This window comes from Cimex lectularius, unplaced genomic scaffold (genome assembly GCF_000648675.2).
Source record: "Cimex lectularius strain Harlan isolate CLEC.00 unplaced genomic scaffold, Clec_2.1 scaffold17, whole genome shotgun sequence".
In the NCBI taxonomy this organism is placed as follows: Eukaryota; Metazoa; Arthropoda; class Insecta; order Hemiptera; family Cimicidae; genus Cimex; species Cimex lectularius.
Window position 1 is genome coordinate 2437939 of NW_019392640.1, and position 118482 is coordinate 2556420.

A 118482-nucleotide genomic window follows, 5' to 3' on the forward strand; every position below is an offset into this window, starting at 1 on the left:
GAAAAGAGAATTCCTTGGCAAGATTGCTGAATTTAAGCATTCGTTATTTCTAAGGCTGTGAAATATATGCATTTGCATATTTTTCCTTGTTAACTAAAACATCCAATTTTATGAAACTGTATATGTTTTGAAGACGAAATATCTTTTTCAAAACCATGTGCGTGAGTTTTCAAGTGAGACTTTTAAGGTAGATGGAGACGTTGCTGCTTTACTGCTTTACTCACCTTATACAACTGATCTATCCATACAACCTCTTACCCTTACCTTTGCTTACGGTACGATCAACCTTCTTCCTCTTTTGTCAAAAACCCATCATCCACCACGTTACCTAATAATCCTTGCAGGAGTTTGAGGTGTCGCCCCGCGACAATCACACTGTTTACTTTGGTTTCCTAGGATGGAGCTCATCGCTCTCATCATATTGATGTACGATAGCGTCCATCACTGGTCGGTCCTATTCACGTTTACATGCCATACATATAATATCAATTTTCTTATGGCATTCAACGAATGCAGATGTTAAAAAAAAAATCTTAATGTTTAAACATTTTATTTGTATAACATTGACTACATCACATATAACATAAAATCACTTCCTTATATATAAATTAAGTGGTCAATTACATATTATATGTAGACACAACAAACTTATTTTAACATTAATATTTCCATATTTGAATTGTTGAAATTGTGTCAATTCTAACAGTCTGCGCAAAATAAAGCAGTATGTATGAAAGAAGTTGTAAGACACTTACTTCTTAATAAATATAAATTAAAGTTAAATAAAATATTTTAATTTAACCATAGCTTAACATCATGTACACTTATAATGAGTTGTTTCAATTATTATTGTTCTTTATGTACCTCTCAGGCTCCTAAATGAATTAATACACTTTTTTAATTATCTATCGACTTTTTTTAGATTAAAATATTTCTTGCATTCAGATTCAGAAAAGGTATTATTACTAGACTTAAACACTGCTGACTTGAAAAATAAAGTAAATAACATTTTTGTTTTGTATAGAAAGTTTCAGAATTAAAGAGCCTCCTCACAAGTTATTATTGTATCTTTTCTTTTACTACTTAGTTATATACATATACACATAATTTCAGAGTAATGTTACTATTATTTGTATGTCTTATTTTATGTTTGCTTTACATGTTTTAATATTGTATTAAACCAACTTCCTCAGTACGTCGTAACTGGCTTCAAAAGAGTTATAAATAGTATACAACTGTAAGAATGAATTAATTTATCAATTCAAATTTATGCTGTTATTACATACGTTTTTATGGAGATGTCCAAAAAAGTTTTTGAAAATAATATAATCAAGACTTGCCCAAAACACCAACTTTATACCATTTAAGCTCAACATAGGGCGCTGTTCTAGATTCCCCAATTTTCTTTATAAAAACCTAGGTAATGATACACATAGATTAATGAAATTGTCTTTTTTTCCATGGGCGATCTTTAGAGAGCAGCAGGCGAGAAACAGAGGGCAGTCTGTTGACAAAACAATGGAAGCCTCAGGCGTGACAGGAAACGACAAAGAGTCTGACTAGATGTATTTTATACCTTGCTGCGATAAAAGCTTACATATCATGGAGGGAAAAGGAAGCAAATTTTGTTTAAAACCATAGGAGATACCAACTATCTTATTCCACTTATAAACAAAATGTACTGCCTCAATAAACCATGAGAACTATGACAAAATATCTTAATGTTGGCTGGCAGATTATTCGGCTGCCGCGCCGTCGTCCGCTTACAACTGGTGTCAGGTGTGGGGTTGGTTGGTGCACGAATCCATACCAAATAAATCAGAGGCCAAAGCATTTGAGGACTTTATTGGAACGCGAAGCTCGCTAGTTAAAAAAAAAAAAGTCAGAAATCAAAGAATTGAAAGAGGTTGAGGGTACTCCTGCAGTCGTTATGAGCAAGTAGAGGAGCAATTACGTGTGCAAGTTAGTGTCGAACGGCTTCGTTCATTGGAGCTCGAGAAAATGCTCGATGAAGTCGAACAAAAACATGCAGAAAGCCTCGAGAAAACGGTCAAGGAGGCTGAGTCCAGAATCACTGATGTGAGGCGTTATCGGCGGGACTTATCTCTCCAGGGGATGTTCAAATCCTGGGGAGGAGGAGTATCTGCTAAGCCGGTAGAGGAGTTCCTAGACAACTTGGAAGAGGTTGCAGCTTGCGGGAACTGGACAGAGGAGGATAAGTTCGTAATATGTAAACTTAAACTCCATGGCCCGGCGGCGGCCTGTTCGGACCCACCCGAACGGAAAAGGCAGAGCAACATCACATCATCAGGCTCTAGCCGATGCACTGAGGGATCGTTTTGGCGACCCGAGAAATTTTGAACATTTCGAGAAGTTGCTACATGTCGTCGAGGCACGCCCAAACGAGTGTTCACAAACTTGCAGAACGGTGTAGCGGATTAGGAGCCAAGACGGGTCGGCCTGATTTAACAGGTGACGAATCCTCTTGGTGGTCCAAGGAGGTTGAACGAAAGGTTGTTCAGGCTTTCTCCCGAGGATTCAGGGAAGAAGTAAGAAAACAGATAGTCATTGGACGACATACTACTCTGAAAGACGCGTTAAGGCATGCGTTGGAAATAGAACAGGCCTTATGGGAAAGTAAAGAGGTCCGGGGAGATATATTCAGTCAGTGAAAATGGCAAACGAAAAAAGGACGACCGCGATCTAGTCTAGTTATTTAGTGCTGAAGGGTTGTCGTCACACGGTCAAAAATATGTAGCCACGTGGGACATCGTAAATTGGGGTCGCGTCAACCATGTGCGCGACACCCGTCTTCGCCGGTCCACCCGCGGCGTGGGAACTCCCCTGACTTTTGAGTTTCCTTTCCGCCCCTACTCCGGTAGAGAACCTGGTATAAAAGGGTGACGGGGAAATCAAAAGTCAGTCAAAACCAGACACCCTAGGCAGTCACCTCGGAAAACTTTCCTAAGTCAGGACCGAAGACACCCTCAGGCAGAGAACAGCCAAGTCCAGGAGTCGATCCGGAAGAGAAGCAGCCACACTCCGTCTGGGACTCAACAAGGGAACTCAGCCAGCCAGAGCCAGCGAGAACCAGCCGTTGCGACCCATCGAGCCAAGTCGACGGTCGAGAGAAAAGATGCTGTGGACACTAATCGTGGCGAGCGTCGTTTGGGGTAAGTCGCTTTGTTAATAGACTCATCCCAGATTTAGTTGTGGCCGACTTTTAGATTATTTAAGATTCCGTTGTTTGGGTACAGTTAAGAGACGGAATTGTGTACAATAAATGTTAATGAATATGATCTCTGGTTTATTGAATTCTAGAACCTTACCTTCCCCTACACAAGAATGAGTGACGACGCGCTTGTTGTGAACCGCCCGTGAAGCCCATCTTGCCGACATCGTTCGTTACCTTTTATGATGTAGGTTACGGAAAATAGGAAACTGATTGTTAGAAACCAACTGGAGCAGGTATTTATTGACGAAGAAAGCATAGGGGCTCCGCCACTGCTTTCAGCTCAATGTTATGAAGGGGCGTATGCTTCTTCAAGTTATGAGGAATTAGTTAACTTCCGATGTAAAATGTTGTGTACGAAAATATAAAATTGTAAGAATTGTAAAAAATGTAAAACGTTATGAAAATGTAAATAAAAAGTTGTCTTATTTTATATAGCAGTTGGACAGGCGTATGAAGGTAGTTGTTTTTTCCTTGGTCCGGCCTCCCTTGTTTGACAGGGAAATCCAATTAAAACTAATTATCACCATCTAAACTAGGTTGAAGCAGCTCTTTTGGAGTGGTTTACGATGGAAAGAAAAATCATTCCGATTAGTGGGCCAATCTTGGAAGCAAAAGGATATGAATTCGCCAGGATCCTGGGTAAAGATTTTCAATGCTCCATGTCTTGGAGGTTCAGGGCAAGGCACAACATCGTGTTTGGAAAGATCATTGGAGAATCTTCAAGTGTACCAGCCGGAGTGTCCGACGAAAATGGGCTACAGTGCATCTGGCCTACAACTCGGGAGAATTTCGCTGACGAACACATTTACAATGCCGACGAGACCGAATTGTTTTACCGATTGACGCCGGACAAGACTCTTCGATTTAAAAGGGAATCGTGCCATGGTGGGAAGCACTCAAAAGAGAGAGTTACAGTCCTAGTCGCGAGCAACATGATGTGAACAGATAAGAAAAAAATATTAACAATCGGAAAATCGAAATCTCCGCGTAGATTCAAAAATGTCCCAAAACTTCCAGTAGATTATGCCCACAATAAAAAAGCGTGGATGATGAGCGAGATTTTTTTCCCACTGGCTTCGCAAATGGGACGAAGAGCTTAAAAGAATAAAACGAAAAATTCTTCTCACTGTAGATAACTATCCTTCTCATCCGTCAGTCCCAAACCTGAAAAACATCGAACTTCATTTTTTACCACCCAATACATCTGCGCTTCAGCCCATGGACCAAGGCATAATCAAATCCTTCAAAGTGAAGTTTCGTCAACGTTTGGTTTTAAAATGTTGGACCAGCTAGAAAACTTTAAGGTGTCTCTACTTGACGCAATCCTAATGATTTCCGATTCCTGAGACGACGTCACTCAAAAAACCATTCAAAATTGCTTTAGACATGGTTTTGGAAAAGAAACGAGAACCGACCAGGAAGACGACGTGAGGAACTTTAATGAATGGGCCCAAGAGCTCGATTTCAATTTTCACGGCGATGCAGTTGTAACCGGTGATGGGAAAAATTTATAAATTTAAAATTGCTGATGGATCGACTTCTGTCCGGGATAAAAGGAAATGCGTGCTTCGTGTACTTGGACGATGTTATAATATTCAGTAAGGATATCCCCGAACATGCGGAACGCCTCCGCCAAGTGCTGGAGAAACTTCGGGATGCAAATTTGGCAGTTAACCTCGAAAAATGCCGCTTTGCTCAGACGGAAGTAAAATACCTTGGACATATTGTGGGCAAACATGGGGTCGCTACCGACCCTGAGAAGGTGACTGCTATTCGGGAATATAAGACACCGAAATCAGCAAAGGAAGTACGGGCCTTCCTAGGCTTAGTAGGTTATTATCGACGCTTCATCATTCGCGGCGGTGGCCAGGCCTTTGACGGCCCTCTTAAAAACAGAAGTGACGTTCGAATGGGGACCGGATCAGCAAGGGGCTTTTGAAACGTTGCGCAATGCGCTGGCGTCCGATACCGTACTGGCGTATCCCGACTTCACCGAGCCCTTCATACTGGCCACGGACGCGTCTGGCACGGCGTTGGGCGCTGTCTTGTCTCAACGTCAGCACGGCCGAGAACGGCCAATCGCATTTGCCAGTCGCCAATTAAACAAATCCGAAGCTAATTATTCAGTCACGGAGCGAGAGCTACTCGCAGTAATATGGGCTACGAAATTGTTCCGCTGTTACCTTCTGGGGCGCCAGTTCACTCTGATTACCGATCACGCGGCTCTCAGGTGGATGCTCAGCCTCCGAGATCCGTCTTCTCGGCTGACGCGCTGGGCTCTCCGTCTGTCTGAGTTCGAATACAAAGTAGAGCATAAACCCGGGAAAGATCATCGTAACGCGGACTTGAGTCGAGCGGTAGCCCAGGTCGTGGAATATAACGGCCCCACCGAGTAAAGTACCGCATTCCGACGGGAACAGGAGAAAGAAGAGTGGATCGTGGCTGCTCAGAAAGACGGGGCTCAACAGGACACGCGAGGACTCTGGTACCTAGTTGAGAAGAACCACTGGCATGGGGAACATTGGCGACTATTGGTGCCGACCAGCCGGGTGAGAGATATCCTGATTGAATGCCACAGAACACCCTGGGCGGGGCACCCAGGAATCGAACGAACTGAAGCTAAGGTAGCCGCCAAGTATTATTGGCCAACCTGGAGGCGTGACGTCGAAGAAGCTGTAAAGGGGTGTTTATCGTGCGCAAAAAGGAAGTCGCCAACTGGTTTACGAGTTCCGCTCGAACAACCGTTCTTACCCACCCGGCCATTCGAACAGGTCGCGCTAGATATTGTGGGCCCGTTGAGCACGACCAAAGAAGGACATCGATATCTGCTGACCTTTATAGATCATTTCTCCAGGTATGCCGAAGCGATCCCGTTGAGGGGCCAAACTGCAGAGGAGGTTGCAGGTGCCTTCGTAAAAGAAATCGTGACCCGCCATGGCGCGCCCCGACGGCTTCTGACCGATCAGGGGCGAAATTTTGTGTCTCAGCTTTTCAAGGAGACATGCCGGCTACTGGGAGTACGAAAGCTACAAACAACGCCGTACCACCCAGAGTCCAATGGAATAATCGAACTTCACCGAACGTTGACCGCCTCTATCTCCCATTTCGTGGCTCGAGATGGGACAGACTGGAATAGGTGGGTACCTTTCGCGGTGATGGCGTATAGATCGATCCCGCATGCGAGCACGGGCTTCACCCCCAACTATCTGGTGTTCGGTAGAGAGCTGGAGGAACCGACCCCGCTGCGGAACGCGCCGCAGGGGATACCCGACACCGAGAAAAGGGTGGGTCTTGCAGGACAGGTTACAAGAAGCTTTTAAGGAAGCCCGATCCCGGGCAGAGCAAGCATGGGCTAAGAGGACGAAAGCCCGGAACAAAGGGAGACAACCCCGAATGTTTGAAGTTGGAGAAAAGGTGTTATTGAATGTGCCGATAGCGAAACCAGGGGACTCTCAGAAGTTCCACTGCCCGTGGACCGGCCCCTACGTGGTTGAGGCTAGGCTCTCTGCAGTCACCTACCGAATCCGAAGGGAAGATGGGAGCTTCCTCGTGGTTCACATCAACCGACTAAAGAAGACGCCGGTAAGGAGTTGGTTCGTGGATGAGTGCAGCGGGGAGGAGTCGGAAGGACAAGAGTGTTTGGTGGAAGAAGCCAACCAAAAAGAAAACAGAGAGACCCCCGAAAAGGTGGAGCTGACGACATGGGAAGTAGACGAAGACGAGGATGAGAGGATGGACCCGAGGACGGGCCCAAGAAGAAGGGAGGTGGAAGGCGATGGCGTGGATAAGACAGTACCGTATTGGATGAGAGGGGACGTTGAAGCGGCTAGGGAAGATTCAACAACCACCAGCCCGAGAATCGTCCTCGGAGGTTGACAGCCCTCGCGAGAATGATCACCCATCTTCCCGGGAATCGTCCCCTGAGGCTGACAACCCTCGCGATGCGGATTGGGAGCCCGGGAGGCCCATTAATACCCCTCCTCGGTCAAACGAGGTTTAGCTATAGCAGTTTGAACATTTTCAGACATCTTTAATACTTCGTGAATAGACCTCAAATCAACAGAATCCAAAACGTCGCACTGGAGTTATCGCTGTGTAAGTGTTCTTATGATTTATAACTTATAATTTATCGTTTGGCCGATCAATATATGCAATTGTGTGTCTTTTTTGAGAGAGGACCTGAAATATTAAAGGAGATTTTCTTTACTATTAAAAACTATGCGCTTTTAGATGTTACTTTTTGTATTCCCAAGGTTTTTGAAAATAAGAACTCGGTCACCGATCCAACTCAGGCCTCGCCGCAGAATCCAGTTAATAAGTTCCGATTAATTGTTGCAGGAGGTATGGGAGAGCCGGACCACTGGGCGCGGGATGGTGTAATTTTCGAGGACGAGGGCGAGGTCATCCTAACGGGAGAGAGATGGAGAATCGTCACGGTACTGAATGTAACGAAAATCGAGGAGGAGGTATCAACATTGCAGGACCAAGTGCGACAAGTCCAAGAACGACTTACAGAAACTCCCGGCATCACGTCTCTGTTGAAGTCGTACCTTGGGGAACTAGGTCAACTGAACAGGATGGTAGAAGAAATGCAAGTCGAGAGCCACTTTCTAAAGGACCTTCTGCCCCCGACGCGAACGCGAAGAGGTTTAGTTGACGTGGGAGGTAAAGTTATTAAAATACTATTCGGGAACCCTGACGCGGACGACCTAGCCGAAACTCAACAAGCGCTAAATGTGCTAGACCGCGAGAATCGAGACCTAGTCCATATCAACCACGATCATATCTCCCTGACCCGACAGCTAAGTGAGAGAGTGGAAGAGTCGAGTGCTCAGCTGAACAGGATGATGTCGAGATGGTCGCAGGCCATGGGTGAGGTCATTGCGAAAGTAGCCAACTTGACGAACCTGGTTGCGATTCAAGACGAACTCCTGTTCTTGTACATGAACTCATCAAACGTACTTAGGGGCTTAGAGTTAGGGACGGTTAGAGCGAAAATAGAACTACGGTCACTTCATCAAGCGGTATTGTCCCTGGCACGGGGAAGGCTGGATAGCACCCTGTTGTCCCCTATAGAATTAAGTCAAATATTGTCAAAAGTAGCGATTATGTTGCCGCTGCAGCTCCGATTGATTACAGGTACTTCCGCCGCAGACATGTATCCTTACTATGATGTCGCCGAGGTCCATGCCACCTCCACACAAGACTGCTTGCAGGTGATAGTCGACCTGCCATTGGCCTCCATGGAAAGAAGGCTCCGCCTGCTACGCGTGATAACTCTACCTGTTCGGGATCCTGTTACCGGAGTAATCCTATCGCTCCAACCAGAGGCAGACTACCTCCTGGCAGCGATAGACCACCAGCACTTCGTCCAGATCCGAGGGGAAGAGCTGCGCTTCTGCAAAGGGAAGAAACCTGTCGTTTGCCCTGCCCGATGGCCGCTCGTATCCCGCCATAGGCCATGCTGCCTGACATTGCTGCTCTTAGGGGAAATAAGCAAAGCTTTCCCGTTGTGTTCTTGGAGGACCGTGCTCGGAACGTACCAACCTGTTTGGGCCTGGAGCGAAGAACAGGAGGCTTGGTTCTACAGCGTCCCGGCGCCAACGAGGCTGACCTCAGAATGTGATCTCAAGGGAAATGTTACCGTAACGGAGATGGAGGTGCAGGGCGTGGGCAAGGTGGCAGCAGCTGAAGGATGTACGCTACGAACACCGGACTCCTACTTCTTGCCCACCAGCAGTAACAACCTATCAATGGACCTGGAGAAAAGGGTAGTACAGTGGACACCTATGCCATTGATGCGGTACGCTACTCCAGTTGCGGAACCCAGCGACAAAGGATGGAAGGAGGCGGAGGCAACGCTCTTACAGGATGGAGATGTATCAAGAGGACGACACGGGGCATGGGAAGCAGAGCTCGAAGCCCTATTACGAGCGAACAGCGAGGTGCGCCGGACTAGGAGACGTACCCTGATTATGGGGATGGGTGCAAGCTCTATCGGCGTACTGCTGCTATCGGTCGGAGTTGCAGCCTGGTGGTGGAGAAGTCGCGGGAGGGCGGTAAGAGTGCCGGCCATAGAAAAGATGGCCGCACCAAGAGCAACACCAACCTTGGAAGAGGTCATCGAGTGGAACAGTGGTGAGGTGGAGTAGTGTATAGTGTTAGACATAATAGTATAGGAGTGGTTGTTCCAAAGGGAAGCAACCACTTCAAACGGAGGGGAGTGAATTGTAACCGGTGATGGGAAAAATTTATAAATTTAAAATGAATCAAATCTTGGTTTAAGTAGATTTAATAATTGTAAGTAGAATAATAAGAAACAGTGTCGGCAAAAGGGGGACCTAGGTGCTATGTCAGCAACCCGGCCTCGGGTGAACGGAAACAATAGGGGTCAGTAGACGCGGAGCAGCCAGAGAGAACAGTTCTAAATAAAGATTTGTGTGATGTGGTGGACTCTCATCGTGGCAGTAATAATCGGTGAGTGCCTGTGTTGATAAGAGTTGTGGCGACAATCATTTATTATTAAGACCCTAGTAATTCTATCCAGCTGCCCCTTTTGCCGACTTAATTACCTATAAGTAGCTCGTAAGAAGACGCTTAATTGTAAATCGCCTAGTGTCGAATAAAATAGCCTTAGAAATTAGCGCGACTCATTTAGCCCTGAATCACTCTTCCAGGATCCCGGGGTTACACAGTCATACGCAGAAGTCGATGCTAACATCCTTACATCAGAGGAACCGACCGAAGAATCAATCGTGGCGTCTTTTAAATAAGAATAAAATTGAAGATGATATCGACGAGACTGATGATGATATTTTCCTTACTCCGACTCTATCAAAAGTTTACAGCGCTCTTGGTGTCATTCGGACATACGTCGCCCTAAATGATGACATAAATAAACCTGAAACTGCAGCTTCCTTAAATAAAAAACTAGACAAATATGTGAGCAAAAATTTGTATAAAAAAAAAACAAGCAAACTAAAATTTCAGATTTTTTGTCAAAAAATAAAGAAGGTAAGTATGTATGTACATAAATAGCAATTACATAATTACGATTATTAGTTATTCCTTTAATTTTATTTTATTGTATAATTATAATAATACATATTACGCATTTTTTAACTTGTAAAAATTGAATTAGGTATGTACTTACGTACATACATATTTAAAAGTAAATAATATATAAAACTATAAGCTATAGAACTGTTTTTTTCCTCCCTCCTCTCATTCCGGGTGTAACGATCAATTGTGCCTGGTCCCTTCAATATCGTTATAACCGGACTTCATTGGAGTTTACTTCCGATGTGAAATGTTGTGTACGAAAATGTAAAAAATGTAAAATGTGTATAGAGATTAAATTGACCTGAGCCTGCCTAATGCTTGGTTCCTCCACTGTTTAGATTGTTGTTTGGTTGTCCAAGAAATGCAGACAGTAACAAAGAAATTGACGAGCTTCGTTTTAAAAAGTTTAGATTGGCGGAGGTTGATTCTCTTCTCCTCTTTGGGAGGGTGCGAAGAGATAGAAAGATGAAAACCCCAATTACGAAAATTAAACTAAGGACGGTTTCGGGAAAAGTTTCCAAAGTCCCATGTTCTGCTGTTCGAAAAGATAGTCGAACCACTGGCCTACATTTTCATCAAGAGGAAAATGCCGTTTTTGTCACGTAGGAAAAACTAGCGTGCAGTGTGAGAAGTGTAATATCAGATTATGTCTGTTTTTACACCAAAATTGTTTTCAAGATTTTCATTTAGCTGAAAACAATAAAATCTAAAAACAATAAAATAAATTAAAAAAGAGTAATTTATTTCTGCCTGACAAGTCCTGGATTGAGTATTAGCCATTGAACAAAGGACCCTGTAGAGGTACTGGTGTTGAGATAAACAAAGACCAAGGTACCTCTGAAGGTGGGTGGCATCTTACATTATTTAATAAATTGATAAATGGCTCGATATTATACAATTAATTCATAAAGACTTCATCAATATTTTAGGTAAAAATCACACCTTGGGCTTTTAAGGATTAATTAGTTTGAGGAATTCTTCGAGATCCTCTAATGTTCCCGACCATATGCATAAAATATTGTCTACATAGCGTTTCAAAAAATGAACAGAATTAATTTGAAGTTTGATTTGAAAAGATTTTTTTCGAAATTATCCATATATACCACCTACTCAGGTCCACAGCCTTCTCCCTTTTTTTCAGTACCAACATCCTCAATTTTTACCGCCAGTGCTCTCCTGAAGTACCCCACGCCTCCACCCATACCTCAGAGCTTATTCTCCTGCACACGCTAAACAATTATCTCCTCCCCCTTCACAGCAGTCTTCACGGCTCCAAGCCCCCGCATCCGATTCATCACAGGATCTCGATTGACAACAATACACTAATAACTAGGAACACTGTTATTTGTAAATAAATAAAATAGTAACAACTACCTTTCTTTTTTTTAATCTCCCTACGAATACATTGTTAATGAATTTCACTAATTTTTTAATGCTCGTCGTTATTATAGTTTGCAAAACCATAATAACTCAAATAAAAATGATGTAATTGCCTCAGAGTAATAGTCAGCCTTCCTTCTCATTCTACTCTAGGCCTAATCATGAAATAAATTGAAATGTGACAAATGTATATATTTTCTGTATGTTTATTTTTTTTAATATTAGAAGGATTTTGCTTTTTTAAATTTTGTTTTTCTTTTCTTTCCATACACCATTTCTGAGGAGATCCGTTTCAATAAACTTTTTACACAAAAAGGGAAAACAGACGCAAAACGAGAAACATTGAGCAGTGAAAATACATAACTGATCAAAGATGATTCACTTCGAATGATCATCAAAAATGACACAATGTAAATAACGCTTTAGCCAATCATCAATTCAATAGCTTTACATGTTATGCTGAAAAAATCACCTTAGTTTTAGCCATCAGTTGCGTTGTGTTATTACGTTTACTTTAGAGCAAGGATATAATTGATGCATAATTTTAAAAAAGAAAGAGAAAAAATAAGCAAGAGTAGACAGTCCAGGATTATCAGAGATACAAAGTCTTTTTTTTATGAGGGTTCGCAACAGCAGAGGATTCAATCAACCCGAAGGGTGCCGGTGTTTTAAAAAAAAGCCCATTTGTAAAAATATGTCGGGTTCGAATGCAGGGCCGCTGGATTCGAAACCGGGACCTTTACCTTACATTGATGAGCGCCGTGTCAACGCCTAAACCGTTGTGGCCACCCCCTGACGTCTTTTTATTGCTGGTATTATAAACATTAAAAAACCTTTTAATGACATAGTGAATGATGTAGGTGTTCATTACATCATTACAATTATTGGTCGATTTTGTCAATAAATTAAAAAACCTTGTTTGGACATCTTTTAACAAATTTGTACATTTTATAATTGAGAAATTTAACTTAATAGACATGATGAGCCTTTGATGAACAATTTCTCTGTTGTAAGTAATGAGAAATCAATCGTTCCATCATCATATGCACACGCATGGCAGGAAGGAGATCCATGAGGTTGTCTCGTCACAAACAAAACCATCGCTCGGCTTTGAGACAAGAAAAAGCTCGCCTTCAGAAGAAATAATTCCTTCACTCACAATAAGTACATAAGCGCAACTTACAGTTCGTGTCGTTAGGCCTCAGCGAATATCAAAAAGCTTTTGCGCTCAACAGACAAATCCCAAGATTTCTTTTCATCATCCTGCAAAACCATTGGAAAAACATTTTTTAAAAGATCATGGGGAAGGAATTTTTTTTTTAATTTGATGTATCGCTTGTTGTCTTTGCTTCTTACATTTATGTGTTTGGCTAGGCTTTTGCAATCATTTTTGTTTGTTTTTTTTCTATTTAAGTATACAGCCTATATTTCACAGACAATTTCCTTACTCAATAGTTAGTTTAATTTGCACTTAAAGGTTTCTCACACTCATTAGGTTTCTCTTTTATTAATGTATATATATTTGAAAAGTTAAGGAATTTGGCTTACCTTCTGTTAATTAATATTATGTGATAACTTTTGTAGACTTTTTGGTTTTTATATTTTCTTGTTCAAATTAAAAAATAAATAAAAATCAACTGTCAACGAGATTGTCAAATCTCAACATGTGAGTTTCTCACCCCCCTCGTTAACAAAATTTTCACAATTCAATTATAAATTACTATCTCACCACAACTCTTTTTTTTTCTTCTTCTTTTTAAAAGCACATATATTTATAAGTAAAAAGTATGGAATTATAATTATTTTCAGTTATGGCTTATATACATTTTTTAAAATTATTATCCTAAAATTTAGAAATACTGAGAACTGAGGAATTAACTTATTTCTTCAATAATTACTTAATCATTTATTGAGCTTTTTTCTCTCTTGTGAATGTTAAGTCAGATATTCTCTTTTTGATGGAGATTTTTTTATGCAGACTTGTTATCCATTAAGATTTTTTTTAATATATATATATATATTTATTTATTGACATTTTGTCCTTAAAAATAGTTCCAAACCCCTTCAATTCATTTTAAAAGAAATCTAATGCTTCTAAATAAAACTTACAGCTTTTCCAAGGGGATTATTTTTAGTTTTTAATTAACCCAAGATATTGAATTTTGATCGCTGTAATATGAACTTATTCACCTATCCATGATAAAAAAAAAAATAATAAATCCTTTCACAATTTCTCAGAATTTCATTTCCAATCTATTTACAATTTGTCTGAATAATTAAAGGTCCTTGCAACTGAACTAATAAAAACATGCCAGGGTTTAAGAATACACTAATATGTTACAATGTTTATAATAATGTAAATATATCAGATATCAATTGTAATTTCAGATTAAATCTTTTTAAAACAGAAAAATTCATTTCGCAAATTTAATTTGTTTTGATAATCCAACCAATAAAGTTAAACATAAAATTATACCTACCATGTAAATATTGTGTACTCCTTCCTTTATTTACTTTTTCGATTGTTATAAAATACTTATAATTAAATATTATGTATGCTGTTTAAAGAAATTAGGTTCTTCTTTGTGTCATCACACTTTTCTTAAAATTACACCAGTAGAAACGTTACAATTTGCTGAATCGATTTCATTAAATTAAATGATAAGTTCTCAGCCATTTTAGTTTTGGCTCAATCGCTCCTTCTTATACATATTTATATAATTTATATTCTCTGTAGGTATTTTTTTCCTTTTATAGGACATTCCTTTAGATCATTTCCAAGTTTTGTTGTGATTTCTTGTGATTAAAACCCCATTGTAAAGTAAGAAAACTGGCCAAACATACTCTACCTAATTATCTGTGTTCACCTTGATGAACATTAAGTTCAAACAAACAAAACTATCAATTTTATATATCATTTTATCATTTCTGACTATAACTGTTTTTTTTGCCATCTAATAATTTTTTTTGTATAAAAATATTTTTTGGGGTCTTCACACTTGAAATTACCCAACCTCCAATAAAGACTAAATAAACGGTTTTTCTGAGATAGCAATCATATACATGCTCAGACTGGAGCAAGACAGGAGAAAACTTCAAAGGTATGTAATAAAATGCCATTTATTTCTCAAATCTTAAAAAAAAAAGTTGCATTACATTTCAATGTAATAAGATATTGTACAAATCTGGAATTCAGGCCATTCCAATTTTAAAATACATAAGCCAAGAATAGCCACGCCTTTTCAAAAATTTCCGAATCTTTTTTTCGTTAATAAAAAAAAATTTACAAAGTGGGGTATAAATTTTCTTTCTTAAATTATTATTACTCATTAGAAATAAATAAAGACTTCTAAGCACATAAAAACTATTATACAAATACTGTTGTTGTTTTTTTTGTTTTTTTTTCTTTTTTTCTCTAAAAACCCAAGAGCCTAAATTCTACATTTTTTTGTCCTTTTGTTATTTATATACCTAGCTTAAACTTTTTAATATTGAAATTTTTGTAGTGTTTAAATTAATATCTTGAACGTGGTTGGTTTGAATATTCCCTGCTATGTCCATAACCGGCTGAAGGGGCACCTGTAAGATGGTTAATTCAAATTATCTATTTTGTAGGTTTGAGAGCAACTGCCTGAAATTTATACAAGTTTAGAAATAAAAGAGGGTTTCCCCTTGAAAGAAAGCAAGGAAGAACTAATTATTGAGGCATTTCTCCTTCCATTCTAACGTTCAGTTGACTCAAATGCCAATATAATTTGTTAAATAAATAATAGAATTATTTTACTGTCAAATAGTCTTTAAATACGGCCAAAATAAGCACTTTGCCTATAAATTATTTATGGCCAGAGTTCTAATCTGCAACACTCAAAAGTGGAACTACCCACATAAAAATAAATTTACCTATAAAGTAATTAAATTGGATAGGTACTTTTTTCTGATTTTTTTCTTTATTCATTTTTAACTGATAGCGAACAGTTTTCATTGTTTAGCAGGTATTGTGGTAAGATTTGTTAAGTCATAGCTCACTGCATCTAGCCAATTTTTTTAATTTATGCAAAATGTGAAAAACCACATTTGTGATGAGATAGCGATTTTCCTATTTATTTTATTTCTCATTGAAATACATTGATTGACATTTTTTATTTTTTTGATCTGTAGATGTTTTATAAATTTCATCATTTTATATATTGATCAAAATAATTATTCATGGGAACAAAAAACCAGTACGCATTGTTAACCTTAAAAATTATTGCTATCATTCTGTAAAAGATGAAATCTTGTAGAATGCATTAATTGTAATTGTTCAAAACTATTTTGACTATTTAATACAGTTCATTATGACAGAGTTAGAAATTAACTCCCCCCTTAAAAAAAAAAAAAAAAAAAAAAAAAAAAATATTAAGATTGCTTACCATAACCACCACTTGACGAAGGATAAGGCCTCTCGCCGTAGCCACCAGCAGGCTGATAAGTGTTGTTATAAGTGTAGCTTCCGCCACCGCCACTGGTGCTGTAAGCTGTAAAAACGGAACATGATCGTTATTCAAATTCAAAATAAAATTTATTTCAGACTCACATTGTTCATAGGGGCGTGGAGGTTTAGCATACTGATCCTGATATGCAGGTGGTTGCGATGGGTATCTCATGTCAGGAGCTGGTGTGTAGTTGTAATCGCCACCGGGTTGGCCGCTGCTACCGCCGTAATAGTTCCCTCCGGGCTGGCTGTAACCATCGCTGTCACCATAACCACGTCCACCATAGCCATCAGCATAAGATTCACTGAGGCAATTTGTTTACATGCTTACTCTAGTAACTTTAAAAAAATCTAACATCCTAACATATATCACTTGAACAGTGACAATTTTTTTTACTAATAAATAGAAAAAAGATATTTCAATATCTAATTTAAATATTTTTCGTGACAACATTTAAATTAGATATTTGTTATGTGTGATGTACTTATTGCAATGAGTAATTTTTTAATTATAACTTAAGCTTATCCTTAGTTTTTACTTAAATTTCCTCAAACATTCCAAATTTTTATAAGTAAATAATGGATAAATTGTCAGGGTTACCTGATGCCAAAATTAATTAAAGCAACTAAGTAATGTAATTTATAACTGTGAGTATACCACGCTCTTCATTCTCCAAGTAAGGTACGATTACCCATGCACCCACCCACAGGTACTTTACAGCATTATACCTTGCTCTACTCTCTCTACAATTTTAGATTGAGGTTCATAGAAGCAGTGTGCTGTTATTAAAATAACTAGTTATTCTTTTCAGCGCTACTGAGTGGGAAATTTAGAAAACAATGCTGTTTCCATTTTAAACAAGTTTCTTTGAACGTCAGTTCAAAAGTGAAGAGACTAGAGCGTGATATACTAGCAGTGCCTGACAGGGATGAGCTTGATGGCACATTTTCAGTACCTCACTATAGAAAGCACGAGCGCGATATCACGTACATCGTCCTGAATGGTTAGGGATCATTTCAATTAATGCAAGACCAGCAGGCAAAATAATAAAATTCACCATACTCCGTATACAGCGGAGTACTTGGGCTATATCAAGTAAATTTGAATACATAATACACAAAACACAAACATACACATTTAGTCAACCCTTCACAACTGTCAAATTTCAATTTTAATATCAGCAAGCAATATTTGCTATAAAAACATTATTTACTAAGCATAAATGAGAAAATTTAGTCTATTACTACAACTATATTTTTTAATTAAGCCGCCAAATCGGGAAAACTAATCTATTGGGTTATAAAATACAAAAGGTATGTACTCTTTTCAAAATTTGTTCATCAATGAAAATGTTATGTAGGATATAGTACAAATTCAACTTTTAAAAAATACTCAAGGTAACATACAAAATGGGCTGTTGTTCTACAACAGTAAAAAAAATTACAAAAATGAAAAACAAAAAACGTAATATAAAGACAAAAATTCTCTGTTAATCAGTTTTTATCATGGATTTTTTGAAGAAGTAGTTATTACTCAAGGTAGCCAAGAATACAGTTCAAATACACAATTTATTAAAAACATCTTTACAAGTCAACGCTTCTGAATCGACTGACAGTAGATAATGACCACCGCGTCACAAACAATAATCCCAAGTCGTATACCTGATCCTATACCAAGCTTCACTTACCCTTCAGTCCTGGTGTACAGCATACCGTACATCACAAATTTAGCTAGTTTCTGAAATTTGGGAGGGAATACTTGTAAGCACCTTTCTTCTTTATTTAGATACTAGAGATCAAGATAATGGCAGCGGGAGAAAAGGGGCCCATCACATGAATGAGAAAAAGTTTCTCTGGTGAAAAAACGACTGAACACCGATACAAGGCCATTCCAAGACACACGTTACGATTCAACTAGCCCATTAAATGCAAAACTGACTCATGCAGGTAAAGTACGCGCATTCTGTGCACTAAGTAATGTGCACTTATGTATAAATGCATCCAGAAACTTTTTATGATTTCAACCAGCAATAACTTTTATTTTTCGCGTATTTATTTTAAATTTCATCATTATGCTGAAATAAACGTTTTCTTACTTACAACAGTTCATTTGTCAAGATATTACAATTTCATTACGCTCAATCCCAGTGTACAGTATACTGTATATTACCTGTAACTTCTTTGATATTGGATGACAAATTATGAAAAAATCATGTTATCATCCAATTATTTACATTAATAAAAGTCCAGAAAAAATTTTTTGCTACACCAAACTCAGGACTGAAGGAGTTAAACTACAAATACTACAGAAGTGTTTATTCGTTTATTATGTATATACAGTCAAATCAAAAATTCAAGCCAGGAACATGACAGGAAAAAGTGCAACTTTAAACAGTCCGTTTCCTCTAGCTTGATCAATGGTTACACTAAGTCTGCCCAAGTGTTAACAGGCTAACCTTCACAAAGCATAAATTATGGACTTACCCATATCCAGGTGTCTGGGTAGAATAAACTGGGGCTGTGGGATGGGTATCGTAAGAGGAATAAGAACTGAAATGATAAAATTTCCCTTTAATTATTCAAGTTAGCCTGTCAACAAACTCCACCTCTGAATAGCCAAAAAAAGAGAAAAAAAAAAAGAAAAAGAGGGTAAGTAAAAAAGCAAATTTATACAACAAATATTCCGTAACATCCACCAACAGTTAGTTTTTAATTTTTTTAAATCACACTCACCCATAACCGGGACCTGGCTGAGACCCGTATGATGGTTGCGGAGGATGGTTGTCGTAAGAGGGGTATGGTCTGCAAAAAGTAAAATGCAGATTTAAAATAAAAATTACTTCCACAAGAATAATTTTTTACATAGAAAAAAATTGTTGGATATAAAAAGGATGTTTTTGATTTTAAAATTAAATTTTGATTTACCATTATAAAACGAACATTTTAAAAAATCACATATTTTTGCCATTCATGCAATATCACAAATAAACAAATTTTTTGTAATTAGATTAGTATTATTACTATTAAGTATTATTATTTTAATTAGATTAGTAAACTTTTTTTTTTGAACACCGGAAGTGCTCAAAAAGAATTTTTAGCCAATTATTATTTTTTTATTTTTTTTTTTTAATGGAACTATTATTTTGTGTGCTTTGTTTGGTGTAAAGGATTTGCAATTTGAGCAACCAAAGTGCATAATTTAAAAATTAGGTCTACAAATCCCAATATAACACGGACACCTGCAATCCAGCGGAAATGTCTCAATGTTGGCAGTTCATGCTCTAAAAAAATCATAAATTCGACATGAACAAGGACTGGTATTTAATGACTGTGAATTAATGATTATTTGGAGATCGTAAGATTTCAGTCAAAGTGTGACGAGGGACTCTCAACACGAGACACAGTAATGACTGATCTTCCTAGAAAACAAACACTTTGAGCCCTGAAGATGATCAATAAAGATCAAAACACTGGCACGATAAAGAAAATGTTTTCTAAACCCAGATCACACCAGACCCGCATCTCATGATCTCTAATCATAAACAAGGACAAAAATCTAAGTGTTTTGTCAAGCACTTTTTTGGAAAAAAAATTCAGGCCCTGGGGAAAAAAAGTTTTGATTGGCGATAAGAAGTAGGGGCAGATTTTTATGAAATTTTAGTCACTGCAAAAAATTAGTACACCAAAATTAAAATAATAAATAAGTACAATAAAATAAAAGTTAACCCATTTTTGATAAAAAGGAACATCAAAGATCAATTCAGGATATTTTTGAAAAGCATTTTCAAACAGTTTATTAATATTGAACAGCTTCTAAAATAACTGTTTGCATTAAAACTTGTATTAAAATGTTCATAAGAAAGCTGTGACCATTAATTCACAAGATAATAAAGGAAGAATGAAAGGACTAGGAGAAAGAAACCTAGCGTTGGTTAGCCTCCCTAAAATAATGATTAAATATTTTTTAATTTCACCAACAAAAAATTAGTAATACAATCTCAATTACTATTACTTACGCTGAATATCCGTTGGATTTTGCGTATTCAGATTGCCCGTCAAATCTACTCCTTTTGTTAGAAACGGGATTTGGGGGGCCGAGCAGTCTTTTGCCTGGCATCGGAGGGCCTCCTCGGCTCCTCGGTACGCCGCGTGGAGGGCCACCGTTCCCTCGGGTGTTGCCCCTCATGAAGCCGCCTCGTCCCCTGCCTTCAGGGCCACCTCTCCCGCCTTGAAACAATTAAAAAGTGTTGAAAATAATCGCCCGATTAGATTAGCGAAACACTATTAAGTGGTGTGAGCTCAGAGAAATATTTTTGGGTAACGGAAGGTTATTGTCAGCATGGCTCTTCTATGAAGAGGGAACCTAAATATCATCATTGCAAAATTTGTAAGTCAGTTAATTTGAACTGTTGAAACTTGCCTCGGAATCCACCCCGGGTTCCTTCCATGCCTTCGCGTTTTACGAATGTTCCACGGCCTCCTCCCATGCCTGGGCCTGTTCCTCCACGCCCCCTAGAAAATTTTAAAAATCATATATCATTTATTTACAAGAAAATTAGATAATTTCACTCGTAATTTTTTTTTACCTTCCTCGGGGTTGGTCACTAGTAAAGCCACCCCGACCACGTGTGCCACCTCTCATAGGTCCTCCACGACCGCCTCTGAATCCACCCCGTCTTTCCATTTTTACCTAACAATACAATATTATTAGTAACACTATAGACACACAGCAAGCTTATAGCAGAGGCATCATAATTTGAATTATAATTCCCTCTGCTTTACATTGGTGTAGCAAACTGAATAGTTTAATAATTGTTATTGTTATTTCCCAAAGAGGTACTCATTTTATTTACAATTTGGAAAATATTACTGTAAACAGCAAGGGAAAGCAGACATTCAGTATTGTACTAATGCTGCGGCAAAGCTGTTATTGTTTGTAAAGATTTGAATAATTGAAATATTCTCCCCACATGAAATTTATACTATCATGGAAAAAACTAATATTTTTTAGAACATGTAAGAACCCATGAGCTGGTTGTCTTAAGTTACATATCTTTAGTGTGGAGTTTATTAGATTGTAATACAGTCATTTGTAATTTGAATTTGTAGCAAGTGATTCGTTCACTAATTTTGCATCAATTCATACTAGTATACCGTTTGCTAGAGTTAGCAAGTGTCGTTTGGGGTCAGTTCTTTTTGACTTTTGAGCTCACTGCCTGAGTTAAGCTGGGAAACCACAGCGCGGAAAAATCACTTGCATCAAATCGTGAGAATTACTCGTGAATAATTAGGTGATGTTGTTAACCAAGAGGCGAAACATTTCGCAACATCGCGAAACAAGGTGAACAAACATTGCACAAGAAACACATGCCGTTCATATCTGCACAAACCGCTGCATCAGCATTTGCTATCATGGCGATACTTTACATTTTAAAAAAAGAAAAACAAACCAAGTTGAGTTGTGATTTATTTTATGTTTTTTATTATGAGTTTTTATCTTTAGCAACCCATAATGATCAGTAGCTGTTATACATTCGGATAAGTCAAATGCATCCCTCCTAGTTCTCACCCTTGAGACAAGTGCGTTTACACGGAGAGAAACAAACGACATGAAAACATTTTGATGCACACTAAAAAAACCAGATCGGTCGGCTCATCCCAAAACATCCTAATGCCAATAGTTTTGCAGTACCGCCTAGGTCTCCATACAGTTGCACGGGTGTTTCGCACAGTAGAAACCCATTTTTAAGAGTTGGGCATGACTTGTATTGTTTCTTCATTACTTTATTCATCAGTGTGGTGATTAGAGACCGTTAGTCGATGATTATGCGGAAATTGTGAGATGCCGTCTGGTTTATTCATCAGTGCCACTTACTATTGCCGTAGTTTTTTGTTGTTTTTTTTTAGTTCATTTCAATTAATGGTTATGTTATTAGTCTTTGTCATATTTTATGTCTACCATTTTGTGTTTGTTCAGGTGATTTAACTCAACAATGGGTTGGCGCTGATTTTTTTATGGGTTAAATTGGAGTTGGTTATCTTTCCTTTGAACATTTTGCATTGTTTTTTGTCCCCTGTCAGTAAGTATATGAACATCGCTTTAGTTTTGTATTTGTCATTGCATCATTTAGAGAGGGATAAGAACATCTGTGCTGCTTAGCATGTTGTTACTGGGTTTTTTTTATGATTGCACTCTCAATTAATGTGTAATGTACTTAGTCTTCATGACGTATTTTACATCTGCCATTCTGCGTTTGTTTATGAGGCTTGAATCACCTTGTACAATGCCTGGTGGGACTAGATTCCTTTATGCAGTAAAATGGAGTTTGTTATCTTTGCTTTGAACATTTTGTTGGTTTTTGTCTTCCCCCCCCCCAGTAAGTAAACGTACTAACACCTCTCTAGTTATGTATCTGTCTTCACATCATTTAGAGAGGGACAAGAACATATGTACCGATTACCATGTTGTAGCTGTTTTTTTATTATTATTATTATTCAGATATCGTGAGATGCGGTCGGGAGTGATGTAGGTTTCAGAAAAACATTTTCTTTATCGTGCCAACGTTTCGATCTTTTATTGAGATCATCTTCAGGAGATATCTGAATAACTATAGATTAACGGTCACTAATCTCTACACATTATTATTATTATTGCACTCTTAATTATCGGGTTGTCCAGAAAATAATGCAGGATTTTAAGTTTTCATTAAAAAAAATCTATATAAAATATTCTGTTTACGTTTACAGGATTACTCATTTGTATGAATGTCAACACTTATTAATCCTCTTCCAAATGATATTGTTTGTTTACCTCTGTAGCATTCCGCTACTTGGAAATAATTCAGTCATCCTTATAATGTCAAAGCGAGAATTTCGTACGATTTTCTTTTACGAGTTTAAACTCGGCCGAAGCGGAGCCCAAACGGCTAGAAACATTAACCAAGTCTGGGGCGAGGGTTGTGTTAATGAGTGCACTGTGCAAAGGTGGTTTAAAAAATTTCGGGAGGGAGATTTCAGCCTTGAAGATGAAGAAGGTCGTGGAAGGCCTTCCTCTCTTAATGATGATGTTCTGCGATCAGTGGTGGAAGAAAACCCCAAAACAACTGTTCGAGAACTTGCAGAGCAACTCAAAGTCAGTAAAACGACCGTCGCTGACCACCTCAAGGCGATTGGAAAAGTGAAAAAACTCGAAAATTGGGTTCCACACTCATTAAACGATCGCCAAAAAAATCAGCGCTTTGATGTTTGTGCATCACTTCTTTGTCGAAACAAAAATGACCCATTTCTGGCCAGAATTGTTACATGTGACGAAAAGTGGATTCTCTACGATAACACTAGACGTTCTGGACAGTGGCTCGACAAAGGAGAAGCTCCAATACATTTTCCAAAGCCCCCAACTCATCAAAAAAAGGTAATGGTTACGGTATGGTGGGCTTCATTTGGTTTAATACACTACAGCTTCTTAAATCCTGGCGAAACCATCAATGCTGAATCATACTGTAACCAAATTAATACCATGCATCAGAAATTGGCAGTAATGAAGCCCTCTTTGGTCAATCGGAAAGGGCCCATTTTGTTGCATGACAACGCTCGACCACATGTGTCACGTGTAACGTCACAAAAATTATTGGAGCTTGGCTATGAAACTTTGCCTCACCCACCCTACTCTCCGGACCTCTCGCCTACTGACTACCATTTTTTTAGACACCTGGACCACTACTTACAACACATAATATTCAAAAATCAAACGGAACTGGAAAATGCATTTATTGACTTTATCAATTCTAAAAATTCTGAATTCTACTCAGACGGAATTAATAAGTTACCAACACGTTGGGAGAAATTTGATTAAAGAACATTGCTTTAAAGTAACTAGTTTCTTTTTTTTTGTTTAATACCAAAATCCTGCATTATTTTCCGGACAACCCAATAATAGTAACGAAAATTAAACTGGAGTTTGTTATCTTTGCTTTAACATTTTCCCTGCGCATTTCAATCTACTTTTTATTTCTGCAAGGTTATTTTATTTTCCTAAATTGTTTAGTTAAAAAGGGGAAAAAATTACGCACTTTTTGCAACATGAGGATGGAGAAATACTGCAAATTCAGATAAATTTGAAATAAATTGAGATAAATTTAAAATCATTTTGAAAAATTTTAAATAAACAACCATGAACAAAATATTTTTTTCAATCAAATAGAAAATTTAAATTTTAAAAATTAAAAGGCTAAAAAACGTAGAAACGTTAAAAACAATATAATTTCGAAAAACAGAGCGTGCTGATGAATTTAAAACGTAAAACTAATTATAAAACCTAAATGAAATTTTTAATTAATAATATAAATTTTAAAAATAATACTGAGGCAGTAAGACGCAGGCCTGATAAGAGGTAAAACAGGCCGGCTCATTATCCAAACCTCACGCCAATTTAATTACAAGGTGAAAAATTTAAACGAGAGAAAATTTGGACCTAGGTTTAGGTAAAAACCTATTGAATTTCAATATTTCCCACCAAAATGTATTGACTATTTATAGTTTATGTTTAACGGTAAATCGAGTTTCGAGTGAGTGACGCCAAAGGCGGCCATGCGTGCACGTGCACGCAACTCGGACAAGGTGAAAAAATAAGCAAAAATGAACTTTTTTTCTTTCTATTTTGAAATTTAACGCTATTTTTATAATGATAAAGTAATAAACAAATTTAAAGGCAATTTAAGTTTACAGGGATATATTGAACCGTATATAAAAATGAGAGGAGAGGGGGCTAGAAAATTAGGCGACAATGAAATATTAAGGATTAAATAAAACAAGACTTGATTTATAATTAGAGGATAAAAGTGATAAACGTATTTATCGAGGGAGAGAATCCATAAAAAAAAAGGAGGAAAAAATGAATAGAAACGTTTGTCGGAGGAAAACGTCACCGCTGTTCAGAAAAGGACGCCGCGTGGCCAGATATAGTAAAATAAAGCTATTTGAACCGTGCCGAACGCGCCGAGGCGAATAAGTCGCCTCGAGGCCCGCACTACATTGCTTAAAGATAAGTTAATTCGGACTTACTTGTCAACTCGGGCTCGGATTTGGCGAAGACAATCGGCGACCGGGCAGGAGAAGGCGAAAATGGCGGACAAAGAGAGAGGAGACGCCGGAACGGAAATGGACTGTGCCGACCCCGTTGCAGGATGGGAGCGCGATTCTTCTCCCCTCCACAACTGCGCACTTCCACGCTGATCATTATGATCTATCATCGATTCGAGTCAACAATGTAAATCGAAACACCACGTTAAAGGTCCAAGAATTTATACTTTTAATAAAATCAAAGCAAACACTTAGCTGCGAAGTAATCATAATTGAAAAATCATAAGTACTTGGACATCTTGTCAAATCCTGAATATTACTGGTAAGACTTTAACCCAAACCCAAACAAATCGATAGAAAACAAGTGACAAATATAAAAAAATTACTCTTTTTTTAAATTAACACATTTATTTAAATAATTTACTTATTGACTCATAAATAAAGAAAATGTATTTAAAAACTGTAATTTAAAATACACAAACTAGCACGGTTGCTAGAAAAGGTCAAAAAGATTCCTTTCAGGAGAGTTCGTTGAAAGAACTAGTTCGTTCGAACTAGGTAGTTCTTGTTTTTTAACGAAATAAAAAAAACCTCTTACGTTTTCAAGGTGTTTTTACGTGTTTCATGCAATTTTGAAAAAAAAAACACGTAAAAACGATAAATCATTAAAAAGAAAGACAAGTCAACATAGTTTTTTTTTTCGGAACAAGTTCGTTCATCAATTACAAATCACTCATTGGGTACCGTTCGAGTAGGTTACCGGGAACAGATAACAGTTGACTTTGATTATAATTAATGCGTAATAGGTCAATCGAGATAATCTACAATAATTCCTATTAATATTGAACCATTTTTATTTAATTTCTTTGCAAAAATGCCGTCTCTTAAAAACATCGTAGCTTTGGTTACCGGGGGTGCATCGGGCTTGGGGAAGGCGTGCGTTGAAAGGATTTCCAGGTGGGATCTGATTTTTAAAAATTCAATGAAGTTTGATAGTTTCCAAGAAATCAAAATTTTGAATAAAACTCACTGTTGTATTAGTTTTATTTTAGGCTTTAATAATTAAAAAAAAGTTACTAAATTATTATTCAGAAATCGTGAGATGCGGTCTGGTGTGATGTAGGTTTCAGAAAAACATTTTCTTTATCGTGCCACGTTTCGATCTTTATTGAGCCCTGAAGATGATCTCAATAAAGATCGAAACGTTGGCACGATAAAGAAAATGTTTTTCTGAAACCTACATCACACCATTTCACCCTGGTAAATTGATGACCGGTAAATGACCGCATCTCACGATTTCTGAATAATTATCGATTAACGGTCACTAATCACCACACATTACTAAATTATATTCAGAATCTTGTGATTTGGTCGTTACTTATAGTTTTGGTTTGCCCGTCCTCGCTGTTTTGGCCTGACAGATGCGTTTTGGCTTATCGCCATCATCAGTTTGTTTGGTACACTCTCCCTGGGTATTATCAAGCCAAAATAAAATTAAGAACGAATGTTCCGAGATAACCAAGGAGCATGTTCAACACCCCGCAGACCTCATGAGAGATATCTCACAGTTGAAAGTGCACAAATATTCGTGAAGTAGCCAAACTCAAAGCATTTACATATTCGGGAATCGACTGTACTGTATGTATATCAATTGTAATCATTAATCAACAGTACTAAACTTATATACTAACATTTATTTTTCAATAATACATTCCTAACTAGTATAGATGTATTAATGAAAGAACAACATACCGTTTTTTCTGTTGGTTAGGAATGAATTGGCCTAATATAACAGACTTGGAGTTCCTCACTCTCTCCACCCAGCTGAACCAACAATTTGGAACCCTTCTCTTCAGAATCACTTAAATTGGAAAGGGGTTTTTAAAGTAAGGTGGGGCAACAGTAGTGGGTGGTTGTACAAACCCCAAATGTGAGTACTTAGGCACTCTATTTGACGAATGCCAAGACGAGCATCTCAAGACTTGGTAAATGTTTAGTTACGTTTAGATGGGAAACCACGACCAAGTAAAAATTCAAAATTACTTGTACAGTCAACAATAAGTAATTTTACAATGCAAGGGAGAGCTCACATTCTACCTGATACTCAATTTTTCTTGTTAATTGTTGTTTGATAGTGCTGGGGGAAGCTGAGAAGGTACAAACAGACCCAAACCAACATGAATTGGCAATCCACAATTAATATAATAAGAGCAAATATTCTACATAATATATAATTATATTAATAATTCTCATCGTTCTAATTCACAATTCTATAATCATAATATTATAATAATTCTAGTTAATTGTTGTTTGCTATTAACAGAAGGGTGCAAGGCATACATACTTAGCTGTCACAATAGCTCAAGTGGTTAGAGCAGCAGCGTATTGAGCCAAAAGTCATGGGTTCGAAACCCGCTTGTGACACTAACTTTTTCATTTCAGCCAAGACCTGAGATAAAAAGAATAATTAATTGAAATAGTTAAGGTAAAAGCTCAGTTGCAAGAGAGCACATATTTCACCTAACACCCAGTTTTTGTCGTTAATTGTTTTGGTTCTGCTGGGGGAAGCTGGCAAGGTGCATACAGATCAAACAGATATTTTTGTTTTTAAATTTTGTAACATTTTTTCTGAAAAGGGTGTGATAAAAACATTTGCTCGTTGATAGTAAAACCATTTTATAGTTTTATCAACCTAAATTTTATGAAAAACCTTTATATAATATTATAATTATCTGGGCAAAGAAATTTATTGTTAATATGATAGCCAATGTTTTAATAAGGGTGGTGGCGCCACAAGAATAACATTTATTTTTTTATTTTAAAAATTTAAAACCTTATTATTTATTTTCAATTAGGGAAGGTGGCCGAGTTGTTTTGTGCGATCTGCCAACTTCAAAAGGTGCTACAGTCGCAAAGGAGACAGGACCCAATGTTGAATTTGCCCCCGTGGATGTTACTTCCGAGAAGGACGTGGAGGATGCTGTTGCACTGGCTAAGTCTAAGTTCGGTCGGCTTGACTGCGCCGTCAGCTGTGCGGGAATCGGTGTTGCCTTTAAAACATACAATTTCAATAAAAGCCTACCACACAAACTTGAGGACTTTACTAAGGTGTTGATGGTGAATTCAGTGGGCACGTTCAATGTTATAAGACTGTCTGTGGGTCTGATCGGTAAGAACGAGCCAGACGAGAACGGTTCGAGGGGTGTCATTGTCAACACGGCCAGCGTTGCTGCATATGATGGACAGATCGGGCAGGCGGCATACTCAGCCAGCAAAGGTGCTGTAGTCAGCATGACCCTCCCTATCGCTAGGGACTTGGCCTCTCAAGGTATCAGGGTCTGCACAATCGCGCCTGGCCTCTTTGATACACCCCTTCTCTCATCTTTGCCAGAAAAAGTACGTGTCTTCCTCGCCACTACAATACCCCATCCTCAGAGGCTAGGCCACCCTGACGAGTTTGCAATGCTTGTCCAGTCGATCGTTGAAAACCCACTTTTGAACGGTGAAGTCATCCGCCTGGATGGAGCTTTGAGGATGCAACCTTAAATTTTAACTGGATAATCTCAGATAGTTTATTATGACATGTATAATTGATTAATAATTCTACAATAGATATATTTTTTAAACAAAAATGTTTGAATCTTTTTAAAAATACCTGTGGATTGATTGTAGATAAGGATGAAGGAGGCGATTAAATTTCAAGATCAATAATATTATTTAATCTAAATATTTTCTGCCTCTTCTCTACAACTTTAACATAAAGATATGTGGATGCCACTTGAATATCACGAGTTCTTTTATTCTTCTTTAGAATGAGGTTTTCTTTATCATGGATACATTTGAGTCAAATGTAAAAATATTAGACCTACTTGTCCAGACAGCCATAAGCAATTTTACAAATTGGCCAATCAGATACTTGAAGTACTGATGAACCAGAGCTTAGTGAGGAGAGTAATTTTTTATTTATTGTTTTATTGTGACCATTATCTTGAGGATAGTCAAATCAATGTCATTACAAATCTTTACAAGCATCTTTATACATTATGATGGTAGCTTGGAGACTCAGTTCTCCCCTCCCCCCCCCATCAAATATGTAGTGCTACAATTTCCTTTTAAAATGTAGGAATTTAGGAAGTAAAATGCTTGGTTGTTAAAAATTCATTTCGTTCTATATCTGCTCTTTTGGTTATCCAACACCTCGATGAAAAAGTAACTACATACTCATTTAATTTGTTCTTTGTTAATTGTATTTGCCTTCTCTCAGAGACATCTACAACAAATGTTTGAACTATTTCTAGCAGTCCTTAATTGAAAAGCTCCAAAAGCAAGGGAGAACCCATTCCACCACATGCCCAGTTTTTCTTGTTAATTTATTGTTTTGGCACTGCTGTGGGAAGCTAGGAGTGAGGAAATAAACCAAACTGGCATGGATAGGCTGTCCAAATTTTAAAAGCTCAATATGTAAGGAAGAGCACATATCCCACCATATATACCCAGCTTTTCTTGTTCATTTGTTTTAATATTGCTGGGATGGATAGGCACTCCAAAGTTAAAGTCAAATCTCTATATACATAGAGAATATATTCCACTAGGTACATACTTTTTATTATTGTTTGGTACTACTGTGGAAAAAAGAGGGTACAAAAAGACAAACCTGCATGACTAGGCAGTCCAAAGTTAATGTAAAAGCTCAATATAGTGAGCTTTTGTTTTGGTGTTGGGGGAAGCTGTCAAGGTGAAAACAACATACATAAGCAGTCCAAAATTAAGGTAAAAAATCAATATGCAAGAGAGAGACCAGATACCAAGCTTTTTCTTGTTAATTTGTTTTGGTATTTATGGGAGAAGATGGCAGAGTGCAAACAGGGCCAAAACAGCGAGTCAAACGAAAGGGATTAGTTCAACCTGTGTCCATCCACAGACTATCGAATCCACCAATAGCTTGGTCATTTCTTAACATTTTGGTCTGTCTGATAATAGAGAATGGCCTTCACGCGTCTGACCAAAAGAGTGTGATAAACGACTAGGTAAGTGAGAGTTCCCGGGAACGACCAACCTCAGGTCATCACCCGGATGACCTCAGTGGAAATCTCATGCGTGATGCGGTTTCGTTGGTAGTTGGTAGTGTAGCGAAGCGAGACGGGGCGCACGTCCGAGGTCCGACGACGCAGTCTCAACGAGCGCATGCGCCTTCTTCGTGTTTTCCTTCTGCATGACAACAAACTGGTGTCAGAGGACAGAGCCGTCAGAGGCACCTCGTTGTCGTCTTGGTCGTTGGCCGTCGTCCTCCTTTGTCGATTCTGTTTCCTCGACGGCCCAGAGGAAACGGCTCTCTACGCCAGAAGTATTTAACAATATAAAGTTTTAGCCCTGTCAGAATGGACTTGCGGAAGTGGAACATTTTTCCCCTTCTGGAAAGCGACTTTATCTCTGAAGTGAAGCTTGTCTCCGTGTTTGGTGAGTGTCCTCTTAGGAATACTTGAACATTCTCCGACGTATTTACGAACTGCTTTATCTGACATCCCGTCTTTATTTTTATATTAAATCCATTTCCTCTGCAAATAATTTCAATATTAATTTAACAACTTTCCTCTTGCTTTTAAATTACAAAAAAATTTCCCAACTTTCCTTGAAGAATTCCATTCCGAAGGGTGATTAACGCAAAACAATCACTAACAGATTCAGCCAAATTGCTTTTTTTTTTTTTTATTAATTTTTTTTATTATTGTACCCATAATTAAGTTAGTTTAGAGCTGTAAATACTATCAGTATTTATTTATTTTATTGACGTTACGTCAATTGACATGCAAAGCTTACTGTTATCTCATAAATACAAAGTTATTTACAACACTACGATTTCTTAAATTCTGCATGCAATTAAAAAAAAAACAGTACAATAAAGATTAACCTTGATAGATATAAGTTATATATAAGTTAACGTTTTATTTACAAATAAACAATAAATTTTTTCATACTAAAAATATCAAGCCAAAAATTGAAACTTCTAAGACAGGTTCTGACTCTGAATTTAGTTTTTACATAAATAGTAATGCACTAATAATTAGATTAAAAAACTGGAAAGCGAAAGCTCAGTATGCAAGAAAAAATACGAATTCCACCAGATGCCCAGCTTTTCTAGTTAATTGTTATTTTGGTACTGCTGGGAGTTGCAAAACGACCAAACCGGCATGTATAAGCAGTCTCCTTGCTCAATATGCAAGGAAGAGCATATACCCCACTAGATACCTAGATTTACTAGTTAATTGTTGTTTTGGTACTGCTGGTAAATTGGGGGTTTGCAAAAAGACCAAACCAGCATGGATATGGCAGTCTGAAATTAAGGTGAAAGCTCAATATACAAGAGAGAGAGAGAGAGAGAGAGAGAGAGAGAGAGAGAGAGAGAGAGANATATATATATAAACTCTCTCTGCTGGCAAGGTGAGAGAGCATAATATGTAACTTTTTCATTAATTTGTTGTTCTGGTACTTCTGTAGAAAGCTGGGGGGAGCAAACAGACAAACCCAGCATGGAATGACAGTCTGAAAATGAAATTATGGTAAAAGCTCAATAAGCAAGAGACAGCAAAAATCCCACCAGATAACCAGCTTTTATTCTTTTTTTATTCATTTATTTATTTTTGTATTGATGCAGGAAGGGGCAAACAGACTAGCATGGATATGAAATCTAAAATTAACATAAAAGCTCAATATATAAGAGAGAGAGAGAGCATACATTCCTTTAAATATGTAACTTTTTCATTAATTTGTTGTTTTGGTACTGCTGTAGAAAGCTGAGAGGGAGCAAACAGACAAAACCAACATGGATGTGGCAGTCTGAATTTAACGTAAAAGCTCAATATACAAGAGAGAAGAAACAAATTAATTAAAAAATTACCAAGGAAACTGATAGATGATTGATTTCACTTTTTACACCATACAGTTTTCTTTTACAACAGTATACCTTTTATATTGATTAACTATGTTGGAAATCAAAAAGAAAAAGGAGGGCCGTAATTAAACTTGGTCTTTAACTTACAGTGTCAATAAGTTAATAATTAGCTTTCACTTAAACTGGGTACATTAACTCAACTTATAATAGGTCATGCCAGGTTAACACATAGGCTGACGTTTTATACGAACAGGAATACAAGAAGGATCATTAAGAACAATGGATTAGGTTGTCAGTGACCTTCAAATTCGTCTATCATTATTGATAGGCTTCTTTTCAGTTACGATGAGAATCTGAGAGGGTTGTAAATATTCTATACTTCCATACAAAAATTATATATGTAATTTAAAATACAATAGGTATATCATCTATAACAACATCTAAAAGATAAAAGTGACTGCTTTAATAATAATTTTAGTAAGGCCAGAACATCGATCCATTTTTGGCCTTTTGAGGCCAAGAATACAATAAAAAATATATTGTGTGGTGATTAGTCTAAATAAATTCTAAATAAATAAAAAATATATTATTAAAAGAAAATTGGGTTGGATAGACAGAAAAACTTATGTTTTCAAGAGCCCAGTTGTTTTTTTTTTTTTTTTAATTACCACATATTAAAACAATTGAAATTAGTAGTGTAATTTAATTATTCCATATTGATTCAATTCAAATTTTGTTCCGTGACTATTGATAATGCTCGCCTTCCAGAAAACTGAGATAAGTTAAATAAGTTATCATAATAATTTGATTATCTGATTATTTAGATAAACACAGTTTGTTTAATCTGGAAAAAATACTGTAAATCTGTATTTGCTATCAATTTAATAATAAAGGTCTGTATCACAATACAAAGTTTTCATAATACATAACAATAAGTTTTTATTTACTCATTACAAATTAAAGGCAAGGTTTTTAAAAAGGTACTTGTGTTCAACATCTGTTTGAAGAAAACCATCGGACTATTAAAATTTAATTAAAAAAATAAGTTTGGTGGAGATTCCATTTACTAACAGGATTTGAGGAAATTTAATTGTTATTAGCCATACTTTAGCTTTTCCAACTTTGAGAATCATGTTTTTCAAAATATCAAAGCACAAAAACAATGCTCAAAAAGCTCAATGCAGAGCCAAAAATAATAATTGAGTTTAATTTTCCCAAGTTAATGAAGTAAAAAAAATCATATCTTATTGTAAATGGAAACATGTGATTACAATTTCTCTAAACAAATAAAATAATATTTAACTATTTTTAATTGGAACCTTCTGAAATATATTACACAGTATTTGAACAAGCCTTGACAAAAGAATGTGAAAACTATACCAACTTACAAAAACAACAAATCAAAAACAATAATAGATTAACCAAAAGTTGGTGGACAGCATAACATAGTCACAAGGTAACTGAAAGGAAAAATGCATTGTCAAAATTCAAATCATGCCTACTGTAAAACTCTGAATTGATCATCTCCTATCAGTTTGGGAAAAATTTAGAGCCCTGAAAAATATCCCCTCATCCAATATCGCAATTACAATCTGTAAATGGACAGAACCATTTATTTATAAAATCTGTGCCCAGACCTGACATTAAAAAAATCCTTTACAAACGCAACTCTCACAAAAAAAATTTAACATCACAGAACTTAACAAAGCCCTCAAAGATGTAAACAACTCTAGAAGCCAACCAAATCCATTATTCAATGCTATCCAATCTACCAAGGTCAGGGAAAATAAGGCTGCTACAAATATATATATATATTATATTGATATAGATATATATAATATCTGGACAAGCAAAGCAGAAATCCCTAAAAGCTGGAAAGCATCTCTCATGATACCATTTCGTAAAGCAAATAGAGACCTAAACTCACCAGAAGTATTTCGTCCTACCTCCCAGATTTGTACTAAAAACATACAAAAGTTTAATGAAGAACAGACTTAATTGGTGGTTGAAAACAAATGGAAAATTTCCAAAAAGTCAATTTGTATTCCATAAGGCATACAACATGCTTAAGCGAAGCTCATCTTTGACATTTATGACACATTCTCAGATTCAAAATTGATGACATCATTATTTCTAGATATATCTGCGGCATATGATAGCGTTGACACTAGTATCCTGGGGAAGAAACTGGGAATTCCTAGTATGGTCATCAACAAAATTTCATTCTATTTTCTGTCTGATTTTCAATTTTAAGGAAATTATTAACAGTTTGGTTGAGTGAATTTTGCATTTGATATAAATTGAAGCATTGTATAAAATGTGTTAAATAAATTAAGCATAAGTGTTCAAATTGTTCTGATATGGTCGAACTGTCATTGATGCATGCATTGAACTGTTTTTTTTTCTTTTCCCAAGGCACTGCTGGAAATGAAGCACTTCTATTGATGAAAAATGACGATGTGTATGCAATTGGAGCCAACACTTGCGGCTGCCTCGGCTTGGGACATTTGCTGAGCACACTGATACCTCAGAAGGTTCACCTCTTGTGTAAAAAAGGCATAAAAGGTAAAAACCCTTTATATTTTTTGTTGTACTTTTTAGAGGTTTTGAGGTCAATGGGGAGATGAATATATACATTGACTGTTGCCAATCGTTTTGGTCTCTCTATCCTTACTGTTTTCTGTTATGCATGTTTCGGTTCTTTATTATAAGCAGGATGAGACAACCAACATTGATGATGGCCAAAAGCAGGCAAAAGATAGGCTAACCAGAGAGTGAAATGTAATATTATTTTACAAAATTATAGACAGCCCCTGTCCACTGTCAATACACTCTTGGACTATTCAAACTATTTAAATTAGACAAATATGTTAATTCAAGCAAAAAAATATTAATCAATTGTGAGAATTAAATATCAAAATTTCAAAACATAATTACTTTAAATTGTAATATAGGTTTCGCATTTGGCAACGGTCCTCATGCCATTGCATTCACATCAACGGGAGAAGTGTTTAGTTGGGGCCATAATGGCAACTACGAGCTAGGGACAGGAACAACACTCCACTCCGCATCGCCCAATCTTATTGGGTGCAGCCTAACAGACAAAGTCGTCATGGAGGTCGCCTGCGGGGCTCACCACTCTGTGGTACTCACTAACGACGGGGAGGTAGGTCAGATTACTTCTTAGGAAAAGACAAATAATTGTATATGTATATGGGTCATTTTAGGTATATGCTTGGGGCCAGTACAAAAACGGGCAGATGATATCTTGCATCAATCAAAATCAATTGTTACCAAAGAAAGTTCAGTCAACAATCGCTGGGAAGATCATAGTCGGAATCGCCTGCGGCCAATCGCACACCATGGCAATTACTAATAAAGGAGAGGTAAATTCAAATACTTAACTATGTTTTTCATCTATTAAAAATTCCAAACAACTATGTTTATGTTTAAGTGTGAATATTTTTTTTAGGTGTATGGTTGGGGATTCAACATCGTAGGACAGCTCGGTTTGGGGAACACCATGAACCAGTTGAATCCATGTCGAATTATGGCGTTGAGCAACACAGTGATTGTTAAGGTAATAAACACTATGTGTAGACAATATCTGAAAACAGTAAGCATTTTTTTTTTTAATTTGTAGATTGTATGTGGAAATTCACATACCCTTGCTCTCTCCGACGAGGGAAAAGTATATGCCTGGGGTGCCAACACGTACGGGCAACTAGCTTCTAACTCTAAAAACAACGTATTGACTCCAGAACAAATCCCTGAAAACATCGGAAGGTTATTAATTTTCTAATTTTTCCAATGAAAAATTAATCTCACTGATCATAATACAAAAATTGATATAAAATCACCACAATTTCTTTTTTAAGGAAGTTCTGACTATATATAATGTTTTAAAAAGCTCATTTTTTCCTTCCCAGAATCATAGATATTGCTGCGAATCATTATTCACATATTTCAGCTGCGATAACAGAAACTTCCAGGGTTTACATGTGGGGGCAATGCAGAGGTACAATACAGTACATTACTACATCATTTAATATTTTAGTTGACGTTTATCCATTTTATTTTTTAAATATGTTTTGAAATACTATCAAGTTATATTTTAAAGCATAACTTTACAGCCGTCATTTTCCAGGGCAGTCAGTTTTTGATCCCATTCTCACGCCGTTCTCAACCCTGCACGAGGTCTTCGCCAGTTATAGCTCCCCGCCTGTTACTTACCAGCCGGTGCCCATCGTTTCTGACTTCGGCGTCGAAGATAGCATACGAGCAGCTTTCGACGACAGGGGTACGAGCGACCTGACCATACGCGTCGAAGGCAAAGACATTTATGTCCACAAGGCTGTGCTCAAAATCCGCTGCCAACACTTCCGCTCTATGTTCCAGGACCACTGGGAGGAAGACAAGAAAGAGTATGTTTTAATTTTTTTTAATTAGAACTATATAATAAAGTCCTGTTGTACACTTATCTTGAAAATAAATCAGTAAAATTATCATAATATGAAAAAAAAAGTTGTTCTCTTTCATAACAGAATTATTGGGTGTATAAGGGTTTTTTTTTTTTTTTTTTTTTTTTTTTTTTTTTTTTTTTTTTTTTTTTTTTTTTTTTAATTTTAATTTCTTATTTTACTCTTAAAAATGCGATCCTTTATTACCTACTGGCCCTGTTATCTCTAGGGTAGGAAAAACCCTTCCGGAAGGGATTGTTAAGAAAGGGATCTTGATATGGTTGATCCCAAAAGTAAGTCTAGAATGAACAACACAAGCAGTTAAAGCAGTTAACAAGTAAGCAGTTCATTTGAGGCATTGCTTGGCTTACCACGTTTGACAACTTATTATTGACATTTGATGATGAAGACGAATTAACTGCATCAATGCTATCAGAGATTTCAGGTACATCGCACTACGATATAAGAAACCCATCTGGGTTACGTTGTGAAATTCCGGGAAAGGAAGATAGCTTGGTTTGTTGCATTTCACACCCAAATAGGACTAAATCGGAAGGATTTATTTCCTATTTGGTCATTGGAGATGAGAAGAGGGGTCCTTTAGAAAAGTGTTAAAACCAAAGGACCATCATCGTCAAGCGCAGGATTGCATAGTCATAAGGTTCTATTGTCTGTTTGGTGGGATATTCGAGGAATAATTTATTCACAACTGTTACCACACAACCGATACTATATATAAGAGAGTGTCTTGGGGGAGTGTTGAAGGAAAGACCAGTCCTGGTTAACAGACGCAATGTCGGGTTTCACTGTGACACCCTCACACAGCTGTACTCGCTCAGAGTAAAATCACCAGGTTAGGCCATACTCTCCAGATCGTGCCCTTTACAATTTTTACTTGAACCGCTCCGTAGACAAATACTTATAAGGTGTGGAATTTTTTAATAAAAGCGTTCTGAAATTGGACTGGAAGATTTCATCTCGTCTGTCATCAGACTTTTACACATAAAAAAAAAGATATTTCTAGAAATTGTTTTGGATTAAAAATAAAATTTATTTTTCTTTTGAAAGTTTGACTTTTCTGACCACCGAAAAAACTTAAAAACATATGCACATGCCCAATAATGTATCTTTCTTTATCTTCTTATTGGATTAATTTTGTTATTGATTATTAATTAATTAACTTTTTTAAATAATACATTCAATCACTGTTACAAAGAACATTTTTTTTTTTTTTTTTTTTTTTTTTAAGATGAAGAGGCTGGTTTGGCTCATTTGCAATAGTTGTGGTCTGCCTATATTAGATTTTTTTTCACCAACATCAGACAGACCAAAACAGTATGAATAGGTAGGCCAAAATGATTGCAAATGACCAGCTTATTAGGAGGTTTAGTTGAATCTTTGAAAAAAGATTGAACAACACACTCACTTCACCATTTATCTTTTCTAATAGGTTTAGTTGAGTGTGCATTAGCATTGTTTATTGTTGGTCACAATATCCAGTTTTGTTAATTTGTTTCTGGCCCGGGAATGGACTGAGAGATGTTTAAAATAAACAAGTGTTTATTTTTCAGCGTTCTTGAGATAACACAGTTTTCGTATCCAGTGTATAAGGCTTTCTTGCAGTATTTGTACACCGATCAAGTCGATCTTTTGCAAGAACAAGCGCTGGGTAAGAAACGGTTTTCTATTTTAAAATACGGCCAGTACAACGCATACATCTTTCAGGGTTGCTAGTCCTCGCGAACGCCTATTGTGAGGATTCTCTGAAAAAGCTGTGCGAGGAGGTGATCAGACAGGGGATCGATATCGAAAATGCCGCCGAGCTGTACAGCAATGCCATCACGTTTCAAGCCAAGGTATATTCTCTTGATAAAATTGATATAAGCTTTTAATATTATATTTTTTATTTAAAAAAAAAAAAAAAAAAAAAAATCAGGGAGAAGGCCAGTTTGTAGGAAACAAGAACTTATTTCCATCAAACATTCAAGGAATATATCTTTTCATCAGTACTTTGAAATTATTAATAATAATTAAAAAGTGCTGATGAAGGATATATTCTTTGAAAGCTTGATGGAAATAAGTTTTTGTTTCTTACAAACTGGCCTTCTCCCTGATTTTTTAATAAATTATATTCTATTGAACTGGCACACGGGCTCTACTGGGTCTGTCTTCACTCGAGGGTTTTTGTTTGAGTTATTCAAACGCGTTTCGGCATTACGCCATCTTTTTTTTTTTCAGTTTTTTACTGAAGATGGCGTAATGCCAAAACGCGTTTGAATAACTCAAACAAAAAACCCTCGAGTGAAGACAGACCCAGTAGTGCCCGTGTGCCAGTTCAACATGAGTTCGCCAACTCGCAGACCAAACCCCATCATCTACTATAAATTATATTCTCTTTGGTTTACTTAATTTCTTTCACTTATTTTGTTTTATTACATGGCGTTTCAGGAGTTGGAGGACTTTTGCTTTAATTTTGCTTTAATCCATATGACCCAGGTCGTCCTTTCAAAAGGCTTTTCGTCCCTTGATGAAGTCACTGTTAAGAACTTCATCGCCCGTGCTGCCGAAGCAGGCGCCTTCAAAACATAAGGTTGTACTCGCTAACCAAAAAATTTTTTTTAGATATTCTTGAAAATTTTCAATTTAATTACTAGTTTTCAGCCAGTTTTTTCTTTGTGATAACCTACGCATACATTGTGATTAGTTAAAGACTAAATATCTGTGATATGAAGGCTGAGTTATTTTTAGAACTTAGAAATTCAGTGCAAACTTTCACAGTTGGAGATCTCTTTTATTTATTCACATTCACTGTTATCACTGCATTATTATAGATTTTATTGGATGTTTTTTAACGCCCGTTTGTGGAATCATTCCTGAAATTAGATTTTGCTTGAGTCAGCGCCTGATTACCCCAAGAAGATTGTAATACTAACAATTTGACTATTATTTTATCCAAATAAACCTATTGTAGTTTATTTATTTATTAAAGTGCTAAAGGCTTCTAATAAACTAAACAAATTGTCGAATCATTAAATTTGAAGCGACTCAAAAGGTTTTTTTATAACACTGTCAACAAAGATGAAACTTTTTACTGTAGCGACGGACTGTATCAGGAATAATCCAATTTGAGATATAATAATAATTTTTATTACAAAAATAAATGGACATAGCCAAATTAAAAGACAGACTGACAATTCTCACCATCTCGAGTAAATTAGAGAAGGAACCATTGACATGGAACTTTTGGTGATGGATGAATTTTTGAAAATACGCTTATTTGCAGAATTTTTAAACGATGGGAGGAAAATCAAAAACTTTACATTCTAGATTATACATCCAATCAGTTTATACGGTTTGAATGTTTAATATTACCTTAATTTTTCTTCATTAGTTTAACAACGTCTTCCACAATTTATAAATTAGATTTTCTTACAAGTTCTACTAGTGTTAACATTCCTTTTCCTTGGAAGAAAAAAAAAATTTCTATTGTTAGAGCAGAAATACCATATTTTTGAATTAATAGTAGCCCAATAGTTTAAATACAAGTATATTTATTGGTTGTGGGCATCTGCCTGTTAATAAAATAAATAAAAATCAATTATTTAAAAAAAATTGAGCAAGAAAAAATCACATTTGTGTAAGTGGTAAAAAATTAGTTTCCTATTTCCCTTATATTTTCATGTAAAATCTTAATTTCATTTGCTATTTTAATTGCTAAGTGCCTGAAAAATTGAGAAATGGTACAAACTCGTATTTATAAAATTTAAGACTAAATCATTCAGATTTACAGAAAAAATAACCAAAGGTATATTATTTTATTGTACAGTAGTGAGGTTGTAAACAAAATTGAGCATGGGGCTACTATTAGGTCAAGTATGGTAAGTTTATGTTATTTTATATACAAATATATATACATGTACTAACATTATTTTGTATTTTTGGTCTTAATAAAGGACAATTTTATATAGCTTTGTTTATATTTCCCTTATGTTGTGCATGATTCATACATTCAATTAAGGAGACCGCTTGAACTCAGCCGAGGTATAATTAGAAACGGTGGCCAGTTTGAGCCTAGTTGCTGAATTAATTGCCGTATATTAAATAATCGAAGGCTCAATCTAACTGAATTCGAGTCGATTTCTGAAGATTCCTTTGAAGCAAAGAGGCCACCAGTGTTAATTGTACTATGCCAACTAGAACTTCCTTAATAAACCTATCTATGTGACCTTATTTAAGAAGCAGGACTAATCCATTTAAAGAAATGACAGGCTTAATTGACAATAAAGATACAATTCTTAGACTTGAAGAGCAATGAGATTGTTAAGAGAGGAAAAAAAGGCAATATCCTCTTGAACATGTCCAAGGTTGCATAATAACTTTGAGAGAAGTAAGTAGAAACATCATTTTCAAATATGTTGAAACTTAATTTTATTTGTAACTAATAGTATGTACTTATTTCAGTAGTTGTTTAGACAATAACAAGAGCAATTGAACATAGAACAACACAATGGCGTTGTTGATAAAAGTTTGAAATGGAATATGGATGTTATAATTTTCAGAAGAGTGCTTTTGAGAAAAAATGGTTTCAAAAATTGGAAAGAAATTCGTAAGTCACATTTTTGTCCAAAAAATAAATTCCCTAAAGAAAATTTTTGAAAATTATGTTGAGAAAGATTATTTGTGAAATTTACTGTTGATGGATGATGAACCTGTAGTTTGGTCATATTTGATCATTTTGGTCTGCCTACTGCCTAGTAATTAAATGAAAAATAAAACTTGGAAGACCTTTGAATTCATTATGAATACAAAGTATTTTCAAAGATTCAAGCCAAGATCTAGAAAGCAAGAATTCTACAAAAAAATATATATACAAAATAAAAATACTCTACTCTGGAAATTAAACTAACAAGGGGGTGGTCACAAGTTTTAGGCTTCTCACTGTGCTCATCACTGTAAGGTAATGGTCCCAGGTTCGAATCCAGCGGCCCTGCATTCGAAACTGACATAATGGTTTTTTTTTATTTTAAAGCACCAGCACCCCGACGGTTCGAATACCCTAGTTAAAACAAATCTTCAGTGCTAGATAAAGCTAAGTTGTAAAGACAAGGGGTAATCAAAGAGAGGGATAGGGCTCGTCAGATAGAGTAAGGAAAGGAAATCTACAGATTGTAGGTACAGATGAGAAAGGTATGACATCACAATAGTTGTATGTTTAGGGAGATAAAGGTCAGACGGGTGGGAGTGTACAGAGGATCTGAAGTTGAGCTCATATATGGGAAGATATCTGATAGAGGAAGGAGCCAAGGAAGTATTGCTTGTGGTACGAAGGGTACAAACACTTCGAGTCAGTCGTACAGATCAATCGGACCCTTTGCTGAGCCGAAGATAAATTTACAGAATATTTCGTTCGACGTTAAGCTTATCTTCAAGCTCCCCAGTGAGTTCACAATGAAGAGAGTGGAAACTAGGAGTTAACTAAAACTAAAGGGGAAAAAGTGGCTGGTACGATGGGACTGATGGAGGGTGAAAAGCTGCATCAGAAAATATTCTAGGATAATATGTGATTAAGGACAATCCAAAGGTTGTTGACAGTGAGATAAAAGGAAATAGGATGTTAATTCTAAATGGAAGGATAGTAGGTAAGAAATGGAGGAGGGAACTGGATGCAAACACAATAGCCTAGGACTTTTCTACATTCCAGTTAAGTCCATTTTCAGCACCCCAGGTTGAATTTATGAACCAATTGAGTTTAAGTCCTGAGTTTTTACAATTGCAGTTTGTAAGCCAGGAGTTTGGAAGAAAAGGTGAATTTAGGAATCATTGGCATAAAGGCATTTAGGAAAGTCATTAATATAACAGCAAAAAAAGGGAGTTGCTTGAGCATTGAGGCATTCCAGAAGTCATGGATTAGGATGCATCTTTGAGGCGGAGACTACGTGGAAAATCCTTATTTTGGTCTGTAACTCAATTCGACTTTTCACTATCTTCAGAGGAAGATCTGTCTTGGTGTCCCACTCTGCTTACATCACTGCCCAAAATAATGGGCGAGAATAGGCAGCACTGGACGGCCGATCAACTTTTTCAATATCCTTACAAAATTAATCATATCAAAAACTGTGAAAACGACAAAAAGAACTTAGAAGGACGATGACTCACACCACGGATTAAAAACTTGATTTAAACAACACCGTCCATTGTCTACCATTTGAATTTATCGCTTAAAATAGTCTAAGCAGACTAAAGATTTAATTGGGAAAAATGTGGCAAACTTCATTTTAGATATGTTGTTCACGTGAGCCAAAAATAATGACTATTGCAAAAGTTTTGTTCTGTAATCACACAATACAAACGAACCATAATCAATGAAAAACCATAATACGCGACAAAGACGTAATAACAGAACGACGTCGAAAATAGGCATTGATTGGACCAAATTCACAAAATTGGTAAAGGGGATACAATTTAGGTATAAAAACTGCACAACTTAAATACCTTCGAGTCGAAATGTGAACGAGAAACTATTGTACAAAACAACATTCAATAACATTGGAATCCTGAGAAAGAAGAATAATAGACAGATAGAAGAATAAGATCATTTAGGGACAATGACGAAAAATTTTACGTGGCACTCAATCCATACAAAACCACCACGAATCCTCCATACAAACAAGCTTAAAATTACTTTTAACAATGCCAAAATGGACAAGTTGAATTAAGAAGGAATAGAACCGACTGGAACAAACCTTAAAACTCAAATTTCCATCAAATACGTTGACCTGCAAAGGCAACACCGGCACCCACTCGTCGTCACATTTCAGTACGAACGTATAAGACCAAAATCATCGGAAAGGACCAAACTACAGGTTCACCACCCTGCAGACTTCTAAAAGAAGTCGCAATTCAAAACCGGAGACTAAACAAAAAATCCACCACTGAATAAAAGTCAGAACTTTACATAACTTTGTATTATATATTTGATTGAAGACAACATATTGACCTAGGTAAACTGCCGCTTTCATCCAGTTAAGTTTACTCTACATGATCTTTGTTTTTTGGCTGTCATAGGCTGATTTACTATCTAGGTCGTATAGTATAAGTTGTAGCATAAGTAGATGCTGCAAGTTCAAAATTTCTGCAGGAAACTTAAATTTGGAAGTTTGGTGTCAAACCCAAGGAAATAGCGAATACTCATAATTGGGAGTAATATTGACACTAAATTGAAATTTGCTTGGAATTATGTCTGGGACAATGCAATAGACGACTCAAATAGTCCACTGCAAAAAAAAGCTACGGGTGTTCTTTCCGTGTGACTGCGGAACAATTGGTGAACATCATTCTCTCTATCATAAAAAAATTTTTAGCATAAAAAGGACTCATTTATCTGGTTGCAGGAGGCGACCTTCGTCGTGTACAAACCACGGCTTCCTTGTGGGTGTAGGGAACGAGCTGAATTGACCGCACTAATTCCGGTGTGTCAATTGGCCGAGAAATTGTCTTTAATTGAGGAGAGAGCTCGAGAGGACGGGAGAAGGCGTCCGAAGAGTGGGACCGAATGGCTATGCTTTGTCGCACCCCTCCGCCAAGCCCCGATACCCGACAGTCGGCCGCCAGCCTCGCACTTGTACGCAAACGGATTCTCGTACGGACTAACGATGAGCACGGACAACATGTAAGTCTTGTAATTTATATTTACGATCCGTTTAATCCGATCTGTAATTTCGCATTTGAAATTTTCTGACAGTCTTTTTTTTTTTTTTTTTTTTTTTTTTTTTTTTTTTTTTTTTNTTTTTTGTAAAATGCTTTCTGCCAGCCAAGAAGGCCTCCGGGTCTTAAGACGGTGACAACAAACTGGCAAAGCCCGTCTTTTAAAAATTGTCTCTCGCGATTTATACTTTCCAATGGAATTCACCACACAGAATATAAACAAACTAAGTACAAAATATTTGATAAAATGTACATACAGGCTGTTCAGCTACTCGTATTACAAACTTTGCCAGTATATTCTACATTCAAAACGGGACCTAAAGTCCTAATTAACTATGGTCCGAATCTCAACAGTTTCGGAGTTATTTCACTTTTTCTGATTTTTTAAGATTTCACGACCTTGTTTCAAACAAACAATGATAACTCCAAAACTAAAAGGTTTTGGACAAATACGTTGAAACCATTGAAAAGTACGTTAAATTTCCTTTAAGATGTGATTAATAATAAACTTTTAAACGTTAGTGAAATAAGCGTTTTTAGTAGCGAAAACTGAAAAAAAATTTTTTTTTTCAAAGTTGAAAAATTTACTACGGTGTTTCTAAACTACTATTTCCAAACCTAGAGACCAGCAATTTTCCGAAAACGTACTCCATTTAAATCCTTTTAAGTTCCGTTTTAAATCCGTTTAAGTTTAAGTTTTTCCTTGATCGATTTGTTCATCTTTGAAAAAAGTTAAAGTTAAAAAATACCCTGAATAACAAAACTGTGCTATAATAGCAGGCCACTTATTAAAACATAACAATCTGCAATTTTATTAAATTTTCCCTAAGGACAGAATGCGATGTCACTGTGAGACAGTATCCGAAGATGGTTTCAACGCGAACCCAACCACTATAAATAAATATTTTTATTATTTAATAATTAAACATTTGTCTAACTACGATGTTCGACAAATTTCGACAGGCTTACTCAAAAAGTTGTTTAGATCTGAAGGTAATCGCGTTGTCTTTTTGTTTTGTACGCCGTTAATATTGATAGCTGGAGGCAGACCAAATTTGATTTGATAGCATCACAATTTCCAAATTCTTTGCGCGATGTTTAAAATTTTTTTAAACACCCTCTGAATTTCAAACAAGAAATTATGATATTCGACAATGTGTGACTCGTAGGCTTGAATTGGTCCATATCAATCCCAATTCATGTGATCAGTATCGATCAACGATAAAATCTCAAAATAGTAAACTGTTTCGCTTGATTTTTTTTTCTACTTTTAAGGCACCAGTCACTTCATTATTTGAAATTGTGTAAATTTTTTTTCAATCTTCTGTGATAGCCCTACGTCAAGACTTCAGTTTCCTCTTACGTGCTCGTCCAACTCGTTGTCAAACCTATCCTCTGAATTTAATTTCTACAGCGGTGATATCTATAACGGAGAAACTTTCTAATGTAAATGGTTAAGCTGTCTTAAGCTGACTTCAGACCCGACGATTTTGAAATCTTCACAGTCCACCCCTGAAATTTTGTCACACTTTGGCCCACTTTGTTAAATTTGACGGGTTGCCTTTGTACCCCATAACACACGATGGTAGCACAGTCTCGGAAAAAAGCGGCGGACTAGTTTTGGCTTTTTAGCGTACTTGTGCTTAGCGAATAAGATGCGAAAAGCTTCTCAGGCCGTCCCGTTATTATTATTTTTTTCTAATTCGCTTTTGCTCATTCTGTCCTTTTTAGATGTCAAGACTTTTCATTGCCTTGTGTAGACGCTATTTTATTTAGACAAAAATTGCTACAATGTCCCAACTTGCGTATAAGTTTAATTCCATTCTGAACTTTTACCCATAGAAACAAAAGTCAAATTGAAAATTGAATAAAATAATATTTAAAAAAACTAAACGTTGGTACATTTATGCTGACCAGCATTCATAAGTCTAGTATGACGATTAATTAACCGAACTATTTATATTATGCAGGTTGCTTAACTTTATTTAGCAAATGCGCTAAAAATAGGCAGGAAAACCGAGTAAACCTAAGGAGAAACTTAATAAGATGAGAATTATCTAACTTTTTTTTACCAACATCGTTTCATTGGTCATTTGTCAAACTCTATAACACAAGTCATCTCAAATTTCGTCAAAATTACAAGCGCGAGTTTTGGAAATTTGTTTTCTCGAAGACAGGTCAAAAAGCGCGACCGAGGGCGTCCCGATAAACGTTGCGTATCGGTTTTGTCGTTGAACGCCCCTTTTGTCGTCTGGCCCTTTTGTCCTCCGGAGGTCCAGTTAGGCGTGTCTTCGATTCAGCAAGATCGGCACAAAAAGCGTCCACTCTCGGCAGAAATGCCTTTCAGGGAACGCTACCCTGTTTTACATTTTCCTTTGGAGATAATTATATTTTTTTGTATTTTTATCTAATCATCTTTGTCGTGGGACAGTCAGTTGTGGTCCATCAACTAAATTTTCGAAGCACTGCAACTACATAGCATTGTTGGCGTTGCTCATTGTGAAAATCAGTCTATGTTTATATACCTCTTCTGGTCTCTTGATAGTAGCGGGTTGTCAATGCCTCTCATAGCAAATAATTGAGCCTAGTTGTTGGTGATAAAGACCAGAATAATGAACTTCATGATGGCTATTCTCAAGTGAATGGTACTACTTCTCATTTATCAAGGAGTTTCTGTTTAACCTGCATTTTTAGCTATGTATCGCTGAAGACAAACACCGTGAGGAGAGAAAAGTCATAAGTTCGAAACATCAATACACCGGTTTTTTTATTAGGTTAACAGTACTCGTAGAATAGAACGTTTTAGTGAGTAACCGTCATAGTTTCCACACATCTGAGACTATTTTAACTTACATATTTGACACGAGGCATGAAGAACGTTCAGTGATGTTCCATGCACTAAATTTGAGGAATTTTATCACTGTCACTACTTACTTTTAGCATGACCGTTGTCAAGTTTGAGGTATGAGCTGTCGGATTGTTGGAGATGACGTTTTTCACGGAGATGTTCAAGTCAGTAGATGGAGTAGTTCTCTCATGCAGAATTATTAGTCTTGTTATGCGATTGTGCATAGTCCGTCGTTTTCTTTAGTCTATATCGCAAAGGTGAACACACATATATACACATCAGGTGAAAAGATCCATACTTCCAAAGTTTTTAATTCAACAATAGATTAGTGTCCAGAGGTATAACAAGTCTAACAAGAAATGCTATTAGTATGTAATCTTGTTTTATGCACAACTGAGGCTATATCCCAGGTGGGTTTTTCGTACTTGATGAGGCCATGATATGTACAAGCGACCTTATTACTGGGAAAAGGAAATGATTTTTTTTTTTTTTTTGCTGAGTTCACTAGGCTTGACTTAGACGAGTGCTTTATTAAGACCTTAATCTTCCGATTATCCAACGATTCTTCAATTTTGCGATAATTTACCTTGTATATCTTCGCTCCTTGAAACGTAGGCGTTATTGCCAGGTCATAAACAAAATGAACAAGTAATTAAGGTTTTTAGTTGAGATAACTGGTAATATATTAATTGGACAAGCGGACCACGAAATTAGTGAATTTAATGAATTGAATAAAATGACCAAGTTTAACGAGGTTATCGTCTTTTTCTGCTTAGTCATGTAAACTAGATGTAGAAAAGGCTGTCTAGTGGAACTCCAGGTTTTATAATTTGTGTCCGCATTGTACTTTACCTCTCACAGGTATGACGATCTAATGGGGGTCTCAGCTTTTAAGCTGGAATAATAAGTTCATTATGTCAGAACGTATCGAACCCCTTTTGAAAAAGGAGAAGAAAAGATAACTTTATTTACTTATTAAGTCCCAACTGTCGTACTTTGAGATAATGCAGATATACATAATTTCGGTTAGTTCCAGAAAAGATGGAAGTAATGTGCCCTCCACAAGCCGCAAGGGCGTCCCATGATGAAGAGCGATTTTATACAAACGCACGATCCTTACCTGTTGCCGACCCTGTGATTATTCCATGCCCAATGCGGTCAAAAAGAAAACGACCGTGCCAGTTTTGAGAAGAGGCAAGAGAGAGGAAGTAGGATTTTTTTTTACTTTTTAAAAAATCCGTGACTCAAGTTGTTGAAGAGTCATAGTAATTGTATGCATCTGACTTTTCTTGAATCTCACACTTATTAAAAACAGTATAAAAAGAAAGAAAAGCGGTACAAACGGCATTGAAGAAAGGGAACAATGCCACTGGGAAAAACTTCCAACCCCGTTAAATTCCTGAAAAGTGGTAAATCGTGTTCGACCATGCCCTCGTGGCATCCTCAAAAAGTCTGGGCAGACTTCCGTACCGAGCCGACTGGAACTTAAATAAATCCTTTGTCTCTGGGGAAAAAAAGGTCTCTGATTAATCAGTGCTTTTTCTGATTCCTCGGCTGTTCTGCTGAATGGAGGAAATAGGATAGACGATGCAAATGGAACAAGGCCTTTCTTAGAGGAAGAAGAGGCAAAACGGATGATGAGAAATTTTAACTCGATTCAGTTCAAATAAATCTTGTTTTAGTGGTAACCCATGGGTTATAAAATACGGCGAAATGTACGGTTTGCGACAAGACAAACACCACCAAGTGGACTTGGATATCCAGAATTTGAACTCCTGCAAAAATTAATTTGTGTTTATAAATAAGGAAGAGTAGAAACAATTAAAGTGAACCTTTCAAGAGGTAAAGAACTAAATCAAAAATTATCGTTGGCGTTCAACGACAAAACCGATACGCACCGTTTATCACGACGCCCTCGGTCGCGCTTTTTGATCCTGTCTTCAAGAAAACAAATTTCCAAAAATCGCGCTTTCAATTTTGACGAAATTTGCGATGACGGTTAATTAGTCGTCTTACTGGACTTATGCAATGTTCTGATCAGCATAAATGTACCAGACATTTATTTTATTTTTTTTAATATTATTTTATTCAATTTTCAATTTGATTTTTGTTTCTATGTGTAAATCTCATATGACCCAAATGGAATTAAACTTTTACGCAAGTTGTGACATTGTAGTAATTTTTGTCTAAATAAAGTCCTTAGGAAAAACCTCCTGTGATGATTTAATAAAATTTTCAAATATTGTCTAAACAAGGCAAAAATGAAAAGTCTTGAAATCTAAAAAGGACAGAATGAGCAAAAGCGAGTTTGAAAAAAAATAACGGGACAGCCTGAGAAGCTTTTCGCATCTTAATTACTAAGCACAGGTACGCTAAAAATAAAAACGTTAACCATTGTGCCTATTTAGTAAGATTTTTTGAGTATGTGCACAAACACTTTATTATTTTTTTTTTTTCTATTTCTATTGGTCGGTTTTTGTCGATTTATGTTTGTTTTTATGTGGTATTGTCTTAGTTTTAATCTTTAATTTTAAAGACTAAAACTAAAGAATTTAAATTGGAAGATTAAAACAATACCACATAAAAACAAACGTAAATCGACAAAAATCAACCAACAGAAATTTAAAAAAAAAACATGCAAAAATAAAGTATTTGTGCACATGCTCAAAAAATCATACTGAATATGCACAAAGGTTCACGTTTTTAAACCAACTGGAAAACAAAGTTTCAGAACGTCCGTGACGAATCTTTTGTTTTAAAACGATTCTAAGCAGTTTCACATCAACGTAAATAAAGCGCTGGAACGGTTTGTTTTGAAAAAGACAAAACAGGAAAGGAAAAAAGGCCACGGCCCCGTCTGAGAAGTTGCTGGGCACCGTTGATATTCTCGGTTTTAATGGGCTGATTCAACGACATTGATAACAAGCATTGCACTCTTGTCTGACGGATTTATGACCCAACGTGGTAAAATTAAATGGTTTTTAAAAGATGACAACAAATATCTTTTTATTTTCTAACATTTGAACAGTTTTTATCACACAAGTGAAACTTTTTTTTTTTGGGGGGGGGGAGTGTTTACTATGCTACTTTTTAGTTGCATTCATTCTGTGGAGGGGTACAAAACCTGATCAAGCACGATGCACGCAACGAAGAGGTTCGTTGGATCTCAAAAACCTGATCCTATGAAAAGTAATACATACTAATAAACAAATGTTTAACGTCTACTTTTTCATAAAAAAAAGGTTTACACGATTGCCTTCAGTACTGGGCTAGGGATATAAGCAGGGTGAGGCACCAACGCCCAAAATGGCCATTCATCAGGCCTCTAGGGGAACCTCATAGTTTAACATTGTTCTTCTCTTTCACACACTTTCAGTCAAATTTTCATTCAAAAGATTGTTGGCGAGACACGAAATATCTCGTCATCTATGTTTCCGAGATAATTGCGGTGTCAACGAGAAAATTAGGCCAGTTCTTTTTGGGTTAAGAAATAACGTATATAGGAATTTCCTCTTCTCAAATTGCTATGACTCTAGCAAGGCCACGGACGGTGAACGAGTGCGTTTATGTTGAAAGTCACGGTCGTGGACCGACCGCCGAGGGGCTCCTATCGCGTGAATCATTCTTCGATTGTTCCAAGAAATTATGACGTGAATCATAGGGATCCCGATAACATTTAAATAAATAAACAACCTTAATGGAATTTGTACGGAGGTATTTTTGTGACGTGAAGAAAGTGATATTTTATTCGTTAAGAATGAAAGAGTAAACAAATCACCATTGCAGATGGATAAATGACGAATATGAGCCCAAACCAGCGATGATAGACTGCCCAGGATGCTCGGAAACGACCAAACTAGCAATCTGGGGACTTAATATCCGTTTAAATTGACTTCTCATCAACCTATCTAGGCGATATTTAAAAACTTTCTTACGATTCTAGCAGTTTCCAGTGCTTGATGAGCGCCTTTAATGGAATGAACAATTCAGAGCCTGTCACTGTTGATCTTGGCACGAGCCCATAGCAAGAAATAATTCCTGATGCAGAATTGAGATTATTACCTTTTGGGATATCAAAATCGATGATCTGCCTTTTTCTCTTCTTGGCTTTTTTAAGTAGAAGGAAATCTAGTTTGTTATGGCCTATTATGTTAGTACTAGGGGCTGAGATTGATATGCAATAAAAACCGACAAATATGCACAATATGTAAATATTTTTGGTAAAAAATGCAATTTAAAACTGAAAATATGCGAAAACTACCATGAGAAAAAACCTCAAATTAAAGCACATAATTGTATTGAAAAGAGAAACAGTGGCAAGAGGAACATCACATTGCTAATATTAAAAAAGAAAAACGCATTAAAAAAATGTTAAATTTAAATTTAACCCATCGTCTCATCCATCGAGACCCAGGTCGGTCCATTTTGGATGAAGTCTCTGATTTTATGGACTGTTTCACTGTGTACAAGATCCAGGTGAGATTTCCTGAGGGTACTTTCGTGGGGAATGGTTTTCCCTGTGTATTTCTAAAAAACACACTTGAATTCAGGGTGGCTTAGTTTATGGATGGATATGTCAGGTCTAGCTAAAGCACGACGTATATCGGTATCGAAACCGGACTTTCCAGACTCAGCTCTTGTGGCAGCTTGATTAACTATCGGTAGGGATATATGCTGTAGGTATAGTGGTGGCATTATTCCACGACGGAGAGTAAAATATGTGTTGACTTTTATCAGCGTTTATTTTTATCCGCCATTTTTTCAGTCAAGGTTCTAGGTGGATATGGTAAGCCTGTAAGTAGCAATGTGAGAGGACGGGTTCTTTTCGCAGGGGCTCAGGTTCGCAGGTATCATCTGCGAAAGTATGGATGTATGTGTCGGGATGTATGAGCTGATCAGAGGTGTACGTGGAATACAGGAGGACAGCATTATAAATTTACGTTAGGAGATTATTGCTTCATTGGGAGGAATCTTAGGATTTGAGCTGTTATAAGGTCGTATCCAGGAGCTTTCTTTTTGAGAAGGGTTTTGATAATATGCTGGACCTCAGAAGGATGAAAAGGTTTTGGCGGAAGGGAAAGAGGTAGTGGTTCGATTATTTTTCTATGGCTTCTGTATGTTCCGGATCTATTATGTAAGGATGAGGGCGGAAAATTTGAAAAGGTGTTGAGCGAAGAGCCTTTTCTTCGTCTGACTTAGCCCGTCGTCATTACGAAGTGGAAGGGAAATATTATAGGATACGATGCGTCTGTGAATGTACAAAGTGATTTGTCTTCAATCGTAAAGTTAATTGTGTTTATCGCCCTGCTCTTAGTTTGTCCAGTTCGGTTTTTAATTGTAGAAGTCAGTATGTTAAAAAGTTGGTTTTATATCTATTTCTGGATCGTAAAGATGGATGTAGGACATCCGTGTAGTTTCTTTCCTTGCTATTCATTATTGTTCTTTTTTAAAACTGCAATAGGAAGATCTTGCGGGTTAATGCTGTCAGTCCTTATCTATGTTCACAATAACCAGATGGATGGTCGAATCACTATTTTGGAAGTAATGTCAGAGTCTGATTTATTGTGGTACACTTCCTCGACAGATACAATACAGAGGACACTGGGTGATGTATTTGTACCTTTTTCGGATGAATCTATCGACTTCCTGAAGAGAAGTCAAGCTCCCGAAGCTCTACATGTCAGCCGGGAATCGCACGTTTTCAGTTTCCTTGATAGGGGGTATCAAACACCTTAAGCAATCTTTTCTTAAATGTAAGGAATTTCTTTCGCACATTTCTTCTGCCAATCTTGATATATTGCTTCATTTCCAGGTATTTACATTTTTCTCCAAAAGGTAGTGTTTTTAACTCCTTTTCTTAAATTTGATTATTACACTAGCTCAATACTTACATCATTTTTACAACAGTGCACATTTATTTGACAATTGGTAAAGCAGTTGCGAATTAATGGAACCATGGCCAGACTTGAGATTTTTTATAGAGGTTTTTTGTATAAAAATATATTTATGTATTCATATAAAAAATGAGCGTGTATTGTTTGGGTACTAACAGTGGTTTGGTGGTAGGATCTATTAATATTGGACTCCATATCCCCTATATTAAGTGAAGTCCTCTTTAGAGAAATCTCTAACTGTCGCAAAATTACGTACACCTTAAATTATTCAGTATTTATATTTTATTTATTTTTATGCGGTTTCTTCTTACATAAACTTCATTTCTAAATTGTATAAATGTTATGAGCTAGGGAGGACAAGTTTAATTCGTGTAGAATGTAAACTGTGATGGTTGATACGACCTATGCACGAACAAAATCGAAAACTGTCCATATGTAAATTGTGTTTGCGCATGAGGTCGTTTCCCCTTGCTTTTTTAAATTATCGTTGACACCCAAAATACAAAATACGGCGTCGTTTTTCTCAAAAAAGGTTAAGCACGTTCATTCATTTTTTGTGATTCTGTCCGCATGGTTTGAACATTGTAAAAGCGAAATTTGAAACACGAAGAAACCTCGTCCGTGTGTCATTACTTCACATCGGGAAAAATCAATCGCGAAAGATACTACAAATCAAGGAGATTTTTCCTACATTTCGACCTTGGTGTGCCAATAGAAAATCCTAACCAGTTAAGAACTTGAAAATAAAAGACAATCTTCTTGCTCTACCACCAACTGCCCTTTTTCAGCAGGACCAGCTTCACTGATTAAACCAATTTTCATTGAGACATTTGTTTTTTGATAATTGTTTGCTTTGAATAATGACAATTACATTAATACATCGAAATAATTTTTTAAACATCTCACTTTAAAGTGATCGGCAAAAATCATTGAATGGAACTGTTCCTGATGCCCTATACTAACCCGACCAATCCTTCGTCGTTCTAATCGACACGAATCTATTTGTTTCATCCATCATGTTATTAGAGAAAATGTCTTATATGTTAAATCAAAGTATACAAGCCCATCCACATTCACCGAGCTCATCGGTTGTGATAATCTTGACACCATGCCGTCTTCTTTTACCTTAAGCGTTAAACAATACTGTCCCAGAAATTTGCTGGGCATGACAGAATGTAGAAGTTCAAGGGCATACTGCTTCCTTTAATATCAGAAACGGATAGTTTCGAGACCATCTAAGACACCCCTTCCTCCTCTATTCATTTTATTTTATCTATCGTTCCGCATGGAAGCATACTTGCTCCGCAGCTGATCTCCCTCCGCTGCATCACGACATTAACTTTTAAATGAGCCGAATACACTCCAACCTTCAACACCCCTGAGCTGTGTTAAGTCTTGATGCAGCAGGTCTGTAGTAAGTTGAAGCGAGGCTTTTTTTTAACGAAGTCTTTTGCCTGTCTCTGTCCATTGTTGTTCCATCAGTTTTTAACACGATTTTATATGACAAATTTTACAGAAGGGTTTTGGCCCTACTGTGAGGAAGCCTCTCTGGCTAGTGTATCAACCTCTTCGATACCCTTCAGTCCAGTGAACGGTGTTATTCCAAGTCATCCAATCTTTCTTAATTGTTAATACTATTTTATCCAGTGTACCCCAGGGAAGCATACTTCCTCCGCAGCTGATATATCACTTCATCTTTGCATTAACTTCCACAAGCATAGATACCACACTCCAACCCTTCAAACAGGCCTGCAAAGATCCTTAGTTTTGTTCGGCTTTGAGCCAGCAGTTGTTGTTAGCGAGACTTTTGTTAAACGAAATCTTTCGCCTGTCTCTTTGCTGATACGTTGTTGTACCAGGGTTTAGTTTTTAACATGATCAAATTTGTATGACAGTTTTAAAATATTAACAAAATGGTTCTGGTCTATTGGTACTGCTGAGGAACCCTGTGTGGCTTGTCTACCATCCTCTTCCTTATCCTTCTGTCCTGTGTATTGATATTTCCAAGTCATCCAAGGCATCTCTTCCTCCACGGTTCGTACTATTTTATTTGGCGTTCCACGCAGCTCAGATGATTTCCTATTGTATACCGACATCAACTTCCACATACACCGAAGATACAGCACTTCTTTCTAACAATTACTGTATCCCCTTCAAACTGATTTCCAATGATCTCGAATTTTGTTCGACTTGAGGCAGCAGGTCTGTCCTTCTATGTTGTTTCACGAGGTATGTGAACAAAGAACCATCGAACTTTTATGGCAGTTTGAAATTTTACAAAGGAGTTCTGGTCCTACTGGTGCTGCTGAAGCACTCGTCTGCCTAGTCTCATAATGTATTTTATCATTTTATTTTTGATCTATGCTCAGGTTAGGACAACAGTCCACCCAAAACTATTGGTTCATTCTAATCTATTAATTCACGACCAATCTACTAAAGTGAATTCTAATTCTCAAAGAAAACTACTATGGACTTCATGCCATAATGGAAAACTTAACTACTTTCACTTGTTCAAAAAATTAATTTCCTAAAAATTTATTGCATTTTTATTTGGTATAATAATATTTAAATTTTACTTATAAAACAGGGAATATGTGGTAGTGAAAACAAAAAAGTTTTACTTATGCCGTGTAATGAGCGAGCCCTGTCCCGTGAAACAACTAAATGAGAGAAAACGACAAAACGTGAAGATTTAATTAGACGAAGACGTCGAATAAGATCTAAATTTCTAACAGAAAGATAGATTATAGTTAGCTTTCCTTTTTTTAACTTGTCGACATGTAGGTCAAGTTAAATGCATCGAATTACACCTGAGATGGGAGATGAGCAACAAGAGGGATGAATTGTTAAAAACTCCTGCTTTCTAACAGCACAAAACGAGAATGAGCGGACCGATGTTCGATTTAAACTTCTATTTTCAGTTGAGCTGTATTCAATGTTATTCATCCTAAATGGGCAAATATTCCGTTGTGAAACGCCATGGTTGAAAGGCACGGCTAATTCCTTTTGTTACGACGTTTGGAAACCCCAAATCCAATGCAGTCGCACAACTCTTACCCAATGGAAACAAACTTAAACGGACTGTCGTCCATGAACGCTCATTAATAAAAAACAAAAACAAAAAGCAACAACCTTGTATAAAAGTTACGACGAATACGACCCCAAGGAGACATTACCTTTCTTCTGTGAAATTATCAATTTACACCTGATGCACACGCTTTCTAGATGCCCAGTAGACAAATATCCTTAATAAATTCACCTCTGAAGATTTTTTTAACAAAAAACTAATCGATTACCTATTACATCTCTTATTAATTTTACATTAGCTGCATTGTCAATTTATTGTTTGATAGTACCAATTTGTGTCCAAGGTAGTCTAATGTCCTTAAGTTTTTAAAAAACCGAAGGACTTGATCATTCGTCGAATTGGCTGTGAAAATATTCCACAAGGAAGGTACGTTCTCAAGGTATACCGATTGATCTAGGACTTGAGGCGGTACAGTGGCAGGAGAAGTTTGTCTCAAAATTAAGGCATGTACGCCAGTATCTTTCAATTCAAATCTATACAGCAGAAGGGTGTAACAGAAGATACGAAGACAGTCTGATAGGTAAATGGCCAGAATAGGCTTGAAAATAGTAATGAAATGCAAACCCGATGTCTATCTACTGAGACAGTGATGGTTAGGGATGGTTAGGGTGTCAGGATAGTGTGGATAGTCATTGTCCCTTCAATTGTTTTTCGATTTAAGATTCTTTACTCAGAAGTGGTAAAGCTTTTATTTTGGCCTCTAATAAGCCGGAGAATCTATTCGTTATTGTCCTCTGGACTATTTGCGAAATAGGCTAAGGCCATCTTTGGGCAGGGCAGGTCTTTTTCCTCTATTATAGTAGAGCCCTTCCATGATGTCAATCATTCCCTCGTCGCCTGATCTCCACAAATGTGGGATAGCCAATGATTTTATTGCTCGCGTTGAAGAAGTGAGGTTTCACATCGTTTTCCTACTGCTTAACGTCCGTAAGGATTGAGGGTAGTCCTTATAAATGCAAGGATCAAATGTTCCTTTTTCGTTTTGAGGAAAGTGCCGCTGAGTTTATTACATTCTTCAGTAATTTATTTCCTCTCTTACTTTTAATTAACTTAAATTGGGTTACTTCAACTCAGGATGGAGTTTCAGCTGGGAATATAGTTGTGGAAGAGTTAGGACTAGAAATTTTTCTTCTGCTTCGTACATTTTTGTTCTGAAAGTTAGGACTTGACCCTTTACCTCTAAAGAGGAACTAAGTCCCTTAGAGGGAATTGATAAGGAATTGTTCATGGAAGTTCCCATGAGAAATTAAAGAGTTATTCGGTCACTCAGGGTATGGTCCCTTTAGGAGAGCTTTTTACTACTGGAGGTCGCCCAGTATCCAGAGATTGCATTCTAGCGTTCAGGCACCCCCTGATCATTTGGCCATTCGGGGGCGTACGCTGTTATAATATTGTAAAACTTTTTTCCTTTCTTTAAACATTTCCATTTTTTTCAATGAACACCTCGAAGTATATAGAGAACGTCAGCGCTAATGGTTAATCAAAAATCGCCAGAAGGTGCCTAGGACAACCCTTTCCATCATTATTCGGTCGTCTTTATACTTTGAGCAGTCAAATATTAGATGATACCAGTCCTGAATGAGTGCAGGACAGGTGCATAAAGGGTCATCCGTTAAGTTGAAGCGTGCAGATAGGCTTTCTTTTTGCGAGGTAAACCTTATTAGTAATTGCATTAGCTGTGCTATTGTTTTGAAGGGCAGTTTCAATCTGGAAGTTACAGCTGGGAAAAATGCTTTTGTGCAGTGCACTTCGATGAACTTTAATGTGTGCTTTTTTACACTATCTGTATATTTGGATTCTCTGAACTGGATTGAATACTCCCCAAGTCGTGCTTGGTGAGTTCTTAGGTGCCTTCGTAGCGACTTGAATATTCCCCGAATGAAAGCTGATATTGCCAAGTTTGCCTTAGCAATATTTTTATCACAGCCTTTTGCTGTATCTATACTTCTGTGACTACAGGACTCGCACTACGATTCAAAGAAACGGTGGTATCCCCGATTTTCCGAGAGGTAAAGTTGACATAAAAATTGTTTTATTACATACTGGGTTGAAAGGGGTTCCCTCACGTCACCCAAACGCCTGAGGGAGTCTACAAACATTGATGACCATATGCTTTTCTCTTCTAAATGGCTTTCTATTATCCAATTATTCTGTGGGCCTAGTGGATAGTTGATTGTTTAGTTCTGAATTCAAATTGATGGTGTGATATAACGCTTTTTCTTTTTGGTCAGTGTTTTTAACCTTTTCAGAAGTAATTTTGGAATGACAGGGAATAACGAGATAAGCTGATATGACTCAGCATCGTTTGCCTTGTGTTATCAAGTTGATTTCAACCACTTTCCAGATAGTTGGGAAATGTCATACCTGATGCCTTTTTAGCCTAAAATAATGCTGAGGAACCGCAAGGATAGAATCTTCAACTAAGTCAGAGATCTTTAGCGAATGCAGACACCTGCATGATTTTCTGCCCACAGAGATAATTATTTTTTATATACTTATTTTTTTTAATTACATGGGCATTCGACAGCTAGGTCATTTTCTGCTCTGAGCGCATGCGAAATATGACTGCACGCATTCAACATACGCATTCACACTAATAAATACATTCACACCTACGTTCATTGGGGTCGAAGGGGTACTTTTTTTATAAATATTCCGTCTTCGACCCAAGTAAGTCACGCACATAGTTCGAGGGGTGTTGCTATTTCACCATCAGCCCCTTCCCATTCACACTAATAAATACACTCACTTATACAAAACACATATTTTGACGGCTATATACAATTTAAAAATTCCCAATTCCTCTAAAAACCGGAACAGGGGACCCTGAAATTCACTACTGGGTCCGAGAACCCCTTTTAAATCTGGGGGTACCCTTAGCCCCCCCCCCTATAGGGTACCTTTAGCAACCTTTCTCTGCATAGGGGGCACCAGAGGGGGGTTGGCCCACAAGCAAGTGCCCATAAGAGATATTTATTCTTATACATAGTACTAGTTCATCACGGTATAACAAGTATTATATATAATTGTGTAACAAGTATTACAGTGCGTTTTGATAGCTTAAAAAAAGACGATGGAGTTTGTTAGAAGGAATTTCACATCGTACCCGTGTACTGAATAATCGAACGAGCGTGACGATATTCTATGTCGCATCTTTATTCTCAAGCCTAGCCCAGAGCGTTAACAATGTTTCTGAACAATGTTGGACGTTGTTTCGCAACAGTTGATAAACATTCGCTCGGAAACACCTGTGTACATTACTCCATGTCCTGACCTCCGCCGGTGTTTCTCAGTTGATTAACATATCATGCCTATCTGCAAAAATTTGTATTGCCAATTTGTTTATTCGATTTAACTCTTATTTTCTTCATAATTTCCACAGCATCCCTTTTTTTTATTAATTTTCAACAACCACTACTGGTAGCATCAAAACAAGGTGTGTTTTTTACCTTCTCCGTTAGTTTTTTCTTGATTGCTTTTTATAGTCACTAATCTCAAACTATTTCGACCTCTTTGGTTTACTTATCTGTGTTCAAAAACCCAGACTTGTTCAGTGTTAACATTGTTTTCAATTTAAGTTGAAACTTGATTATTCAGAAATCGTGAGATGCGGTCTGGTGTGATAGGTTTCAGAAAAACATTTTCTTTTTTGTGCCAACGTTTCGATCTTTATTTATTTAGAAATCGTGAGATGCGGTCTGGTGTGATAGGTTTCAGAAAAACATTTTCTTTATCGTGCCGACGTTTCGATCTTTATTGAGATCATCTTCAGGGCCTGGGATTTACAAACATTGTTTACATTTAACAAATACATTTAGGATGTGGAAAGTGAATTTATACTATGCAAAATATATTTTTTAAGTTGAAACGATGGAAGACATCTAAATCTGCTTCGTATCATCTATGAAATATTCCTGAAACTACCAGAAACGAAATCGATCCGTTTGGAACATTGGGTTGTTCATAAACATTCAGCTTGAACTAAGTTTTATGGTTTACGACAAAGGTTTAGTTTGGTAGCTTAGAAATGAGATGGACTATATTATATGTACACTGACTTTTCTACACTTTGTGATATTCTAGCTCTAATCAAATTCAGTATGATTTTTTTTATCTTAAATTTTTCTCCCCCAGAAAACAGCTACCTGACCAGGCGGAACAACTGATCCTCCGGGACTCCCTCAAATCGGCGTCTCCCGTCTTGATAAAGATCTTCGAGGTGGTGAGTGAAAACGTCCACCTCATGAATAACTCTGACGCGTCCCATGCAAATTGCACGGGCGCGGAGCGAATTATAAATTCAAAAAAGTTGCGAAAACAATTGGTTTCTTTTTTTTTGCAGGTGCTTTCGGCGCTATGCCTTTCTCTCATTTTCGTGCCGTTCGACAACAAATTGCAGATCAGCATGCACAGGACTGCAGTGGTCGGCATCGGCCTATCACTGCCCCTGATCACGAACGTCGTCCTCCTCTATGGACACTTCCGGAGGGAGCCGTCGCCCAAATCCACGGTAAGTAAAGAAGAACGACATGACACCTTTAACCGCATGGCATTGATTTAATAATCATGATTTGTCCACTAAGCCGATGACGGAAAAGTCCGTTTGTCATAATAACGCCAAACTGTCTATGCACAGCTGACGACAAACTGTGCATAAACCATCAAAAGTTCATTTAGCTCCCATCCAATGGAAACTTTCTTACATTAAAATGATTTCAAAGCCCATAAAAATTTAAGTTCCCCATCATCTTATCGCCCTATTAGTTTGTTAACCGTTTCTTCTAAATTATTCGAAAAATTAATTTACAAAAGAATTATCTCTATTGGTTTGAGTATGTACCAACAAATCTTCTCTTCAAACAACATCTTACCAGACCATCACTTTGGCTTTCGAACCCATCATTCCACTACTCGTGAACTTCACACAGTTACAAATTTCATTAGTTCATGTCTAGTGCGGACACTGTACGGATATACTGGAGTGTTTCTAGATGTTTCTCAGGCCTTCGACAAAGTATGGCATGAGGGATTATTATACAAATTTTTATCCCAGGCCTATTATCTAACTATTCACTCATACGTTAAGAGGAGATTTTTCGCAGTAAATCAGGTTACGGAGACTTCTGGGATGGAAGAAGTGCTTGCAGGTGTGCAGCAAGGGTCAATACTCGCTTAGCTGTTGTACACAATTTTTACTTACTCTTACAAGAAACGATTTAAAATGCTTTATTACCTACACAACCGACAATCAAAATTACCATTAAAATCAAAACTTTCGACATGGACATAAATACTCAAACCTATTTGGATATACAGGTGCCAAGATTATGGATCGGCCAAATATTCCAATATTCAAAGATTACAAAGCTTTCAATCCAAAAATTATTTTCCCCTTTTTACGTACACAATAGCACACTTCACAGAGATGTTCGTTTTCATAGTAAATTATAAAATCAAACTAACACATAAATACGATTACTCCATTCCCGACAATTATCAAGTAAACGACTGGAAAGAATTTGTATGAGAGACCTATTAAATGATTAATATCATTTTATTAATCGAGAGCAGCTGCCAATGGATAGCTTTCTCTATAACGCCTGTAATGACACAAACATAAAATTATCCCCAATCTGCTGGTTGTATGTACATGTACAGTGCAGATACAAGTAAATGAAGTAAAAAAACACCGGACAGCTTTCTGTTTATTTGTACATGGACTGAACAAGAAGAGACAAACTGACGGCAGAAGAAGATTTCAATAATCATCTTTCTTCATTCTGTTACGCTAACTTACCTGATAATAGTTATGGGGAAATGTTTTACTTCAAAGTTTAACTCGTGCAATATATACAAAAATGATCTAATATGTTGAATTAGGAAATAAGAACTCTGAAATGACGTTCAGTAAAACCAAGACCGTTATAACATAACCTGACCAAGACCATAAGCTGACCAAGAGAGGATGGATTTCGTTTTGTCCCGTTCGAGCTTCACATTAAAAGTAAGATGCTTAATTGTGATATTCCGGTAAGAAAAGACAATAGAGTCTTCCTAAATCATGAAAAATATGATGAAAATACTGAGCAGTAGTGTAAGTTCGGGTCAGTCGGCATCAAAACTTCCTTGGATTTTTTTTTTTAATTTTGTTTTTAAATAATTTCATATTATAACTGTTGTGTTTTCTTTTGTTTTCAGATTTACGCTTTCTCCTTTATCTGCGGTATCCTGCTGATCGCCGCAGGTTCCGTCCTCATGGCGGACTGGTGGACGTTCATGCGGAGTCTTCACTTCCGCCCTCCCAAGATGTTCATGGACCTGATGATGTCCGCGTCGGTCTTCTCCTTTATCCTGGGCCTCCTCTGCTTCCTCGATGTCTATCTCACATACCTTTACTACTGATGAGACTACGACCCGACCACTCCATCGCGACTAGTTCATTTTAAACTAACAGTACAAATATACCAAAGTGTTCTATATTGATTATTTTCTTTGATTGTATTAATTAAAAAATGAGGATATATATTTGACTGTACAACTGTTGGAAAAAGAGAATTTAAATTATTGACAGTTATATTGTCTTTACACAACGATTTTATTATTACCATTAGTTAAAGCTTATATATTAAATATGTACAAAAGCTTATATTTTTGTCTATAACTCATATGTGTATTTTTAAGAATTAAAGATAATGTATAGAACTACCGAAGACTTTTTTAAAATTAAAACTTATAGGTATTGCACAGACCATCTTACCACCGGTTTATCAATGCAATACTAATAACAAAAGTTTTCTTCCTGAGGACTTTGGGGTGATGAACTTATAGCTTGGTGGTTGAAGGTATACTTATACCTACAAATATATACTTTTCTGATTAAGTCTACTGTTAGCTATAAATCACTAGGTGTTAAATATGAACTCACAGCCCGCGCAGGTAGCTTTTTGAAAACGGTGACAAAAAAAAAAAAAAGGAGAAAGCTGAATTTCTCCGCCTCCATTTTTGTCATCCTGGCAACAATAAAAGACCAATGGCCATAGAAAATTTAAAAATGCCTAAAACAACACGAATATGTGTTTTGATTCAACTCGACTCACTCTAGGCCTGGTGAAGCCTTCATTTAAAGAAATGTTTACGTAGGAGTCGATTAGTCCAGTGGAATTAACGATGAGGAAGTGAATCATCCACGCATTCTTAACGGCGCACGTGCGTGCTGTGCTGGTCGTGGCCGGGCACGCCGCGATTACTAATTAAAAAAAAAACAAAAAAAAGCAGACCTCTGGAGAAATGTTAATTTAAATTTGATTTTAAAACGCAATCCCGTTCGTTGATATATTTCAGAAAATTCTGGATAATCCGTCCATTTAAATTGTCAATTCTTCCTTATTTTGGGTGTTGATTTGTGATGTTGAGACAAAAAAAGGTTTATCCAATAAAGCGAAGATTTGAAATTGTGAACTTCACGTAATAGCATCATTTCCGGTCCTTCCAGTCGCTGATTCTTTTATTCTTTGTCACTTTGGCATTTCAACTTGACAAACTTTGGCTTTTCTGTCACATGTAAGCCATAGCTAAATTCATGATGAAGGCGTGTCCCTCAGTCGTCAAACAATTAACAGTAGACGAATTTAAATTTTATTTCTATTTACATTTAAAAATAATAATAATTTGGGTTAGAAAAATAATCTAATATTGCATCATAGGCTACATTCCTGAGTAAAAAGTATAAATATTTGAATAATATATTTCAAGGGCACCTTATACAACTCTACACTAACGCGTAATTTTAATTTTATAATTTTCCAAAAAAGTTCTAAGTAATTAATCTATATTTCTTTACAAGGTGCTCTTATGGACGTGAATAAACACTCTTTGAAAAATAATGCAATGTAAAAAAAGTCCTGTGATATTTTGTCTTCAGGACTGCAGTGAGATTAACATGTATTACGATTTTGGCCATTTAAGTCTATCAGCGTTTTGGCTTTTCAGACTTCAACGGTCAGAGATATAAGCAGGGAGAGACAAAAATACAACCTACTGCAGCCACTCGTTAGTTAAATTATTATTTGGAACTTCGTTGGGATGCTTCCTCGAGTATTTCAGATCTCATTGGATCCTTAGCTATGATAAGGCCATGATAAAGGCTGGAATTTTTTGTACACCCCTTAGATAGGCCCTAGTAGTCTGATTAGTGGTTAATTTTTGGCGTACAACACTTAGGAAATAAGCAATGTTATTGGGTTCTCGCGAAGAACGGTGTGTTGGTATTTTCATGGTCTTAGGCTTTTGATAAAATATGACCTTGTTTGTGACTTCTTTTCTGGTCGTTTGGGTCTGCCTATCACCGCTGTTTTAACGAAAAAGAAAATTTTCGGTTTTTCAACCGCCTACAGTTGTCGTGCAATATATGTAATCGATGCTGGTATTTTCCTAGACGTAGCGGGTTTTTTTTATTTTTTTATTAAGTTTGATCTATTATACATCCTCAAATTGGATACTCTACAGCCAGATAGTTATAATTTTTTGAATCAAAGTATGGTCTTGAAGAAGCAAAACAATCTTAAATATGTCTACAGAATGACATATTTAAGTTTTTTACAGGTGAACTTAAATTTCTTTGAAGACCGACTCAGTACCAACATTACCAAGGAAGAATGAATATTGCCAGTTGGGACTGAATCGGTTTTCAAAAAAATTTGAGATCGCATGTAAAAAAACTTAAATGTGTTAATCAGTAGACATATTTAAGATTGTTTTACACTGATGATGACCTTAAAATAGGTCGAAAGATGTTAGTAACAGAATTTGTTTTCTTCTTCAAGTCCATATCTTTTTCCAGAGTGTTCGTGTGTAAAATAGCAGTCGATAATTCTAATACTGAAAACAGAAACTTTATAATATTCTAGGGTGGTTTTTCTTACACGGCACTCAGGGGTTCAACGGTGTTAACGGACTAAACTAGATCTTAAAGAACAATGCTCGTATTGCCCTCGATAGAGCAGGCTTTTGATTATGTTTATACATCTCCACAGCCTGATGCTGTAATGTCAGTATTATAAATATGGTGGTTTTTCGTATACGACACTCCAAACAAATTGTTTGAAAAAGTTTGACACGATTGGTTGCTATTTGAGCTGGAATAACAAACAGGTTCATCATTTTTCAGTGGTGAGTTTGTATTCGTCTCACCCTGCTTATACCCTTACCTTAGTCTTTTATGGACATTTCGTGCTGTTTTAATTGGGAAGAGAGTATTAGCTTTTCACCACAATGGTCGTGGACTATAAGTAAGGTCATCGAATCAACCAAACCCGCTGATGATGATGATGATGGCGAAAAACCGAAACAGGTTTGACAGACCGATATGATCTGAAACGTCCAAACTAGAAATATGCGTTCTGTTTGTCAGACAACCCCTTACTAATTACTGAAAAGAGAAAAAATAGCTGAAACTAGCTAAACTGTCGTTTCGGACATGATCAGATTGCTGTAATCAAAATGCTTCAGCCAATTGAACCAGACAATTTTATTTTATTTAATAGGAATAATAATAAATTAAAAAGAAATGATTAACGTCGGACCATTTAAACAAATAACGACAAAGATATTTTTTTGAAAAGCTCGACCGGATTCTGTACGATGGACAATGTAATAAGTTTCTCTTCGGCTCTCACATTTTTATAGTAAAACCGTTTTTTCCCCCCAGAAAGATTTCACTTTCTTTCAGACGATTCCTTTTCTCGTCGAAGCTCGCTGTTTACAGGAAAAAGAAGAAGTAGATCATTTCGTAAATATACTTAATGCGAAGTTAAGCAGCTAGGCAATTGCTATGTGAGAACTCTTTAAACAATGCGATCTCAAAACTGGAATTGTACAACTGAAATTGTTGCGTTTTTGGGTGTCACCTTGTCTCGCTAAGTCCAAGATTCTATCTAGCAGTAAAAAAAAAACTAAAATAACGCAAACCTCAATATTTTCGTACGACTTCTAATGTTATAAAAAAGGAATAAACATGGCCGCGTAAAGACAGACCATCAGACAGGTTGATTTGATGTTCCATTGCCCCTTAATCCTTCGATTAGGCAAATCCGAATTGCCACTGGGCTAAGCTGGTAAAGAGATAAGATAGCTGTAGCAAAGAGGAATAAATCAAAGTTAAACAAACGAATCTATTTATAGTAATTAACATCAACAACAAAACGATATTTTTAAAAAATAATAAACTATATTTTAATCTATTCAGTTATCCTCTTGGTCCAGTTTTCTTTCTTCCTCGTTAAAATAGTTTCGTTGGGAGGTCCTATGAGGGCTCGGCCCTGGATTTTTGACTCCAGATGCGAAGCCGTTCGGATGACATCTTCCTTCTTAAGACGAATTAAGACCTCCCTGTGTCGCTGGAGCTCGTCGTCCGAGATGCCGAGTAGGAAATTGCGCACTCCTTTCGATCCGGGTGGCACGGGAGCGTCGATGGACTGAAAGACACCGAGTTTGGCCTCCTCGACGTCCTGATCGGTGAAGTTCCCGGCTTGGATCCACTCTCTGGAAGAGTTGAACGTGTCGAAGGTGTCGTAGGGCTTGGGATCCCTGTAGGAGTAGAAGCTGAATGTGCCCGAGGTGGAGACGTTCGCACCGGCCCCGTACGCTCCGCCCTTTTCTCTTATTTTGACGAGAAGGTACTTGGAAGTCAAAAGCCTCGCTAAGACCCTGAGCACCGGAAAGTCTGAATGCGTGTACTCCACCGTCGGGACGCAATATGCGGCGTAGCTCACCGGAAATGGAAGGACGTGGTGAATGGCGAAAGCGCCTGTCTTAAAGTTGTCCGGTTTCGACAGTTCGAAAGGCTGTTTAAATTCGCCGGGTACGCTTTTTAAAAAGCCTTCCAAGCTGGACAGGACTTTTTCTTCGCATTCGGGGTTCGTGTTGACGGCGAGTCTGATTAACCTTTTTTTCATGACTATGTCCGCGATTCCGTTCATCATGTCCAAACAGTCCGAGAGGTTTTTCTTCTGTGACAATTCCTTCATCGTCTGTACGAAGGTAAGACCACCGAATTGTTCTTTCCTGAGCGCGGAGGGAGAAATTAACGAGGCGGCGGTGGATAGGGCGTACAGGTGGCCGCTGTCGGCGATACCGTGGATCACATTGTTAGCGGTGATTTTTACGAGGGTTTCAAACCGTTTCTGGTCCTGGAGATTCACCGAATTGAACAATTCCGAAAAGATGCCCATCATCGCCTTGACGTTCCTGTCGAGGCAGAAAGAAGAGAACAGGACCCCCTCCTCATACGAACCGGTATCGTAAATGTTTTCGGCGATGTGAGTCGAGAAAGAGACACCTCCCGTCTTCAACTGTATCTGCTGATCCATTTGTCGGTAGTCATGTGTTTTGGTGCCCATCTTCGTGACGATGGAGCAGAAGAGGGGTAGGACGTTTTTGGCCTCGTCCGATAGTATGTTAGTATTGACGACCCCTCTAAAGTAAGTGAGGCCGTTAGTCGGAACCAGACACATTTGAGTAGGAACTTTGTGAACCATAAATCCTTTCAGTTTGACTCTTTCTACATCATCATTCAAATCGGATGTGGTCAATGTAGGCAGAACGTTGACGTCTTGCTTTAATTCTTGGTCCCTTGCGAGTTCCAACCCTTGGTTGTATATGTTATCTTTTTGCAAGTTGGTCAAGCTTGCGAGCTTCTGCGTCAACAAATCGTTTTCCGCCGAGGCCCCTTTCGCCTCGAAGCCATCGTCCGGACTCATCGTGAGGATAAGCCGATGGTGGTTGTCTTTTAGCATCTCCTGAACTAAATCCTGAAAATACAGTGGGTTGTCGGCAATGCATTTTTTCAGCTTCATCACTTTGTCGTTGACCTTCAACATTTTCGCAACGTCTCCGTCGTGATTCCAAACGGGAGTCAGTGCGAACAGTATGCCCAGACCGAAATCGGTCGACTGGTGTTTCGTATTAAGTTCGATCGAATGCAATATCGCTTTGACGTTATTCTCTTCAAAGCCCTCTTCGATAACTTTGTCGATAGTTTTATGATAAATTTCTACTATGTTGTCAAAATCGCTCTGGTCGACTGATGACAGACCTACGGAAAATATACTGTCCCTGGTCTGTGAGTCGTATCCCGTTACGGGGTTGAATCCACCCCCGATGTTGGGTTCGACGAGAGACTTGTAAAACGCCGAATTCGGCCCTCTCACCAGCAACTCCGATAAAACTTCCATGACGAAAGTTTCCTGCGGCGACTTGATATCGTTGCAAAGAGTCGAAATGGCGATCGACGACTGCTTTTTTGGATTACTCGCAAAAGGGTCCGGTCTACAGTGGATCGACTTTCGCCTCTCCGAGTCCCATCGCGGCTCCGACGGCACTTTGGTCATTTTCCCGAAATCTTGCGTATCGGGCCAATCCATTAGGTAGTTTTTATTGACGAAATTCAGCGTTTCCTGCAGGGGGAAGTTCCCATAGCTGTATATCCTGCAGTTGGACGGGTGGTAGTATTTTTTATGGAATGCTTTCAAATCGCTGTACGTGAGGGTAGGTATGACTTTCGGATCACCGCCCGATATCACGCCATACGTATGGGATGGTAGGATGTTGTTTAAAAGGGCTTCGCCGAAAATCGATTGGTTCTCCGAAAAAGCACCTTTCATCTCATTAAAAACCACTCCTTTGAACACGATGGGGGTGTTTTTGTCGTTGGTTATCTCGTGTTCAAGCCGCCAACCCTCTTGCCTGAAGTCTAGTTCTCTCAAATTTGGATGGAACACGGCGTCCATATAGACGGACATTAAATTACTGAAATCGGTCCGGTTTTGAGTGGCGAACGGGTACATCGTGTAATCCGGGCCTGTGAAGGCATTCATGAAAGTGGCCATGGACCTGTTGAGCATCTTGAAGAAGGGGTCTCGGCAAGGGTATTTCTGGCTTCCGCATAGCGTCGTGTGTTCGAGGATGTGCGGTAGCCCGGTGGAGTCTGTCGGGGTGGTCCTGAAGCTGACAGCGAAGACATTGTTCTGGTCGTCCCGGGCCAGGTGCAGGTAATCGCAACCGGTCTTCACGTGTCTCAGACGCACCATCGTCATGTTGAACTCCGGCACGTAGCTCACCTTATTCACTAGAAATCCCTCCATTTCCGTCCCTTCCTTCAAATCCCGGTCTACAGATCTTTTCACAGCTTCTGCACATCTTGCGTGAGATCTGGACAAACCACGGATACTCGAGTAACGCCGCCACATCTGAAAACAAAAATCGAGCATTACTAAAGCAAAATTACAATTTACTAAAAAGGTAGTAAATTACCCCCCCCCCAATGAACTATAGCCTTTTTTTGGTAAGAGTCATATAAAGATTCCAAGCCTTTTCCCCACTGACACCTATATAAGTCTTTTGTGGAACCCCTGTAATTATGACCACACCTTGGAAAGTGCACTTTTTTTCCTATATGACTGACTACACACTTTCATCGATGCCTCCGCGCGCACCTCTCTTGGTATGAGCATTGCCTTACCGATGTGGCAAGGGTAATATAACTGGGCTAATTGTTCACATTCACAAAGCATACGTGACGATGTTTGGTTTCTCTTGACATAGTCCGTACTTTTTCTTTTTGGGCGGTAGTTAAGAGGGCAGTTGCCAGTACAGAGGCCTATAATTTTCCTAAAATCCTGCCTTCTGAAAGAGAGGAGTTCCTTCGCCTAACTTTCTGAGAGAGTTATAAATCTCTTGGGTTGCTTCATACCTGGTGTTTTTATCCCGTACTTTAGTTTTTCTTTCTCAATCCGTTTTTCCTGTTCCAACCTGATTGTGTTTTCCAGAGAGCCTGCTTGAATGCACGTCTTTCATAATGCTGATGCCTCTCAACGAAGCCTCATTTGTTGTTCGAGCGTCGTTTATGAGGGCAGCTCTTTCGAAATCTTTCATGTAGTTCGGCTCTAAATCCTTGAGTTAAGAAGTTTGGATCAAGATTTTTGTTTATGAAGCACTAGCTTTATAACCCGGAATTGCTAGCCATAGAAACATGTGCACATGAAATTAAATAACATTTCAAGGATGCAAAAATAATACCATCAGGTAACCTAGACGGCTCTAAAGGCTTTCCCAGCCAACGAAATCAAAACAAAATTAGTTCGGAACTGCCTGAATACCCTAAAAAACATACAAATGTAGCTAACTTCGGTCCAGGTCATAAGGGAATTTCAGGAAACGAGGCAGCACACCTAGGATGTGTTGAACCATCTTGCAAACCGAATTGCTAGCCATAGAAATACGTGCACATGAAATATATAAATAACAAACATCTCAATGGGGCAACAATAATAATACTTGTCATATATACAGAGTGCTCTAAAGCCCCCCCCCCTATCAACACAAAACTAGTCTGGAACGTCTGAATACCCTAAAAAACTGGAATCTACAAATATAGCAAAGGTGGGTCCCAGAACAAAAGGGAATTCCTGGAAACGAGACAGCAGACATCCTTGAAAAAACATGTAGACCCAAATCCATTTTCTAGCCTAAATTACAGCCACATTAAAAAAACAAGTGGAATTTTGGGTTACTAAAGAACACAAAGACTAGTTGCAAAAACCACCCAATTAGACAAAGAGGAAATCCTACTCAACAGAAACCCTAGTTACGAGGTAATCTTCAGTAAAAATACCACCAATATGTACTAGTAATAGATGACCAATGTGGATTATATCTGACCTCAGCCAATAGCTGTGTGTTGTACCACTACAATATCTAAAAGCAGAGAGTGGTACTTAGGAAAGCCATTCCTGAACAGAGTAGACCTAATTACAATAAATTATTTTTTGCCGGCACACAACACTTCCTCTCTGCTTTTTCCACTTATGGTTACAATGACCTGGGAAACATCTGCACCCTTCACATACCAGCACATAGTAAAAATCTATATTCATTCACTCACCAATAACTGCTTACAACACGCTAATAAATACACTCATTCCTCTACTCACATGCCATACAACATACAATAGGGATAAATCGAGGGCCACCGGGGTACTCGATATTCCGCCGATGGCACTCCTCTCATTCATACCATAAGACTAAGCCAATTGGCTATCGAGGTACTGAAATATTCCGACGAACGGCCTATACTCATTCATGCCGATTCATCCAGCATTCTCGCAAATAAATTACAACCTTCAGCAAAATGCTGCTTCTTCATTAAAGAATCGAACATCTGCCATGAAAACCTTTAGCGGAGATCGGGATCGACGATTAAAATGGACTACGGCTTAAAATGGAGCCAAAAAAAGATTATTTTATATTTTTTCCCGAAGATCCACTATACAAGATGTCTAACTAACAATATTATTAGGTAGTAATGTAATTTGGTAAAATTGGTCATGAAATGGTTAGTCGATTGTGGTTTTAAAGACTTTTTTGTTGAAAATATCCTTACTTGGGATAAAGTAAATTCTAAAACACCTTGTACATTTTATAATCAAATTTCATTATATTTAGGTATAAATTTCATATATACACAGAACCTAACAATATTTTATCGTAATTTACGTTAGAAGGAATCTGAATTGATATTTTTTGAACTAGTTTGACAAAAGACGACTTTATAGCATGGAGCAAGATGTCGTTTCTCGGCTAGTCCATCGCTCATCGTAAATTCAAGTCTTCAGGTCTTACAATGACGGTATATCGCACAACGAAGTGCGCGGTGAAACTCGACAATCCCCGATTGTCAAAACGACCGGGGAACTGAGCAAAAAGGAGTTTCTTTCGTACGAAAAAAAATTCCGAAGTGCCAGAGTTGACAAAAGCGAAACGCCCCCGAAATTTCCTTACCTGGAACTGTGGCAGCAAAAAGCGGGAATAGTAACGAAGACGATCCATCTCGGCGGAAGGCAAGAAAGGGAAAAACACTTCTAAAAGTCTAGAAGACAAACTCGTTTCATCTTGGCATTTTTCACAAGGGAATTTTGAAAACAAACGACACCATGTGATGAGGCTACGGTAAGGTTGACTGTTAACTGTTAAGGTAACCAAGGTGATACCTCGTCATAAGGACGTTATCAAGGTCTCGTCACCGTGCTGCATTTTTCATCACTTTTTCCTTAGCCATTTTCTACATTCTTATTAAAAATAAACTGCGTTTGTTTCTTTAAAATATCTTCTTTGACAAAAGAAAAATATATTTAAACTGTTCTATTTTAAATAATTCATTACGTTATTTTTTTAGACATAGACAGTCAGCTACTTATAATATACCTTTGTCTTTCTAGTTTCTATTACAAAACGTTTATTGCAGTAGATTAACTTTTCAGAAAACCCGTCTGACTTTGCAGATTTGATATGAAAAATTTACTAATCAGTAAAGCTTCCTTGGAAATCGATTATATCGAAACTATTTTTACAGTCTTATCAAAATGTTTTTGACGTTCTCCCGCCCAAGCGGCCCCACAGAGCAGGTCGTCATCGGCTGTTTTGTTTGCTCACATTTAAAAAAAAATCATCGACCTTATTATTTTTTCATTTTTTTTTTGTAAAGAAATCAAATTCCAACAAGTGTCGATTAATGTAAAGTCTTCTAAAATACAGTACCTGAGAGTTTGATGAAGGATGGATAAATTCAAGTGTAGGAAGCGACAGATAAACCAGCTCATTGAATTATATGGATATGTAAGTGTTCATCTTACTTAAAATACTAAACCTAAAAAAAAAGTATATCTTTTTTTTAATTAGCAAAACGAATATGTGCCGAATTTGACTTTTGTCTATGGCCCATCAGCCGTTGGAAAGACAACATTGTTGACTGAGTTCTTTAAGGTGAAAGCTTCCAGATACGCCTATATAAATTGTATCGAGTTCTATACGCAGCGGCTGCTGCTTGAGACGATCTTGTCACAGCTTTTGGGCACGAGCGAGGGCGTCAGTTGCGACAGCTTAATGGACTTGGTCCTTCAACTTCAGATCGCACAGAGCCAGGGCTATTTCAACGTCGGACCTCAAGTTATTGTAAGCTTGTCACAAAGTTTAACTATCAGCTGGAATTAAATGTTCGTTCGCTTATAGATACTTGATGGTGTTGAACACCTCGAAACAGTTTGTGAACAATATTTCGCCTTTTTTTCCGCCTTACAAGAGCTGAGTGCAATCTACACTCTGAGCGTCGTTTTTGTGAGCTCGATCCTTCCAGAAAAGTTCAATACTGATTTGGCGTTCGTTCAAATTGACTTTCCACAGTACACTAAGGGTACGGAAAAATTAATAATGTAATAATAATGATATTAATATTGTAAAGAATGTTTCTTGATCATTTTTCCAAATGCTGCATTGTTGTATCATTTTAAAGATGTAATTAGATCCTTACATCATCTTAGTCTGCCTATCTTGCTGAGTTCAATTCTAATAATCATAGTGATTGTCTTGTATTATTTTCCCTTCGATAATAAGCTTTTCAAAACAAAATAAGCTTCAAAATCACATGGTAACATTGTGATAAAATTTATAGAAGTCTTAGGGCTATGACACAAAGCGATTTTGACTGAAGCGTTTAACGCAGCTTTTTTTCTGTAGCTAAGACACTGCGGTTTCACTAGTGGTATTGTGTCTGTCTTCAAAGGAGCCGACCAGTATCAATCAAGTCATTTACCTATATTATCAATTATTGTAATGCATTATATTCTATTATTGTTTATTAGTGCAAAGGACAAAGAATATTTCTGTTGTATTTTCGATGGAAAGGAAGAATGGACAAATAGGTGAATATGGGTTCACTCAATTGTGGGGGAAAGATAGAAAAAATGACACTTTAATAATTTTTGCTTGGAATTGAGGAATCATTAATATTGATTTTTCAATTTCACTTGAATGTCAATAAGAATTTTTGATGAATTACTTGGCATAATCAAATACCACATAACTGTTGTCTGAGAACGCTTAAGCCTTATGGAGGCCCACATTTATCTCCGATTAAACAAAACTTTTACAAATGATTATCCACAGCCAGAAGACACATTGAAAGAACATTTGGGATCCTGGCAAACAAGTGGCATATCTTTTATCTACCCATCGATGTTGATATAGATTTGGCTGAAAGTATTGTCAAAAGCCGTGTGTGTACTATATAAGTTTGTTAGAACAAGATGAGTCCTATTGCACAACAAAGGTGAAAATGACTACCAATGGCAACTAATTTCCACTGAAAGCTCCCATTGAGGAAATCCTCGAGCCACTATCTACTAAAGATTAATTTGCCACTTTTTTCTTCTTCTTCTTTTTCTTTCAAGAATGCTTAATTTTTTGCCAACTTTAGTGCCCCCTAGTGTCTAATTAGTAAATAAATACACACTTTAACTTATTATATAATTGAAACAAAAGTAATAAACTTGCCCAGTTCATTCTTTTCTGGTGTTATTTCTTCCTTTCCAAACAAGATGCAAATTTCTTCACAGCTGCTTCCTGAGTAAGTGATTGCTGCATTGTGTTTTTCATGTGCTACAGAATTAATTTTTCTAAGTCAATTTTTTGCATTTTGTGAAGAAAGAACAATTTAAAAAAACTTGGCAAGTTAGAAGTTAGATTCATAGTTGAAAGCTTAGAAAACTGGTTGATGGAATACTATACAACATTTCCATGAAAATCACTTTCACTTCGTCTCATCGACCCACCGACTCGGTTTCAAAACCGCCAGCTGTGTCTGTCATCATACACTCTCTACAAAGAAACAACCCACAGCCTACTTTACTCTTGGCTTTGGTCAAAACTGTTACATGCGTCATAGCCCTTAACTGGTACTTAACTACTTACCTTAGTTTAACAGATGGCCTTCCACAATTCAAAACCCAAGTGCTCTCAGAATTTAGATTTATTTTCTTTAAATACACAATAAAAAATAGTAAAAATTGCTTGTTATCAAGTTCATTCCAAAGGCATGTTTATGTATTTATGTTATTTTACGTTTATTTACATTAAAGTGCATAATTTATTTTTTTAGATGAAATATTAGTTATACTTAAGCAATGGAAACCGAAGGATTGCACAGAACAATTTTATGAAGGTTATTTAAATTCTTCCCTGAGTGTGTTTTTGAGGACGACTAGAGATTTAAATGAAATGAAGAATTTGGTATTTACATTTATTTATTTAGTTTAGTTTATTATTATGTTTTAACTATCTAAAACTTCTAATAGGTTTTAAGCAATTTTAATAAATATCAGGAACCAGTAATAAAGGGAGAAATTAATGAGAATGATGTAACATCACTTTGGAGACACATAGCACCGTATCTCAAGGATGCTCTGAGTACAGCGTACCTCGGGATATATTCGCATGGCCAAGACAGCGGGAAAGAAGTGGAGCTCATAACGAACAAAACGCTCACCACTTTCGACCTTCCGTACTACGCCAAGTACTTGCTCATAGCGGCATACCTTGCCTCTTACAACTCGCCCAAGCACGATAAACGGCTCTTCGTCAAAGACCATGGGAAGCAGAAGAAGCGAGTTGCGAAACGGACGGCCAAGGTGAAAATCGCAAGCGAGCTCCTCGGCCCGAGGCGTTTCTCGTTGGATAGGCTTCTCGCCATCTTCTACTCGATCATGGAAGAGAAAGCTAGTTTAACCGTCAATCTCATGTCACAGGTAAATCAATTAAGCACCAATTTTTGACAGATTGGTCATATTTGTTCCTTTTTAGATTGCGACTTTAGTCGAGCTTAAAATATTGTCAAAGATGGGAGACGGGTGCATCGACAAACCCATGTTTAAATGCCTTGTTGGATTCCAGTGTGTTGATCAAGTTTCAAAGTATGTCTCCTTAATTATAGTTGACCTAAAAGATAAATAAACATGTACTGTATTCCAGGACACTGGGTTTTCAAGTGAAAAAATATATTATGGACTAGTCTACTCATCCATTGATTGTGAGCTATTCTCGTATTCTTTCTTTTTTATGAATTTTTTTATATAATAATTTTAAACTGTACTATAATGTTAGGTTAGTTCAACTTATTCTCAATAAGAGTTGGTCTGCATTTATTAAATAAAGTTGATGGTCATTGGTCTGAAAGTCGGTGAGCACATGTTGAACTGGTACCGCGTCCGACTAAACTCATAAGTTTCAATGTAACTCAAATTTTTATTTCAACTTTGTAAGTAATAAACTTTATTATTATTTATTAAATAGATGTAAAAATGTTCTGAAAAAAATTATTTCTTTATTGGATTTTTGATATGGAATATAGTTTTTGGTATTTCTTTAAGTCTTTTTAATGGCATTGTTGTTTCAACTCCCTTTCCAGCTGGAGCTCGTCCAGGATTCCGCTGATACTGACTTGAAGTGTTTCGGTTGAGAGAGTCTCAGGCCGGCAGAGATTCAGCCAAGAAAATGTCCCCTGAAACCATTTATATTTTACAACTGCATCTATATAATTTAAGGGGGGGAACGCACTGATGTGTTTATCGGCGGGATTGGTTTAAGCTCTTTGTTCCTGTAATTTAAGAATTCGACGATTTCATCGCAGCATATTATGCACTGTTCTCCTTGGCCCAGCCTAAAAACGAAATCGTTTTCATTTTCAAAGTTTTTAAAGGTTGACTTTAATACCTTTCCAGGATCAGCTTGAGGAACTCAACATCCAACGGGACCTTGCAACCCCGTAGGACTGAATAGGCAATGTCTCTCGTCACGTAGCCTGTCTTGTCAGGGTCAAAATGCTGGAACGCTTCCCTGAGTTTGTGAAATTCGATGAATAACTCCTTCCTAAGAATGTCGTGGGCCAATCTCCTGTTCAAATTGTTCAATTTATGAGACAAATCCTTATCAATAAGCTATGTACTATGTGTACAAACACAAATTAAAATTTAGGGTTAAAAAAATCAAATTAATTTTTTTCTCCATCTTTGGCTTATTAGAATTTGAATAAAACTAAAAAATTGCTAATTTTCAAACTTAAAGTGCAAGGTTCAGATTAATAGCAGTTTGATAACAGATTTGGATGCCGCAGCGGTCAAGAGGTTAGGACGTCTGACTCATATTTATTATTTTATTATTTCAACCCCAGCACAGTTTTAATTTTAATTTTAATTTTTAAATTTTAATCGGTAATAATTTATAAAAGGTACTGCACTACTGGTTTGCCCCTTGTCTATGACACCAACAGGTTGTTAGCCTATTAATAAATCCTCTTATACGACAGGAATTACTTCACTTGCAGTGTAATAAAAAGTAATTTCTGTCAAATATGAGGGCTTAACTTCCAACCATCGGGTGACAAGGACGAGAGGTCAGGACCACTTTGCAATACTATTTCTCAAATAAAAGTACAAGGGCAATGCCGGGAGTTGAACCCAGAATCACTAGCATTTACGAATAGAACACCCAACCATTCGGCAAACTCAATAGTTAAACGAGTTTCATAAAATCTAAATAAAGTTTCAAAAAATATGCGCATAAACGTGACTTATTTGTTTGAGACATTTTTTCTTAATCTGATAATAAAACTAAATGACAAACCATCTTATATCTCTAATTTGGCTTTATATTATATTCTACATAAGTCCGTTTGATTATTGTACTATAAAATTGACTTACTGCAATATTTCCAAGGGATACGGTTCTTTTTCTATAGTGTGCCTGAAGTACCTTCCAATAGTAATAATTTCCTGATCCGTAATTTTATCACCTATTAATGCTTTGACAGCATTTCTGGGGGGAAAATAACAAAAAAGGTCAAATTTCATTTTGGATTTGCTCAAATTAATTGACCTACCTGAATGTAGCATAAGGTATGGGTACGAAGTTGTCTCCTTGGAGGAATTGAGACGCAAACTGTTTGTACACAGGCTTCACAGCCTCTCTCAGCTTGTCCATCACCAGTCTTATGTTGCTCCTGGGGAACTAAATCATCAGAGAATAACGGCATTGGATGTAATATGTATGCGGTTTACCTTATCGGGATGCTGTTCCATATACTTGAGCGCATACTCGTCAGCACCATCGAGGTAAAATGTAAAGTCTTCGATGATAACTATGTTCCCGATGAAGAGGTCTTCGTAAGTGACATATTCGTGGGGCTTCGTCCCGTATATGTTCTGCCCATGTTTTAAGACTTTTCTCCTTGCGATCAGCTTACCTCCCGTATAACCTGTAAACAAAATCATAAGCTTTTTTTTAGGTATGGGATTATGAACCTTCAGCTTGGTCTTTTCTGGTCATTTTCAAGACGTAAAGTACTGTCATATTGTTGGGAGATGCGGACATGGAGCCAAACTGTTCTGAATTAAAAATCTATGGGATTCAAACCCAGAACCGCTCGTGTGGCAAATACAATTTGGACTCACTAACCACTCGGCCACTGAGGTCCTGTTCATTTTCATAATATTACACTACAACTTTTATTGTTGAAGAATCACCTGAATTTCTTGGCACGTGATCGTTGATCTGTAAGGTGTCATCACAAAGAAAGTACGATAATATGAACTTGCGCCTGTTCCCAAGCTCATTGTTGCTAATCATCCTGGCTGAAAAACGTAGAATTCTGCTGTCGTAGCCAACCCTAGAAATTACAATTAATTGAATTTACCTAAAAATCAATTTTTGATAGTTAAAAAATAAAATAAAAAATAATTCAGCCTAAAAGAAGATAAATCATATGGGGGGGGGGGCTCACTTTTATTAGCGGAAACCTATACTAATATATGTAAATTCCCATTTAATTTTCTTTAGTTTACAAAAGATGAAGAAATTAAAGTCTTTCCAAAAAAGTGAGGGATAATAATCAGAGGTTTCCTTTAAAAAAAAAAATTGTTTGTAGCTCAGTCATTTATGATCATTTTCGCCTTGCTGTTTTGATCTGCCTAATGCATTTTGGATTCTTGCCATGTTCAGGTCACAGACCCAGCTGAAACGCATTGACAGACCAAAATGATCGAAAACAGCCAAACTACAGATCTCAAGGGAAAATCTCACAAAAACTTACTTATCAAGCTCGAAGAACTGTTTGTATTCTTTAACAATGGCAAAAGGATTAACAGATAGACAGTTAAGCAAGGAGTCTTCATAGGTTCCAAATCCGTTGTAAGGTGGTATCGGGATATCTACTTTTTTTGTAGATGCCATTTCCTTTTCCTTGGCCGTCGGCGGCCTAGGGAATGGCCTAAAGTCATCTAAAACCAAAATTTTGATCAAGTTTGTTTACTATTACATATTATACTGAGAAATTACCCATTCCAAACTTTAGCCTGTAATAGTCTTTTGTAAAAGAGTCACAGTCAAAGATGACGAACCTCCGCCCATATGAATTGATCACAGCTCCAATAGCTATGTCCCTGTCCATGTAGTACTGCTTGTGCGGAGTGCCCATTCCAAGTGGGTCTACCACGTACCTCGCCTTGGACCTAACACCACCGAGTACGTTCAACAGGCTCACAGGTTCATCTTCGCCGGGTTGAGGTAGCCCAAAATATTCCTTAAAAACAATATCGTTTTTTCACACAATAATATAAATATATTTCTATTTTAATTCAATCAGAGCTGTAGTAAACTGTGTAAAAATTATATTTTGTTTTTGAACCTTAGGAAGTTTTCCTCTTTTAGATATTAAAAATGTGTGATCAGGGTCTGTGACATCTGAGATTTCAATGGTGTCATCGATGAGATAGTAGTAGATTTTCAGCAAATGGACATAACCGAATTCTGTCTGGCTATCGTCCCAATAAGCATCAAAGGAAAGTATCCTATTGTCCATTTCCAGGAAGCGATTTACGGTTTTCTTCACGTTGACCTTCTTCCTCTTTTGAACATTGTCAATCTAAAAAAAAAATAATAATAATAATAAATAAATTCATTGTGTCATTAGTCATCAGATATTTGTTCCAATGTTAACCTTTTTTCTTTCTTTCATGTATGGGTCTTCGGGCATGGCCATCGGATCAGGGACAGGTATGCCAAGCCTGTTGAGAAATATACGGGTGAACGAGTCGCAGTTGACCAATGTTATATTCTTGCCATATAATTGAAGCTCCTTGCCAATGTTGAAGTCGATGATGTCATAAAATTCGTCATTATGACCAGAATCGGCATACCTAATTCTATGCCTCTTTATCAGACATCCTGGTTAAACAAAACAAAATATACGAATACAAATAACTTCTAGCAAGTATAAATGTAAAAAATGGTAATGCATCTGTATTTTGGTCAGCTCTGATCGTCAGTGCATCAAACCCATGAAAATGATCTATTGAAAAAATGAAGAAGCAAGGATAATCAGAGATGACCAAATTTCAAAGTTACTATTTATTGAATTGTTTCAAATTTTGCACACAGTAGTTTAAATTATTAAATATATTGAGATTATTTACTAGGGTCTGCAGGTTTTTCATTTTGTTCTGGATATTCTTGCTATTTTGGAAGAATGCTTCTGCAGACCAATGCAACAAGTATAGGAAGGCAAAACGATCAGAAATGATCAAACAACAAAAATATGTGTTTCTTCTATGTCATACAATTAATAACATAGTATCTTAGCAGTACAATCATAAAAGTTAAAATTTTCCTAATATCTACATTTCGTCTACTTTGATTAAATCTTCTAAAAAAAAATTATTTTATTTTTTTATTTTTGTTTTTTAACTGCAGGATGATAAACCCTATAGTCCGATCATTTTTGGTCTGTCATTTGCGTTTCAGCTTTGCAGTCTTCAGTGGTGGGCCAGGGTTACAAACAGGATGAGAAAAAAACAAATCAAACCACTACTGAAGATCTGACAGGCAAATTGGCGAGAATTGGCAGACCAAAAATTATTGGTTTTGCTGTCTTCAGCGGTGGGTTAGGGTATAAGCAGGGTGAGGCAACAACACAAACCACTAGATCTGACAGGCAAATTGACAGACCAAAAATTATTGGTTTTGCTGTCTTTAGTTGTGGGGTGAGGCAACAACACAAACCACTAGATCTGACAGGCCAAATCAGTGAGGACAGGCAGACCAAAAATAATCAGAAAACGTCCTAACTACATATTATCATTTTATTAATGTTAAAACATTCTTGTACTCTGTAGTTTGATGATTGCCGACCAATTTTGTTGTCAGCTTTTTGCTGTCTTCAGTGGTGAGTCATCAGAGTATAAGCAGGTGAGGCACCAAACAAATGAACCACTGAAGATTGATAGACCAAAATACTGACGATAAACAGATCAAAAATAATAGGAAAATGACAAAGGTACAAATTTACATTCTTGAACTCTGTAGCTTGAATGTTTCTGATTATTTTGTCTTATAGGGGCCAAACAGCTAGGGTATGCAGACCAAAATGATTGAAAATGATCAAACTACGTTCCTCTTGGATAAATATATCCAGTAATTCCCTAATTTCGTGGTCCGCTTGACCAATTAATACATTACAATTAATTAAGGTTTTTAGTTGAGATGAAAAAAAGTCAATGGCACGAGAGGGATTCGAACCCACGTCGAGAATCCAAACCGATTACACGACATTTGAAAAATGGCAAAAGGAGGGAAAGCTAATAAGGTGGGGTTGAGATGGGGAGTTGATGTCCAAGTGGATCGTCACAATAGCTCAGGTGGTAGAGCGGCGGCGTATCTAGCCGAAGGTCGTGGGTTCGAATCCCTCTCGTGCCATTGACTTTTTTTCATCTCAACTAAAGACCTTAATTAATTATAATATCCAGTAATATTGGATTATTTTGGTCATTTGTTATCAATTTTGTTCCATCAGAAATGTTTAGGCTTTTTGCTATCTGTGGTGAGTCAGGGACATAAACAGGGTGAGACACGAACACAAACCCACCCATGAAAATCTGACAGACCAAAAAAGTTAGGATAGGCAGACTAAAAATGATCTAACTACAAATTTTGTTGTTTAATAAATTAAAACTCATATCCTCCCGGTTTTGAAATTAAAACAAAATCATCAGAAAACGATTAAACTACAGATTAATCACCCTGCAAACTCTCAATCTCACAATGAACTCCGTTAGGCTGATTGAATAGACATAAAATTTGCTATATTAAAAAATTCTTCCCAAAATATATGTTGTGATGGAATATTTCTTAATCAGAAGTTCCAAATGAGGACTAAAATGTGAACTTCATCCTATGACTCACCTTGCGGAGTTCCACTATTCATTTGTTGAGGTTCAATTACTTTTATTGTGCCGTCCTCCAGATAAAATAAGACCTTTACCTTGTGCACCGAATAAGGAGTTTTGAAGTCTGCACAGTCTGCCGATTCCATGTAGTACCCGTCAAAGGCTAAAATCTGAAATGCAATCGTTCGACTCATTGAAATCAGTTTAAATAGACCAAGAAACCGGAAATAAATGTACATGTTTATCATAGATGATCCACGGAGGTAACTCGGAGACTTCCCCTCTGGCGTATATCGACGGGTAGCTGCCCTGATCGCTGCCCGGTAGTGGTACGCCTCCGATGCCCGGTTTCTTCTTCTCAGTAAGATAAGGCACTCCCTTGTGTATGAAGTCAAAGTGGTGTGCCAGGTGGAAACGCGTCTGTCCTACCTAAAAAACCCATTGAGGGCTGTACTACAGCTTTTACCAAGGAAAAACAAAGTACATACATTTGTGTTAACGGAATAGCCTGGGAGGCAAGGCAATTGCACCGTTCTGTTCATCGTCATCGCTAATCCTTTTATTTACTACCTGAATATAGTCAAAGCACCATAATAAACTAAACAGATGATTTAAAAGTTGCCCATAGCGACAGTGAAGAAGGGATCAATATATGATTTTTTTTTAAATTTAATTATTTTTTATTATTATTATTTATTTTTTTAGTTTTTAACTGCTGAGAAAAAGATAAATTTATTTACTATCACCAGAATTAAGCAGTTATAAAAATTAAATTAAACAAAACAATCTGAAAAATCACAAGAAATTATCAATGCAATAAATATAAACGAAGTAAATTTACAAAACATCAATATTATTTATTGACTTGTCTTCTTGATTATTTAACTCATCTGTCAATAAATCTAAATTTTAGCTGTTTCAATCACTGCCCGGCAGTGATATGCCTTCGATGTCTGGTTTTGGAGAGATCCAATATCTTCAGGCCTTAATATTTTTAATTATATGTAGATGTTTATACTTCCATGTATGTGATATGTGCTGTTAACTAAAACGAATGTATTTATTTGCATTAATGGATGGGTTTATTACCAATTACCCTGAGCAATATCAAGTACTCTTGGTAGTGTGAATGTAATTTATTTACATGAATGGAGGGGTTTATCCCCAATTACCTCACAGAATATAAGTACTCTGGGGTAATGTGAAAGTATTTATTAGTGTGAATGGGATGGAATTCTTTGTTAAACTACCCGACGAATATCGGGTACTCGGCGGAAGTGTGAATAAATTGTTGTATGTAATGTAATTTATTAGCGCTAATGGAGGGGTTATTCGTCAATGACCCTGAGGAATATCAAGTGTTTTGGGGTAATGTGAATGAAATTTATTAGAGTGAATGGAGGGGTTTAAACCCAATTACCCAGAGGAATACTGAGCACTCTGGGGTAGTGTGAACACTAACTAGATTTTTTTTTAAATTTGTGTTATTTTATCCACATTTGACTAGGCTGTGAGGTTCTGACATCAGAACTGTTGAGAGGCTAGCAATAAGATAAACAAAAGAGAGAGTCGGTTACCGTTATATTGTACATCAATAAATAGCTTAGGTGGTAAAACGTGAAAAATTAGAACAAATTAAACGCGAGAAATACAAAATATAAAAGAATTAAGGGTTGGTAATGACCAAGTGTTGCTAGCCCTAAAATAAAAATTAAACAAATAAAAAAAAAGTCAATGGTGTTTTCTCAACTAGAAACGACATAACAGACATGTTTAGCAGTTCCAGTCAAACAATAAATTCATGTTGGTTCTTCTTCATTCAATCCAAGTTTTAAAGTAAATGTTATTCCTTTTTTTCTCCACCAGTCACTTTATTACGTTAGCTTCCACAGTAGATGAGTTTCTTTCCTGCCATGATCGTGATGAAAAAATTTACCAATATTCACTATTTTTTACAATATTGTAAAATTACACATTTATATTACAAAAGTTTATTTATTCTGACATCAAGGTTGGCTTGTATAATTTCAGCCATTTTCATTGGATGATATTAAAATTATAGAATAATTTACAGAATTAAAATATTGTGAATAAAAAAAATTTTGTCAAACAATTTATTCAGATGTACAAGGTGTGTTTATTCATATAGTGTTAAAGTCTATGAACAATGTTGAACATAATAAATAAATATTTTGGGATGTGTATTATAATAATTTAAAACTAAATGGAGCTTAACTCTATTTTAAAAAATTAACTTTTAAAAATAGAAAAACAGGCTTGAGGAAACGGCTACAGATTTGGGGAAAAAATTACTTTTTTTTGAAAACAGATAACCTATGTTTTTATTAATTTCCATATGATACAATACAGCTGAGACAGAACGACAAAATAAATTGTGCAAGATAAACATACAAGACAAAGTTTTGTTTATAACAATATATTCCATAAATTAACAATAGACAAAAAAAAAGAGGAAAGTCTAACAAAAAATGGCACAAAGGTAGGGTGCAGATGACGATTTACAACCTGAAAGCCTACAATTTCCAAGCGATCCAGTTTTTGATTTTTTTCTTTCATGGGAAAATACAACCGATGTTAATATGTACAGTTGTACGAAACGTGATGCTGCTAACTGCTGAAATTCATCCGCTTGGAACCTGGTTGAAAAATTAAAATAAAATAAAAAATTAAAAAGAACAAGAACTGATTAAGGTTTAAACTTACTTATGAAGAACGGCTGAGCCAGATGAACGTCTTGAAAAAAAAGTAAGCAAGACCAAGCGCATAGACGATTTTGTCCCTGTTCTGGCGCTGAAGATTGTCCAGCTCAACTGTCATTACCCTGCGATTTAGCTTTGCCAACTGTCTCCTTAGGTGGACAACTTCCTCATTAAGAGTCATCCCTTCAACCGAAGCCACAGAATCACTGTAAATGAGAAAGAAAATTGATTTGATGTTGGATGTCACAAACCTCAGTTTACATAGAGCAACGCTCAGCAAGAGAGTATTAATTTATATGTAAAAGATTTCATTCATCAGAACTTACTTTAAGTTGACGGAGTTGTTGTTAACATGTGACATATCGAACCTCCTGTCCATGTCCTGCTTGCGAGGTGGCATGGAAAAAATTGGCGAAGGTTGGTAGTCATCATGGTAGTAGTTCGAATCAATTGTAATTACCCTGGGAGGTGTCTGTGAATAAAATAAATTGTCAATCCAATCTGACTTAGATAAACCCAGGAAAAGGAATGGTACCAATGACAACCAATGGAATCCCCCACTACCTTGATTTCCATCATCATACAACATATTTTTTTTTTAAATAATGACTGTGTTAAGAACAATAGAGTGGTCTCTGAAATGAACATTTTAAACTCGAGTTAGATTTTCTCTTGAGGTCTGTGGTGTGATGAACCTATTGCTTGGCGTTTATGATTTTGGTCTGACAGATGTGTTTCAGGGTCCAGGGATGTAACCAGAGAAATGACTAAAATACGTATTCAACTTTTCTAAATATTGTATCAAAGTATATAAACGACAAAGTAATATAATTCAAGTTGGCCACTGGCACTGAAGACCGCAGACTAGAGATGACCCAAAGAGCCATGGAAAATAGTGCATAACAGACAAAAAGAGAAACAACGATATAATAGGAAAAGGAAGTATAAGGAATAAGAAAAGCAGTCAAATACTGAAATGAAAATTGAGAAGGTTCATAAGAAATGAAAAAGATAAGGCAAAAATATGCAAAATATTTAGAAAAAGAGATAAAAAAGGAAGAACAAACAAAATAAGATAAAAAGACGTTAAGAGCTGTGAAGGAAATGAAGCCGACTTACAACTGAGAACAATAAAAATCTAGGAAAGCAGCATATACTCATTTTTCACAAATTTCAACATGATTTAAATTTTGTTATTTTCTTTATATTGTAACTGTTAAGAAACGAATAAAGGCTATTTTTATTTATTTGTGTAATTGAAGTGATACAGGAGGGCGTTACATCCAAAGTCTGCTGGGTGTCATGGAATAAGACACTTTATATGCCTTTCTTTTCTTAAGACAAAATTTGCAAGCAGAAACTCTAATATGGCAACTACAAGATTAAAATTCCTTAACAACTTGACCACCACAATTGCGCATTTAATGATTATAAAGTTTTTTCTTTACCAATATTTTAAATATTTTTACTTCTGATAGTGATAAATCATTAAATGTCATGAAAGTGTTCTTTAAAATCGACAGTTTTATTGTTTCCTACAATTTTGGTCTGTCGGGTTGATCTGAAACAACAACACTGCATGTCCAACACTTACTTCATAGAACTCTCACAATTTAAAATCTATATTCAGCAGGGTAAGGTGGTATTTTAATGTTTAAAAATATTTATATTTTGTCAGAAGAAACTAATTTTATTAATTACCTGAACTCTAACGCCTGGGTCAGAAGGAATGATCGTATTGTCCAGGACTATTTCCCTAGGGAGGGCTTTGGTTCCAAAATGTGTTTCTTGGCCTGAAAAAGTTACATTTACAACTTTCCTAACTTTAAAATAAAAGATTATCGGGGTAATTAAATAAAATATTTTTAATAAAAGCATCCTAACAACTCACCCAGATACATAATATTATCCAGATATGGATCCTCTAAGAAATGTCAAAACCCTTGCATGAATCAAATTGTTAAGCGCACGATGAAAGTCAGAACAAACTGTCTCAACTCACCGGCTACGACGATCCTCTCGGGGACATGCATGTCCAGCTTTTCTGCAGGCATCCAGTGAGACTCTGAACGGTTCATGTTGGGCATATCGCTCACTCCGTCGACGTTGATACGCTTGGGAACGCGCATCTTCTGGCTGATTTCAGCGGTGAAATTCGGATCGAAGAAGCGGTCGCTCTCGACTGAATATGACGGGCTGTTCGACTCTGACATGCTCACTCTGGGAACATGACACAATAGGAGTTTTGGAAATACAGCTGACAAAAGTACGAACAGAAATATGTGATGTTCCTACACTTGAACATTCAAATTGTCTTTTCAGTAATAAAATTTGCATTTTTAATAACCCAAAATTATAACACTTTATAAAACAGATGTTAACCTTTTTATGTCCGAATCAAAAAAGCCAAGTTTTGCACAGTGAATTTCCTCTGTGCCCATCCATTTTGTGCAATTGATAAAGTTAAGTATTTTAAGGTGTGTCTGTAGTGTAGATTGTGTATTATTATATTACCTGCTCAAATTTTGTGTAATTAAAAAAAAATTTTCATGCAAATTATTTTAACTTGAAATATAAGCTGTTTAATTACAAAAAACAGCACATTTGTTCGCCAGTTTAAATTATGACATCGTTCTTATATAAAACGTTTAAAAATTATCCCCAAAAACTGTATTTTATTTTATTTTTTTTTTTTTTAATTGAATAGTAAGAAAGTCTAGAAGTATTGAGTTAAAATATTTAGGATACTTAATTTTGTAGTTGTATGAATTATGTCACTACACCAAAAAGTCTCAATAATTTCAATATCTGTACATTATTAATGTTACAACTAAAAATGCAAATGAACAAGTCTTGCAAAATCAAATTTAATAATGTCCAATTTTTTTCATGTTATAAACATTTTATGCGTGAAAGTCTTACTTTATAAAGAAATTAATTGTCAGATTTTCTCCTGTGTACTGCAGTTTCAAGGAAATTATTGTTACAAAACATACTCAACATAATAAGTACTTCTCTAAAAAATATATTTATAATTATGGCGGTTGAAATAATTAATGCTAATTTAACCTGGTTTACAGGCGATCAATCCATTAGCCCATGACTCTAATATTAACTTCGCATTCTCCTTTAACAACAACAAAGAATAATTATAAATTCTCAGCTCTTGAATAATACATATTGTACATTGTACTAAATTGACTTAGATCCAACAGATTTTTGCTCTACAAGGTACTTGATCATTCAAAGACATTTTCCAACTTGGGGGCTGCAGTAGCCAAGTGATTCGTTGGATTCTCAGCTAGTAGACCCTGCGATCGTGGGTTCTGTAGTAGCTAAGTGGTTAGTTAGATTCTCAGCTAGTAGACTCGGCGATCATGAGTTCAATTTCCTCTGTTGCACCTGACCCCCTTTTTTTTAATCGCCCTAAGAGTACATATATACAAATCCTCATTGTTACAACGGTTCATGTCAAGTGCTTTTACCCATGAGCTGGGCGCGCACCTTACATTATAAAAAAGCATTAAGGGGTCCTCTAGGGTTATTCAATTTGAAGAAGCCCAATTTTAACAGTTACTCTTTGGTTGAGCTCCGTTGGCTTTTTAAAATGTGCTGTGAGGTTCTTCAGCTGAACTCAGCCATGTGGAATATGGGTGAGCAGGGCTTCTGTTCATTTTGCAATTTGCATGCACTCGAATCTGTTTTTCATTTCTTGGCAGTGTTCAATTCTGGGTGAGATCTGCTTGCTTCACTCTGTCAAGGGGTGAACCTCTGGGTTTTTTGGAGGATTCAAGATCTAGGCCTATTGGGTTTGTGAAGCAGGCTTGGAACTACAGACACGAGCTGTCAGAAGAATTTAATTTTTGATTTAATTACTGATGTTTATATATATATATATATATATATATATATATATTCCCCCCTTTTTTTAAAGCAGATAAAATTTTCATTGTTATTTTTTTAACAGCGACCTACGGCAGATGGATTTTTCGATCCATTGTCTATTTACGGTTGTTTTTTTTCTATCTGTTGCATTTTGTATGTTGTATCTATTATATATCAGTTTTTCATTCATTCAAGTGCTTTTACCCATGAGGTATATAAGAGACTGTCTGAAATGAATTTCTATAAATTTGAGTCCTTCTTTTATGACGGTACCTTCCACTGAGAAAATGATGTAAATGGAAGGCAGTTTAACAAGTTTATAATAGGACTTAATGTCCAAAATTGCTGCATCAATACCACTGAGAAATTTAAAACCATCTGTGTATAACAACACAAACCCTGAGCTCCTCCCAGTTAAAACCAGTGGTTGTCTGTTTCTTGTTTAATTCTTCTTTGATTATTTATGTATTATTGATAATTCTACCAGCATTATTATTCCATTGGGTTTTTATTAATTATCAGCTTTTATCAATTAAATTCACTTATTAATTCATATCGGTTAATGCTTGACGGGGAAAATTTCACAATATTTTTACAATTGTCTATATTGTTCAATAAGGTTATAAAACTTTTTTTTTTAAATTGAACATATGCCTAGATAACAAAGATAAGGACACGTGGCCAAAAAGTGAAACGCATCTTCTATTGCATAGGAGTTGCACATAGAGCAAGTTCCTTTGAGGGAGATCCGAAGCTTCCTTGTACAAAGAATTTGTATGACATCTATTGACTATGATGTAACTGTTTTTGTATGAACAGCATTGATAATGAGAAGAATGTACTGCAAGCCTGACAAGAGGTTCCATCGAATAATCAGTATCTCAGACTTCAATACAAACCTTTCTTGAGTAACAATTAAATTATTACTGCCAATCTTTCGCTCTTACATATATCTAAAAATTGACATAATTACATTATTAACTGATGGTTTTCAAATTGTTATGAAGACCAACTCAGTCCCAACTTTCATATCAATGTTGGGGCCCGAGTCGACCCAAAACCATCTATTAAAAACTTATTTATATCAATTTTTATTCATATTTAAGCATGTTTTGCCCTGACGATGACCTTAAAATAGGTCAAAAGCTTGGCAGTAACAACTGAAGATGTTTTTTCTTCATCAATACCGAGGATCCAGATTATATGAGTAAAAGTGGTCAACCTAGCACTTTAAAGATTCAGAGACAGGGTGTTGATTCTTCATAAAACAAGACGAAAAGAAATGCATGGCCTTCTTAAGTTGTGTTTTGACCCAAAGATTGTTTGGAGGATGTAGGTTTTAGAAAAACATTTTCTTTATCGTGCCAACGTTTTGATCTTTATTGAGATCATCTTCAGGGCTCAAAGTTTTCTGTATAGATGTGTCATTCTTGTCTGACTCTCAACACGACAGACATATGATCTCAATAAAGATCAGAACTTTGGCATGATAAAAGAAAACGTTTTTCTAAAACTTACGTCACACCAGACTTCATCTCACAATCTCCAAATAATCATCAAGTTACGGTCACTAAACACAACACATTGACCCAAAGATTTTGTTTAAAAAAGAAGATCAAAATCTCATCACATAAAAACGAAGTAAAAAAAAGGTTTAATATTTGAAATAGAATGCTTAGCAAACCTGAAATTTTCTGAGACATCACGCCCCATTAAGAAAAACACAATGAGCTTTTTTGCATATCTATGTTCGCGTAATTATCAAGGAAATTGTATATAAAAAAGATCTTTGTATGTTCGAATGACTTGTAAATTAATTTGAATACTGGAATTCTTGGCTAATTCAAAGAAACTATTTAAATACCTAGATAGACAATTTAATCTATATTCATAAATAGAAAAGGTATAAAGGACTTTTTTTTAAAGTCCCCCTTTCACGACTATCAGGGATTTCTTTTTTAATTGAAAATGCAGAAAAAAACCACATCCACCGAGGAATATAAAAAGATTTTAAACTTGAATGTTTAGCTGACCTGGAATTTTCCTAGATATTCCTTTCCAAAGAAAAATTGACGTTGATATTAAGAGCTTTGGACGATAAAAGCTCAGACCATCTTTCAACAATTGGAGAAGTAATCTTACCTATAACAGTTTGAGAAGGTTTCAATTTGGAAACGACGTTTTCAAGGTCACAAGTCAACCGTCGCTCTCTGAGCCAAATGGACCTTGGAACTTTAGAAAAAAGCTTTTTTTTCCCCTAGACTTCTTAGATTTTTTTCCAACCTGACAATGACTGGCATATTGAGATATATTATTTTGGAAACTTTTTTTCAAACGTAGATATTGTTTCAATGAAACATCGTATTTTTTTGTAAAGAATCTTTTTACACCACATCAGACATCAATCCAAAATAAATTCACCATCATTCCCTTTGTAATTTATTTTAATATATATCATTCTTGATACTTAAAAAATTATCAAATGTTTGGTCTTATTCTGTAAAAAAATTATTTCTTAGTATCTTTAATTATTTCATTACAGTTACAGGTGGCCTGTTAGATTCTATGATGATTGGAATAGTAAGTTTAAAAGGTTTGGATGAGGGATTTTTTTTATTTGTGGATCTGGATTGGTGATGATTATCGTCAAACATTGATGTGAAATGTTGGTACGCGTAATGATCAATTAAATTTAGAATTTTTCTTTAGGCTCATTCCTACCATCATTTCATCCTTTGGTTGCTTCAATCAGTGAATAATGCACCTATGTAATAATTATTCTTTTTTTAAATATTAAACTAATTTTGTTTTATAACGTTATATGAGCTGATTTTTAACCAGACTTTATTCCCTTTTATGAATTTGGAATAGTAACTTCATCACTGATATGAGTAGTCTGTTGAAAGTTTGTTTTCTATTGTTGTAACCGTAGGGGGAGGTTGCAATTCGGTTTTCGTTTCGGCGTCTTAGCTCGGGAAAGAGGCGTCCTCGTTAATTTTAATGTTTTATCGTTTATCCGCCGGATTTCCGCGTCCGGCTTTCGTTCATCCACAATGACAGGACATCCGTGATAGGAGGTGGAAAGATGGAAATCGAGAACCGGGCGCCGCCCTCCACGGACGGCTTTGCCCTGATCAAAGACCTGGCGGAGCACATCTGTTTGGGTCTACCAAAAGGTACTCAAAACACTCCCATGAATAAACAAAAAAATCTTCTTATTTTCTATTTTGATCCAGGAAGTAACAGATTTGTCTGTATTATTCATCTTAAGATGTACGGGCCTTTTTAACAAGGGTTAAATTTAACTGTCAACATTTCTAAGCCATACTTGAGTCCATGTAGTCGAATAATATGTATCCTTAAGTAGTAACCCTTCAAAATGATTTCCAATGTATAATTAGCCTTAAATTGATAGATCAACTGCGGGGAAAAACCACATAATTCATCATCACTAACTTTTAGATTGATGTTAACTAAATTTATCATCAGTGAACCCTATATCAAAATATGAAAGAAAAAATGGCCGATTATACGACGGATTGATGAATTTTAAATTTTTTTTGTGTTTATCCAAGGTAACTGGTAAAAAAATAATAAAACAAACCTATAACATTAAAAAAAGGAAAAAACAAAAAAGCATTACAAACATGTATTAATCTCTTAAGAGAAAAACTTCAACATTAATATGAGGTCCTCCAGAAAGTTCTGTTGTATTGTTTTGGAGTGGGGATAGGAAAAAAATTATAAATTACTCTCTTACCACCAGAAAAAATGTTGAAAAAAATCCTTATTTTTAGCAGTCATAAAAAAATTCAACATGGATTTGTGATTTAGTCGGTGCTTAAATTTTTTCTGCACAAAATCACTGAGGGCTGTGTAAAGGTGATTTTCTGTCGGCGATAGGCCTGGAGAATACGTAGGATGTGATAGTTTCCACGTCGAACGTTCTATTAATATTTCCCTCGTTATGTTGATACAGTGTCATCTTGAAGGGGCAATGGGCCTAATTAATTAACCAAGATCAAAAGTTTTGAATGTAACAAGTGCAGTTACCAGGGATGGTTTGACCTGGAGGTAAATCTCATTGTGACATTATAGAAAATTGCGAGTAAAACCTCTTTCAGGCGGAGGTCAGGCTTAGGAAATTCCTGATAAAAATGAAATAATTTAATACTAATTCCCTTAACATGGAAACAGCTGACTGTGACAGGTCCTCTGTTGATCCTTTCTTTGTGCCCGTGTTGGAGAACCATGGAATACCTCAGCAAAACAGTGGTGATTGTCTAAGTACTCAGACACATTGGTTTGGACAGTGCCAACTTCCCGACTTAATCACTGCAATCTGCCCTCTAATGAAAAAATGACATTAATTAAAAGAAGTAGCAGAGTCGGTAGGCCTCAGAGGAAATGACTCATAGAACAATTATCATCTTCACATGATTAAGAATAAGCTTTGTGAGGTTGATACACTGACACTTTGTCCTCCATGTAGAGAAAGGTTCGTCCTAAAGTATGCCATTCCATTTTTGGAAAAAACCGAGCTGTTTTCCTGTATATAATACTTTATACATATCTTATCATGTGTTTCTTTATGAGTGTTGACACTGAAATGGAATGTAGTGTGAGAGGGCTGATGGTGGAATATTAAATACCCTCAGTTAGATTAGTATATTTTGCTTTGAGGGAGATGGAATCAAGTATTCCACCACCATAACTGAGTGAATGGTACGTAAATATGTAAAAATTGGTTTAAGAATGGTGAAAGCGTTTTGATTTATAAACTGATTGTGGGGTGCTGAACTTTGTGTTGTTAACGCCTGGAACCCGATCTTGGTGGTGTGACGGACAAGAGCGTGTTTTTGCTCCAGTGGTGGGTTTGTACTGCTTATAACTCTGACCACATTTGAAAGAGTAAAATTTCTTTTCACCTAAAGCATTACCTGAAAATCCCTGAAAATCCTTTTTAAGTATCCACTTAAATATACAGGATAAATAATATAAGAGTACTATGTCTACTTTGATAAGCCTGTAGTTTGGGAGTTTTTGAAATTCCTGGTCTGTCTTGCTGTTTTGGTCTGTTACAAACTTTTAAGCATTTCTCTATGTCTAGTTGTGGGCAAGTATTTGGCCTCGCCCAGGTTATAACCCAGACAATGTCTTCTAATCCTAGTATCCTTGTTCATAAAAATCTTTCTAGTATATTTTATAACATTAATCCTTTTAATATGCTCCCACTTTGATTTATGTCTAATAAGGCTGCAAAAATAGTTTACAATAAAAAAATTAAATTGTAGGATATCTTGAGGCCTATGATATGCAATTTGTTAGTTTCTGATTGTTGTCTGAGCTTCTCACTATGTTCAACTAAGGAATTTGAAGAAATATTTTACTCTTTATGGAAAAAAAGATTAACAAGCACATGATGGCAGCTGAGTATGTGTGTATGAGTTAGCACTAATTCCTCAAATTAAAAAAATAAATAAATAAAATCTCTTAGAATTCTAGCTTCATGGTGATATCAGTTAAATTACCATTAATGATATATTATCATTAAGCCCTTAATATACCAAAGTTTCATTTTAATTGATCATTTAAAGTGAACACTCATGTATTTTATTAAAAAAACTATTGAGGGCATTCCCAACACAACACGCAAGAATGGCACAATCACACAGAAGACAAACACTTTGAGCCCTGAAGATGATCTCAATAAAGATCGAAACGTTGGCACGATAAAGAAAATGTTTTTCTGAAACCTACATCACACCAGACCGCATCTCACGATTTCTGAATAAAAAAACTATTACCTCACAGAAACTGCTTACTTTAATTACTTTACTTATATCTAAGCTGTGTTAAACAGTTTCAAAAATGAGTATATTATTTGAAAACATATTGTTTATACTCTTTTTGCTGTTATAGAAGCAGAAAAGGCAATTTTCAAGCAGGCGATAATGCAGTATTCGGCATACTGCGCTACTGAAAAAAGGCCTATAATCAACGAACTGTCAGAGGCGATGACATGCCAGATGATTGAAAAGCAACTTGAGGCACTTAATAAGGCCAACAAGGATATCGTTCAGTTTCACAGCCTGTACAGAGTCCTTCGTCAGAATGAAGTATGCCTTACCAATTCAGTGTTCCAGTTCAATCGAAAAAAAAATTATATATATTTTTTATTTTTAGAACACGATAAATTTGAGATACCGTTGCAACTTAATGCATTTGTTTCTGTGCCTAAGCGAATTAAATGATTCGAACTTGAAAAAGAAATTTTCAAAGTCACCATTGACCCAAGAGCCGGGTGAAGACCTGAAGAGACTTATTTCTAAAAATTGCTCTTCCACATATTTTAAAGATGTCAGTCGAAACGACAGACCTATTCCAAGATCGTCTTCTGTCGAGTTGAGCAAGAAAAGTAGCATCGTCCGTCCGACAACGCTGCAAAGTCATTCCTTCAATCGAGGTGATCCATTTAAATTAAAATAAATTTAAAAATTAACATAACATTATAATTAAATAATTTTTCAGAAAGCCAGAATGATCTGTATTTGTCAGAACGAATTGATAAAAGCTCAAGTTCTTTCACGTTATCAAGCACCAGAGAACCCAAGCAGACATCGCTGTCTCTCATGTCGGCAGCTCCTCCTCGTTATTTGAAAGGTAATTTTTTAATTATTCAAAAATAATTCGTTTACATTGATAACTGTTACAGCACATAGATTGAGGATTCCTGAGTGCAAAGTCGTTGAAGATCTTCTTGCCTGCTTCCAAGGCATTCCGAGCACATTGTTCAAACTTGACCATCAGCAAGGCTTTGTGATAGATTCAAAAGTAAACTTTTTTTAACCACCTTTTTTTATGTGTCTGTATTAATTAATTTATATTATTTGTAGGTCACTCTTCCCCAGGAAGGTCTAGTGTTGAAACTGATGGAACTCGGCTATCTGCACAACTTGATTGTCACTCAGAACAAATTGCTGTCTAAGAAGGGCGCAGTGGCTCAGGGCGTCCTCGCAACTGTTAAAAAGATGCTCACAGACTATTACAGGGTTATTGGCAATATTCACTCCGAGGTATGAGAATGACTTGTTAAAAAAAAAAAAAAAAAGATTTGTTAATTTGTCGATTACAGCATATAAACTCTTCAAGACGTGTTGATGACACACCAATGTCTGATATCGACGACTCAGCCACCATAACAATCCGCCGTCTTGTATATCTAATGCACGAACATATCATGCGACTCAAAGTGCTAGCGGATGTAACTAAAATCGTGTCGACGGGGCGAGGTGGTGACATGTTGAGCTCACTGAACGTACTGAGACATCATGGAAACCCGGCTATTAGAGTTCCTATATCAGCCATAACTGCCGGGGTATGTATTTTGTCACTTTTTTAAGTTCTTTCAGAAATTATGACCGTTTGCTATTTATTTTCAGGCTGGGAAGCCCGTCGTGAACATGATAATCACTTGGATGGTCGAAGGAGAGCTTTTCGATCCTTACGATGAGTTTTTCATTGCTAAAAATTCAAGTTGCCACGAAAAAGACATTTGGAGGGATAAATTTATACTGCGGTAAATTTTTTGTAAATAGTTTTTGAACAGGAAAATAGTTTTATTTTATTTATTTTTGCTTTTTTAGCACATCATTGATTCCTTCCATGATTAAACCATATCAAGCTCAAAATATATTGAAATCAGGAAAAGCTATCAACTTTTTAAATGTTATTTGTAAACAGCGAATCCCGATTCAAGGGCTTAGGGCTAAATTAAATAAAATGAGAGGTATGTTGTCACATTCGTAGTCATAAGATTTCTATTTTTGTAAGCAAACATCACTTGCAGACTATTATTAATGTTAAAGCTTAAAATAAAATTTAAATATATATATCTTATTATTTATCTTATTCAAAGATAGGAATGATCGTCTACTTTTATTTTTAGATCTCCTAATCTTATTTCACAGTCACATTATAGGTTTGGACATAAATTTTATATATAAATTAATAAAATTGTGTTTTTATGTTAGAATGCAATATAATTGACTTTTCTGACATCCGGAGTGAATTGTACGAACTTATTTTCCTTGTGGCCGAGGAGAACTCTAATGAGGTGCTTGAAACTGTCAAGAACAAGTTCAAACTTTTCTTGCACTTCCAAGGTCTGCGACGATATATACTGCTCGGCCAGGGAGACTTTGCCAGCTACTTCATGGAACTAGTCGAGTATGTCTTTCTCATCGTTTTCTTATTTATTAATTTATATTAATTGTTAACTTTGATTTGTAAGGCCGGAAATGAAACAGCCTGCTTCGGCCGTCCACTATCACGAGCTCTCCGAGAAGCTCCAGACGGCGATCAAGGCAACCACAGCCGCTCACGAAGATCCGGATATAATACAGAATGTATCGGTGAAGCTGCTTGTTGCATCAGGCGGTGACTGGGGCTCGGACATATTTGGTCTACAGTACTTCATGGATGAACATCTTTCAGCTGTAAGTAAATCATTACAACCTAGCTATTAATATAGCCAATAAGTAATATTTTATAAATAACTTCCATAGGCAATAAAAATTATAATAATATAGTTTTTCCTTAAACTTTCACCACATCACTGCACCTTCTTTGTAGATAACTTTCTCTACTGTGTCCATTTTGAGGTCATAGCAGAGGTCTTAATTTCTGATCTGCCAGGGAGTAAATATTATTCAAATGAACATAAACATAAAAAAAAAGCTTCATTTCTAGGCATTCCGGCTAAGTGAGGGCGCCTACAGTCACTTATTTAACTTTTTATGGAGGACAAAACGTATGGAACATAGACTACTGCTTCTAAGGAAGGAACGTTGGGCTACAAAAAACAGTCTTAATTGGCTAAGTGAAAGGTTTAAAGGTAAGGTGAATGAAATACTTCTGAACAAGTCTGTAGAGCTGATTTTTTTTTTTTTTTTTTTTTTTTTCAGACATAAATATCGTTCTTATGTTGACGGATCGTCTAGCCCAAGAATTTCTCCATTTCGCAAGGCAGTTCCATTACTACATACTCTTTGAGGTTGTTGAATGCCTGTGGCAGAAGTTCTGCCAGAACTACCAGAAGGCCAAATCGTTCGATGACGTAATCAAAGCGCACGATGATTTCATAGAAGAAATGCAGCAAAAGACATTCCAGACAAAATCAAAAGTAAGTACACCTTATACAAAACCCGAAACATTTTTTTTAATAAATTTTCTTCAGGCTTTTATTAACGAACTCCGCCTCATCTGGGACTTGGTCCTTGAGCTGGAAGTACTCGAAGACAGATTCTTCAAGCGAGTCGCCATCGAATGTGACCTCTGGAAACATCACGAGACCACTATAGAAAAAATCGGCACTAACTTCACCCAGGAAATGGAGTTCAACACAAAAAAGAAGGAGTTCAAGTCGTTCCTCTCTTCCATACGCGCACAATATAGCATCATCAATCGGAACTACCAGGTATTTATTATTTTAGGCTCTAACATCTCCCCCATCCTTTTTAGTATATACACTAATGGCCTCTCTGACTCTATCCAGAACTGTAATTACCATCTTTATGTAGATGATCCCAAATTTACATATCCTTACGTCCTTCAGAATACACAATTGGCCATCCTAAAGATCCAGAACGACCTTAATTCCTTTAATGAATAAACCCATAAAAATCCCCTTAACTCAATCTAAGTTTTTGGCCATAATCATTGGATCAAGACTTCTCCTCAAATTCTTCCCCACTATCCCTTCTCTTACTATAAATAACCATCCTCTTTCGTACCCTCTGTCAAAAACCTTGGGATTATCCTCGACCAAAACCTCTCCTAACACCCTACATTTCCCACTGCTGTATAGTCTCCTTCTACCTATTCCTTCACCTCCTTCTCCAACCATAAACTCCTAGTATCTTCTCTTATCTTTCCTTTCTTCAATTGCAGTTGTGTGGTATCAGGAGGGGGGGGGGCTCTCGGAGGCAGAGCCACCCCTCAGGGGTCCCAGGTGTCTCGTCTGTATTCAGATCTTTCCTGGCTCTCCCCTTCCCTCAGATCTCAGTACTTCCTCGGATCCTTCCTTTTTCAGTGTTTTCATACCTGTCATCCTCAGTACATCATCCAATCCCTCCAATTCAAATCCTCTCACCACTCATACAAAACCCACTTCAAAAGATGCTTCCTGATCTGCGTCCCAAAACTCTAGAACTCCCTCCCTCATTATTTTCGTCAAGCCACCTCTTTTAATTCCTTCAAATCCCTCCTATATAATCACGTCCTCTCCCTTCAGAGTCGTTTTCTTAAATTTTTATAAAAAATTGTAATATTTTAATTTTAATTTTACTATTTTTTAGTCTGTTTGTCAGTTTATTTGATTTGTATGCATTGATTTTCATTCCAATTTTCCTGCCTTAAGTTATTTTAGGTTGTTCTCACTGTTCTATTTTGCACTTTATGATTAGCAGAACTTCCGTCCACTTAAACCATTGTATTATTCTAAAGCTGAGTGCACTCTAAGTCTGTGGGGGAGAGCACTGCGGCGTGGGTCGGAATTGTGAAGGACACACTACCTAAGAACCACTCTTGGTCTCGTTGGTCGAATTTTCCCCTTCCATCTGACTAGCAGTTTCGTGTTGATTTTGCATTTGCAGGAGTCCCCACGTGACAATACTTGCATTCATAATAAAAAGTGACGAAATTATTTTTTTGGCTGCGGTCATAGAGTTGGAAGAGAAAGAAGAAAGGCAGAAATGAAAACAAAAAGCATGGGTACTTGAAATAAACACCAAACTCTTTAAGTTTGGAGAATATCTCCATTAATTTAATGATCTTGTTTGCAAACTTATTTTGAAACAATGCTACTACTATTCCAAATGTTTGCTTCGTCTTTACAAATGTGGTGTCTGAGGGCAGTTGAATATACCCGAACTCAACAATTTCCGACCGCCGTGGTGCACACTAGGTATGTAGGGTGGTGCGGCACGGCACGGCCCCGGCTTAAGGAGACACTGTCCCTGAAGATTTTTTTCTTATTCTTTTTATTTTCAATTTTAAGAACATCTAACATTTTAATACACAAGTGTTTTATTTGTTATTAGGAGGTTTTAAGAAGATTTCTCTTGGAGCTATCATCGCAAAAGGACCATGAGCTGCGCCTGTTGAGTGAGCGGATTGACTACAATGAACACTATAAGAACATCGATGCTCGGATTTCTGAGTCTATGAAGTACTCCCGGTGCAGCGACCTTTTCCTCTAATGCCTCATTTGATATTCACCCTTCTCCCATTGTAAATAACCTAATGTGCCAAGTCATTTACCATTTGTCGAATCTCCGAGCAATTAGCCATATTCGTCATCCGTCTTCGCACATCTGTATATAATAATTCAATTAATTTTATTTAGTTTGTAGATTTCACTCTTCCATTAAAATGTTATTTGTAAGAATAATTGTTATTAATTATTAATGTTCTGTTTTGTTAAAACGATGTCTTTCACCTGTAGAGTTTTGAATATAAATGTTTACTGCCAATTAATAAAACTGTCTTTTGTTTACTTGTAAATCGCAAATTTTCATTCAAATTATGGACTTTTATTTTACTCTGACTGGAGGTCGATAAAAATAAATAAATGTATAGTAAGAATACAATAATGTAAGGATATTGTGAACAAGACAAGACTTCTATGTGGTGATGGGATATCAGTGCCATAGGAATATCGAGAACTCTGCCATGACACTGAGACAGGTGGAAGGCGCGCATACCAGCCGTGGTTTGGTGGTTCCTGGGTGGGGAGCATCTGTACATGGCTCTCAAAACGACCTGGTTGCCTTGCCATGGCATGCCACTCAATTACAGATTGGTGGGCGTCATGGGATGTGTGTATCTGTCGCGTTCTGTCAGTTCAAAGCAAGGTGTATATGACAACATGGGCTCTCTAGCTGCGGTGTTGTACCAAAACTTATTGGCTCAACTCATGGTTTTAGCACCACAGAGGCCTCTTCTACCCATCAGTCAATGTTTTACAGTGGTGTTCAGACAGTATTTTGCTCTCTGCTCATACCATGAGGTGGTTTTTACCATTGTTTTGAGTGATTTTACTATTGTTCTTTGTAAATTGAATTTTATTCGCTGTACAGGATGGATAAAATAAAGAAACCCCCTCATACAGTCCATTGAAGAAAGGACATCATTGTAAAATTGAACAAATTCTCTTTGTCCTTTAATTGAAGCCACAATGTGTTAAAAAAAACTTCTCTGAACACTCTGATAATGTTTGATGGAAATGCGCCTTTTCCTTTACTTATTTTTTTCTTCGCCGACTTCATTGTTCATGTCTGGACTTGATAAAATTTGAAACTGCCGATGATGGCCGAATGGCCTAGTGATGTGTTGAACCCACAACGTTGAACATTGGGCGTGCTCATTCATTTCGACATTGGTCCAAGTTTGAACGTTTTTGCACGGTTGTCGAGTCAACAAAAAAACTGCTCGGTGTAAATTGACCCTAATATTCAAATAACACTTTTTTTGTGGTGATAATTATAATTAACAATTAGCTGAAAATAAGACAGCTAGTCCGCGTCCAAATGTCTTCTTAAATCTGAAGGTTGTTTTTTGCGACTCATTGGATAAAAAGACTTGATATGTGCTTTTCACAGTATAAAATATTTATTTTTTAAAACAGAATAACAACTTTTGAAATAATAAAAAATATAAAATAAATAATTTGAAATAAATATTAATTATATTAAATTATAATCTGACCTATGTATTTGCTAAGGAGACAAGATGATGCCACAACCTAATTTATTTCGCAAATTTAAATTCGGGGCGACTAAAATTGCTATATGACGTGCGACTTTTGAACAATAACTATAATATATATAAGTAATTTATATACACGATACACACTGTAAAAGAGATTAAAATTTTCCTTACGGTGATAATAACGACTAATACTTTATTTAAAACGACTCCACCTGAAAGAGATGAAATTAATTTAAGATTTAACTGAAAACTATCGACACCAAAAAAAAAATCTTACATGCACTTAAAGAGGCATTTCAAAGTTGACGTCGAGTTTGGCAGACTTGGCAAGTCCGATGATGGACGAGAGTTTGACGGCAAGACGTGCGGCTTCATCGAGGTTATCACAAGGTAAGATTTTCATTCCAGAACTTGCGATCAACACTTTTGCATCATCTACATTTGTACCCTGTAAGAATGATAAAAAAATTAATAAAATGAGGTAAAATAACTGTTGAAGAATTAAAAGTCTAATTTATTACCTGGAGACGGCAAATGATGGGGACTTTGAGATTGAGCTCCTTAACTGCAGCAATGATCCCCTCGGCGATAACATCACACCTCATGATGCCGCCGAAGATGTTGACCATGATCACATAGACTTTTGGATCGGCAGTGATGATCTTAAAAGCTTCTTTGACTGCATTGGCCGTTGCTCCACCTCCCACGTCCAGGAAATTGGCTGGCTCGCCTCCGTGCAGTTTAATGATGTCCATAGTCGCCATGGCCAGACCAGCACCGTTGACCAGACATCCAATTGAACCTATTTTCAAATATTGTTTCCTCGTTGGTTGTTTCAAGGATTAGGATTCTTTAAGATTAAATTATTACCGTCAAGCGCAATATAGTTCAGATTGTATTTAGCTGCTTCGACTTCCTTGGGGTCCTCCTGTGTCCAATCCCTTAATTCAAACAGCTCTTTTTGCCTGAAATCGGCATTATCATCAAATCTAAATTTAGCATCCAGACAAAAATCTGTTGAAAACAAAAGAAAACTATTAAAACTTGTTTATAAAAAAAAAATACACTTTTAAAAATCAGTAAGTACAAGATCCAGTTGTGTCCTCGGCATAAGGGTTGACCTCGATAAGGAGAGCGTCCTTATCTAAGAATAGCTTGTAAAGATCCAGTAGCATTTTTGATACTTGCGCTTTCTTGTCACCAAGTCCAACCTTTTCAGCGATCTCCTCTGCATCAGCCCTTGTCAAACCTTCAAATATATCCATAATATATTAAACAATAAAAGTTATTATACATAAAAAATTTAAAAAATACCAGTAACGATATCAATAGGGGAGTACAAGATAGCATCTGGGTTTTCAGCAGCGACTTCCTCAATGTTGACTCCACCCTGGGACGAAGCAATGACAACAGGACCCTGCAAGGCGCAAGTTAAAAAAGGTTCATAAATTACCCGGTCGGACGACTTACGCTGAATGCTCGCTCCATCATAATAGCAAAGTAGTACTCTTTCCTTGGGTACTTCCTCTCTGTCACCATGACCGAGTTGCAGATTCTGCCTTTCTCACCAGTTTGCTTCGTGATCAGATAGTCGCCAATCATCTGGCCGGCGATATCCTCGGCTTCTTCTGGCCTGTAAGCCGTCATAATTCAAATGTGGTACAAGAAAGAAAAACCTGAATTACTGAAACCCTGAAGCCTATTTTTGTCACACCTGGACTGCAATTTTAATAAAATACCCCTTGACAATAAATAAAAACTATTTTTTAACTTCATTGAATTATTGCAATTAAAAATAATCCAGTTCTATAAAGATATGAAACCATCAATTTTAATAAAAACTGTTTGTACATTTTTTTTTTTTTTTTACAAGGCAGTTTAACGAAAACAAAATTATCAGCCTTGAAATTTTAATGTAATTATTCATTCCTGTTTTTATTTATTTAAAGGAGTGGCAGTACAGTGATATCAGGCATATTTTTTAATATTACTGAAATTTTTTTACGTAACTTCAACAAGCAGATTGCTTGTTTAATTAATGTAAATAAATATTGAATATCAATAACAAACAAATAACAAGCTCATTTAATTAGAATTATTTTGTTAATTATATTTGCAATTATTAGAATATAATTAATTCTTTTTTTTAAGTTTAAGACAGACTTGTTTATTTCTAAGGCCTATTTACTTCTACGATAACATTTTTGGGCAAACAATTGCTGTACAATGAAGGCAAATAATAATCAGATAAGTGATAATTTACATAAAACATCGTCAAGGCCCTGGCAAACTACTGAAACCTATTGAAAATTTAATTGAGGGTGCAAAGATTACAATTTCACATCAGGCCCCGATAAGAGGGGTATAGATAAACTGTCAAAACGATGATTAGGCTTACGTGAAAACCATTCGGACTCCGCCCTTCAGGCCGCCCCTGAAGTGGCCTCTGCCTCGGCCACCTGCGAGCACCTGCGCCTTCAGAACGATGTCCTTGATGTTGAGCTTCCTCGCGATATCGCCGGCTTCCTGTTTTGTTTTGGCGACGCCAAATTTCGGCACAGGGATTCCAGCGCCGGACAGGAGCGTGTAGCTGATGTGCTCGTGCACATTCAGGTTCCGCTTCTGATCCAAGTTCCATGGAGAGCTGACTGACAGTATCTAAAGTTTCCATAGACAATTTTGTACATGGCCGGATGCAAGAGCTTTTTGTGAAATACTTTTATAAGTTATTGGGTGCATAAATACATGGGAAATACTTATCAACATTCTTCACTAAAGCAATGTTAAGGTTTAATATTTGGGGGAAAAACATTGTTAGTTAAAAAAATGAGAGTATTATGAGATGTAATAGTGGAATATATAATACTCAACCCAACCAGTTTTACAGCAGTAAGAATTTTTTTTAGGATGGAATTATTTGAAAACTAAGCTAATTAGTATAACAGAAATACAAAGGATTACCAACTATTGGAGAATTAAAAATAAAACATAGAACTTGGCTAGTTTTCGTAATATTTAGAGGCCAAAACGTTAAATGTTGGTGTGCCAGTTTTAGTTTGAATAAAACAACCTGGCTCACATAAAAAATTTAAAAACTTGGACTAGACCCCTAATATTTCTGAGGAAGACCATAAGATTTTGAAAATGCATTAAATTGGACATGATAAATAGCTAGGTAAAAAAGGTAAACTATATGAAAAAGAAATAGGGTTAATAATTAATCATTATTTTTATCAAGGACCTTTAAATTGTCAATTTCATTTTTTTTAATTGCTTAAAATTTGTGATTTATGGGCATAAGTTTTAAAGTAAACTGATTTGACTTAAATTCTAATCTAATATTTTTATCTGTAAGTATTGTTGTTATAAATAGCATGGAGTTAATTTAAAATTTGCTTCTCATATTGCCTAAAAATATCCTGTACAACTTGTGTGTCCTTTCAAATATCCTCTTAAATTAAATAATCCTCCCCTCTTATCTAACAGAGCGGTTCTTTTGAGTCCGACAAGGATCAGATTACTCCGAATACTGCTCTTTGGCCACGGGAGAACCACAGGGCAGTGTGCTCAGACCAATCCTCTATATACTTTATACTGCAGATGTTCCATATATTCCAGCACTAAACCCATCACCCTTCTTGCAACTTTTGTACTATCCTCTAACCCAGATCCTCCGGTTGCTTCTGTTGAGACATATCTGTCATCATACTCTTGAATTGCAGAGACATATCACGTGTACAGCTTATTGGTTTGACAATGGAAAATGAATATAAATGATAGTAAATGTCCATAAGGGGGACCGTGGTTAAGGCACCAGACTCTCGGCTAATCCCGCAGTTGTGGGTTCAATTCCCACCATCACCTCTGGACTTTTTTCTGATTCCTAAGGGGACCAGTGGCTGCAATTGAAATAAGTAGACACGGCACTCATAAATGGAAGGTCTGGGGCGGGATCAGTTCTCAGTGACTCTGAATTTGGTCCTGACCCCCTTCAAAAATAAGTTTCTTCAATGGAACCGAGGGATCAAATTCACATGCATGTTTGCGAGCTCCTAAAATTGGAGCCAGGAAGGAAATACAATAAGCTGTACACCCCAATACTACCCTCCCTCCACAATGACTTTAAAATTACATTTACAAGATCTTACATTTTTATAAAACATTCCTAGACATAAAATAGTCACATTAAATAATAAAGTTGTTCCTCTTCTAGTTGTATTTTTAAAGAAAAACAAAATAGCAACAAAAATACATGAAGCAAAGGCCATCAAGAAGTAAAGAATAGAGACTAAAGTAAGGGGTTCAAAAAAGTAGTATACATTCTAAAGTTTCTCCTGTCCCTTGTCCAAATTTAAATCAAGTAAGAGCAGAAGGTCAGATTCTAGAAGTTGTTCAAACACGTCTGATTTTTACTCAAAAGGACAAAGCCCTGGGAGACACCGTAAGACACATCCTGGCACTTCAAAACACACATCATCATCTCGGAGTAGATCACACACTATAAAAACATGACCAACTATTCAGAAGCAGATCTCCTTCCTAGTCAGAAAAATCAAAAATTTTCAGAAAGCTTGCCAGAAGATAACAGCTTGCTAGAAAGTTGAATGAAGCTGCAATGAAAGCTATGACAGAAAATGATAGATCCAGGGAGATAAGGACTTTCAATGAACTGCCACCTGATGTGATGCAGTTTTAAAATATATCAACTAACGCTAGCATTGCACAAGATTTTACACCAAACGCTCAAAAACGAGCTAATAATGCTACTTATTTGTTTATTTTCAACTAGCAATAGCTTTAGGGGACCATGGTGGCCAAGCAGTTAGGGGGCCTGGCTCATATTTGTCAAGTGGACCTGGGTTTGAATTGTGGCACAGCCCATGCCTTTTTAGTTGAACATAGTATGAAGGAAGTATAGGAAAAAGAGGTCTGACCCTTCAGAATGACACCCAATGGGTAGTTCTTTTAAGCCCTCTGTAAGACAGGAATTATTTGACTGTTTTACTTTATTTATTTAGGACCTTTTTGAAGATCATGGATCAATTTTAAGCTTGTCTGTATTTACAGCTTTGGTCATTAATGATCATTTTGATCTACCTATTCTGACTGTTTCGTTCTGTCAGACTGTGTTTTATTTTCTGTTTGTCCATAAGTGAAAGGAGTGTGTCTTTCCCTTTTATCTTTGACGTTTAAATCTTGATTGTTTGTCCTTGTCAGTTGTGATGATTGGTTCTTTTTCTTTTTTTAATTAGTATTGTGTTTTTAATTTCAACATTATCTGTAGGAGTTGTTGATTTATAATTTTGTATGTGGTGTTAATTTATTACATACAAGATTTCAAGTATGTCAACTGTTTCATTTTGTAAATCATGGAGCAATTTTAAACTTGTCAAGAATTTAGCTCAGCTTTGTAGCTTGGTCATTTCTGATCATTTTGGTCTACCTTTACCGGGACGAGCCACTCCCAGACACCAAGCTAGAAGTGAAAAACATAATAAAGATGGCTGTCAGTGGGCGGGGTCATCCAAGAGGGTCTTACGAGTCAAGAGCAAGACTGGTAGATGGCCCTGAGAACCTGAGCTGAGGGATCACACGATTGAGTATTGACACTCGGGCATCTGCTTTTGGGCCGAAGCCCGTGCAAGTGCCCCTTATGTGAAGAAAGGTTGCCATACATGGCATTTAAGAATGATTCTCAAACACAAGCAGTCATTTTCTGGGTCCCCTGTTCTGTTTTTTAGAGGACATGAGGGTACTTTACTGTACATAGTTATATTCTGTGTTTTGCCATTGTGTTTTAGTGCATGTATTTATTAGTGAGAGTGGCGAGGGGTGAAAGTGAAATAGTGTCACCAACGCCCTCTAGGAGTTGAGTGTGTCTAGAGTTGATGGCGGAATATTTATAAAAGTACCTCATCAACCCTAATTTAGGTTAGTTTATTAATAATGTGTACAGGTCGATGGGGGAATATCCAATACTCCACAGACTAATCAGAATGAGTGCAACATATGAATGTATTTACGTGTGTGAGTAATCTATCCAATTTAAGGTTTAAGTATTAGGCTAGATTGTATATTGCATGCGTTTGGGGCTGAAATGACCTATCTGTCGATAGTCCCTGTCTGAGCCTAACCCCGTAGGTAGGCAAGCAACTATCTCCTGGGTGTTTGGCTTAAAGGGGTTTCCAGCGACCCAGCCACATAGTGGGGTGGGTGAATTCCGTGATGTATAGACACTAAGGTCAGCACATTGGGGAGTGACAACCCTTCGGGGTGAAAGTCCGAATAATACCTATTTATTTATTTGTTTTTATTGTGGATACTAGGGAGGAGTTTCATTTGAGCACTGCAGCTTTACAGCTTATTGCACTCCTTCATAGTTTTTTTTTTGTGTGTGCGTAAGCTCACAAAACAGGTGAATTGAGCTTAGTGGTGATATTCCATCAAAGATACTCATTTTTGAACGGGGTAGCTGAATTTTGCCCCGGACCGTCCATTGATGAGTGCCATGTCAACTTTCATTGCAGCCGTCTGTCCCCTTATGCATAAGAAAAACAGTTCAAAGGTGACGGAGGAATCGAACCTAGGATTGTGGGATCTACTAGCCAAGAGTCTGATGCTTTAACTACTCGGCTGCCACTGTTTCCTACCTCAAGAAGTATCACAGTTTTGAATACAGTAAGGCATCGTTGTATGTTGTATGCAAGATTAAGCTGTTACTTCCATGTTTGTACAACTGGAATGGTTTGTCTGTTCTCTTTAAGACTGTAATTATTCCAGTAAGACTTTTATAATAAATAGATGACAACAACTGGAACGTTTTGACTTGGCTGAAGGCAGTTTTGTCGAGGGTCGTCGTTACCTTTGTGGAGTTCCTGAGGGTGATGGAGCTCACCACTGAGGCTCCCCGGGTCAGAAAGCTGGCCATCGTTTATTTATATTCCAAAGCTAAGGAAAAGCCCGTAAAACTCCTCCAACACTTTAAAAAAATAAAACGTTGAAATTTCAATCTGTAAGTCGAGTAAAAATGTATTTCGACGAGATGGCTCACCTGGCAAAAGGCGAAAGTACGATTTCTTTCCTTGACAGGGCCGTCACGGGACAGGGACAAGGACAAGTGCAAACCACTAAATGTTAATAATAAACCAGTAGAGAAGGGAAATCTTATCTCGCAATTTACACGGCCTCTCTTATTAAAATCGGTTTTTAAAATATCAAAATATTCCATTCGAAAATTGAAAATAATATATATTCCCCTGAAAAAACAAAGAATATTACTAATTTGGAATTAAAATGATAACATAAAAAAAAATCTAAGCTGTAAAAAAAATCTTTTTAAAGAACGTTCTTGGGCGCCAAATTTGATTTTTGGCGTGTAAAATATTGTTTTTGCAAGAAAGTAATGTCGTTGTGCAATTATAGGATTAATTTCATTTAAAATTACGATTGTTTAACCCCTAAACTTTTACTTATACAAATACATACTGACGGATTCAAAATGTTAGATAGGGTAGGTTGTTGCTATGTCATTCATCAACCACAAAATTTTAGACAACCGACACTTTTTAGCACTTTCAGTGCAGAATTAATGGCTGTCATACGAACATTAAATGACATTAAATTTTAACCAAAAATTATATAATATTTTGTGATTGTTATAGTACTATTATTGCTATCCATTAGGGACAATTACCCCTTCAATCTCATAAGTATAGTAAAGAGGTAGGTAGGTATGCAGGATATTTGGGAGATCATATACAATCTCCGTGTGAAGAGGAATTCTGTTTCTTTCTGATGGATTCAGAATCACATAGGGATTAAGGATAACAAATTGGCAGACACGTCTGTGAAGGCAAGCATGCAGGAAAGCGAAATACTGGTTCAAGCAAAAGATTTAACCACTACTTTTAAACGAAGTGTCCTTAAAGAATGGTAATCCGAGCAAGATAGAAATGAATAATAAACTTAGAATGGTTGAAATAGACATCAAACCAAAGCCGACCTTCCCAAGCCAATAGCGGGATGAAATCGACATTTGCAGATTACGCTTAGGACACACTAGACTGCCTTGTGATCATTTTATGTCAAAAACCTCTCCCCCAAACTGTCAATGGAGGGATGTTTTGAGTGTAGCCCACATTTTACATCCTCCAAATCAATGTAGTTATGTTTCCAAACCTATCATTCCATGTTCCTTGGACGAAGCGTTAGGTCGGGATCAAAGTAAAATTGATACAATTTTTTTTCAGTCATGTTTTGTTTCATTCAGTCAATATCATTTTGTTGGTGACTACGCCAACCAACCCAGGCCACCCCCAAAGGGCACTACCCCATATGCCCGTTTCTCATTCGGGTTACACTTAATTTCGGCAGCATTAGGAGAATGTGGATAAAAACCGTACATGGCCACAGGGGCCCCTGGAAAGTCCACATCCTCCCCACTTCCTGGGGACCATTTGCCCTTTGCATGTGGAGCACACTCCAGAGAAAACCCGAGCCAGCCAACCCAACACCCCCAGAACTATCCAGGCTGATATAGTATTACCAAACAAAATGACAATTAATTATGAACAGCCCTTTTAGTATTACAGTAGAAATCCGTTTATCCAGTCTTGAAGGGACCAGGACTTGTCCGGATGATTGAAAGTCCAGATAATTAGAAAATTTGTGATTTTATTAGTATCGTGTCATAAAAACGGGAAAAAACACACATACAAATAAGAACACTTTTATTCATGTCACGGTCTGTTCTCGATTCAACAAGACGGGCCCAACTATGAATCCTTTGTATGAGAAACAGAGCCCCAGAGGTCTTGATCAAACCTGAATACAACCGATCAGGAGCCTTTTTATAATAAAATTTAATTCGAGTTTGAAAACAATTTATCAATTACACAAGAAAATAACAATTAAAACCAATAAATTTCCTTTTTAAATTTTAAACAAACAATTAAAACGTTTTAAATTTACATAAACAGTAATTTCATGCAAACCGTTTGGAACAATAATTGGTGGGTACTCACTGTTTACAGTTAATCCGCTGTGTACTGCAGCACTCTATTTTAGGGAATCCACCACATTTTAAATTCTTTTCAGGATCGCACACTTCTTTTGTCTCTCATCTACACGGAATGGACTCGTTCACTTCTAGACTCGACTGTCTCTACCCTCGTTCTCCCAATCCTCTCTTATTTTTTGCTCTAGGCCTAATCATGAAATCTAAATCACAACATTGTCACTTTGAAATAAATTGAAATGTGACAAAATTTCTCATCCTTAAAGGCCTGGAAAAAACGAGTTTGTTTTCAAACTTAAAACTATTTACAATATTCGCCCCACCGTACATTTGACCCCCTTCGGATAGCTAATGATGATTGAAATCTTGCTGTTCGCTGAATCTAAATGCTGAATGGGCTCCTCTGAAGTCATGTATGCTCATACAATGTGTGGATGGCCAGTGCATATCCTTGGGTTTCAGAAGATGAGACCTCCTAATGTTGTGGATCCAAAAACCAGGTCTGGTCATAAATCCGGAAAGTCCAAAATTCCGCGCCTGGTTCTTCTTTCTTTGTTCTTGATTAATACTTGAACCATTTTCTGCGATGGTGTGATGTAGTTTGAGGGTATGCATCATTCCTGGTGATCAAAGGATACAGCCATAAAGTTGAATTTCGTTCAAACGTAGCAAAGTCCATAATGACTGAATTCTTGCTATGATTTGGAATCATATGTCATCTGTTCATCGAAGTAGTGAGTAATTTGCCTCTTTGCAGGTAGATGGGTGGGGGATGTGGTTTCACGTCCCATCTCTGCAAACGTAAAGCACTGGACACGGGAACTTGTCCCTACCCACACTGGTGATGGGGCAGCAGTTTTTGCTTTATAAAAAANTATATATATTAATCCTTAAAATCCTTAAATTAAAAGGTTTTATTTTAGCCAAATTATCTCTCTATTATGCTTGCTTTTTTTCTAAGTGGTAAGAGAATAGTTGGCATAAGCACTTCACTACTTATTCTTCAAAATTTATTTTAACACAATTCCTTCTTTTAAATGTACACAAAAAACATCAAAATCTTAATTAATCTAAAAATTCAGCCACAACTCTAAATTTAGGATGAGTGTATTAACAAAGGGACTTACCCCAAACGATGCTTGCTACGATTTACACTCACAGCATCCCCAGCATCTTTCTGTTTCTTGACTATCACCTTAATCCTTGGGTCATAACAGCTGGTCCTCGCTGGCTAAGTACCTTTGTTGAGTCGCAGACTGTGGTTGTTTCTGTTCTGGATCGACTCCTGGAATCGGCTGATCACTGCCTGGGGGGTCCTTAGTCTTGACTGACATTTGATTTCCAAATCATTCCTTTTTACACCAGTTTCTCTACCAGAGTAGGAGTGGAAAGGAAAATCAAAAGTCAGGGGAGTTCCCACTCAGCAGGTGGACCTGGTTGAAGCGACCCCAATTTATGATGCCCCACGTCACTACATATTTTTAGCCTTGTGGACAACCCTTCAGCACTAAATTTGACATTAGTTGTTTCTTTGATCAGTAGTCCACCTATTTCTTGCAAATGTTTTCCAGGTTCATGGGAAACATCTCGTCTGAGTATGCGACACGCTTCGACGTTTTTATTAATCCAACTGTGTTATTATTATAGGGCTATGTTTCCTTGGTTTGTGAGGAACGTCATGTCGCTTCCGTCTCTGCTGTGATACTCTATGACCAATTGCTTAATTATTGCAGAGTTATCTTCCCAGATTTATGTATATATAAGAATCCACAACGGATGGCCGGTCTGATGAAATTTCAAAATGTTTTTCCTTAATGTACTTTTATTTTACGTTTACATTTATTTATGTATTAATATTACAAGAAAATTTAATGATCTTAAAAATATTTAAGAATTCATCCTAGATAACAAATAAAATTGTACAAACTTAAATAGTATCGCGCAACCCAACAAGGAAATCTGTTTGTTGTAATTGCTTTGGCCTTCCTTTTTTGTAATTTAATTAAACCCTACAAGCTAATTTAGTATATTTTGCCATCCAGGAATGAAAAAACCAACAATTTATGAAAATTAGAGGAATTTACTTTTGATTCATGAATTTGCACAGTCCATTAAGTAAAAATGTTTTATTGGACATGATTTTGTTCTTAAACTAGATTATAAATTACGAATTATTATAAATTCTGTACTGTGAATATCACCACATTTATATCTGTCAGGTTTCTCTCACCAAGAGATGATGTGCTCAAAATCGTTTGTGATGATCTACAACTTATTTATTTCGTTTTATGAGTAGGCAAAATATTGTTTGACGTAAACAATATAATTTTTTTAAATAAAAGGTGATTTTGAAATGTATCCGATGGACTGTTTTACGTTATTTTTGATTGGACAGATCGACAGCAAAGCGGGCGGCTTCAGCTAGGTCATCAGCAGCATGGATCTTCAGGCCCGACTTGTTCAAGATATTTTTACCTTTACTGTGATTGCTGCCCTAAAATGTCAAACTTTGAGATTTTTGGAGGGAAAAGATAATTTTTGGTTTTTTTACATGGAGTCGCACGACAGTCGGGATTTTCAGTTCCAGCTCTGTCACTGCTGCGACGATCCCGTTTGCGATGATGTCACATCTCATGATGCCACCAAAGATGTTAACCAGAATGGCTTTTGCCTGAATAAAGATTTGTTTAAATAATGATTTTAATTTTCAAGTCGTTTAACTCACTTTTGGGTCTGAAGAGATAATCTTGAAAGCCTCTTTCACCGTTTTCTCCGTGGCAGAACCTCCAACGTCCAAGAAATTGGCCGGCTCGCCGCCGCTCAATTTAATGATATCCATGGTGGCCATAGCCAGCCCAGCCCCATTCACCATACACCCGATATTTCCTTCAACATGTGTTGTAAAACTTTAAAGGGACTTTTAAGTAATCTGTATTATTGTCATAACGGTATTCACCATCGAGGGTAACATAGTTCAAATTGTATTTGGCCGCTGTCACTTCTTTTATGTCCTCTTGACTGTAGTCTCTTAAAAGAAATAAGTCCTTCTGTCTATATTCAGCAGAGTCATCAAAATTGATCTTTGCATCCAAGCAGTAGACTGTGAATAGAAATAAAAACTCTAAATTAAATTGATTAATTATTTGAATGGTGGATCTCACAGTTGTCACTTTCGTCGTTAATAAACGGATTCACTTCCACCAGAGAAGCGTCTGAAGTGATAAAAATTTCGTATAACTTCATTATTATGTCCCCTACTTCCTCCTGACACCTGATCAGTCCAAGTCCTGCTGCAATGCCCTCTGCAGTGGTCTTGTTTAGTCCTTTGTCAACCAGATTCATTAAAAAAAATTAAATACTGTTAAAAATTACTTTTCTACCATTAAAGATGTCAATGGGAGTTGTATTAATGGCTGCTGGTGTCTGTTCAGCGACTTTTTCGATGTCGACACCCCCTTTCAACGATGAAATGATAACTGGACCCTAGAAATGACCCAGAAAGTCAAAATGTAAAACATGTTAAAGCAATACAAAAAGAAATAATAAATAAATAAAAAATATTTTAAAAAAACCAACGTGGAAGCTTCTTTCCATCACTATAGAAAGGTAGTACTCGTGTTTGGCCTTGATCATTTCAGCTATCATGACCGAGTTGCAAACCTTCCCTTCCGGTCCACTCTGGGCGGTTATTAATGTGTCTCCGATCATGGATGATGCAAGTTCTTCAGCTTCCTGGGGTCTACAAATCATCAAGGACTAGAATGTATTTTTCTATACATCTCATAACTTACAATATATTTGTTTACTAAAGGAGGACAGACTTCTTTTGAAACCTAGTAAAAGGTGAAAAATATAGTTGATTCACTTGTTGATGAATTGTATCATAAAGTTCATTACTCTTTGGTTGAACCATTAGTTTATTTTGTACTTTAAAATGTCTAGACATGTGCTGACACACTTTTTAAAACATGAGATAAAGAATGAAGTGCTTTTTTTTAACTTGTTGAAAACGTACAATCAAAATAAAGATTATACTTTTAAATTTGAATAATATTATTTTAAAGGTATGCAATCAACAATCATTATATACAGATTATGGAGACTGGTAAAATTTATTTATTTCCTTTAAATTTGATATAATATCTTCTTTTTTCTGAGGCTCAAGTTGAATTTGTGACCTGGTTCACTATAGTGACAAAAACACATGCTAGTTTAACAATTAGGGATGGTTAGCTGGTTAATTGGATGGTTTGCCTTTGTAAGGTTTTCTGTCAAAACACTACAATTTTTTACTTGGAAAAATGTAAATAAGTGAGAGTTTGTGTTTAGAGAAGACAACATCCTCTATCACACTTTCAGCCAGTAGAGAACTACAATCTTAGACATTAAAAAAACACAATAAGTTTGTTATTATTTTATTTTGGATTTGCTGGCGCCAAAGTTTGTTATTTGAGAGATCCTGTTTGGTGTCTCTCCTTTATCTCTTTCGAGGTTTTCAGTCAGACAACGCTAAGGGGAGTTTATTGAGAATTTATTGCCTTTTTAGGAGACAGGAAATAAGTGTGAAGTATGGATGTTTAGAAGAATCATTGGTATTTCTTTGTTTGCCTTTATCCGGTTTTCAGTCAGATAACTACAATTTTATATTTGGTAAAACGGAAATAAGTGTACAGTGTTATGTGTATGATAACATTGGTATCTTTCCTTCAAAGAACTACAATTTTTGACTTGTAAAAAGGGCATTAAGTATAAAAGTGTTTGTGTTTAGGAAGATCATGTTAATGTTGATGTCTACATTTGTTCCTGTTAGGTTTTCAATCAGTAGAGATGTACAATGTTTGACGACTAGAAATGTGCAATAAGTGTTTGCTTTGAACGATCTTGTTTGGTGTCTTAGCCTTTGCCTCTGTGAAGTTTGCAGTCCGGAAATGATAATTTTTGACTTGAAAAAAAGGGGAATGTTAACATTAGTGTCCCTATATGCCATGTATGGCTTTGCCTTGTTTTCAGTCAAAGATCTACATAATTAGACTTTGAAAAACAGGTAATAAATCCAGGCTTGAATTTTTTTTCTGAAGGGATCGTGATAACATTACCTCTACACTTTCAGACAGGGAACTACAATTTTTGACTATGAAAAACAGCCAATGCACGTATGTTTTGAGGAATCATCTTAACTTTGGCATCTCTATATCTGCCTCTGCAAGATTTTCATTCAGATAATTCCAAAATTTTAAATTTTAGAAACGGAATAAGTGGGTATCTGACTGTTTGGAAGGATCTTGCATATTTTTCTATCTTTGCCTGTGTAACACTTTCAGACAGAGAACTATGATTGTTGACTTTGAAAAGCAGCCAATAGGCATGTGCTAACTTTATCTTCGTCTCTGCAAGATTTTCATTAAGAGAACTTCAAAATTTTAAATTCGAGAAACTAGGAGTAAGTGGGTACGTTTGGGTGTTTAGAAAGTTCATGTTATTATTGTTGATGTCTGTTTGCCTCTGGTAACACTTTCGGAGAACTTATAATTTTTCACTTTGAAAATCAGATATGTGCGTGTTTAGACTTTTAGAGGGTTTATGTAAACGTTAGTATCTCTATATTTGCTTTTGTTGGTTTCTAGTTAGCGTATTGCAATTGTTGACTTTGAAATACGTTATTCTAGAACTTTAAATAAGTTCTAGAGTTAAAGGTCTAAGTTCTTTTAAATAAGACGACTCACATGGTGAACGGTATGACGCCCGGCTTTCCGCTCTTGAAGAATCTTCCTTTTCCCCGTCCTCCGGTGAGGACCTGGGCTTTCATGACGAGGTCTTCAGTGCCCAGGGACTTAGCGACTTTGATGGCTTGGTCCGGGTCGGTAACCAAACCGTGCTTGGGCACGGGTACGCCATTCTTTATAAAAATGGCGTAGCTCATGTGCTCGTGTATGCTGAAGGCCCTCCTCGCCTGAATCCGGTCCCGAAAGAAGGCATTTTTCACCTGGGCCCCAAATTGATTTTTTTTCTTTAACTTTTCTAAAATCTGGTGGGACGAAAAGAAAAACCAAACTTACGGGTTCAAGGCAAATTCGCGATCGGGCGCACTTGGAAACGGAAAACATCGTGCTGATCAACCAAGTCCGTCAGATTTCCCGCTTGTGCGACCACTCATATCTCGCCCTTTTTTAATCTTGACTAAAACGTGAAACGGATCTCCTTAAAGCCGACTTCGTTTTTTGTTTTTTTGAAAAATACCTACTGCAGATAAGATTACCCTTTTCTGACTCTAGAACAGATGTTTAAAAGCAGTCATTTAGTCTCCAAGCTTCGACGTAAAGATTATTCTGTTTACCGAAGCGAGAATTTATTATTTGTCTGCGCCGATATCTTTACGATTCTATATCGTTTTTGAAAATCTGTCAATTCTTGTCTAAAAAGAATGGAACAATACGATTTCCCTCTTTTCGTTAACTCAGTATTGGTTCTATCCTTTCATCACAATTTTGTACAACCTGGACTTCGTGTAATTTCATTCTAATAAAATTACATTAAAAGTCGCTATTATTTTTCATCCAATTTTGCATAATTGTCTTGTCTCTTTGTCCAATAGTTCGAAAAACGCCTCTTACTGAAACAAAGCAGTTTCTTCTTCCTATACATTATTTTTTAATTAATTGTAACAAATTGTTTATTTTAATTTTAAAAATTCTAAAATAGAAAATACGAGATTAAAAAACAAAACAAAAAACCCGATACTGATCAAAAGTCAAAACACTACAGTAGTGATGATAATGTATACTAGGAAGTGGGGGGGGGGTGTTCTCCAATCACTGCACCCTTCTAACTTCTTGAACTTTCCTAGTTCTTTAGTCCAATCTGTCAATTTATTCCTTCTTTCAAAGAGGTCTGTCGTTGCTATATTTACTTTCCCTTGTTTTTCTTTGTATTGAATTCACAGTCGAAGATATGGATGGATGTTTCTTCCTCCTCACTGCACAACCAACAAACTGGGTTATCACCTATACCCATGTTATAGATGTTTTCTAAGATGCGAGTGAAAAAGGTGAGGTAAATAGTCCTATCATTCCTCTGATTTTAGCCCTCTCTAATTGTAGCAGTGAGTTTGCCAGTCTTGATGAGAGTTCTTTAATCGTTAGTTTATTGTGGCTAGCACCTCTATAACTTATTATCTTCTCCTTTTGTGGATTACGGAAGATTCTGGGTTTGTAGGATCAGATAGCCCTCCTTGCAGATCAGGCCAGTGTGTCTGATTTTGTTACCCAAAATTCCTTTGCGTCCTGGCACCCCCCAACCATCAGGTTGTTGTTTCCCAGGTTTTGAAAATTTTGGGTACATTAACTGACTAGTTTTGATTTGATTTTTTTTTTAATATGCTAATGTTTTAATGATTACTTGACTATCCGATCTTACAAGGATTCTTTTGCTAGTGAACCTCTTTTAAGATTTTCTAGGGCACAAACAATAATGACATGTATTTCTGCTTAAAAGATCACTATTACTTCCTTCATGAGCTTGAGTGCTCATGTTTTGGGCTTGTACAAAAAACACTCCTTCGTTTGTTTTGGGCCAATCTGTATACTTTAACTGGTACTCTCCTGAGTTCTTCCTCTACTTTATAGTCTGTTGAGACCTTATAGGAATTTGTAAAGAATGTTTCTGGGATTATATAATCAGTCCCCATTTCTAAGAATGGGTGTCTGATTTTATTAATTATGGTTGTGTGCCAGCATTGCTTATTTCCCATCTAATTTGGTTGTTTGTGGGAGCCTAAATGAGCTTTACATTGTACTTTTGGAAGGTTTAGCAGTTTCTAGTGCACTGTGGGGGTGGTTCTCATTGCTGTGATACATACATTTGCTAATCTTTGTATGATGCC

General features: G+C 36.7%; 11 protein-coding genes across 25 annotated transcripts; 5 read left to right on the top strand and 6 right to left on the bottom strand.

The window, feature by feature from the left end:
* Nucleotides 1–12439: 12439 nt before the first annotated feature.
* Nucleotides 12440–25583, bottom strand: LOC106672201 (interleukin enhancer-binding factor 3). 7 transcript variants are annotated; one of them, XR_001341213.2, is made up of 10 exons: nucleotides 25212–25583; nucleotides 20738–20841; nucleotides 20572–20663; nucleotides 20168–20378; nucleotides 18885–18953; nucleotides 18636–18701; nucleotides 16254–16456; nucleotides 16090–16194; nucleotides 12861–12940; nucleotides 12442–12785 (listed from the first exon to the last, which is right to left on the bottom strand). XR_001341213.2 is itself a non-coding variant. In XM_014403421.2 (9 exons), the coding sequence occupies exons 2-9, from the start codon at nucleotides 20833–20835 to the stop codon at nucleotides 12936–12938; spliced, it is 849 nt and encodes a 282-aa protein (XP_014258907.1). In that variant the 5' UTR covers nucleotides 20836–20841; nucleotides 25212–25583; the 3' UTR covers nucleotides 12440–12935. The 7 variants fall into 7 exon arrangements, 6 of the variants coding, with proteins under 6 accessions (XP_014258907.1, XP_014258909.1, XP_024084602.1 ...); XM_014403421.2 differs by having other exon boundaries at nucleotides 12440–12940; XM_024228834.1 differs by lacking the exons at nucleotides 12442–12785; nucleotides 12861–12940 and adding an exon at nucleotides 14780–15256 and having other exon boundaries at nucleotides 16254–16399.
* Nucleotides 25584–25929: 346 nt separating this feature from the next.
* Nucleotides 25930–28861, top strand: LOC106672202 (3-hydroxyacyl-CoA dehydrogenase type-2). The gene is made up of 2 exons (XM_014403424.2): nucleotides 25930–26186; nucleotides 28085–28861. The coding sequence occupies exons 1-2, from the start codon at nucleotides 26104–26106 to the stop codon at nucleotides 28773–28775; spliced, it is 774 nt and encodes a 257-aa protein (XP_014258910.1). The 5' UTR covers nucleotides 25930–26103; the 3' UTR covers nucleotides 28776–28861.
* An 88-nt stretch (nucleotides 28862–28949) lies between these two features.
* On the top strand, nucleotides 28950–40545 carry LOC106672200 (RCC1 and BTB domain-containing protein 1-like). 4 transcript variants are annotated; one of them, XM_014403416.2, is made up of 12 exons: nucleotides 28950–30686; nucleotides 34534–34683; nucleotides 35073–35284; nucleotides 35346–35504; nucleotides 35591–35698; nucleotides 35762–35904; nucleotides 36048–36136; nucleotides 36266–36542; nucleotides 38150–38247; nucleotides 38304–38434; nucleotides 39027–39168; nucleotides 39240–40545. In XM_014403416.2, exons 1-11 carry the CDS (start codon nucleotides 30608–30610, stop codon nucleotides 39165–39167), a joined length of 1587 nt encoding a protein of 528 aa, XP_014258902.1. In that variant the 5' UTR covers nucleotides 28950–30607; the 3' UTR covers nucleotide 39168; nucleotides 39240–40545. The 4 variants fall into 4 exon arrangements, with proteins under 4 accessions (XP_014258902.1, XP_024084591.1, XP_014258904.1 ...); XM_024228823.1 differs by having other exon boundaries at nucleotides 28950–30256; nucleotides 30348–30686; nucleotides 39027–40545; XM_014403418.2 differs by lacking the exon at nucleotides 28950–30686 and adding an exon at nucleotides 32859–33011 and having other exon boundaries at nucleotides 39027–40545.
* Nucleotides 40546–40598: 53 nt separating this feature from the next.
* LOC106672203 lies at nucleotides 40599–62768 on the top strand. Its single transcript, XM_014403425.2, has 7 exons — nucleotides 40599–40965; nucleotides 41040–41184; nucleotides 43717–43902; nucleotides 43970–44247; nucleotides 60247–60334; nucleotides 60455–60622; nucleotides 62311–62768. Exons 4-7 carry the CDS (start codon nucleotides 44231–44233, stop codon nucleotides 62512–62514), a joined length of 477 nt encoding a protein of 158 aa, XP_014258911.1. The 5' UTR covers nucleotides 40599–40965; nucleotides 41040–41184; nucleotides 43717–43902; nucleotides 43970–44230; the 3' UTR covers nucleotides 62515–62768.
* A 3493-nt stretch (nucleotides 62769–66261) lies between these two features.
* LOC106672253 (presequence protease, mitochondrial-like) lies at nucleotides 66262–72146 on the bottom strand. The gene is made up of 2 exons (XM_014403537.2): nucleotides 71947–72146; nucleotides 66262–69356 (listed from the first exon to the last, which is right to left on the bottom strand). The coding sequence occupies exons 1-2, from the start codon at nucleotides 71992–71994 to the stop codon at nucleotides 66348–66350; spliced, it is 3057 nt and encodes a 1018-aa protein (XP_014259023.1). The 5' UTR covers nucleotides 71995–72146; the 3' UTR covers nucleotides 66262–66347.
* Nucleotides 72147–72529: 383 nt separating this feature from the next.
* LOC106672263 (origin recognition complex subunit 5) lies at nucleotides 72530–76363 on the top strand. Its single transcript, XM_014403551.2, has 8 exons — nucleotides 72530–72780; nucleotides 72844–73116; nucleotides 73174–73354; nucleotides 75098–75228; nucleotides 75294–75743; nucleotides 75799–75908; nucleotides 75967–76024; nucleotides 76099–76363. Exons 1-7 carry the CDS (start codon nucleotides 72721–72723, stop codon nucleotides 76004–76006), a joined length of 1245 nt encoding a protein of 414 aa, XP_014259037.1. The 5' UTR covers nucleotides 72530–72720; the 3' UTR covers nucleotides 76007–76024; nucleotides 76099–76363.
* Nucleotides 76299–82839, bottom strand: LOC106672262 (EF-hand domain-containing family member C2). Its single transcript, XM_014403550.2, has 14 exons — nucleotides 82700–82839; nucleotides 82449–82640; nucleotides 82228–82381; nucleotides 79988–80214; nucleotides 79676–79912; nucleotides 79327–79570; nucleotides 79082–79268; nucleotides 78516–78658; nucleotides 78051–78247; nucleotides 77873–78000; nucleotides 77695–77808; nucleotides 76708–76887; nucleotides 76552–76654; nucleotides 76299–76495 (listed from the first exon to the last, which is right to left on the bottom strand). The coding sequence occupies exons 1-14, from the start codon at nucleotides 82757–82759 to the stop codon at nucleotides 76370–76372; spliced, it is 2292 nt and encodes a 763-aa protein (XP_014259036.1). The 5' UTR covers nucleotides 82760–82839; the 3' UTR covers nucleotides 76299–76369.
* A 1821-nt stretch (nucleotides 82840–84660) lies between these two features.
* On the bottom strand, nucleotides 84661–90952 carry LOC106672278 (transport and Golgi organization protein 11). Of its 6 annotated transcripts, none has more exons than XM_014403580.2 (7): nucleotides 90850–90952; nucleotides 86934–87151; nucleotides 86823–86855; nucleotides 86633–86724; nucleotides 85258–85403; nucleotides 84936–85137; nucleotides 84661–84868 (listed from the first exon to the last, which is right to left on the bottom strand). In XM_014403580.2, the coding sequence occupies exons 2-6, from the start codon at nucleotides 87142–87144 to the stop codon at nucleotides 84936–84938; spliced, it is 684 nt and encodes a 227-aa protein (XP_014259066.1). In that variant the 5' UTR covers nucleotides 87145–87151; nucleotides 90850–90952; the 3' UTR covers nucleotides 84661–84868. The 6 variants fall into 6 exon arrangements, with proteins under 6 accessions (XP_014259066.1, XP_014259062.1, XP_024084631.1 ...); XM_014403576.2 differs by lacking the exon at nucleotides 90850–90952 and adding an exon at nucleotides 87314–87523; XM_024228863.1 differs by lacking the exon at nucleotides 90850–90952 and adding an exon at nucleotides 87446–87467.
* Nucleotides 90953–91725: 773 nt separating this feature from the next.
* Nucleotides 91726–100381, top strand: LOC106672225 (gamma-tubulin complex component 3-like). Its single transcript, XM_014403480.2, has 15 exons — nucleotides 91726–91992; nucleotides 94739–94935; nucleotides 95003–95282; nucleotides 95348–95479; nucleotides 95532–95650; nucleotides 95713–95892; nucleotides 95952–96194; nucleotides 96259–96395; nucleotides 96463–96605; nucleotides 96850–97045; nucleotides 97110–97314; nucleotides 97568–97712; nucleotides 97783–98000; nucleotides 98055–98294; nucleotides 99919–100381. The coding sequence occupies exons 1-15, from the start codon at nucleotides 91902–91904 to the stop codon at nucleotides 100075–100077; spliced, it is 2685 nt and encodes an 894-aa protein (XP_014258966.1). The 5' UTR covers nucleotides 91726–91901; the 3' UTR covers nucleotides 100078–100381.
* A 1158-nt stretch (nucleotides 100382–101539) lies between these two features.
* Nucleotides 101540–108750, bottom strand: LOC106672226 (succinate--CoA ligase [ADP-forming] subunit beta, mitochondrial-like). The gene is made up of 10 exons (XM_014403481.2): nucleotides 108639–108750; nucleotides 108450–108566; nucleotides 103986–104245; nucleotides 103058–103220; nucleotides 102902–103004; nucleotides 102675–102836; nucleotides 102458–102601; nucleotides 102109–102389; nucleotides 101865–102035; nucleotides 101540–101799 (listed from the first exon to the last, which is right to left on the bottom strand). The coding sequence occupies exons 2-9, from the start codon at nucleotides 108513–108515 to the stop codon at nucleotides 101871–101873; spliced, it is 1344 nt and encodes a 447-aa protein (XP_014258967.1). The 5' UTR covers nucleotides 108516–108566; nucleotides 108639–108750; the 3' UTR covers nucleotides 101540–101799; nucleotides 101865–101870.
* A 3964-nt stretch (nucleotides 108751–112714) lies between these two features.
* On the bottom strand, nucleotides 112715–117127 carry LOC106672284 (succinate--CoA ligase [ADP-forming] subunit beta, mitochondrial-like). Its single transcript, XM_014403594.2, has 10 exons — nucleotides 116938–117127; nucleotides 116660–116871; nucleotides 116327–116586; nucleotides 114180–114342; nucleotides 113984–114086; nucleotides 113765–113926; nucleotides 113560–113703; nucleotides 113329–113489; nucleotides 113155–113274; nucleotides 112715–113097 (listed from the first exon to the last, which is right to left on the bottom strand). Exons 2-10 carry the CDS (start codon nucleotides 116705–116707, stop codon nucleotides 112981–112983), a joined length of 1278 nt encoding a protein of 425 aa, XP_014259080.1. The 5' UTR covers nucleotides 116708–116871; nucleotides 116938–117127; the 3' UTR covers nucleotides 112715–112980.
* Nucleotides 117128–118482: the final 1355 nt, after the last annotated feature.

What these genes read in the sequence shown, in the direction of transcription:
- LOC106672284 (XM_014403594.2), bottom strand. Translation starts at nt 116,707, where the DNA reads ATGTTTTCCGTTTCCAAGTGCGCCCGATCGCGAATTTGCCTTGAACCC. An exon ending in TGATGGAAAGAAGCTTCCAC is followed by an intron (nt 114,087 to 114,179) that starts GTTGGTTTTTTT and finishes GGTCATTTCTAG; the next exon opens with GGTCCAGTTATCATTTCATC. An exon ending in TCCCATTGACATCTTTAATG is followed by an intron (nt 113,927 to 113,983) that starts GTAGAAAAGTAA and finishes TGGTTGACAAAG; the next exon opens with GACTAAACAAGACCACTGCA.
- LOC106672253 (XM_014403537.2), bottom strand. Translation starts at nt 71,994, where the DNA reads ATGGATCGTCTTCGTTACTATTCCCGCTTTTTGCTGCCACAGTTCCAG. An exon ending in TTTTGCTGCCACAGTTCCAG is followed by an intron (nt 69,357 to 71,946) that starts GTAAGGAAATTT and finishes TTTTGTTTTCAG; the next exon opens with ATGTGGCGGCGTTACTCGAG.
- LOC106672263 (XM_014403551.2), top strand. Translation starts at nt 72,721, where the DNA reads ATGGATAAATTCAAGTGTAGGAAGCGACAGATAAACCAGCTCATTGAA. An exon ending in CTTTCCACAGTACACTAAGG is followed by an intron (nt 73,355 to 75,097) that starts GTACGGAAAAAT and finishes TTATTTTTTTAG; the next exon opens with ATGAAATATTAGTTATACTT. An exon ending in CCGTCAATCTCATGTCACAG is followed by an intron (nt 75,744 to 75,798) that starts GTAAATCAATTA and finishes GTTCCTTTTTAG; the next exon opens with ATTGCGACTTTAGTCGAGCT.
- LOC106672202 (XM_014403424.2), top strand. Translation starts at nt 26,104, where the DNA reads ATGCCGTCTCTTAAAAACATCGTAGCTTTGGTTACCGGGGGTGCATCG. An exon ending in TGCGTTGAAAGGATTTCCAG is followed by an intron (nt 26,187 to 28,084) that starts GTGGGATCTGAT and finishes ATTTTCAATTAG; the next exon opens with GGAAGGTGGCCGAGTTGTTT.
- LOC106672200 (XM_014403416.2), top strand. Translation starts at nt 30,608, where the DNA reads ATGGACTTGCGGAAGTGGAACATTTTTCCCCTTCTGGAAAGCGACTTT. An exon ending in GCAACACAGTGATTGTTAAG is followed by an intron (nt 35,699 to 35,761) that starts GTAATAAACACT and finishes TTTAATTTGTAG; the next exon opens with ATTGTATGTGGAAATTCACA. An exon ending in TGGGAGGAAGACAAGAAAGA is followed by an intron (nt 36,543 to 38,149) that starts GTATGTTTTAAT and finishes TTTATTTTTCAG; the next exon opens with CGTTCTTGAGATAACACAGT.
- LOC106672226 (XM_014403481.2), bottom strand. Translation starts at nt 108,515, where the DNA reads ATGGCCAGCTTTCTGACCCGGGGAGCCTCAGTGGTGAGCTCCATCACC. An exon ending in CCCTATTGATATCGTTACTG is followed by an intron (nt 102,837 to 102,901) that starts GTATTTTTTAAA and finishes ATATATTTGAAG; the next exon opens with GTTTGACAAGGGCTGATGCA. An exon ending in CCATCATTTGCCGTCTCCAG is followed by an intron (nt 102,036 to 102,108) that starts GTAATAAATTAG and finishes TCATTCTTACAG; the next exon opens with GGTACAAATGTAGATGATGC.
- LOC106672225 (XM_014403480.2), top strand. Translation starts at nt 91,902, where the DNA reads ATGGAAATCGAGAACCGGGCGCCGCCCTCCACGGACGGCTTTGCCCTG. An exon ending in GAGTCCTTCGTCAGAATGAA is followed by an intron (nt 94,936 to 95,002) that starts GTATGCCTTACC and finishes TTTTATTTTTAG; the next exon opens with AACACGATAAATTTGAGATA. An exon ending in GCTAAGTGAAAGGTTTAAAG is followed by an intron (nt 97,713 to 97,782) that starts GTAAGGTGAATG and finishes TTTTTTTTTCAG; the next exon opens with ACATAAATATCGTTCTTATG.
- LOC106672262 (XM_014403550.2), bottom strand. Translation starts at nt 82,759, where the DNA reads ATGACGATGAACAGAACGGTGCAATTGCCTTGCCTCCCAGGCTATTCC. An exon ending in TCACGTGCCAAGAAATTCAG is followed by an intron (nt 78,248 to 78,515) that starts GTGATTCTTCAA and finishes TTTTGTTTACAG; the next exon opens with GTTATACGGGAGGTAAGCTG. An exon ending in CTCAAGCTGATCCTGGAAAG is followed by an intron (nt 76,655 to 76,707) that starts GTATTAAAGTCA and finishes TTTCGTTTTTAG; the next exon opens with GCTGGGCCAAGGAGAACAGT.
- LOC106672278 (XM_014403576.2), bottom strand. Translation starts at nt 87,372, where the DNA reads ATGGGCACAGAGGAAATTCACTGTGCAAAACTTGGCTTTTTTGATTCG. An exon ending in GGATAATATTATGTATCTGG is followed by an intron (nt 86,725 to 86,822) that starts GTGAGTTGTTAG and finishes TAACTTTTTCAG; the next exon opens with GCCAAGAAACACATTTTGGA. An exon ending in ACCCAGGCGTTAGAGTTCAG is followed by an intron (nt 85,404 to 86,632) that starts GTAATTAATAAA and finishes TTTTATTCACAG; the next exon opens with ACACCTCCCAGGGTAATTAC.
- LOC106672201 (XM_014403420.2), bottom strand. Translation starts at nt 20,835, where the DNA reads ATGGAAAGACGGGGTGGATTCAGAGGCGGTCGTGGAGGACCTATGAGA. An exon ending in AACCCGGGGTGGATTCCGAG is followed by an intron (nt 20,379 to 20,571) that starts GCAAGTTTCAAC and finishes AATTGTTTCAAG; the next exon opens with GCGGGAGAGGTGGCCCTGAA. An exon ending in ACCCAGACACCTGGATATGG is followed by an intron (nt 16,457 to 18,635) that starts GTAAGTCCATAA and finishes AAATTGCCTCAG; the next exon opens with TGAATCTTATGCTGATGGCT.
- LOC106672203 (XM_014403425.2), top strand. An exon ending in TGATAAAGATCTTCGAGGTG is followed by an intron (nt 60,335 to 60,454) that starts GTGAGTGAAAAC and finishes TTTTTTTTGCAG; the next exon opens with GTGCTTTCGGCGCTATGCCT. An exon ending in AGCCGTCGCCCAAATCCACG is followed by an intron (nt 60,623 to 62,310) that starts GTAAGTAAAGAA and finishes TTTTGTTTTCAG; the next exon opens with ATTTACGCTTTCTCCTTTAT.